The following is a 127,914-nucleotide window of genomic DNA, read 5'->3' as shown; positions in this document are numbered from 1 at the left end:
AGAAATAGCAGAGGGTGACATGACATACTAGTTGTCTCGTACTAGTATAAAACAGGGGAAAAAAATCAAGGTATATAATGCTGGAAAAGGAGACACTAGGAAGACAACTCCTAAAGCTACAGACAAAGAAAGTGTTTGTTTTGTCAACACATATGTGTAGCTACACTATACAAATAAAACATGTTTCAGATTTTTTTGAACATGTCCATTTTTTGGTCCTAATTCTGACCTCATGAAGAGGAAAGGACAAGCTTTTTACCATGTCACATGCCAATAATGAAAAAGATAACATTCCTATCGGACTGTCAATCGGAAATGTTTGAGACTTCGCTCTCTCTCCTGAGGAGAATACACCCTTGTCTACAGATGCAAAACGTTTGTCTGCCTGTACATAGCACAGGCCCTGAGGAAAAAAGACTTACAGCATTGAATAAGAGGCAGAGATGGAAATGAAATGGGAAGAAATGTAAAACTAGTTAGTAAATTGCATAATCATTTAAAAAAAAATGGTAGTATGAATTGGCCACTGGAGAATAATTTGTTTCCCTGTGACCATTTGGAGAAGTTTAACATTGGGGGCAGAAAATAATGAGGTCTAAAAAAAGGTCTGAATTGAAAAAAAACACATAAGTAGGTATAATAGTTCTACCGGGTATTTGTAGTTTCTCATCTACAATTAGTACAATTAGATCTGTGTGATGTTATACATAAAGTTCTAGCCAATTCTATTTCTTTAAAAATATATTTTTTCAATTAATATTATACATACTATACCTTAATATTACAAGTCTTTAGTGATTCACGTTGTTTAATTCAACTAACCATAACTTCCCGAGAACAGACTTTTAATGATTACATAAAATTTTAATGTAAGTGACTGTATCAAATTTTCTTGATTAGATGAATGCTTTCTGCTGCATTTGAATATTTGATTTTTACAGTAAAGCAAAAGATGATTATATGTAAGCTTTTTAAAATCTAGCTTTAAACTTGTATACATTTTACTAACAGGTAAATGGTACCACCACCTTTGTGACACAATTTGTTTTAATGTTTCTAATATTTAGTAGAAACAATGTTGTGCATCCCTAGGCCTCTGCATTTCAAAGAGTAATTAAAGGAAAAAACATAGTTTGTGTGCAATTGCTTCTGTGAGAAGTTTGTTTGGTTTGCCTTTTGATTATGGCTTTATTAAATAGCATTAATCAGAGACTTCACCTTATATAAGGGTATCCTGAATGGAACTGTCTCATTTGAAATCCTTTCCATTTATCATAACCCCCCCCAAAAAAAAATAAAACAGAGAGTAAGTTGACCTTTGAGCTGACAGGTCTTCTATTACAGCATTGCAATCGATTCTTGGTCACTGGTTATGATCTTAAGGTATGTGTAAACAGTGTAGTTCCTTTGACATGTTGACAGGGATATGTTCTTCTGAAACTGTACAAGCACTTCAAAAATTATTAATCAAGTGTTATGTGAAAATCCAGAAAAAATGTTATTAATTCAACATACTCTCTTTATATAATTTCTCATATAAAAACACTTAAAATACTACTGCAAGGTACATACTTAAAACTATTCTGACAATTGAAATTAAAAGCACCATGTAAATACTTTATTTTAGAGTGTTATAAAAATATTAAACTCGTATGGTAACAGGTAAAATTGGGTATCTTTGCATTATATTTATAGACGTATATTCTGAAAAAGGTTTTTCAGGCTCATTGGTTTCTAAGGGCATAAAAAAGACCAAAAACCATTCACAATTTACTGATACTTGATTATATATATTTAGTATTAAAGGTCTTTCAGGGTGTGAATGATTTAAGAATGTAGGTATACTTGATTTTAAGTTTTTATGCAAATGACGCAAAGCACCTGTTTACATTTTTTACATTTACAAGCCAATTTCTGAGCATTTCCTAAAATATGAGAATTCACTGAAATGTAAATATTTAGACGTTATTATCCTTTTACCGAAAAAAAATGTTCTGCATGGTGTCTTTCAGGTTATTCAGACATTACAAAATATGTTAGGCTTGGGAATGTATTTTTTCTCCGGATGTTATCAAGAACACACGTAATGGACATATTTTACTTGTCTGTGTTTCTGGAATTTTGGCAAAATTCTAACCACAGTACCAATTCTGCCTTCAGACATAGAAATCTGTTATACATTGGAATAGTGAGAGACAAACACAATTTTACAACAGCGTACTGACAATCTTGAGGGGAATTCTAAGATTCGGCACTAAAAACAGTTTTTTTCACCTCCTCCATCCCTCTGATGTGCTCTGTTACCAGGTATTGTAAATATGGGTTACAGAAAACAAACTGGAACTCGATGAAAAATTGTGGTTTGACTTTTAATAGAATGTTTCTTTATAAAACCCTGGGTCTTACTGACACTGCTTTAAATGTTTAACCTACACAAAAGTTTCAAGATCAAAATGTTTTCTTTTTTAATGCTGAGGAAGTGAAAGAGCTAGAGCAGTGGATGAGAAAAGAAACTATGTTATCTTCTCTAACCTTTGACATTTCTTTCATCCAAATTCTGACTTCATTTTACATTCTCACAGTCTGTAAAAAGACAATGAAATTCAATAAAATTCAATGAAATTGGATGAAATCATCATGTTATCATGTGGTACAGTAAACTTTGACAGGCCTTTTTATGCTTTTTACTTTAATTTGCATTACTTTGTGTACATATTATAAATGTAAATGGAAAGTTCAAATATTCATTTGATTCCTTTTTAGAAGAAAAGAAACAAAAGCACTCCAACGTTCTTCCTAATATGATCACCAGGAAGGAAGAAGGAGGGACAACCTGAAGGATAAAAATTAGAGAATGAGGAACCAAGAATAAACAACAAAGAAAAACCTACTGCAAAAAGGAAATTGGAGATGTGCAGGTTCAAAGGATGCCAACAAGAAAGGAAATTAACTTATTAGACCTTGGCAAACATTCATATTTGTCCACTTCATTTTATAGTTCCACTTATGGCAAACAAATTGTGGCATAGATTATTAAAGACTATTTCCTACTGCTCATGCTCCCATTTAACAACAGAAGTTGTGACAACTTAGTTTTCCAAGTGTACATCAAGAATGAAATGAAAGCAATGGAAGGTCAGTTAATGACACCCCCATATTAAGTCTTCCCATGTTCTGTTTATATACTGTACATGACATTGATTTAGTTAAAGTTAACTTAAATGTTCTTTTACTTAAATACAGCTTGTTTACAGCTTGTTAAACAATAAAGTATCCTTTTTCCGTAGTCAAGTCTCTTTTTCTGTATCTGCGGAAATGGGATCTCTGATATACTATTTAAATATAAATTCTAAGAATATTATTCAGTTATAAAATATTCAGTTTGCATTTAGAGACATCAAAGCCAATTTTATATTTATTTCTGTAATTATTGTTCTGTTTCTGTGATTACTATTGGTACTGGCACTTTTTCTGTCTTTTAATGATTTTCAACATTGATACATTTGATGATTCTCCCCTTCTTTCCACATTCCAAAGACATACTTGTGGGTTAATTGGCTTCTGTGGAAACTGGCTCTGGTGTGAGTGTGTGCATTTGTGTTTGTGTCTGTGTGTCCTTTGATGGACTGGAACCCCTCTGGCGTGTACCATGCCTTGCACCCTGGATAGACCTGCCTATATAGGCCGTGACTCCCCAGCGACCCTGAATTGGAAAAAGCAATTAGACATTGGATGGATATATTTAATCTTTTTTTTTTTTTACTGGCATGGATTTATGTATTTAATTTGTAATTATTGGGATAAGAGCTCCCTGCCAAAAACTACGAGATACCAGTTTTACTTCTGTTACATTCTACAAAGTGCTGGCTGGTAAGTGTTGCAACTAATGCCCATGTTTTAAACTAATATAATTAATGTGCCAAAAATCTTTCTCAATCCATCAGTGCCAGAAAATACATCCATGCTTCATGAGGGTTTTTTAATAGAATTTATTAACAACACAAATGCCTAGAACTCTTGCTAGTTTAATCCACCAATTAGCAAAAAAAAAAATATTAAACATAAATGTTTTATATTTCCTGTTAAATATGACATAGCTACAATATCACATGCTGTAGGTGGAAAAATAATGAATGTCATGGGAGGTATCAGAAATGAAGAGTGTTTTATGAAAGCGCAGTGTTCTGACCCACAAATAAAGTATCTTTTTAACTATTAAATATTCTTCGCCTTCTCACACTTCCTACAAACATGCCACTTCATTTCATGCTCCATGTTGATTTTCTAAATGTGAATTATTATGTGAAACCTCTGTTAGTTATAATGTCCCTACTTCCAATTAAAATAGTACAGATGTATTCCCCATATAAAAGTAAATATTAATAAGGAAATATTCTACAGCAAACAGCTTCCTATAGCCGTTTACTTTCAGAGATGTTTTCTCTCTGTTATTAAAATCATACATTGCCCAGATCATTCCTTTGCTGTCTTTCATTTACAATATTGCATGCAGGGCTGTAATTCTAATTAAAGGTTAGAGTAAGACCAAATCTGAGATGTTTTGTTTGTAAAAAAAAATCTTAAAAAAGAAATCAGAAAAAAACACATTAGAAAATATATGCTTTAAATGAAATATGCTTTAATGCTTATTTCCTGAAGTAATTTTCAAAATAACATCTTAATTCATGACTGCACCCGGGCTGGGTCATGTTTGTCAAAAACATACTAGTTTCTATGTACTAATTACTTTTGAAGTATAGTACTAATACAACATATACTGTATATTACAACTGTATATTAGCCTGAATGTTTAATATTGCACAAAACAAGAAAAAAAGTATGTCCCAGATTGAAAAAAACCCAAAGTGCTCAGTAACTCCCATTTAATTCCTGAAGTCTGAAGCTCTTGGTTAACTGAAGGATAGTGTATTATCATCAGCACATCCACCACTAATAGTCAGTCCTACTCCTGGAGGCCTGGCATATCTTGTTTTTCATTTCACCCTGCACATCTGGCTAGTTGATATTCACATGTTATCATGCCTTGACACAGTGAGGGTTGTATGTTTAAAAAAAAAACCTGGTGGACTGCAGCCACCCAGGACCAGGAGTGATTTCACAGTTTTACACTGCTTTCCACAATAAAGGGCGGGCCAATGCAAAACTCAGCCACATCACACAGCTTTCGTTTTTGAATCTTTTGGTATCAAAAGAGACCAGTTTAAATTGGCTCTCAGAATCTTTCCAAAAACAGTCAACTATTTGTTAAAATCTCAATTATACTTTTTTTCCGGGACAGGCTAATTGTTAAGAAGGTTATTTACTCTGCTTGGGAACAGAAGAGGTTTAATTTAATTCCTTATGTAAAATGTCTAGTGGGGGGTCTTCATTGTTCACCACTACACTTACGAGGTGGAAAAGATCCCAATCACAGTAGGAGAGGCTTGCCTTTAGGCCAGGTAACCCAACAGCAGCACAGAGGCAAGGCTAAAAACACCAAATCAGGACATGCTTCACCCAAAACTTCTGTATCCCTAAGGCAATAATTCTTTACGGTTTGAAATGGAAAGATCAGACCAAACAATACTATCTAAGCAGGGGGTTGGCTTAGTAAGAATGAAATTTAGATTTTTGCCTCCAGTGGTGCTCTTTGTTAACAAAAGCAAAAAAAAGGACAAAAACAAACACAAACAGCAGGATCAAATACCTGTTTACATAACACATTTGTTACTTTCCCTTTGTTCCTTTCTGTAAATGCCTGAGTAAACAGTTTTTGTCACTTCAAAATCATATCACTACCTTTTCCAACTACACAACACTGGAAAAAAAATCTAAAATCATTAATTTTAATAATTTAGCAATTTTAACTAAAAAAGGAAGCACAGTGGCTGCAAATCGGAGTCAACTGGCTGAGACAGGAAATTAACTAGTTAATAGTTGCCAACGGGGTCATCATTTTGCAACACTAATTGTAAAAGTGAGGGGGAAACTAGTAATAGTGCAGAACACACCTAATATGATGACACTGACTCCCTGGAGTTTTTTCATCACTTGGTAATTTTCGAATGTCTCATAATGAATAAAATGTAGTAGACAATATGCTCTTTTGTGCTTAAAATATATCTGCAAAACCCAATAGTATTCTACCAATTTCCTTAAGGAAACAAGAACTAGACCATTAAAAACAACTCCTTCAGCACTCAAGACTGGGGTAATATCAACTGACTGTAAAATTGCTAATGTAGCACCCATCCATAAAAATGAACGTAATTTTAAACCAATAAGTCTTACCTCTATTACCTGTAGTATACTTTCAGAAGACTGTTGATACAGTAACTCATTACAGATTTAAATTCTTTAACTCTTAAATGACCTTCTTGCAGATCACAGGAAATCAGGCTATATATTTATGTAATTAAAAATGTGTAAAAATGTGTAGAACACCGAGAGTACAGATAAGGGTTAAATGCTCAAAGTGAGACCTTGTAATAAGTGTATTACCACTATTACATTAAACCCCTACATTAGGACCACTGATCTCATGAATTAACATTAATGATCTACAGTCTAACAGATGATACAAAAATAAGAAGAACTTAAAAAAAACACTGTAGAAACTGAAATAAATTCAAACAGACTTAATGTTTAATGTACACAAGTGTAGAGTATAACATGCAGGTGGCAAAAAAAAACAAACTACATAATAAATGGGAAGCACTGATGAAGCTACCAGGAAAGACATTTATATGATGCTAATGATTCTTCAAATGCATCTTCCATGCATTGTGGGGAAGCAACAAGAAGTAAATAATACTGGGTATATAGTTAAAAGGACAGAATTTAAACCAAGAGATTTTGTGTTAAAACTGGGAAATGCACTACTTAGATCTCATTTAGAAGAGTGATTAGCACATTATAAAAATATATTGCTGCTCCATAATGAATCCAGAGACATTTCCCAACTTAGAAAACGTGAACGAGAGGAAATGGGGAAATAGCAAAGTGCTTTTAAAACTGAGAACAGGAGGCACTGTTTTACACTCACAGTTGTGGGAGTCTGGAACAATCTACCAAAGCAATGATGTTGACGCCGATATCCTGGCTTCTTTCAGATCCTCAGATCAACCAGCTGCTGGCAAGAAAATTAGATGGTCTGAATTGCTTCCTCTTATTTGTAACCTTTCATATATTCTTGAGTAGTCCTTTAGCTGCAGGACTACAATTCATAACATATGATTAGTTGAACATGCTTTCATAATTTGTCATCAGTCTGATAACAAAGAGATTTAGAAAAATTCAACAGGAGACAAACATTAGCTTTATTCCAGATTTTGTGTGCCTGTATTACAGGCTTGTTGATGTATCCTGTCAATGTATTTACTGTAGTCAAGATCGTTCTTCGCATTTCTTCAGTTACTGCCATTCATGCATTAGGGGAAAGAACATCACATGACTCATTTTACCATGCTTTTCATCCTAACGGATCCATCCTGATAGGTGTTATATATAGGAAGCGACTCACTTCCTTCACCAATGAAGTGTAACCCACACCTATGTGACTAGGCAGCTATTATGTACCAGCGGTTCACAACACATCCGATCAAGTAATGAAGTGAGATACGTCTTTACCAATTTAATTCGGAAAGAACTTTCTTTCGCAGGCTACATCAAGTAATCCCATAGTAGAAATTTACCTTGACACTGTGGTAATGCTCCTACTTTTTTGAAAAGTGTCATAGTATATTTAATGACCAAGTCAAGACATATTCTTGTCAAGACAAGAATACATTCTCAATATATAAATTAAGTAAAAATATAGTAATAAATAAAAAAATAGAAATTAAGATACAGAAGGTGGCAAAGCAAATATATTACATAAAGAAATGGAGAAGTAACTTATCCATTTTAAGAATATTATTTTGTTCAGATCAAGTGAGCAGCTGAGGTCTTCTTATCCAATTATATATATTTTTTGCCTTTTTTAACAACTGTTGTTGTAGAAATCAATATAATAAATAATAGCACAACTAAAAAAAGAAATTATGATCCCTTAACAGATTATACAATGTGAAAAAAATCAAAATTATATAACACAAGGTAGCTTTCTGGTGTGGGTTCTTCTTCAGAAATTCACCCCATACGCCTTGTCTTTTAACACAAAAGCATTGCTTAAAAGTCAAAGAGTAATTAGGAAGATGATGTTTAAGGCTGTAAGATCAGCCACATCCCTTTGTGGTGTACCAAGACCACAGACCAACCACCTGTTCAAAATACGTTGCCAGAGGGTGCATTGTCTTTGAAATCTTGGGATATGACAAATATGAAATCAATATTTATTTTCTGGTACTGTGGTTGTACTGTGATGAAAAGCCCAGCTATTTCATTTTGGACAACCTCACAAACCACCAACTGATTATAGCAGAACAACTTATTCCTTTTATTCCTTATTTAGGGGGGATGTTATAGCACTGTATAACAAATTACAGTCTTGCCCTTTTGCAGCCATAGAGGAGCCAAACAATTAAGCCCTGTCAGCCTCTCATCCCCAGGTAGTGAAACTGATAATCTGCACTATTAGCAAAAATTACCACTATGTAACAATTTCCAGCTGTCTTGTCAAAGGAAGAAGGGGGTATCAATGATCATTATTCCGGTTAAATAGAGCAATGAGAAAGAGAGAAAAAGGTGTGGTGGGAAGTAGGTGACCAGCAGAGCAGTATTAGTCATCTTTACCCATGACTGATCACAATACATCAGAGGTCCTTGCAACTGCAACTTGCAATTTGGAGCCTTGTCTAATAACAGGTTTGGTCTCTGGCGGGGACTCAATGGCTTTGTGTAAATTAGAAGGCACTGCAGGGAAGAAGGGAGAGTTTTGTTGTTCCTCAGACAACAAATTAAAATAATACCAGGTGTACACCATGTGAGGGAGGAGTTTTGTCAAGGCTTTATGAAGTAGTCAGGCTTGGCTGCAAGATGCCTCATGAAGGGAAAGTAGTATTTGTATCTTCACCCTGTATAATATAAAACGACTTTTGAAATATGAGGAACAGATTTGTCATTAGAATGACAGAATATGCCCCCCCCAAATACAATCAGCAAAAAAAGACAAAAGCTCTTAATAGAATTTCCAGTCCCTTTTTAATTATGAAAACTTCAAAACCACTTTCTTTCTAAAATAAACATTTTTTTTCTGATATGCAGTATTCCCATTTGTAGTGCGGACAGTAACAGTTAGCATTCATACAGCAGCTTGGGACTCAGCAGTACCCAAAACTGTCACAGAAAAGCATTGTTACACTGTATGTGCCATAAGCCTTGGTTAAACATAAAACTGTCTAGATAAGACTTATCACTGCAACACCTTAGCAAATGTTTCTGCTTTTTAAAAAACAATTCTTTATGCTGGATGATACCCTTTTTACCTTTAAATGCAAAACTAACCATTTATAATTGTTGTACGATACACATGGTAGGACATTAGAAGCACAGGCTGAAAATGTGATTTTCTTCAGAATTAAAAACTATGCATCTCTTGGCATTCTTGAGACACCAAGTTTAATATTCACAAGTCAAGACATGCTTTTACTAGGCAATGCAGAACTTAAACTGCAAGAAGTACAAATTGAACAAACTGACCCTTTTATTTCTCATGTTGTAAAGTTCTTGCAAACTCCACGGCAATACAGAAATTCAGTAAACACAATCAGTGCGGGTATATTTTTTATCATTCTTACATTCTGCCTTAATAACTTAACAGTAATTCCAAAAAGAAATGTAATCACATTGGGAAAAATACAGTTTCTCAAGTGTATTGTGTAGAAGTATAATCACACAGGTGATTACTGTCTTTAGTGTAAAAAGAAATCTGTCCCAATAAAATTGCCTGGCCAGTATTTTGCCATTAGAGTGATGAAGTCTATGTAGTTTAACGGAGCTAGAAAGCCATGAACTTTTATCTGATAGATTTATAGGGAACCTCACTATAGAGAACCTTCATTTAATTAACTAATTTTAGAGCACTTTTTCCTTTGATGTGCAATCTGAGGCTGAAGTAATCACGTCCTCTTTTCATCTTTTTTTTATTTTTCTATTTTTTGGGAAACCACCCTCCAGCCACATTAGTTGGCTGAGACTCTGCGACATGCATATTGTTTCAGCCTGACTGTAAACCAACATTGCAATTTTCCAGTCCATCTTATCGGAACTAAGGCTTATTACCTGGAAGTGGGTTTCAAATCACCGTACAAACAGAAACAGGCCATTTACAAGGCAGACTATGCTCTAATCACCGGGTATTTTGTGGCCACCATAACAATGGTTGCACAACACTCCGTATAGAACAGCTGCAAGACTGCTTCAATAATTTATAAAACTGGTTTATTTAGCACAAGCTGATGTCAAGCATCTACAGTACTGCTCACCTCTTACATATTTAATCCTTTATTAATCAACTTACATATTTAATGCTTAAACTGTCTCCTGTTTGCAAACAAATTCAGGAGAATGTAAAAGAAAAACAACACTTAACATTAACAGCCCATATGCAACCAAGCCTTTCAGAATAAACAAACAAAATTATGGAAGCATAATTCCAGGAAAACAATATTTTTGTAACAATCCTTTAAATGGAAAGGTTTGGCAACTTTCTTTCAAAACACCACACCTTAAAGTAAAGTTCAGATAAAATGCAACAACTGTAAAAGTCAATAATATTACAGTGTTTTAAAAGTGGTACTATGATGATCCCAACCTTTCGCTGGTTCTGTATTTTATAAATGAAAACCAAGAGTATCTTTGAACATATTATGTTATGAACAGATACTACTTGGCATTGCACTGGAACTGATAAATCTTTCTTCTTTGAAGTTCTTGGCTTTAACATTTAAAGTTTAGAAATTAATAAGAAAAAAGGTATTTTGAGAAAGAAAGGTTTAGCTACTTCCTACTACAGATCAACTTCAAAAGTTATCAGAAAGCCAGGATAAGAGCATAAAAACGGGTTTGAATGTTTAACTTCAGTAACAGCTGAGGTTTCAGTATGTTCAAGGTACAGGGCAGAATCCCAGTGGTAATACTCAGAAAATCCATCCTTGCAATCTTTCAAAACGGAAAAGAAAAGTCTAAAACAATACAATGTCCTGTGTAATATACATCATTCTTCACACCGACTTGTCCTACATCAAGCCATCTGTGTAAAAATGATTAAATCTTATTTGTTTAGAAACAATTGCCAAAAAAATGCAGATGGCAGATGTAATGATTCAGAAAGCTAAATAACCTTCTGCTAATGCATACTTTTGGGAAATATGTTTTGTTGTGTACTTCTGACGACTGGTTCAATAATGCCAGATTTGCACAGACAGTTAATGAAACATCAGTGACGATGGTGGGAAGTTGTAGTCACAGATTCCTATAAATAAATAATTATTTTCAGCTGCCTGAGCCTCACGGTGTCTGGTCTACTGAAAAAGTCCTCTGATGTTCAACCCTCAAACAGAAAAAAAGTTAGGATCATGACAACCAAAATGTTTTTTTTTAATTTCCAGCATACAGAGTACAGTTCTGCAAAACAATTCTAGAACTAATTTTCATTATTGCTAATAGCCAATTTGGTCTGTAAATTCAAATAATTCCTAGATACCTGAAATCTTTCAAAAAACACACTCTTTACACACCTTACACCCAATAATAAATTATCGCGTTTTCAATTTTCTGCTCCAAGCGTGATTTTATTATTAATCAGTCACTTTCACAAAAGTAGCTTTTGCTTCAAAGAGAGACTGCTTGCAAAACACATGATTTCCAAACCCTGGGAGATGCTGGAGGGACAAATTTATAAAATGCTATTTTTTTCTTAAACTGTAAACATTTAATGTCTGTTCAATTTTTGAATACACTGTGTTTCTAGGTCCAGAATGTTAAAATATCTGAACAGAGCATAATTCTGCTTTGTAATATGCAGCTGAGTGAGCAGTCTGACTCACAGAAAAAAGGACCTATATGTTTAATCACCATCTTTTATGGTAAATGGTGGCCAAGGACAAAGTGCTCAAACAACACAACAACAGGAAGAAAAAAACAAATAATGAAAATACCTAGGCCAGGCTCATGTTTCAACATCAGGACCACTTTGTTCATCCTCAATCATGTGAATACACACATACCAAATGCATGAAATGGGCAATTCTGTAGCAGAATATTGGTTTGCTACCTTGTATAAACATGACAGAACTGTACGTTGTCAAGCATTTTCCATATATCTTTCAAACCTTTTCCAAAAGTGAGTTAAGAAAAAAAAAAGATTCTGAACTCCACTATGTTAAAATGGAAAGTGTTTGACAGCTATTTCATCTTTGTTAAGAACAAGAAGAAACAGAATATTACACTACAAAACAAACATTTGGCAAAAGTTTCCCCAAGTCTACTTATGATTTTGAAGTATTTACTTATGAAATACAGAATAAAAGTACTATATGAAAAGAAATAGATATAGAAGATATATGGATTCTTGTAGTTTGCTGTATGTTGTCAACAAAAGCAACAAAGTGAAGATAATTAATTAGAAGATTTAAAAATACTAGAGCGAACCAGACAAAGAAACATATTTTTCAACTTTTTAACACCTTTATAGATGTTTGTTCAAACCATACTCTCTGTGACCTCTCATAAGTAATGTCAAAACTGTTAGCCATTAAAATGATTACAGTACACATCCAGATTAAACAAGGTTTAAAGGAGGAAGAAGACATTTTGTGGTCTAATTAAAAAAAACTTGAGTGCCTTCTTATAAATTTGCTGTAAGGAAGGAAAGATCTGGACTAAAAAAAATCCTGTTTACATGTGTTGCTGAAAAACCCTTTAAGCTTTACTAACAACCAGTGTATATAATCTGGAAAGACTAAGGCAATGTTTCCACTTCTTATGTTTTTAACAGCTCAATATAGGCTACTTCAGGAAATACCCATGTTTACTTATTTGGCTGAATATCAATGCTACAGACTGAATGCAACATCTTTCCACTGAGTTTGTCAGTCTCAGAATGTTCATTACCACTCATCCTTTTTTCTGTATTTTTACCAGGAAGTCTTGCAAACGCAGGGGTCCAGCTAAGCTTCTGACGTTGTAGTCTGAGGTCAAATGACGACAACAGAGAAAGGCAGCGGTAACATAAATCAGCACCAGCACCACTTGGCTTATCAGGTGATGGGATCTCACATTTCCTGTTTGGCTTACAGCAGTGAGGTTTTTCTGGTCAGGTTGCTTCCGAAAACTAGAAAAAAGGTGAGATGAGACAGCTCTCGTGAAGCGTTCCATCTGGAGGGGGCTATAAGACTGCTGTTTGATTCAGTCTTATGGTATTCAATTTTTCAGTGAAAACAAAAGACAGAAACCAAGTTAAGATTCAGTCGGTGGGTGTGGGAATGACACTGATGTGAAGGAAATTGTCTGGGTAGCTCAGATGTTCACTTAGCCATTGGACTGGAGTCTCCAACATTGGCTCAATCCCATGAATCACCACTTGATACTTCTTCTGGTCATCTAGATGAGAGACACACATAAAGGGAAGTTAGTGACAAGGTTGAACGATAGGATTTTTTGCACACATTCTCACGCTTTACCACAGTCTTTAGGGATTGATGAATCATATGTGTGTGCATGTATTGACAGATCATATGACAATGTAGACAAGCACAGCAGACAAGTGACAAGTTACAAAAAACACTGGATAAAACATATATTTGGTCTGACTGAAAAAAGCAAGCAGTAAAATGAAAGAGGTCTTCAATAACAAGTGTAACGTTATAGTATGAAGATGATCAATCCTAGCACCACCAAGTCTCTAGACTAAATCCCGTATATATGAGACAAATTTCACAGTGATTATATCTGTAAAGCACATACTTATTAATATACCATTTACATAGACCAGATACAGAGTCTAGCTGGCCTTACTATTTCTTATAGCGCAGTACAGATTAAAACATGTTTTACATATGGTATTTACGTCTGTCTACAAGAAACATACATTTCTGTTTTTAAACTAATTAGGAATAAGGCATTTTAAATAATTTTACCTTTTGACATTTCAATGAAAGACTTTGTTTTACATCCAGACAAATAACTTTGAATATTTTATGTTTTATTTGAGAAGTGCAGTAGCACAGCAGTTAGCACTGCTGCCTCAGACTTCTTGGGTTCTGATCTGTGGAACTATCTGTGTAATTTATTTTCTTATGTCCAACCCTGTTTTGGGCTAAGTGGTTACGGAAGATAAATGGATATATTATTAATCTTTAATGATACTATTTTAAACACTTTCCTGGGACATTTGTGTCTATAATTCCCCATGAGTTTTTTGTTAAAAACAATACTACCTGCATACTATTTAAAACAGCATTACAACTCCTTTTTAAGAGACAATACCAGATAGGTGTCTTCTGTGGCCCATGCACACATTTTATTTTAGATGAAATAAATAACAGGACATTGTGTGTAGCACAGAGCTTTCAAAAGCATCAGTTCCAGTCTATACCTGGTAAAGTGCAAGATCCGGGAAAGCCACTATATGATTCATACTATATGTACAGATAACTAAAGGGTTTCACAAAACCACTTCCTATTCTATCACAGAAAAGGTTTAACATAAGGCTAAAAGAAATGTGTTATCTTTATTCTCACTTTCAGATCATCTTAGAACACAGTTGAAACACATGACCTATTACTGATATTCATAATGGATTATCAGAATTTCAATTAAAAATGAAATCAATTTTTTTAACATCTGTTTACAATTATTAACGAATTACTTCCCATACTGCACAAAACTAAGTGAAACTTCTGAGCACAGGTTAAATGTTTATGTGAAGAAAGAAGTGGACTATTAGTGAATTACTGCTTTAGCAAGCATTCTGGTAAACATGTTTAATAACCTTATATTAAGGATAGTAAAGAGATGAACAACTTTCAGTAATCACTGATTAAAGTCAAAATAGATTAAATCATTTGTCATGTATACTCTAGTTCACATAAATTATTTTTCATTTATGACTGCTATAAACAGCAGTTCTCCCAAATACAGATATAGGAAAACAAACAAAATATTCATATTTTAAAATACAAAAAAAGAGTAAAATTACATTTCTGTTGTAAGTCTTGAAGCTAAGATTAGATGGTATACTGCCTGGTACAACAACACTGCCATGACTTAAAATATATTCAGTAGTATTTTTAAGAAAGTATGTGGTACTCTTAGGTGAATGGCAAACCACTGTCTGAAAGTACCATTGATTGACTCAAATCGGCACACTTCAAAAGAAATATCCAACACCAGCATTTTCAGAACATAAACATAACAGATCTTTGCAACCCAACAAGAACACAAACATTATACATTCACATAAAAATGTGAATTTATTCCACTGCTATAATAAGTAATACAAGAATGTTGCAGCGTTTTAAATTAAATAAAGAAGTCAAATTAATTTACCATGGCTACTGTTCCACTATTCTGAAACGCAGATATACGAGTGATGACTAAACAACCCATCAGTGCATCATGAATTAAACTGCTGTATTTGACTTTCCACCCCTTTTCTGTAATTTTCAATTTTGTTTAAAATAACTTCAAATTGATGTTAATGAAACTTAATAGTGGATATTTTATGTTACAAAATACTAATAGACTTTACTAGGTCTAGCTTGAGTTTCAGCCTGTTCTGGCTAAAGCTACAGTTTCATGTAAAACTGTAGATGCTGTAAAATGTTATCAATGAGGAAAGAATGCTGCTAATATTGTTTGATTTATAATTGATCTGTTAGCTCCTGGCATTGTATGTGCTGAAACATTTCCTTGTGTTAGATTACTGCAACCTAATATAATCTTTAGTCTGAATTATCAAACACTTCCTCTCACAGTCTATCTAAACATGCTTCAAGACCTGAAAAAAGAATGGTTAATACAGTGTTCTAAATCTGTTGGTCACTTCTCTAGACAGAGATGAACGATGGCTATCCATCATTTAAAGATAGGACCCTTCCTCTTTGGCTAAGCCACAGCTTTACTTAATAAAGAGGAAAGTTTATTTCCAGGCCAGTCCATTGAGAGATACCTTTTATACAAGCAGAGACAGAATATATAAACACACAGTTGTTAGGGATCTCCACTGCCTTGTACGAAATGTTTGGGCCCCCAAAACCTTTACCTTCTATGCAGCAGGTTAATGTTTGTTATTGTTCAAGTTAAAAGTTATTCGTAAATCAAGTAGCTACAAAACAAACAACAAATTAGACAGATGTGCCAAAGGGCCCCCTCACATTTGCAAACACTCTTATGTATTTATAAATAATTAAATCATTTATTTCCCCGGATCAAACAATATAAAACCAACTAATAAAAGCAGTTAGTTATTTTTCTTTAATATTAATTTTCTTAATAAAATCTATTATAATAATTTATTGCCATAGTTATATTATTCAGATATATAGCAGCCTCAAGGAAAAACCCCTGCAATGACTACTTGATGATCTTTACAGGTTTAAAAACGTCACCATTTGAAAGATAAATATAGGTGCATTAATTAAACAGCTGTACATGTGTGGTGATACATTACATTGCAGCTTTTGGAACTTTCTTATGTGTCCTTTGAAATTTGAATAAGATTGCTCTGTATTGGTCTATCTTTATATTTGTCATCTGCTGACTGCAAAATAAGAGGAACATTAGAAAATAATAATAAGGTAGCAATACAGACTGTGAGGCCACAATGGATTATCTCAAACTATTACAATCTGACTGAAATCTAAACTTACAAATGTAATTTTTATAGCCAATCAGGGTTTAAAGAAGCGTATCGTTTTTAAATAAACATGACATATTTAATTGACTTGTTTATTATACACATATTGATAGACTGTATATATAATTTGCTTTGGGCTTAGGAAGCAATCCTGAAGTCACTTAGAAGTGTCTCACTGTTTCTAGCTTAATATATTATACAACTAGCTTCAAAAGTGACATGCTGCTTGATATCTGTTCTTTCTAACCTGCGCCTTAGGTTTGATATCCATAAATAGTATCAGGGTCAGAAAGAAACCGTGTAAGTATTTCTTGGAAAGTAGTTGGCTTAAAAGTCAAACACAATGTGCAAAATAATTAAAATCTCAACTTTTCACCAAATTGTACTACTTTTGAAAGTCGCACTTCTTAATTGCACATTTTGAAAAAAGGAATAAAGGAAAAACTGCAATACAACAACATTTTAATAACTAATGACATAAAGGGTAAATGGGTGGCAAAAGACTGCTTATGTGAAAATAACAGGTTCTCAGCTTCTGAGTACAATGAAACATATTTTAAAACATTCACTATATTCACTTATACTGATTTTAATTTAATATTCTAATATTCATTTATTGAACAAATTGTATGCAATATTTAAAAAAAAACAACTAAAGCAAAAAAAATGAAATTAACAACACCTCTAATAATGAAGAAATGTAGCAGACCCACACAGACTGCAAAACAAATATGCTAAATTTTGAAAATGCCAAGCCATTTCTAAATGTTGTTTTACATAAGAAAGGGTTGAAATAGCAGCAGGAAAATTGTGATGATTTCTTTTTGTAATAAATATCTAACTTGTGACTCCTGAAATAATGCTTTACATGGCTAAGCAAAACTGGAGATGATTTACAACACATAATAAATAGTGTCTACCATATTCAAATTCTGGACCACTACATGACATCTATTCTCACCAGCTTCTGCAACTTGTGCTGTCCAAGTCTTTGCCACTCTTCACCCACTCTTCTGCCAAATTCCTTTTTAATTATCCTTGGAAGACATGCAAATATGAGGACTGCTTAGCTTTTAACCACAGGCTTATGGGAATATTTAAATTGGTAAGGCACAAACAAAATAATTACCTGACAGTTTTGAAATAATCAGTAAAACACATCATTAGACTGCAAAGTGTAATTTAATGAGAGTATTTCTTGAAGCATTCTAACTATGAAATTATTTTACAGTCCATTACTTGTGGCCCATGACAAAATAAATAATAGATATTTCGTAATATCAACAAACCACATGAAAAAAAAAATCAGTTGCTGCATAAATAGTAAAGACACATGTGCTACATCATATCTCAACTATTCTAATTCTGACAATAACTGACATCCAATGAAATATTAATTTGGAATATTAAGAAATTTAGACAATTGCTATTTATCGGTTTGTGTTTTTTATACTAAACAGAAAAAAATGAGTCTTGAGCAACTTTGCAGATGAAGGACAATTTTGCAACAGCTTTAATGTATTTCTAGACACACTGACAAACAAATAATAAATAGGGGGGCCAAATTAAAAGCAGGTTAAATACAGACGAGCTGCTTGTCTGACCTGGGGGAGTCTGGACAATGCTTTTGCTCAGCGTCTGACAAATTCTTTAACCTCTCCAATGCTGATCTGCAAAAAACAACCTAATTGAATCCATGGACATGAAAAACCACAGACTGACGTCTCTGCTGCATACATCATGCTGAAGGATTTCTGCCTGAGCTATGGGGGTGATGCTCAGAGAGGTCAGGGTGGGAGGTTAGGCTGAATCCAGGATGCTGCCCAAAGGAACACATCAAACGTTCATTTTAAAAGGGCAATTAATCTTGAGAGAGAGAAAGAAATCACATCACCCTAATGCTTCCGGGCAAGAGGAATCTGAATCTAAAGACATCTGCATGACAATAAAAAATAGGCTTTATCTTGAGGTTAAAAAGCTTTCTAGAATTCAACAAACAAGTGGCTTTGTTCTGAGTAAAAGACTGTAGGCCATACATTTATACCTGATTATCTAACAAAGGAAAATATTTAATCACCAATCAATCATTGAATCCCTGTTTTTGACAGTTACTCTGTATTAAAGAGTACCTTCGCTCACAGTGCTACTTTTGGTTAGGCTTAGAACTACAGCAAATGCAGCATTTTGAAAAATTATTCTCAATAGACATTAGACTTGTATTACATAGGGTGGTCTGCAGAGGAAATAGAGGGCATTTCACAAGAGGCTGGGTTATAAAAGATATACCAGATGAACTGAAATCATAAATGGCACTTGTCAAAGAAATCCAATGAAAAGATCATAACACAAGTATCAAATTACGACAAACCCAACTGGTTTTTGATAAATGCTGGATAACAGAATGTGAAGGAATTCTATTTTAATTTTCTAGGCATAGCCTCTTTGCTTCTTTTTATGTGCTATTTTATATTTCTAGTGAATAAAAAGAGTCATTTTGTATTGTTAAGTTAACTTCTGTTCATTTCACACATTGTCATGGAAGTCCACTAATGTTTGATGAACACTGTCTACAATAATATAGTAGTTTCAGATATTTGTATCACTGTCTATTATAATATCTTAGTTTTAGATATTTTTATAATGTGCCACACAGATAAAAGATTTTGGAAAGAAAATCAAGGTGCATCATATTTCAAAAAGATGCATTAATGAAACTTTTCTACCTACTAATTAGTGAAAAAGAATGAATATAGTTTTTTGCATTAAAGACTTAATATTTACAAAGTTTATTTACTCAGCACATTTTTAGCCAGTGGATATTACCAGTTAGAATGGTCAATTTGTTTTACCATTAGGTAGAGAAGGCTTAAGAATCAGAATTGAGCACTGTAAAGTTCCTGCTTCACTTTAATGATGCTTAATTTGTCTACTGATACTAGGCAACTGTTAATACACTAAATGTAATACTTTGAGACGGTTAAACCATGAAACCACTGAAACAAGCTTAACACCAAATAAACAACATTATTTCAACAGTGTAAGTTAACTGTTTCCCGGTTTATTTTCTGGGTGGAGGAAACAGAAAAGGTTCAAAAGGGCTGAGCCCGTTTTTCAGAGACTAAACTAATAAAAATGAAAATAAACTCTGAATGAACCATGAAAAATTATCAACAAGGAAAAGCAAGTACATGAGTTCAAACAAAAAAAAAACACTTTTGTAAAGCAAGAAAACTTAACATTTAGACCACAAAATGTCAATACAAAAGGTGTGAACAGTATGAAATTAAAATAACTCTCAACAAGATATGAAAAGAATTAGGGACTGTTTTCATGGACAATGGCTGGCATTGAATCCTGAAAGGAGAAATACCAATGTCAGAATTAAATTTGATACTATTTTCTTAGGCCAATGTAACATGAAGTGCCAATACAGAGCAGCAGATAAACATTACCTTAGAAATGACTTCTCTTCAATGTATGATGATTATATATTTTTTGGAGAGCTATAAGATTCTTTTGTTGATGAAAGCTGTTTTATCCACATGGATTCCCATACCATAAAGTAGTACACAATGCAAGCTTGCCACTTTCTTAAAAATGCATACAGTATATATAGATTTTAACACGTATAGTTAGTCATTTAGCCAAAAGATAAAGTGAGGGAAAGTAACATGTAAAACAAGTCACACAAGCTTTATGATGTTTTAGGAAAGCAAAACCAATTAACTTTTTCTAGGAGACAGTCCACATGGATTTAGAAAAGTCTTGCTAAAATAACTTGCTAGAGTTTTTTTTAAAGCAACAGCAGTTGTTGAAATGAGCATTTTAATTTTCAGAATGCTATAGATAAAGTTCCTCATAAGAGATTATTTCTTAAATTATAGATGACAGTCATTACAGGAAATGTGCATGTTCAGGATGAGAACTTGTTTCATAGAAAACAGAGTATAGATAAGGGGTGAATGCTCACACTGGAGTGATGTAATTAGTGGTGTACCACAGGGATCTCTACTAGAACAGCTGCCTAATTTGTATCATTCAGATTTTGGTATATTTACTCGTGCATCAGAAAATGAATTTCACAAAAACAAATTATAAAATTTGAGACTGGGCAAACACCTAGCAGATGGCACAAAGTACAACATGTAGCGAAAAACTATAGACACAAAAACACAGATCTTGCCAAGGCCAATTCTTTAGTTGTTAATATTGAGATAACATTTACATTTTTATAAAATAAAAGATACAATAAAATGTTAGGATATATAGTTAAAAACAGAATGTAAATCACTGGATGAAGTTTAAAAATTTTACAAAACACTAAAAAGACTTTATTATGTATTGTCCAATTTCTGTTGCCATATTACAAAAAAATATACTGCTGCTCTAGAACCAATCCAGACAAGAATAATTAAATACACTCCTGAGCTTAAAGGAACATCTTCAAGCCTTTCAATACAGGCACTGAATGTTTTTATTCTTGAACACTATGAGTGGATCTGATACAAGTATTCAAAATCCACACACGCATTTAAACATCACATTTAAATGCTTTTTCAGTCTTGAACTTTTTCAGAACAATAAAATGTGACCCAGAGGAAACAAGTGGAAAACTGAGAGATTTATGCTAAGAGTCATTGGAGTATGGAACAAGCCATGTTCAATTCAATTCAATTTAAGCTTTATTGTCCCCTAGGTGAAATTTGTTTTACAGCACAGTCAAACACAACACAATACACAATGTTGTCTAAGCCTATACACTGGCTTATTGCAAAAAATGGCTGAATGAGATCCTCAGATCATTAGCTTTGAGCAACTAAACAGATCACATATGCCAAGTATCCTCCTTTAGTTTGTAATGTTACCTATGTTCTTATCTTGCATGGTACAATTTGTAGAAAGCCAGTAGCCGGAGGAGAGGCAAGAGAAAAACCTGCAGCACAAGAAAAAGAAGACAATACAAACCTCCTCACCCCCCACAATAAGTTCTATTGAAATGAGTATCAAATCATTCTTGAGTTCCTACATGTTCTACCCATTTTAGTATGGGTTCCCAGGTGCATTGGTTTCTTTACAAATCCCAGAGACATGCACCTTAGATTTCATTGGCAACTCCAAATTGTCCCTTCCTGGGGAGGGAGGGGGGTTAAGGGCTTTTTCATACTTACTGACATTGATCCTTATAAATCCAACACTATATATGGGATTAAAGAAAAAAGAGCAACAGAAGTATAATGGCTTCTTCTCATTTGTGGCCTTTCTGATGTTGCAATATTAACTAATCTGAGAACATAATGATTACAACATTGTAAAACCTTTCATATATTACAGTGCTGCTAGAAAGTTTGTGAACCCTTTAGAATTTTCAGAATTTCTGCATAAATTTGACCTACAAAATGATCGTATCTTCATATTTAGTCATAAAAATAGATGAAGAGAACCCAGTAAAACAAATAACACACAAAATGATATACTTTTTCATTCATTTATTGATCAAAATAATCTAACATTTAATGTCTAATGTCGAAAAAGTATGTAAACCTTTAGGATTATCAATCCAGTTAAGGGGATAATTCAGATAATTCAGGAGTGTCAATCAATGGGATGACAATCAGGTGTGAGTTTGGGTGGCCCAGCCCTATTTAAAAAACATAAACCTGAGTCTTCACTACCAAAGTCTGGTCTTCACCACACAGGTTTGTGAACGCATGCCATGCCTCGATCAAAGGAGATTTCAGAGGACCTCAGAAAAAGAGTTGTTGATGCTCATCAGGCTGGAAAAGGTTACAAAATTATTTCTAAAGACTTTGGGCTTCACCAATCCATTGTCAGGCAGATAGTGTACAAATGGAGAAAATTCAACACCACTGTTACTCTCCCCAGGAGTGATCGTCCAACACAAATCACTCCAAGAGCAAGGTGTATATTCCAGGAGATCACAAATAACCCAGGGTAACGTCTAAGGATCTGCAGGCCTCTCTTGCACCTGCTAATGTCAGTGTTCATGAGTCCACCATCAGGCAAACACTGAACAAGAATAGTGTGCATGGGAGGATAGCAAGGAGGATGCTACTACTCTCCAAGAAGAACATTGCTGCCCATTTAAAGTTTGCTAAAGACCACCTGCATGAGCCAGAAGACTACTGGAAGAATGTTTTGTGGACCGATGAGTCGAAAATAGAACCTTTTGGCTTAAATGAGAAATGTTTGTCGAAAACCAAATACTACATTCCAACATAAGAACCTCATCCAAACCGTGAAACACGGTGGTAGCAGTATCATGATTTGGGCCTGTTTTGCTGCCAGCAGTTTGGGACCAGAACGGCTTGCCATCACTGACGGAACTATGAATTCTGGATTGTACCAGTAAATTTAACAGGAGAATGACAGAGTACCCATCCGTGAAGTGAAACTCAACAGAAGCTGGGTTTTGCAGCAAGACAACGACCCTAACCACACAAGTCAGTCAACTAAAGAATGGTGGAAGCAGAATAAATTTTGCGTTTTGGAATGGCCGAGTCAAAGACAAGACTTTAATCCAATAGAAATGTTGTGGCAGGACATGAAGCGGGGAGTTCACGCAAGAAAGTCCACCAATATCACTGAGCTGAAGTAGTTCTGTAAGGAGGAATGCCAAAGGAGGCCAGAATTCCTCCAAACCGATGTGCGGGACTGATCAACAGTTACCGTAAACGTTTGGTTGAAGTCATTGCTGCTCAAGGGGGTCACATCAGTTACTGAAAGCATGTCTTTTTCTGACAAAGACATTTAATGTTGGATCATTTTGATCAATAAATGAATGAAAAATTCTAAAGGGTTCACAAACTTTCTAACACCACTGTATATATGTATATAGTAAATATATAAGTTATACAAAATTTTGTAAGTAACATTAAACAATGTATATGCATTTAAAAGATGTATAGCATAGCAAAATACAAAAATATAAAATATATTTAAAAGGACTTTAAACAATATTTTTCTTGAGGACCATAAACTGCAACAAGCTTATTGGAATAATTTCAAGGGAATTCAAGGTAATTTTTATTAGTGATTAAAAACATAAAAAGGTATGTTTCACACAACTTCAAATGAAATCTAATACACTGTCATTTCTTCTACAGCCACCAAAGTTGGCCCAGTTTCTCTTCGCAACCCTGTCGATTAGTAATGGAAATGAAGTCAGTATGCATGCTTATCACAACACTTAATTCTTCTAACCCCAGCCTAGCATATTTAAATCACTCCACCAGTTTTTTTTTCCAGAAGAGGAAGGAGCATCCCCATGGATATTTTTTAGTATGACAGCTAAGTGGGGTATTAATTCAGATAATAAATTATTTAATAAATTATAATTCCATAATTGTTTTCTGATTTTGAAAGCCAAGAGGTAGTAATTAAGTAGAATGTGTTCTAACATGAGATGTCTGAGAATTGCTGGGGGAACATAATTGTTGTAAAAGTTATTTTTATTCAAAGTATGATTTAAATTTAATAAGAATATGTGATTTATGAAAACAGTCAAGTTCTTTATACTGACTCATGAATGTTTTCAAAAGGATAATGTGAGAATCTATTTCTACCACAATATTTTGATACACATTAAAGGTTTTGAATTCAAATGTAAGTATGTAATGGTAAATCTGCAAAGACACAAAAACAGCTGTAACACCATCTACTTCTGGCAACGAATTCTGGCAGATAAAGTATTACTGCCCCGAAAAGGATCCATAAAAGAGCAGAATAATCATACAAATGAAAGGTATGCTTTAAGCCATTAGGATCAAATTGATTAAACTACTGAAGCCTGGAGCAAAGACAAGGGTGGAGCAAATAAATTGAGAAATACAAACTAAAATTAAACTTAAGATAAACTTCAAATTTAAAACATCTATCAGGAAGAGGGGGTAAATGAAACTATACAAAAGTAGTGCCGTGACTCTGAAAACGGGGCAAGCTACGTTGAACACTCAAAATACAGCCTGAAAAGCTTCTAGTAGAAATACAAATTACACTGTCCTGGCTCTATGGGACAGTCTGAGTAAAAAAAAATAGAACATAGAACCTCTTTTTAAAGAGATCAAATGTATGAATAAACTCAAATGATTAAGAAACTTTTTGAAGCTCAAGATCTTTGTGTTAAATTGGCATATTAATGTGTATTCACAAATTAGGATTACAATAGTTTCTTGGACTAAATGTGTCCCATAATTTTCCCACCATTCTTTTCATAAAGAAAACAATCAAGTGATTAATTTGCAAAAGGCAGCTGTCAAAATACAATTACACAACACTTTATTATTGAAGGCCCTTACCTACTCTGTTAAATTAAGAGATGCATTTAAGCAGCTACCAAAGTACCAAAGTGTATCTTTTAAAATGACAGTCATAAGCAGAGCTGTATTGTTAATGAAAAGCATTCTGAAGGCATCACTCCATCATTTTCTTGTTTATAGTACCTCTATGATGATAAATAGTTGAAGATTATGGTGTCATGACCATGAACACTGCAGAGATTACACTTACCAAGTGCACTCCCTGGTATTCCTTCAGTTTTACTTGACACAAGTGAAACTTCCAGTCAGAAATTACAGGCATATACTAACTGACAGACTCCCGTTTCTCCTTGCCTACATCTGCTCTTCATTTAACATGTAGGACTAATAAATAAAAAACAACTGCTTACAGTATTAAAGGGCTTGTAAGTTAACCATTTCTCCTATTCAAACACAACTGAATTAATTGCTTATAAATGTAAAGTAAAATGCTGATGAGTGTCCATATATACTAAGAATGTATTTTAACAGATGAACATTAGCAAATGTAAGAAACAAAAGTCATAAAACTTAATTAGAATATTTAAGCAGCTGCCTGATATTTATGAGAACAAGATGAAAAAATATATGTAGTGTTTCACTTGCTGTGAAATCTGGATAAGAAAAAGACAGAATTCTTTGTTACACATGGTAGTATGAAACTTACAGATACTGTAAGTCAATGACTCTAAGCAAATCACTTCCTTGGCAAAGTATTGTCCTCACTCTATGCACCAGAACATGTGATGTTACTCAACAGTGCTGTCACAGTTCTACAATCAAAGCAGACATGAACTAAATAAGGGGTAATAAAAAGCAGAATGAACTATAAAAGATAAAAAAAACTAATGGCTGGAACAAAGTTATCACTGCTGTACACAGGAAAATTGAAACAAGCAAATTCTGTGTTTTGGGAAAGCCAGAAGACCAAGTGCAAAAAGTCACTTGAAGCACTAATTTAAAAGTTCAGGCAGAATATACAATAAATCCCAGTTAACTCTCCATTTCTGATGCATAACCAGAAAGGAACATGGAAAAACAACATTGCACAACTGATATTAGATCTCCTATTTATAAATGTATTCACAAATGTGCAATATTAAACTAATCTTGTAAAACCTATTTAGATAAAATACAGTATAGGCACCATCTTGATTTAAAAAAATCCAATGGCAATGTCATTATTTTTGCCAGTATCAGTATTCACATGGGATAGCACTGTTTTGGCAGTATGTCTATAAAAGCCTATCCCAATGTTGATTTCTCAAGCCTCTTGTGGGATAACTTAACTGTACTTGAGGGATCCGGTGAAATGGCTCAGTGTACTTTGGGCGTTCAAGAACTGTCAACCTCTCCAGCCAATTCTATAGGTGACAGTGATCTTTCTTGCTAAGCTAAGGTATTCTTTATCATAAAGAAAAACTGCAGAAGGCTGATGACATTTTCTCATGTGACACCAAACCCTAGCTTAGCCACCTCAGAAGAACAGCATGGACCTGAAGTCATCTGAGACCATTACATGTGACATCTCTACGTGGATGTCACCCACTTCAGTCAACCCATGTCTGCTCATCTGGCAGTCATGAGTTACATAATGTGTGGCCAAAACACGTTGGCAGCACACATGCAATTTTGCCTGAGGTGTGCTGAGAATTGGATCCGTGTTCAGACTGATGTATTTATGTTGCATTTTTCGATCTGTCATGCTATGATAGAGATGATATGTGTCTCTATGATACAGAGACAGGTTGCCAGTTTTGATGACGGTTAGTGAAACCCTGTGTGGTAAGCTGTAAGTAAATGGGTGCTACATTTTGGTAGTGAAGGAACTCTAATGTATCAAACAGTTTGGGATCTTTCTAGAAAAAAAATGCTACATAAATGCACAGAGTTCAAAGTTTAAAGTGCTCTGTTTTATGTCTGATCGTAAAAAGCCAAAATATCTCCAAATGACCGAAGTTGAATGACCTTTTCTGTTGACGATGTCATCGTCCTTCAAGCTGGTCGTTGGCAGCACTACATTTGCTTCAGTGTCGCTCATTTCTCCACTCTAACTACAATCCTGTTAGCCACCACCGTGTGGGTAAACAACACCACGTTAGCTGCCCGGTCTGCAACACACACGCACACTTGCGCAGTATTTTGTGCGCATGCGCATATCATGCGCAAAGCATAAACATATATATCGAACATTTATCGAACTTTTGTTAAAATTATATCGAGGAAAATTATAAAGCGATAATTATCGTTATCGAATTATCGCCCAGCACTAATACGAGATGGAGAGTGTTTAAGGTAAGGAAACAAACTATTTACCACTAAATATCTAGTATTGCCTCAAAACTCTAAAGCATAAAAGGTTTTTTAAACAGTACATCAAATTCTGTTTCCAGGAAATAATTTATATTTCCTTGAAACAATCCATGTACATGTAGACGGTAACACGTCTATATCAAGAAAAGAAAATTAACAAGTTATTCTCAAAATTAGTCCTGCAAATGTTAAAAATACATTAATTTTGGCATAAGAGTTGTATGAATGATAGACCTAAATGCACTGCTCTCAGTATTTATGAAAATGTTTGTGCAGAAATAACACTCTTTGTTTGTGTGTTAATAATAATAATATGCTTAAAAAAACTAATCTTTACCAAGTGCTACGCTGAGGAAGAGAAGGATTCTGATTTTCATAGTTCCTTTAAGTTCTTTGGGGACAGATGAAAATTATCTCACAAATAGTAACTTGCCAATAATAACCTACACATGTGGTTTGGCCTGCAAATATCATTCAGGAAAATAAACAACTATAATAACTTTAAGAAATAGTTTCTCACTGTTATTGGAGAGATTATAAACAATTATAGCAAGCGGGTGATGTACCAACATGAACTTGAACCAGTTAATGTATGCAAAGCAGGCTCATTTTCTGAGAACAAGTGTTCTTAGAACATTTCCAGACACTATTCATTTACAGTACACTTTCTGTACAATTCCCAATTATCTATTTACAGTATTTGCCTATTATCACTCTACCTGTACCAAAAGCTTAGCTATACTATACATATAAAACCAATGTCATCTGGATTTTATAGTTTTGATGCTGTTAATTAATAATGAGCCAATTCATGGTAATGTATTGTTCAACATACAAGGTATCACAATGCACCTGCTTCTCATATGGTATTCTGATGTACACCTAAAACAATACCAAAATCTCATAATGGTTGAGAATTCCGTACCTTGGTCTTTATATCACATAATAATGGACATTCTCCACCAAACAAAAGTGGAATTGTCCTGTTTTCACATGTCTTACATATGTGATCTTATTCAGCATTAGTATTAATAGACTATTTTTATACAATTATTTTAACCTTTTCTAATAGCAGCCCCTTCTCTATCTGGTTATAAAATTACTAAGTGAAAAACAAAATAAAAAGTAAAATAAAGCTTTTGTGCTACTTTCCTTAAAAGAAATATGGAAAACAATGAAGTTAAAAAAGAAAGTATGAACAAAAACAATCCAAAACATGTGGGATTTACAAGCCTGACACCAAGCATAACTAGCTATTGTAATGATATAAATTATCCATTAAAAAAATTATGATAGTTCAAAGTGCAAACATATGCACTATGGAATGGTGTTCTAAAAATCTGATTAAATATAACTGTGTTTTCCAAACTCAGATGAAAAAGATACAAATTCACAAAGAGACATAGTAGAGGAATTGTGAAACTATTCCATTAGAATAATGCTACTCAATTTAAGGCCTTTCTAATCTTCTCTGCAGTAGATTGAGAAACACAGATCGTTAATGGCTGTATTGATCCAGCTAACCATAAATGAAAATAATTAAGGAGCTAGTTGTAACAAAATGGCTGAAGGACTACAGGCTGAGTAACCATGCACTAGAATATCTAAATAAAACCAACAAAGTAAACAGAGCTAAATTCTATAAATGAAACACTACATACTTTACACGCTGTATTATACAGTCTATACTTATGTTGTTTCAGATCAGCATTTTCACAAATAAGATGGGACAGTTTTGTTATTATGTCATTAGGGTGGAGGTAAAGGTAAGGAAGCTTATGATTAATTTGTCTTTACTAAGGAGTGGGCATGGAAAAACTGGATTAAGTTTGTTGAAGACAAGTGCATATTTAAGGCTAATAACTCTTAATTTTGAGTTATTAGAGTGTACCAGAATATCTTGCCTTAAAGCATGCAGTGGGTGGTATTTTTTATCAATTTGACATTACTTTTTAAATGAACTATTTATATAGCAAGAGGGACAAAGGTGCATTTAAAAATTCATCTTTAGTGAAAACTGCACTTCTAGTTCAAGGCTAACCACATAAGCAACAGGTCTGTTTTGCTTTTTCATGACAATTCACTGGCAAAAGTGCAAACATTGTGGTAGATTTACATATTATGGCGACATCAGACAAACATGAAAAGGTTTCTTCAGAGAAATACATGCCACACACATCATCTTTTTTTTAAAGTTCTTGGCTAAGAGGTACTTAGAAGACCACAAGATTATATTATGCAGTAGAGACAAAACAAATGACGTCATGGGGTGAGCTTACATTCTGATGGCTAGCCTAACAATACATTTTTTAAAACAATATGCAAGACTTAGTTTTCAAGAATCATTCCCATTTGCTCTGAAGAAACTCACTGACAATTTGACTAAGAATGTGTACCATGGATCTAGACAAAACAGCTTATTTTTTTCTTTTTACGTAACCAATAAATGACTAAAGAGAGACGAAAAAATCATTAGTTTTAAATAAACAAATTTGGAGTGAATAAGGGACATTTCACTTCCAAGTAAAAAAAGAAGTTGTGAAAAAACCTTAAAATCATACGAAACATTCCATCATACTATATTGTTGATGATCAAAAACTGGCTGGTACCAGCTCTTAAAGGGTACTATAATCGTCCCAGATAATAATATATAGTCGTTCTGAATACCCAAACACTTCTATTAGGAGCGAACTTCACAATCAAGGCCATGGCCATGTCAAAACTCTAGTTGAAGACAGCCTGAAAATATTATGTTGTGGCCACAGTTGACAAGACTGCTTAGACTGCAACCAAGGGAAAACAAAAGTAGTTTGTGAAAGACCTTGACCAAGAAAGGCAGATGTATGAAAGTGAAGTCCCTGGAAACTGGGCAGGCGCTATAAGACATGGGAGTGAAGCAATTCATCCCACACATCCTGGACAGTAATTGCTGAATACAGTGGGGCTGAAAGAAGTGGCAGTGGGCCGCTCTGTCAAATGCTTACAAGTCATATGCGTGGGCTGTTCCATGGGTTAGTTAAAGGTGGGGGTTTTTTTCTTTTTCTTTGCTTATTAGAAATACGGCTTTATTTCTTATAAGATGAGAGAAACAATTTAAAAACTAATCACCGCAAACAAACTCAGAAAATCTGAGAAAAGAATACAAAAAACCATGACGTAGTGGTATATTACATTACAAAAAGACTGAACATTAACTGAACTAATTTTCATTTTTTTGTGTTTTTAAAGAAATTCGACAAGACAAGAAAAGACACAATTCTCATGTCCAAGAGTAACAGGCTAGATATTTTATATTAAGTAAGAAATATGTCCACTGTCTTAAAATATAACTAAACTAATTTTGTTTCCAGCTTTAATATCGAGCCAAAACTGTCAGACTGGGTTATATGTATTAAATTTGTGGTGTGAACTGGTCTGAAGACCCTGGTGACCTTTCAAATTCAGTGCAGTCTTCATATGTTGATGTATTTGGATTATTTTGGTTTGTAATAAACCATAACTTCAAAAAGAAAAAAAAATCATTTATATTAATTTCCATGTATGAATTTACTGGTCATCTAATACCAAATGTAATATTAGATCTTTCAAGGTTTAACCTGGTTTTAAGACTATGTGACATCCTTTTAAACATCTTTCCACCCAACTATATATCATTAATACAACTTAGACCAAACTTTTAATTAAAAGGTTAAATGTTTAACCTTCATATTGGACTACAGATTTGGATGCAGCTTTACTAACTAATAATAACAGTACAGTTGTAAAATTACATTAAATGCTCATCTCGATGTTATGTCGATCACTGTTCATCTGTGACAGAAATAAGGAATAAGAAATAAGGAAAAGTTATTGTTGACCCTCTGTTACTGTTCCAACTAGTTTTAACAGAAATACAGTCAAATTCAGGCATCTGAATTCTCTTTTCACTGGGTTGACATTACATAATGATATTAAAAACAACAGACTTTTTTGTGATTTATGCAGAAAGAAAAAATACACTTGGTTACAATGGTGGATTTCAAACTTTTTCCTATGGTATGATTATGGTTAAGAAAATGTATCAGTTCATGTAGCTTCTTAACATTGAATAAGGTGATTCTGCACATACTGTATCTGCAGTTATATTTTACAGGTAAACAACAGTATTTAATAGTTTTGAGACCATGTGATACCATTTTAAACATATTTGCATCAAATTTTATATCTTTAATCCAACTTCAAAGCTCTCTATGAGTGCAAAGTAAAATTTCTACAGTTTCTACAGTGGCATTTCTGTAAGACAAAGTGACCCGTTTAAAAAACATCCAGAAATATATTTTATATATACTATTTTATGTTTCATCAAGCAGCTTCCAAGTCAGAGCAGAGAAGGACAAATGTAGTCAAAATGTTGTAAGTGATACAGACCTCACAAGTACTTATTCCCTAGTACAAGAAATAAGCTGCTGTAGTGGAGGGGATTGCCAGAGTGGAATCACAGACACAAGGCTGAACATGTTCCACTTCTACAGTAAATACACCAAGTTCAAAATTTAGTAAAACAGGGATTCCCCCTGACCATGTTTCCATAGGTTTTCTGTCATGCAGAAGGTGTGCCCCTATTAAAGTATTAATTGGAGAAGAAAACTAGTATGTGCGATAACTACAAGGTATTCCTATTACACAAGACTGAAAAATGGAAACTTCTGAGAACTGTTTTTTGTGTGACATTAAACTGTATTTACCATATTGTCATTTTCTGTGTGACACTGAGTAGCTTACACTGTAAATATATCATAACTCTTGTAATGTCCTGTTTCACTAACTTCAACATAAGTTGTGCTCTGAAAATTATACCATTTTATAATTGTTTTTAAACAACTACTAAACCTAGTGTATAGATAAACAGTGTACTTCTCAAATGTAAGGGTTTCTAACAGGTCTCAAGGGTTGTCCAGCATTTGCCCAGAAAGAGAGGAAATATTTCAAACCCAACCCAAGACTAGCAGGGTCTACTGCCCTACATTTTTCAGAATTTATTCTAAATGGTAGCATTGTTTATAGAAATAATATACTTTGGTTTGGTTTATGCTAAAATTAGGGTCCTTATAGAAGAGGTTTCCTTACAAATGAGACTTCCAGACAGAAAAGGTTTAAAATCCCTGCTCTAGGGTTAGGTATATCTTCTAAATATTCACACCATCAAAAGCTCCATGTAAAAAAGAACAAAGGTACCAGTCAAAGAGAGCCTGTATTGATAAGGTACAAAGTGAAATGCACTGATGAAGACTGGGACTCATTTGCTCATCGGCATCATACAAAGGAGAGGTTAAGGGCTCATTCCATTTTTAGAGCAAAATAATAAATACTTGCAGAATCAGACTTCTCTGGAGACAGACAACAATCTGATATCATTCAGATCACTGGAGATTTCATTAACAAGGAAATGGAAAAACAAAATATGAGACACAAAGAAAGACTTTCGCCTTCATCCTGCCAGACAAAAAAAGAAAGCAGCCTGCATGGGAAACTCTTCAAAGAGAATCCTGGGATGGTGGTCTCTTGTACACATGAGGCTACAGGTACACTGTCTGAGAACCCCATTGTTTGCTTATCTGTTTCCTTTGAGGGATCCAGACAAACACTGTTTTGGCTGGGTCGTGCTCTTATCTTTCATGAAGCCTATGAAGCTGGTCATTTTACTTTTTCCATTATGACAGGCACTAGTTATGTTTGTGTGCCACAATGTGTAAAGCACTGTTTTCTGATTTAATTTAACAGGATGCTTTTATTTATTTGGGCTATTATGGGATAATTAAAATAATTAATAGACTTGTTGAAAAATAAAGAACTGTCTTCAGGTTTATGCTTTTCCCTTTGAATTTCAGGTGAGGTACAGATAAATACAAAATATTCCGAGCATCTTGATAAAAAGGTCCTAATAGAGATAGTAACAAAGTGTGGAATACTCTGTGGTATTATAAATACAGTATCAGAAGCCTAAAGCAACAACTTAAACACCAGAGATATATTTAAAGCAGAATACTTTGTATCTAACAAATGCAGGAAAAGGCACAAGAATCATGTTTAAATCAACATTTATGAACATACCATCATTAGTGATTGCAGCAGGAAATACTTCCTTCAGTAAATCACCTAGGGTGTGTGACTGGCCTTCTGCAGTAACAGGCCGATACAGTTTCTGAATGAATGGTCTGTCGCTCATTGTCTGTAGAAAAAGCAAAAATAACATTTGTTTATTATTTATTTACAACTGGAGACAAACATTAAGGATCAAGTTGAAGTGTTACAGCAACAAAGTTCTTGATTCCTATACCCAGGAAATACCCTCTGTACTGTACTGATTTTTTATTAGGTGCTATAAACAATGATATGATTTCAAGGCAACGCAGTGAAAAACATATGCCCCAGAGCTATTAATAACTAATTCTTAATTCTTGAGAGTAAAATGTTTGGAGTTTTATAAATAATTTCTATATATTTTTGTTTTACACATATATTGATTTTTTAAATTCATATATATATATATTTTAAATGTAGACAGCCTTTGTGGAAGCTGAAGGTACCAAAAAAATAATATTCAAAATTACAGATTATACTAGAAATGATTTATAGTTCCTTTAAAATCTCTCAACAAAAAGTAAGTGAATAATTTTGTTATCAAAAGGAAATACAATTAAACAAAACAAAATTAAAAATAAACTCATGCTATACATGTTGCAGTTTTCAGATTCTTTTGGTGACCATGTTATTTAAACAGGCTGAAGGACAGGAATGCAGTAAATGCGATGGCAGTACTTACCACAAGACAAATATTGTGATATGCAGGGGGTCTGCTTGCTAACAGGCTATGTAATGTTTAATTCCAGTTTTTATTCAGCTTACTCAAGCACCACATATACGGTATTTTCTGAATATTTTACATGTTTGCCTTAAATGTCTCCAAGGAAGCATACTAATAGACACCACTTCCTCTTTGACTATACTGTCTGGAGAGGTTTATTAGATCCTCTGTCAGACCCCAAAATTTAACAACATATTAAACCCCCTTCGACACTCTATTGCACTGTAAATGAGTCATGTCAAGGCCTTGAAATCTAACTAACTCTTCTCACGCTGGAAGTGAAATAGTTTACATTGATCAAAAAAACTGATATCCAGAGTAAAAAGTGATACATTTGATACTAAAGAATTTAATTTTATTATTAAAATTGCTGGAGAATTTAACTTTTTTTATGTGGAGATTTAATTCAATGTTAATAAGCCAAACTAGGATACATGTTGATTCAACTGTTTTTTTTCAAAGCCAAGCTCTACGGACAAAATAAAAATAATACCAGATATAATTAACAGAAGTAAAAGAAGAAAGTATTACAGTACACTAGCACAAGTAATTGACTCAGACACAGCCCTATGCATGCAAGCTACAATGTCCTATAAACATCAAACCTGCTACACCAAAACTGCAGCCTCAGATTTGAGGATTTTAAACACTGCTATCTGACTTCTGGTTGTAAAAGGCTCCTAGCACACCTTGACTGCTGCTTTTCTGCTGTGTTTTTAGTTTCTCAGTCATTTCATCTTCATCTGAATTTTTTAGTTGTTTATTTTCACTGGTACTTTTCTTTCACTTGCTAAATTTTGTTTTGTACTAGCCCATTCCTTATTTGTTTACAATACCTCCTGCAAGCTCTGGAGTGGCAAACATTTTTGGCTAGACCCTTCTCGCTGAAGACTTATCTCGTACCCATATTCCACCCTAGTCTGCTGAAGGCTTATATTCTGCAGTGCATAGTCCTGGCCATCTGACTATTGCTTATCTCCTCCATCCTGTGTGATGCTGGATCCGGATACTGCCATATTCCCCTGGTTTAATTCAGTATTTGCCTCACCAATCTCATCCTGTGATTCACTGTGAATCCTGTGTCATCTTGTGTCATTCTGTGAATCCTAAGCTTGGTCCTCGGTGAGTCAGGTGCTACAGCACATACGCATTACATGTAAGCTATTGTACACCACTTAGATTTTTTTTTTAAGTTCTTACAAATAAAATTTTATAAATATAAACTATGAGCACAACCACAGGGCATTTAAGTATTTCAACTATTTTAATTGGAATAGATGAAAACTAAAATTGTACATACAGTAACTTTATATGATAGTTGACCCATCAAATCCCATTTCTATAAACTGCACAAATGGGTTTCAAAGTCCACCCGCTTGTTCTCACTGTGAGACCTGTGCAATGAGTAATGTTGGGTCAGCAATGACAGAATGAAGTATGACATGAATCCTTCAGTCCCAGAGCTTCTTTGGTTTCCATGAAGACCTATTGGGTTCAGCTCTGGCAAGCGAGTCCTTCACAGTGGAACAGGCAACAGAAGATGAACCTCCTGGAATATCTAATCTGAGTGTCACTGGTTCTGGTTTACAATGAGTATCTGACGAATGCAGAGCATGTCCTATACCTTCAGAATTATTTTTCACTGAAGGCTAATATTGCCAAGGAAATCCAGCCATCACTGGATTGGTCTTGTTTTCCAGATATCAGACTCCAAAAGAAGGTTTTCTTCTCCTAGCCTAGCAAATAACATTGCACCAGATGAGGCCATAAGAAGTGTTCTAAAGATACGATAAAAAGTACACTTGAATCATTATCAAGTTGTGGGATATATGGGCCTTGAATGAATTAGCACTTAGAGACCCCAAGAAGTCAGAATGTGTACGCAAAGCAAAAGTGTCAAAGAGAGTTTGCTGTGATTGGATTCTGAAGAATCATGCTTCTTCCAAGATAACACCTGCTCAGCTGCCAAAGATTATACAGATCCAATTGTCTTCCATGTACCTAAAGACAACTAATTAGAACCGTCATCAACTGAAAGGGACAGCCTATAAAACTTTTCAACAGCATAATATTTTTCTAAAAAACATTTTAAGATAAATACAAAATTAGTACTAGAATCACCTATCAAATTGTTATACAGAAACATAGGAGACATTCCTTAACCAAATGTAAAAGAATCATATATCTGCAGATAATCTAGATTTTGTGCATTTGAACAGAACAATGATTACAAAATGGGACTTACTGCAGACACAAGTTATATAAACGGTGTTTGAAAACACAAAAGACTGTAGCTGAGTGACTGGTCCAAAGCACACACTAGGTCAATCTACTGAAGATACAGATGCAGCCATTGCATGGGTGGGGTATTTCGCGGCATACCCCGGTGGGCGTGTCGTGGCATCACGCGGTATCATGCAGTATCACGCAGTATCACGCGGTTAATCGCGTCATTTGACGTCATGCCAGAAACTATCCGGCGTCACCTTGTAAAACCGCCAGGGGGAGCTTAACCTCTCATGTACAAGCATTTGAGCTTTTAATTTTGAACTGTGTATTACAGCATGTTAATCATCAGTCATTAAAATGTTGGTATATTTTATGAAAGCAAGATTGCTCAGTTGGACAAAAGTACACAACCTACCTTTATCAGAAATATTTATGCATCAAAGCCTTTACCGAAGATATTACTAATAGTATTAATAATGAATGACTTTGGACAAGCTGTATACTCAAAGTATAATTTCTTTAGCACATTTGTACAAGCACTTGGAATCTGTCCAAGCCATACTTTGTCAGGCATTTTGTTTTACTTCAACGGGCATAAAAACTCCCTTGCTCTTAACAGGGCGTTTCATAATTTCTAACTACGAAAATGATTTAAAATGCGACACTTATCATTCAACTAGAGCTCAAAATATCACAAGGATCCTCAAGAGCACAGCAAAGACTGTATTAAAATATACTTGTATGAGATACATGAGAATCCAGGCTTTTTTATCAACGCTTTCTTTTCCGTATACCAGATTTTATGGAACCACTTCAGAAGGGTGACAGCCAGTCAGATTCCAGGAATCGGTACTTTAAAGGAAAAATACACACCGGTATTCCATTTCTCCCTAACGATTTTAAGCATCGAAGTATTTAACTAGCATGTGAAATAGCGTGTGAAAAAGTGGTAGTTTTAAGCTTTTCTGCTAATATAATATGGAATCGCGTATCTAAAGAATTTAATAACGATATGATTATATTCGTGTACTGCGACAGGGCTGTGTAAGGCTGTTTCGCCTCTCTCTTCATGCGACTTCCCTTGTAGCCCACTGGTCTACGTGCTCGATTACCAACTCACGGGTTGTGTGTTCAAATCCAGCTGGTGCTGGACTTTTCTTTTAACAAACATTTCTTCGAAAAAATAGAATAGCAATATTATGGACAATCAATTGACTTTTATATTTCAAAATATCACAACATGATCGATTCTAAGTCATTTTAGATAACAATGAATAGTCACCTTCTTCCCTTCTGACAACAGTCCCTGCTTCTGCTTCCTGCTTCTATTGTGTGTGTGTGTAATAGAGTAAATTTTTATAGAGAAATGGAGGCTGGACAGTATGCGTTACAATATAAACATTTATATTGATTTAAATCGTGTTTTGATTTAAATCGCAAACGCGTGTTTAATTATATGTGTTTTTTTAATCATAATCAGGCTAATGCAACATAAATTGATACAGTATCTTTGTCTTCTAAGTATCTTAATAAACTTTCAGCATAGCTTTCTACCCGTTTAGATTTATATTTCTTGGGATTTTGGGATCAAATGTGGAAGGATTAGATTGTAATCGTTTTTATTTTTCAAATACGTTTTAGAAAAGTGTAATCTATACCTGCCCAGACTGTACGCCTTCCTAAACCCCGCCTTTCACTCCTGTCCTGCTCTTCCCCGCGCACCCCAGCCGGGCGCTCTTCGGCCTCTGCCCGGGACGAATGTATATTTTGATATTTACACACGGCGCGGCACCGAGGGATTTATAACTGCATTTATAACTTAGTTTTTAAAATTAGTCAAGCAATATGAAGCATCTCCTTTTACTTTTAAGTCCCTTAAATACATTGAGCACAGCTTTCTCACCACTTAAGATTACTTTTTGATACCATCCTTACACAAAGCAGAAACTTTCCGATGACATACAGTACAAGTGGAAAGATTACAGATTTTAATCGTCTTTAATTTTGTTAGGTTATACGTTTTAGGAACATTTCATCTAAACAAACACCACAAAACTATTCTCGATTGTATTTCTGAATGTTATGTTACACCTACAGTAGTTCACTGCTTTAAATACATCGAATTAAGAAAGTTAGGTGTAGCACTTTAGATCTTTTTTTCTGAACCAGGGAAAATCTGATCATGTTTCTCTATAACAATAATAAAAAACTTTATTTTACATATTACCTTTAAAAGTGGCATCTCAAAGCAATACAGTAGATGGAAAAACAGTTAAAGGTTAAACATTAGAGGCTTGCCACACCCGGACTGTTAAACCAACGCATTAGCACGTCAAAGTCCATTGAGGACCCGGGCGCAATAGTTGTTTTGTCCCTTGATTTACTGATCTGCATTAATTATGGAAATCGAGTTCCTGCTCTTTGCAGACGACCTGGTCCCGCTGTTGCCCACAGAACAGAGGCTGCGCCAGAACCTGGCACTGCTGGAGCAGCACTGTCAGACCTGGGCGCCGACAGTCAATCTGGACAAGACCAGAGTTATGGTTTTCCAGAAAAAAAGCCAGACCTCAGGGAAACAGGTACAAATTCACACTTAACAACACATTAACACCTAACAACGGGAGCAGGGACGAATTAGGCCAGTACCCACTATTGTTAAACATACAGAAAAGAATATTAAAGTATTGAAGTATTGGCTTTAGTATTAGCCATACAGAACATTAAAGTGCCCCTTTTCCATTCAGCGGGTGCCTGAGCCGCTGTGTCCTATCTTCTGACAGTCGCCGTTGTGAATGTCTGTAGAGTGTATCTTATTTTTAGTACTATATTTTTGTATTATATTCCCTATTAATCAAACTCTAAGAGTACGTATCGGCTTGTCCCCTCCTCCCGCCCCTCTCTGTGTACAGTAGAGCCTTCTGTCCAGCCAGCACATGTCCACAGACATTCACAACAGGGACATATCATAAAACGTTTGCACATATAGTTAAATTATTAGTTGTTTTTCAGGAAGTAAAAAAAAACACTTGAATTACTTATCCAGTCTCTCGAAATAAAGTTATTTTTCAAGCAATGCAACAAACGTCGGGCAATGTGTTTTTTTTAATCCAACATTGACAGCCACATCTTAAATCTTGTCAGTCAGCTCTTTTTTCTCTATTTGAATTGTGGCTTACACATCGCACGACTTTAAAAGCTAGAAAGACAGGTTTCAATTCACATTAGCTGGCGAGCCTTGTTAACAAAAAAACAGACAATACACAGGGAGGGGGAGGTCAAGCCAGAGAGAGTTTTTTACCCTCTGTCTAAAAACCTAAATAACCCGGGGCAGAGACTCTGGGGGGATCATTGCGTGGTACAGAGCGGAGCTCAGTCAATTCTTATGGAATGTGTTTTCTTTCTTCTTTTTTTCACCATGGAATAAACCTGTTACTTGATTCATATGGATGCCCGGTTACGTTATATGTTTTAGGAACGTTTCATTTAAACAAACACCACAAAACTATTCTCGATTGTATTTCTGAATGTTATGTTACACCTACAGTAGTTCACTGCTTTAAATACATCGAATTAAGACACCCAAATTAAAAATGTAACATGCCACTGTTTGTACATGAACAAAGTTATACTGAGATTTCCTTAGATACGCGATTAAAAAAAAATTAAAAAAAATTTGAATCCCCGGCGGAACACATTCCATAAGAATCAGCGCTTTTACAGTATATATCGCCTTTAAAGGTGGCTTCTCAAAACGCTTTACAGGATAAAAACAACAAGAACAGCAACAACAACAATATTGTATTTCATTGCACTTTGAAAACCAAGTAATAACTTAACTATATGTGCAAACGTTTCATATGTTGCTGTTGTGAATGCCTGTGGAGTGTATCTTATTTGCCTTGCATCCTGGTTATCTCGCTCGCCCTCCCCCCCTCTCTCCCTCAATTCAATTCAATTCAAGGTGTTTTATTAGCATGACAGATGGGTACAATCAGTGTTGGGTATTTACTTTGCTTTGAGATTCCACTTTTAAAGGTGATATATAAAATTTTGACTAAAATAAATTGATATCTTTGTCTTCTAAGTATCTTAATAAACTTTCAGCATAGCTTTCTCCCCGTTTAGATTTATTTTCCTTAACTAGTATACTTTAGATCTTTTTTTCTGAACTGGGGAAAATCTGATCATGTTTCTCTATAACAACAATATAAAAACATTATTTTACATATCACCTTTATGTGATATCACCTTAAGGATGTGCAAAGAAATTTAAAATAGTCTTCTTTAGGTGTGAGGGTAGGAGTGGATCGCAGCAGGCATAATCGGCAAATTAGGAAAACAAAGAACTGGACAGGCGAGACGTTTATCCAGAGAGCGAGTGATCAGAAAAAGGAACAGCTGTTACACCCAGGTTTTACGCTCTCTCTCTGTTGAATGAAAGCATTTTATTAAAAACGTGTTTGCGTTTGTCTGGGTATTTACTTTGTAATCTGTGGTTTACATCTACTGTATTGTTTTGAGATGCCACTTTTAAAGGTGATATGTAAAATAAAGTTTTTTATTATTGTTATAGAGAAACATGATCAGATTTTCCCTGGTTCAGAAAAAAGACGATTAAAATCTGTAATCTTTGCACTTGTATGTCATCGGAAAATACAATCAGTTTCTGCTTTGTGTAAGGATGGTGTCAAAAAGTAATCTAAGCGGTGAGAAAGCTGTGCTCCTCAAAGCGCTTTACAGGATAAAAACAATAACAACAATAGTGGCTGGGCAAACAATTTTTTTTAATAGAAATACAAAATGAGATACTGTATAATGATGTGCATGAACAAAGTTATACTGCAATTTTCCTTAGATACGCGATTAAAAAAAAATCAATTTTTTGAATCCCCGGCGGGACACATTCCCTAAGAATCAGCGCTTTTATACAGTATATCGCCTTTAAACACATATATTTAAACACGCGTTTACGATTTAAATCAAAACGTGATTCAAATCAATATAAATGTTTATTTTGTAACGCATAGGTGACTATTCATTGTTATTAAAAAGACTTAAATTCGATCATGTTGTGATATTTAGAAATATAAATTTGTTTGGTGCGAGTGAGGTTTTATTTAATCTCTGACCAAGGGAAACGTTTCATTTTTTCAAAGAAATGTTTGTTAAAAAATAAAGTCATAGTTCCATGGGATTCGATCACAGACCGTGTGACATGGAAGTCAGGAACCTAACCCACAGCGCCACCGGCACAGTCACATGCTGAGGGCTGAAAAAGCACTACAGAAACATTATCGACAGACAATGTACAGATTTGATAAAGCTATAAAATAATGTAATTAGGCACAGAAGAAGTTTACAGCACAGTACAATAATAAATGCTGACCATGACTTTAGAGGCATAAATTACCTTACACTCAATTTAAACACAAGCTGTCTTTAGCCCTCAAAGCTGGTTCATACAGAAATGTAGAGAACCAGGCTCAGAACACACAGCTTCATTAGCGAATACATATGCAGGACAAGTGGAGAAGACGTTTTACAGTGGATGGATTTTTAGAAACATCCCATCAGTGACATCACTGAAGTCAACTCCTAGGTAACTGTCGTGTGGATAGTTTCACAAGAATCAGACAAAGGTTTAAGCATCGCTTGTTCTAGATAAAACTGCAAAAAAAAAACAACAACCCATAATGTACTTCTTTGCGGCTCTGTTTGCCCAAATCATATATTCACAACGTGAAATTAGAAAATATTACGTAACCAAAATCCGCAATATGGAAACAGAACCTGTGTAATTGTTGACAGATGATGTACTCGTAACATTTTTACAAGACAAACTACAACATTTAAAAAATGACTTGCATGTACTTGATATCTCTAATCAATCCACTGCACTGCATTAAAACAAAACGAAAACTAAAATGCCCTGGGCATACCGTTTCGCGCTTCTTATCAGTTGCTCAAAAGTAATTTTACCGTATGAAATGCATAATATAAACCTAGAAACATATACGTGAGCAGTATTTACGTAGTATCAGTGTCAAGACATACCTCTCAAATACTGTAAATCAAGTTAAAAATATCTCAAGACCGATACTGGTCATAATGAAACCATGTTTCGTGTATGTTTTCTTTAAAGTACCGAGACCAGCCCTATACTGTATGTTTATGTTCCAAAATTAATATCGTTTATGGCCTTCACACGCGTTGCAGTATGCTCCTATTATTTTTATGCTCAGCTACTAAGATTTCCCTTCAGTGGTAAAATTCCATATGAATATTCAATACTACAACGGGCACAGTAAAGACGTTTACTGTAAATCTTTCTACGACAGACCAACGGACCACGAGTGCCCCTGTCGGTCAACCAATCAAGTACCGCGGTACCCCGCGTCATCTTGCGTCACGATGCGCAACGCCGTAGCCAATTACCTCCGGTACGTGTCTGTACCACGCACTTTGAATGGCTGCATCTGTAGCTCACGATCTGTCAATTAGAAGCTTGAAAATATTTTTGAAAATAACATTAATATTGCATTACCCAAGTTGTGGAATCATTTCCACCACAAGCTGTCATAAACTAATCTCACTCACATTAAATGAATCACTGCAAGACCCTGGACACTATCCAATCAAAGCATCTTAATTTGACATTATTCCACCTCTGCTCTTTCCTACTTGGGTGCTAAATAATGGAAGTAAATATCTGTCAATTACACTCCAGCAAATATTCAACAAGGTCAAAGTTCAGCTATATCATAGGAATTTTAAAACCACAAACACCATCTGCTAGCTGATCTGTTAGAATTAGGTAAAATTTCAAAGTTATCTTTTTCTTACGTATTTGAAACTTTATGAAAAATTCTGCAGGTCCATCAGAAAAAAAACAAAAGACGTACTATTTCCATAAGGTAAGGGAAACTAATTTTTTGTTCTTAACTGTCAAAAACAACAATGCTTTTAATCTGCTTTGTGAGAGTTGCCACTGGGAAAAGATGCAATCTGGAGAGACACTTCACGCCTCTTTACGAGTATTTGGAACAGTATTAGCACAGCACTGGAGGATCTACACACATTAACCTGCTGTTATAGGGTACCTCCACCCTATTTGCTATAACCTGAATAAGGCTGTCTCTATAAATAATGGAGACTTAATTTTAAATGGTGGAAACTTTCTCATTTTACTTTTCTAATGCATGGCAGAGCTCCCTTCTTTTTTCTTCCGCTTAGGTTCAATATAACCCCCTCTGTGGTCTAATCAAAACCCTAGAGTCTTTCATGACCTGTGTTCTGTGCTATCAGACAATGAGAAAATGAGAAAATGCAGGCATGCAGGTTTCACTGCAAATTGCAAAGCAAGCCCAGGCTTCCCTCATTACCTGAACTATCATTGTATTAGCCACCTTTAACTAGATGTCATTTATTAGCTATCAGCAGTGTGTCTCTTATTAGAAATGTTAATTCAAAATGCCTGTTACTAGAAATTTGAACTCTTCTAATCGACTTCCAATTGAAGTCAAGTCAAATATCCACAACTTTCTGGAGCCATGTGGAAGCAAAGAAGCACAACAGCATGCACACAGTAACTGCTCTGTTTGGCTCAGCGTACTGTTTCTATATGCTTACTCTTGTCACAAATTACATCGATTTCATCAACTTAAAGTTCTGAAAACTTCTGACCGGACAACACCATCTGAGTTAACACTCTTCAGTCATATTATGAATTGCAACAGGCTGGTAGATAGAACGCAGTGTCAAGCCTTGGCACTAAGATAAATCTATGCCCACATTTTTTACATATTAAATATCTAATATGCCAATTAAAAGAGATAAATAACATTTACATTTGATCGCAACCACTGTTTATAATGTATTTATTTAAATTGACCCTATTGTCAGAACAAAGAAACCAAGATCCTTGCTTCCCTTGATCACATTGATGGAATGAGAATAAAACTGATAATTCAACAATACAAAACCCTGTATTCCTATAGATTCCTATACATGCATATATTTCTTGAATATTGTGCATGTTCTCCCTTTGTCTTAATAGTGCCAGATTCTATACATAAACTGAACTGGAAGCATTATTCTAAAGCTATAGGTAACTTTAAATGGAAAAGAACAGTTTCTCTTTTAAAATTATTTTGTACTTCACACAAGAGTTAATTAAGAGGAAATAAAAATATCACAAGTACGATTTCCTTGTCATTTCTTATCAAAACTGGTTTTAGTGAATGGTAAAGAATCTTAAAAACTCCTCATCTAATACAGATTTAGCGGTATAATGCAACAATAAAACATTCTCTAACACTGGATGTTTGGCAGCTGAATGAGAAACACATTTTTCATATCCCCTTAAATTGGTCAGAAGATTTAACAGAACTACCCTTTATTTAAAATAAGTAGATTTTTTTTTTTAAATAAGTAGACCCAGATTGTTTAAACTGCAGTAAAATTTATTTAAATGTGTTGTAAATGGTTACAAAGCACACTATAAAATTATGTTGGGCAGCTATTACTTTCAATGATAACATACTTGCTTGACTGGTGTAACAGGAAAAGCATAATTTAGTATAAAACCATAAAAAGAACATAACAAAACACTCTTAATCATTAGGCCTACCATGAATTTCAGAAGCTTCTTACATAACTTTGGAAAGAGTGAGGATTTTGACACATTGCCAAGGATTTTGTCTCAAGCTTACAGAAATTATTTCTGATTTATTCTCAACATCCTGACAATACTTATTTGAACATGACTGTTCAAGAAAACAACAATTTTAACTTCTATTAAACATCTTAGTTTTTTTTAAATTTGTCAGATGGTTTTAATTTCTCATTCTAACATTATTGGCATTCATGCTGATATAAGAGATCAGTATATGGAACTGGCTCTTGTAGATCTTCACAAGTAGTCCCATCTCAACTGCCTACATAGTGGGCACAGTTGCTTCCAAGCCAATATGTTTCAAAAGGATATACCAATCACTGCTCGCTCATGCATTGTTACAGAGTGCTCCATTCTCCAATGCACTGGCAATTTTATTCTGTCCCCCAATGAAAATATGACTTTGGTTTCAGTAATATAAATTATTAATATGATTAATTTAATAATAATAATAATAATTGCTTACACTTATATAGCAATTTTCTGGACAATCCACTCAAAGCGTTTTAAAGGTATTGGGGACTCCCCTCCACCACCACCAATGTGCAGCATCCACCTGGATGATGCGATGGCAGCCATAGTGCGCCAGAACGCTCACCACACATCAGCTATCAGTGGGAAGGAGAGCAGAGTAATGTAGCCAATTCATAGAGGGGGATTATTAGGAGGCCATGATTGGTAAGGCCAATGGGAAATTTGGCCAGGTTATACCCCTACTCTTTTCAAGAAACATCCTGGGCTTTTTAATGACCACAGAGAGTCAGGACCTCGGTTTTACGTCTCAACCGAAGGACAGCGCTTGTTTACAGTACAGCGTCCCCGTCACTACACTGGACCCACATGGACCGCAGGGTGAGCGCCCCCTGCTGGTCCCACTAACACCTCTTCCAGCAGCAACCTTAGTTTCACCTGGGAGGTCTCCCATCCAGGCACTGACCAGGCTCACACCTGCTTAGCTTCAGTGGGTTGCCAGTTGTGAGTTGCAGGGTGATTTGGCTACTGGCCAACTCACTCCAATTTCACTCCATTGTCAAAAATCTACAACATTACAAAGTGATACCTTTATTTTATTCTGAACATTTTTTAGTTTTTCAAACCACAAAACAGAATCCAATAACAAAAGTGAAAAACATTTCCCAACCCCTTCAGTGTTAATACCCTCCACATTTCTGCTAAGGACTCATAAAACAGTCAATAACAGCTACAACAGTCCCACATGCAACAAAAAATTGACTGTTATCAGCAGCAGCACTCCAATCCCCTAATGTTTCACTAGCACCATGAATCCCAGAAGTAGAGAGCTCCACATAAATAATATTAACACAAATCAGGATCCAGTAGTACTAGGAGAGGGAATGTGGGGGCTCTAATTTCAGCAACAACAACTTCTTAGAGTTAGATCAGGCAACTAGACTGTTTCTGCCTGTGAGAGTTTCAGATTAACCATCGTCCATTCGCTGGAATAATGAACAAACGGGAAGAGACATGCTTAAAATATAGACAAAATGTATAAAAATGTACCTGCAGTGCCTCCAAGACAGAAGAATAGAATATCTTCACAAGATACCATCTACTGTACGGGGGAGTCAATTACACTATGTGGAAGGACTCATTAAATTTTTAAATTGAAATTAAATATATTTGATCTCAAATATTGTTGTACAGACACATTTGGCCTACAGAGACATAGATACACATTGCATAACAGAGACAGAAAGAAGAGATGAGGGTGAAAGCGAAGGCCCATTACATTATATGTAAGCCGTGAATTTCTGTGACACTCCAATGTAAAAAAAGAAAATAAAGAAATGCCTATAAGGAGTTTGTTTTGTGAACCAAAACCTAGTCTACAATATCTAAGTTGCACACTAGTTTAGATTTAGTGTATATGTGGTGAAGCCAGATAAAGTGGTCTATTTCATGGAAACATTTTTTTTCTGTGTGGGATAAATTCTAAGAAATTATACAGTAAACTGGTGAAAAAACTGTTAAGAGAAACAAAAAGATTAATATGATAAACTGATTTCACCCTTTGATCTGTATATGCCATATGCTACAGTATAGCATATTTCCATGTAATTTAGTCTTGTTCGACAGGGAGATTCAATGGACTATTGCTTTTTGTGTTCACTAATTTTTTATGCTTACCTGAATGTTGCAATGAGTTCTACAGAGTGTTTTGGTCTGAATTCTCACTTGAATTCTCAACAAAATGGAATGCCCTTTTTATGTTATATGATAATCAATTCATTAGTCTTATAATTGTAATATATCAATACAAATTTTAATAAAGTGATATATAATAAATGTGATAATAACCAACCTTTATAGATTACTCACATCGGAAACAACAACTTGAACTATATCCATAACGTAACTCTATTTTCACACTAGAAGATCACATATTCCATCTATGATACTTTATAAAAAATACTACCAACTAGCTTACTGTATTATCCATTTCTAAAATGTATTTTTTTCAACCCCTTTACTAAAGTGTGACAGATAAAAGATCTTGTTTTGAATGAAGGTAGCACAGAGGAGTATATTTTAGATGTGGAGCTTGGGAAATTACAAAAAAACTAATTACAAAAAGAAGAGCAAAGGAATGCAAAATGGAAACAAAGTAAAGCTGTACATTTGGCAAAAAACAAAAAACAGTTGATAATTTAAATATAAGTGCAGAAGAAGGATTTTGTAACAGCACTTTGGCTGAATGTAAGTAAACTGTAAATTTGCTTAAACAATGGTTAAAAGATAGGAATGCAAAAGGTTGATTAAACAACTAATGTCTGTGTAACTGACGGAGATACACCAACTGATAATAATATTGCTGTTGAAGAGTGTCCAGGAACAATGTGAAATAAAAAATAAGGGCTGGAAAGAGGAATGTGAAGTTGTAATTCTGAACGTTTTTAAACATCTCAAAAGTAAAATAGTACACCTTTTTATATTAAATGATTAAGCTTTCGACTATTCAAGACTTACAAGGTCTTTTGTGGTGGACATATATGTAAAATACCCTTAAAAGTTATGTGTTTTGTTGTTTATATTTACTCTTTTACCAGTGAATTGTATTCTAGGTCTGATTGGAAACTGGGGAGTTTATTAAGAGTGATAACTTTCCATCAATAAGCTAATCAGAGTAACATAAAACCTTCATTTTACAGTGTTTTGTAGCAGAATTATAAACATCATAAAGCACCAAGTCTAGAAATCCCCAAATTAAATCAAAAGTGCTATATCTAAAATGTGCAGTAAAATGATTACCTAAGGAAAAATGTGAAAATACTACTCACTTCTTCTGTTGAATAGTTTTGAGTCACTGTGGATTCATTAAATCAGTAATTTGTCACACTCCCTTTCTCTCCAGAGCTACTCAGCCACTTTTAGGTTGTTGTAGGTTTGTAGAATTAATCAACCGAAACAAAAAAGGATGATGTCACAGAAATCTTTTTGACATACAGTATTGTCTTTTTGCAAACCCAAGGGTTTTTTAAAAAAACCCTTTAAAATTTTATTGGTTAAAGAGTCACTGTGAAGGTACAGTAAAGATCAAAAGAGATTAAGAGGTGGCGAAATGTTGGTAGTACTGTATATATAATATGAGCATAAACACTCAGCAAGTACCAACTGCTGGCACTAAGCCCAAAACATTGTAAAGTATCACATACAGAAACTGACAGATTGTCAAAATGGGATGTAGGACCCCAGCTCTTTGTGTCATACGCACTCCTGTCACACAATAGAAACTAATCAGAAGCCTTTGAAAAGGAAACTAGGTACAGAGGGTTTTAGATCTCAAGCCTGTAACTAAAACCACTCATCAGAAGGAAGGGAAGGTGTCTGTTTAAAGGGGCACTGAAAAAGCTGCACTCCTATTGAGTTACCAGAAAAACTGACTCACTGGCAGGATGTGAAGGATTTCACAGGATTAGCGGTAAAGACCGAGGAGAGAGAGTGCATTAAGTGACAGCTACTTCAATGCATATTTAAACACTTCGATTAATTATTGACTCTGCTACAATACAAAAAGGTCCATTAATCCAGATGAGTTCTATGATACGTTCACCATGGACACTTTCTATTCAGCTCACACCGTGCAACACCCTGGATGTCCTATAAGGTGACTGTTTCAACAAACACGTGATCAGTCCTGCCTGTCAGTTCTCGCCTCAAGCATCTACTTATTCAACTGATTCCTGATTTGGTCACCAGGTAAACATCTGAACCATTTGGTCTCTGTGCTATTGTTAAAGGTGTTCATTTATCAATATCCTCTGCACATGTAAACATATATTAAAAGAAGCTATTTGAAATTCAGCTGTAAAAAGAAAGGAAATGGTATTAGGTCAGTAAAAGCCTTCAAAAACTCGTTCTCCAGCGATGCAGAAAAGTGATGTCTGAAAATTCCTGATTCCTGAGATGCTGTTATCTAACCCGTGGGTTGAGACAGAAGCTCAACAGATGTAACTGCGACTGAGCAGCCCTTTAAAGATCTGCTCTCCCCTTCTGAGGAGGGTCTAGAAATGTTCACTAAAGATGGTCTAACACATCACTTCTAATATGTTCAGAGGAATTACCTTTATTCACTCAAAACATACAAAAGAAAGTATTAAGGTTTGGGACCAGGAAAATCAGGACCATCATGGACAATCCAAATATACCCTACCCTAGACAGAACCAAGGCAGATTCTATGCAAAGCCCAGACAAAATTCCTCTCTGAATCTTGAAGAAGGACAGCACCAGAGATTTCTACACCAGAGTTGGAAGGGATGTAAAGAAGCCATAGACAACGAGTGAATTGGAGCTGTCAACTACAAATACATTCTTCTCCTTTCCAAATGTGCAGAACATGGGGTCATCACCATCCTCATATTGTGCCAGAAAAAAAGTAAACAAATGACATCTGACTGATTGTTATTAATGTCCACAAAGAACAAAGATCTGCAAAGATGTCCACAGAGAACATTTAAAGAAGGTCATTACTGCTGTACCTTTTACCATTTTATGTGAATCATACCAGCTGAAGACACAAAAAATGAGGAACACAACAGAGGATGAGAAAGAGTTGAGTATACTGTACAACACCACTGATGGGTATTAGGAAAAAGGTTATGAAACATGCCTAGTAGTGCAGACGATTGTCAATGATGAATCTGAATAAATGTTCCCAACAGCCTGTTTTCTTCAGAGCTTATAAAGCCAAACCTCCTTATGTCTTTTGATGCAAAATTGTCAGGAACTGAATGGGAATGATATGGGATGGATTTTGCATTCCAATGTTGCATGTCCAATGCTCAAAAACAGGTGGAAATTATTTAAAAAGACAGTACAGAGCCTTCCAAAACTTCGGCTAGGGCTAACTACCAGTTAAAACACAGTGCTACTCCCTAGACATCTGGAACATGTTCCTGCACTGAGACAACTTACATACAATAGGCCTAAATACAGGTCTAGCAGAGTGAAAATGTTTCAAATATGCAGTGGTCCAAACAGCAGATAGTACTGTATTTTAAATGACCAATTTAGTTTGCTAATTTGTTAGTATTCTTTGCTTGTTCTGTGGATATTGTCAAAATTATGACTTTTCATCGATAGCTTCAAAAGGCATTACAGTACTGTATATCCTAGCCAAGCACCAAATAACATCAGCTGGACCCTGGGGTCCAGGGATGGCTTCCACTCAGTGTTATCTTGGTAGACTTTTTCAAATAAGACCATTTTCTCAGACAAATCTTGCAGAGCTTTTCCAAACTCCATTTAAAGGATAATTTAATTAAACAGAAATTAATTGCAGAAAAATAAAGACATTCTATATAAGCTCCACCACCTACATTAAAAATCAAATAAATGGTGAAAAAAAATAATTACACTTTGTTACATATACATATTGTATGTATAAACATATACACCTCAGACATTGGTTTCACAGCGGAAATGTTGTGTTTCCTTTTTCTTTTCAGCGTGGAATAAACCCTTTACCTGTTTCCATATGTACAGTATATGTCATCATATACAGTATACACACAAGTACACTGAATATACTTTACAAATTTCTCTATTATTTTGTTTTATATCCTGTTTTATGAGAAAACACTAGTATTCCAGCTCCAAAGAAGCAAGTTCGATAATCTTAGCACAAATCATAAAAGGTTCTTAGGACTGACAGGCCTATCACTCCTTGTCTTGTAATCCTATAAATATAACAAACTATAATTAAATCATAGAAAAAAACAAAAAACCTATATAGTTTAATGTTCAAAATCTATTTGTCTTTATTTGGGAACATCATGAGATACTGCTGTACTATTGATGTGCAACAAGAGGGCCGTGTGTAGTAAAGGCACAAAGAAGGATAGAGAAAACGACAGAGGATAAAATGTCATATAGTATTGTTTAAAACTTCCATTCAACCAAAATCTCCTTTTCGATGAAGTCTATGTCAGAGTAGTTAAGTAGTTTAGGCACAATTATGATAATTCTTTCTAACCCAACATGAAGATTCAGGAAATATCTCATATCATATGTAAGGATCAATAGCTTTATAATAAATTGTAATAAGGCCATAGTACAGAGCAATTTATGACAGTGCAGTTTCATTTAATTTCAATTATTTTTTACCAAAGGATATTTTATTGTTTAATTCAAATGTTCCTATGACTTTGTGACATTGAAACTACAAAATTCCTATATAGGCCAGGAAAGGAATCTTGTGTTTAACTTCAAAATAGATTATAGCTAACATCATGTTATATCAGTGACTGAAAAAATACAGACTGAAAGCTACTAGATGTGCTGTTTAAAAATGTAGCATTGAAGAACAATTTTGAGTTAACATTATCATAAATATAAAAGTTATTTATAACCTCTGGAATGATGTGGAAAATTAAAATTCAGTGGTCATCCAAAAATTTTGATTGAACTTAGTAATAAAATGTTCTCAAAGATTTTATCTGAAGCATTTTTTCAGTGATTGTGGAATCAATCAGTCCACCAGCTTATAATGAATGAATTTAGACTACTTATATACTTTTCACTTGAGCTAGTATTGTTACAGAAATGTAATATGTCTTTGTTTTTACACAAATGCTTGGGGGTCACCTGGTACACAGGCTTTCTAAGTAAGGATAAACTATAAATTCCTCACAGGAGCTTTCTAACTTGGCAAATTAAAATGCTGGAGTATCGGAAGCTTTTTAGCTTTCCTTGAACTAATTATTAGAGTAGAGAAAAATTGACGCAGAGACGCACACACACTGAGTCTCTGACGGAAGTCTGCATTTGGAAGGGGTCTATCATTTGAGTAAATGTTATCATTAAGGCTATGTCTGTATCAAAGTAAGATGGTGTTATTTACACTAAAGACCACAATCTGCTTTCAGAGGGGGCTATGTGGTTAGAAGATAGCTATTAGGATGATTTATATATCCGGACTAGGAATTATTTTTTATTTACCTTTGCAATATACTTGTGTCTAGACAGGAGAATTCAATTGTATTCAGAGCAACAGTGGTTAAAAACAACTTTCCTCATCATATATTGCTTTCTTGTCCACTCTGTATCCTCTCCTCTAATTAAACCTGTACCATGACTTGGCTGTTCATTGAGGATGACCTTTAATCTTGTATTTTTATTGCACAGAATGCATCTTTTCTTAAGAACTAGCATCTTTAAAAGTAACTACAAGGTTCTAACCAACAGTAATTGTAAGACTGTGTTTCTAACTTCCTTTAATGAATTATTTTAAAACACATCTAGGTTTTTCTTGCCTTGTTTTTCTCCTTTTCAGATAGAACTCTTGTATATTTTTCACAATATTTGTTCTATAGCTTTCTCAATGTGAACCAAGGAACTGACATACAGTTCACTGTTATTTCTGTCAGCAACAAACATAATTAAGATCAAGAATCAAGATTTTCATAAAAGGGGAACATTTTGCAACTCCTGTAATGAAACACTGACAACGTCTTAGAGCAATAGTGTGATACTTTAAGAATATATTCCAATAATACATGATACTTATTATGTGTATTAATTTGCGTCAAAAGAACAAAATACTTGGAAAAAAACTATGTGCCAAAGTTTGCATTTCTTTGCCTTTAATGTTAATTATTATACAGTAAAGTGGGTCCAACATCTAGTACAAGACTATTTGCACAATACTTTTTTTTCTGGAAAACTAACAGAGAAATGAAATTATACTGATGAGTGCTCAATACAGGCCAGGATATAAAATATGCTTTGGTGATCTCTAATCACCAAATCCAGTATATACATAGTTTACTGTACTTTTGTGGATGCTTTAACTAACAGATGAACTACAATTTCTAGTTAAACTGATCAATTGTTTTACTGAATAAAAAAACAGTGTCACTTTTACATGTAAAACAAAAGAAAAATATTTACGATTAATAGGCTTGATGCTGCATTTCCGTGTATTTATAATGTCTGGTCAGCAAACTCTAACTCCTGTTCAAACCTATCCATACATGGACTTAAAAACCTGGAAGGCATTCAGACTTTAAGCAATCATCTTTAAATGTCCCAAATTAATGGAAGATTCTAGTTAAAACAGTGAAGGTTTTATGAAGGCTGAGAATAGTGTGATGACAAACACAATAGAATCTATCACAAGTTGTATGCAATTATCTATTCATGTTACATATTCTTTATAGTCATAATGTAAAAAGACTTCTTATAATGGAGGAAAAAAAGTTTCATACATACCTAAGATGACCTTCTTATTATAATGTTAAGCTACAGTAATTAAAAAGCGGATGTTATTTCTGGATATTTCTCCTATATGGAAACTGACATTAAAGCCTGTGAGAGTTTGAGTTGCCACCTGTGACTTATTTTCTAGTCAAATATACTCAAACTTTTTCCCACAAATTAAGATGGCATTTTTTGGTGAGCAAATATTTTTTTTTCATAATTGTCACACATAAATAAAACAAAACAAATGTAACCTTATCTTTCTACAATTGTCATCAGTGGCCACAGACCTCCTAAAGACACCATAGATGCAAGCAGTAGAGATTTCCCTAGAAATGATATCAATACAACAAAGGATTCAGTAATGCAACATGAGGAAACATGGAGGCTCATGTGTTAAAGCACTGGTTCTTCACCTTAACTGAAGCCTGCACCACTTTGGTTCTCAAAACATGTTCTCTGACCCCTTAAAAATTGTTGAGGAAGGTCAATTCAATATATCATAACTACAGAATGAAATTATATATGTATTTTCATTTCAGTAATTTATCAGTATCTATAATTTTCTAGTAAAATTAAGAATACACAAAAAGTTCCAAAAAGATCTGTGTCTTGCATCCTCAGAGAATTTTGTACCCCAAAGGGTGCATATTCCATGCTCCGCAGTTGAAAGAACCACTTAAACCTGTGTCGGAGTCAGATCTGTTTCTGCCATTGTGAGTAATTGACAAAGAAGATAAAACCTGTTTCCAGAAGTAAACCACCACAGAAATCTCCCAAAACATGCTCAAAACTACCCACAGAAAATCCTAAAAAGATCATACACATGGATCAAATACTGTTCAGAAATCGTGAGTGAATCATTTGATATTCAGGATTGTTAGTGGAAGAATTTTTATTATTCCAAATCTTGTTCCAGGAGATCTCTTCTCATACATTCAGGTCCCTCTTGCAGATTGAAACTGCTGATATTTGTTTATTATTAAGCCTGCATAAAAATTAAATATAAGAAACCAATTCCTCTGCTTCAGACCTGAGGTACAATGTATTAGGAGAAAACACAGCTTCCCTCCATCTAAAAGACAACAAAGACCAGCACTACAGAACAGACTCAGAAATACAGAAAGAATATAGGGCATAGAAGCTCACACTGGACTTTAAACTCCAGAACAAAGGAAGACCACTCTCTTTAAATATATCTGCTACAATGTGAATTCCTTTGCCACTCCAAAGGAAAATGAAGATCAGAATTGCCATTATGAGTATGCCTTATGTACTGTATGAGTTTACTTTCACAAAGCAAAAACCCGCCAGCATCTCCAATACACACTTCATGTGCAGGCTAGAGAAACACTCTCCCCCTATATATTGCTAGGAAGTCTGGTTTTATTTTCAACATGACATGACATCACTTTCCCAAATCCCAAATGTAGAGCACATTTTCACACACAAAAAAACAAAGTACAACAAAGCTAAAGTATTAATTTCTGTGTTCTGTTCAGACATGTTCAAATGTGTTACAAATAATCCCAGTGATTAGAAATGCTTTGCTGATTAATATGGCCTGCTGCTTCAATTTAACTGCTGCTGCTTTACCGAAAGTTATTAGCTCACTTCAGTAAGCAAGGTTCAGATAATTCAGTTCTATAATTCTGTTGAAAGTCTTGTATTGTTCTAACAAAACCAGAGGTCTTAATGGGGCAGTAATCTTTTCCAGACCTCTGGTGTCAGTGTTGAGACATTCTCAGACTTAATCATCATTTTGGGAAATTTACCTCAGTCATCAGCAGAGGGTTCCCTAAAGGTCTGTCTGTGGGTTATGTAGGGCTCTATCTACTGCAGCGGCATCCATGCTGAAAAGATGTAATAGCTGAAACTGCCACTTATCAAGTATTAAGTTTTCTATTAGTTTAAATGAGATGTCAGTGTGTCTTTTATAACTAAAATGATTAATTCTGGGACAATCCAAAGAGATATTTTTCCATTTGTAGTCTTGACAATGTAACTTAACAGACCTATAGCAAAAATCCCTATGCACTGTTTCAACTCTTGGAATAATATTTCATTACATACAAAAATAAAAGTATTTGTTTAAAAAAAAACTATATTGTGCAATACAAAATGAATCATCATTCTGGGCGTTATGCTGGTAAAATAAAAAGTAAAAGCTGTACTTGTAACTGTAAAAGTATTTGATGTAGAAGTTATGCAAGCTATATTAGCACATCAAACACACAGCTGGCAGAAAGTTTCCAAACAAGGTGACCCTGCAAATTGCTTGCCTTTCATAGAGAATTTAGATAACTTTATTGCTTCCTTTGACATAAGTTTTACATATTTCGCTATGTATCTTTTATAAAAAGGCTGCTTCAAGTTCAGTCATGGGATAATCATAATATGCATTTGTTCTGAATGCATGAAATACTTATTCTTTGTTTAAATTACAAATTAGGCAGCAACACTGAGGTGCTGGCATTTACAAATAAGACATTTGAACGTAAGAGTACAGGTGAAAAAAGAGAAACAGACCTAGGTTTTTCCACTCGATTTCCTTATAAATATCAAAACAAACAAGGCAAAAACATTTTGTAAAGCTCGAAAAGTTTAAAAGCTACTAAAGATGTGCAGTCTTCAGAACTGTAGAACTGCATAATTTCATTTATCCATTGTGTCAAAACTATGAAGAAAAATAATACTAAAAATACTGTAATAGGTTGTTGAGTTTCATAAAGAGGGTTAAAGAGCCCCCCCATAAAAAAACAACAATTAGGGAAAAAAACAACACTGAGATGCCTACATTATTTTGTTTTTTTATTTTTGCTTGAACATTGTAGAACCTAGGGGGCCTAGGTCTTTCACTGTCAAAAAGGTGAGCAATTAAGAACTACAGTTTTTATAATTTACTAGGCAATTTTGCACATTTACACTCAATTCAGCTAGGGAGGTGCAGCCCTAATTTCAGGAATCAGTTTAATTTTTTTTGTGCTTGTGAAGAAACACAAATATTGAATCAGAGAAGGATGCAGATGGCATCAAATTTTCTTTCTTTGGTGGGGGACTGTTAAAATTAACACCATTGACAGAAGTCTTGTTCCAGGATTCAATCTACTTTGTGAAATTAAATTTTCAAAAGACAGGCCCTATAATGCTCTTCAACCCACAGGGATTTCTCCACTGTAGCAGCTAGTAATGTTTCACTTATCTTAGTTCATTTTCAATTCATTCAGAGCATGCTGTGAGTCATGTGCATTAAACAGCACAAAAGGATTCTCCATTTTTTCTCATTTACAGTAAAATTTGCATGTAATAATGGGATGAAAGGCTGTCTGATCATGTCCCTGTGGTTTATGACAGTTATCCAGTTTGATGATGGCATGGGGATTTAGTATTTAACTTGGCAGCAACATAATTCTGAAGTTTATTTATTTAAACTTCACTTAACTGTCTTTGGTTGCTTCATTTTACAAAGGTATCTGCAGAGTAGCCACACTCCAAATACAGTTGTTTAAAAGGCTAAAAATGCCATAAAGAAGCTTAAATGTTGAATTTCAAAGCCAGTTGCCAGATACTTAATACTAAATCGAAAAACTTCACCTCACCCAGTACCTGATGATTTTTGGAGTATTCTCATTCCTACCCAATGAAAACCTAACATAAAATAACAGGTTTACAATGTACAATTAGTGGGTGGACTGACGTTTTCATTTACTCTGGACCCACATTTCTTTTAGAGTTCTACAGTTCTAATGGATGATTCATTACATGAATAAATAAAAATAAAATTCCTTTAAAGAATGTCCCCAGTCTCCAATAGCATTTACAGGAGGTACCATTGTGATTAACTAAAAAGTGGATAATCATTTTGCTGGAAATCTGGGTCGGCTGTTTCATGAGATAAAAAGAAATTCCATACAAATCTTTTCCAAAATTTCAATGTAATGCATGTGCACCATTGGACAAGACGAGACAAGACGAGATCACTTTATGCCATGTACAATTTCTTGTATTAGGAATTTGTCTGTTGCTTACTCTCCATGAGACACACAGACACACAGACAGGGAGAGAGAAGCCTGGGGTCAGAGCGCAGGGTATGCCATTGTACAGCGCCCCTGGAGCAGTTGGGGTTAAGGGCTTTGCTCAGGGGCCCAACGGAGTAGGATTCCTCTGCCGGCCGCGGGATTTGAACCGGCAACCTTCCAGCCACAGGCGCAGATCATTAGCCACAGAGCCGCCCTATCCATGATTAATGTCACATGGAAAGTAGAAGCTGACTGGGCCTTTATCTCAGTGTGCTGTGCTACAAAAAAGAGGTGATCTGCTTGTGCAAATGCCGAGGACAACAGGCCTGCCTAGTTACCGGATCAAAAATAACAACAGTGGTATTTAAATAAAACACCTGCATGAATTACTGAACCATGCCCATATCATGTAGCATTGTATGGTCCCATAAACATGTGTGAATGTCCAGAAAAGTTAATGCCATGGTGTGTAAGAGCTCCACTGATGGAGGCTGGCCAACCCCTATGCATTCTCCAAAGTTCTTGTAAGTCTTACAGTTCTTCAATGTGTAAATAAACTGTTGTAGATTGGTGCAAATTGACAGAAAGACACTCAAAATTATAGCTTCCAAGTAGAGACTGTGTTGCTATAATGCCTTCTTGGAAAGGAAGATGACAATCAATGACTTCACTTTTGGGAACAAAATTATAAGATTGTAACTTCAACATTTTAACTAATCATGCAAGATCTGCTGGTGTGGTATTTTTGGCCAAACAAAATGAATAATGAAAAAAATGAATAGTATCAAACTGTGCACAAAGATTTAATTATTTACTTTACTGGAAAGATTGTATAAACTTAACCCCTGCCCTCCTGCTGTTCAAGGTTTTTAACTAAGAAAAGAATGTACATCTGCTGCCAGCTTTGAAGTAACAGACATTGTCACTGATTCTAAAACTAGATTTGTTTTCTTTTGTTTTCAGAGCTTTGATTAAAAAGCAGTTTATCCGTTACCTTAATGATGCACTTGTGGGTTTGAAAAATATAATTTGATTGCTAATTTAAAATGGATGTCAAATATAAGCTCCACTTTTATTTCAAAAGTGGTCCCATCTCCTTTCTAACAGCACCATCTACTGGAGATTTCAGTTCAAATAAAACTTAAAGACTAGGCATACGTTGCGATAAATAAGCTTGTTTTTCCTTTTCACTGCTTAAGTAGATTTAAACATATACTCAAGTCATACTACAGCTATTGTTTTCAAAAACCTCACACAAGTTGATCAGCCAGTGATCTTATTTGGCATTGCAGTTAAAGGGGATTTCGTTTCATCAGGTACAGTATGTAGCAAGATAAGAGGTAATTCACAAGATAAAAAAACAGTTTTTACATACTCACAGAATTCATGACGTTTTCTAAAATTAGTTTCCATTACAACAAACAAAGTCGAGCCACTGGATAAACTGGTGTAAAGGGCACTGTTGAAAGCTAGTGTTCAAAGAAAGAATTCTTTCAGTTAAATATTCTTGCATTGCAGTTGGCACTAAACAAAAAATTCCTAAATTTTAACTTTTGTTAATTATTTTGAAAAACAGGGCCATTTTAAAATAAATGAACTGTCATGTGTGGTAAGACAAATTTCGTCACAGTACTCTGTCCATCTTCATCCAAAGCTGTTACAAGTTAGAAGTATCTGAGTAATAACACTCTTTACCATCTGTAGGCCTTGCACAAAACAATGTAGAGATTCACCTCACGAAACTGTCAGCAGTTTCATTTTGACTTCTTTATCGAACATAATCAGCCATAAGTACTTTCAGTGTTTTCTGGTCTTTCTCACATCTTAACATCTGCAAATGCTATTATTATTTATAGCAATCATATTATCAGAAGATAGTGAATGCAAACAAAATGGAGGTATAGATGTAAGGTCAGATATTCCAAATATCAAATGGACATCTATACTGAGTAGGTCTCTATGGGTATGAAGGTAAGGTATCATCATGAAGTCAACATTATATTTTACAGACTAACTATAGTTACAGAGTATGATAAAGATTGACTACCACTTACAGATGCAGCTGCAGACAATTATTGGCACAAGCTTCAACAATGTCATTATTTAATGCACTAAGTATAGTAATTACTGTTTGTTTATGCATCTGACAGTGATTTCCTGTCTAGGTGTCTACAGAAATCTATACACTTGCATAATTATTCACACCCGGTGACTTAAATTAGTTAATTCATTAGAATCTCTAACTATGATTTTCTAGGATGAGTGGTAAACTGTGAAGAGACAAGACTGATAAGTACACAGTTTAACTACATGCCTACTACATTAGTGAATAACATACCAATGCTTATGTTAACATAGTTATATGGTTAGAGTTTAAAAGTACACACTGAAGTTTTGGTTCTTTTTGTGCAACAACATATAATAAAGAAAAAAATATTAACGTTTTCTTTTTAATTAGTTCAAACGTTTCTCCAGGGTGAATTTACTGAGGTTAGCTATCACATATGACAAATAAGATACTGAGTCACACTTTCAACATCCTGTTTCTTCTTCACTTTCCAAGCTATAGCCAGAGCCTACAACTGACACAGCACCAGAAATCAAATACGGAAAGAGCTAAGATGATGCAACAAAGACAAACAAGCTCACATTCTCAGTTTTTGCTGAGGTTCTTTAGACAAGAATTCAAACCTCATAAGTATTAATCAGTTATTTCAAATAAAACATGAAGAGCTGTCTACATCTGCTACTGTATATAGAGTGCCTTGCAAAAATATCCACTCCTGTGTAAAGGTTACATATCTTGCTGAGGTCAGAGCAAGTAATCATGACACTATATTAAGAATCTTAAAGAAAGAAAATTAGATATTTCTCAAGTATTCAAGTATTCAACTCATTTGCTACGGCAACCCTAAACCAATTCTGCAAAAGGAAAGCTTGAAAGGTGACAAAATTAGTATAATGGTTTCTGTGTGCAAACATAGTGCTCTGACTTGACTTCATTGAAAATGCATTTGTCTCTATAAATTCCCTCGGGTAGATATTGAATTTCAACCAACAACTCACATCATGATACAACAAATCGACCATAAAGTCGAAGGAGCTTTTGAAACATAAACATTGTTGAGAGGAACAAATCAGGAGAAGGTTACTTATCCCTTTTTAATACAACGAAGTCAAACATTCAGAAGTGGAATGTGCGTTATATCACTCAAGCATTACCTAGAGATCATCCCACCCTTCCAAACTGAGCAGCCAGGCAAGCAGGAAACAATGCCATTGTGGTTAGCAATGCCATTGTGAAATCAACAATGACACTGAAAGACCTGCAAAGTTCCATGTCTATGATGGAATTTACTGTTCATAAATCCAAATTTCAAATCCACAGCATCCTGTGTGGATCAGTGGCAAAAATAAATGTTCAATGAAAGAAAAAAGTTTTCATCTTAAATCTTAATAATCTTAGATTTCACGTGACATATGTGAAAAAATGCACTTTTCTTATGATCAAAGAATTGAACATTTTGGCCAAAATGCAAAGCATTATATCTGGCCCAACACAGCACATCGGTCAGAACCATCCCAGCTGTTAAGCTTGCGAATATCAGCATCATGTTATGGGGATACTTTTCATCAGGGACTAAAGAAAATATGGTGCAAAGTACAGGCCAATCCTAAAGGAAAACTTAGTAAGACGATGATCCAAAACACAAAGTCAAACCCACACTGAAGTATCTCAACAAGAAGTGAGCTCATGTCCTTGAGTGTCCTTGTCAAAGTCCTGACTTGAGTGCAAGAGAAAATTTATGGTGAGGTTCGATTGCAGTCCATTAACTATTCCACACATAACTTATCAGAAGTACGTTTTACTTTGTTCATCTTCTTTGCAAGTTGTTCTGTCATTCAACCTCTTTCAAATATACAGTAAGAATGCAAAAGAACAGGTAGAGGTTTATTCCATGCTTAAAAGAATAGAGACACAACATGTCAACTGCAAAACCTTCTTCAGATGTGGATCAAAACTTTACAACTTAATAGACCAATTAATTTTATAAATGTACCAAAGTATTAGAGCCAGAAGACACAAACACAGAACCCTCTGTTATAGTCCAAGATGCACTCTGGCCACTTCAATCACATGGAGTCTTAAAAACCCTACTCCAAATGAATACAATATATAGTATTTTTTATAATAAAATAAAATAAATTAAAAGTGCAGTTATTCGCTGGTAACTTACACCAGAATGTGTAGTGACATTAAAACCCGTTTCTCTAGAAATATAACAAACGTAAATAGTAAGTGGTCTATCTGTAACCTAATAAGCTGGCAATTTTATTCATTAACTGGTTATTTTACAGATTGTACAGCATGTTGATATATTTACTTCATTTGTTATTCTAAAGATTTACTGATTTTTCACTCATGCCTTAAAGCTGAGCGTCCAGCTGGTATATGGTAGCCTGATTGATTTTCTTACCTGGTATATTCTAAAGGGAATGTATCGGAATCCCCCCTCTTCTGTTGGGTATTCCATTAGTTTCCTGTTCATTGCCCAGAACTGGTCAAATTTATCTGAAGAGAAAAACAAAACATGCTTAGTTTACTGAAATCATTTAAAGCAAAGTTTTGTTGTTTTCCCAAACTTTTCCCACTGACATTACTGAGAAGATGGGAAAGAATTCTGTTTTTTTTTTATCCAGCGTAGATTCATCAGCTATCACAAAATTCGGAATCAGAAGCGGTCTTAGACACAGCAACAGCACCACACCCACACAGGGGGAATAAGTGCAGACAAGCTCTTCTAACCCATCAATTCATTTCAAGCATGCAGTACTGTACAGGAGGTTCTGCACTGACTGGTGGACAGGCATGTCCCTCGCTTATATCACCGCAAGCTTGCAGGGAGTCAGGACATTACAATAGTCACTGTTTTGCTGTGGCCCAAGAGCGCTTTAGCCAACTAATCAAAATCCTATCCCCAACTGCATAAAACCAACTGTATACCACAGCTTGGAAATCCTAGTCATAGCCAATTAGTAACATGATCTGGGTCCATACTGCTCAACACGCAGAGCAAGCACCTTTGCTGTTTCAGCCACCTGGAGCCCCCCAAGAGTCTTATTTTGGGGTTAATAGTGCACAAGTGAGTATATGTGATTCAAAGACCATTATAACAAGGCAAACATAATGCTGCATTTCTCCATGTACCAAATTTTGGCCCACCTTTTGATTTTAATTATACTACCTCATTGCTATCTATAGTGAAGTGATACTTTTTTCTGTTGCCTCCGTCTCAACAGATTTTCAGCTTTCTTTTTCGGAACTGAAAAAGCAAGTTAAGGTGTTTCATACAAAAAGTGTTTTTAGCTTCATCTCAGTCATGCAAATCAGATTCTCAAAAGCATATCTGGACATATTGCACTGCAAAGCTTGAATAAACATATTATTTGATAGCATTTGGATGAAGTTACAACTGAATAAAAATTGTTGTCCTTTGTGTTTACAAGGAATACTTATGACCATTTTTATTTCTACAGCCTACCAAAAACTTAAAAAAATAGAAAAAACTCAGATGAAATACATTATGTTCTGAAATGTAGTTGTAACATTTCTATGTAAACAGAATCTCTTTAATTTCTAGATCATTTGCTTTTCCCCCAAGAGTATTAGAATAAGCTTCTGGAAACTTTCTCAAACATCTTTGCTGGAAAACACACATAGAAACACTCTGATGTCATGCCAACTCATGAACCAATAAAGCATTATTAACATAACCCAGTGCAAGTCTAATGTACCTCCTCAAGTATTTTTTTTTATTTTGGCTCCACTAAGCATCCTCAGAAGTTATTTTATAAGCATCCAATAAAGAATTCAAGTATTCTATGCCACCTGCCACAGCAATTGAAGAAGCAGAAAAAATAACTGTATGATGATTTTTATAGATTGCTCACCATAGACCAAAGTCATGTACTTCATTTCTACAGAATTTTAAAATTCACAGGAGCCTCAGATGTCAAAGGCCGAGTTAACTTGGGAATGGTTACAAGCAAGATGCTAAAATTCTGCCTTTGAGGACTGTGAATAGTTAAATCAGGTCCTCTCATTCAGAAAAGCGCTCGTTGCCTATTCTCACCTGGCATAAACGCCAAACACATTTCAGTTTTTACGGGCAGGATGAGTAACCTTTTTGTAAAACACATCATGGAAAAAAGATAAACAGTATTCTCAGCAGGGAGAGAACTGGGTTTGAGCATGAGACTTTAAATCAGAGCTTCTTGACATTATGTAAAATTTGTTTTGTTTTTTGCAGGTTAATGTTTCATATTTTTATGTTCAAGTGTAGTATATGATGTGTTATTTACCACAAATTGTAAAAATGGTAAATTTGCTAATTCAAAGCATACTTGCTGGTCTGAATTCCACTAGCACAATCAATAGGTTATCACATTTTATAAAGAGCTTCTTTAACTGTTAATACAGTAATATTTGATTTAAAAAGGCCTTCCTGCACACTATAAAAAAGTGTTTTGTTTTTTTATTTTACAAAAAAAATACTGAAACTAACAATATATTTCTAAAGTGTTTTCCTTTTAAAATAATTAAATTAAGTACTTAATGTCTCGGCTAATACAGTAATATAGTGTGTGCAACAGACTGACTAACTGAAGAACCGCAGATTGTGACCATTATTGGCTCATTACCTGCTAAATCACATTAAGCTACTTTGAGCATATAACGTCAATCATTTTAGCAGATTTTGTTTTATAAAACTGCAGTTACACCTGTGCTATTCTTGATATAGTATGCCAAGTCACTTTTGGACTTAATACTCCTTTCAAGCCTGACACTCATACTCACTGACAAAACAAGCAAACGACAAATGGGCATGGACAAGCCCATACAGAGATTGCTTGGCACCCAGTGCCACCTCAAAAACTATCAAGTATGATAGGAAACGTTCTCATGCAGACCTACACAAGCCCTAATTTTGGATCTCACAGCTCTACTCTGACATAACTGCCCCTGAGTACTGCTTTCAAAAAATGAAGAGATTAACATGCAGACCTAGCTTAGAAAAAACTGAGTCAAAGGTAAGAGCTCCTTCAACATTCTGCAATTTAAGGCAAAGTATACAGGAAAAACAAATACAAACATTCTGACATTCTTAAAATCCTATACATGAAAAATCTAAGGTGCTTAAGAAGTGCCTTTTTAAATACATACAGTACAGTATATGCAACTACAGTATGACATGATTTTCAGTTAATATAACAAAAACCTCTTTTAGATTATAACTGATGTTAAATCCAATGTATTGCAACTAAAGTTACCAATTACAATTACAATGAAAGACTTCTTTAACATTAGAATTTAGAATAATCCATTCATTTTCTGGGTAGATGGCAGACTAGAGTTTTTTTTCCTTAGTGAGCCTGCAGATGGAAGGTCAGAATGCTTTCAATGTGACGTTTCGCTGACTGAAACTGAAGGGTCATGTTTGCATGTTTAAGACTGAGATGCGTTTCACAGCACCAGGTGGAGTATTTTGTGATCAACAGTTATCGCAAATGCTACTTTCTTTTTTCTCTTGTGGTTATATATGGCTTAAATGAATTCTTTGGGAGTGGTGGTGTTACAAGAATCAGAAAGATGAGTTATAATCTAAAACAAGTCTGTCTTGGTTTCACTAGCTTTTCTTATTTCTCCTTTACAGCTGCTGTTTTTATATAAATTTAGAAGTTGAAAGTTTTCAGTATAATTTGTCTTTCTTATTTCGTTTTTCTCTTTTATAAACCTTCACATGTTGTTTTGAAAGCACTTCTTCAACGGTTTGGTTTTGGGGGAGAGAAAATAAACTTATGAAATTTAGTAAGTATCAGAACATTTTGAGTGACGGGTCAAAGTAACTGCTGGAAAGATTAAATTTTTTGTTAATTCATTCAGAAGGTCCTAACAGTCACTTTATCAGTAAAGCTGATAGGATTTACTGATGATCTTTAAATCTTTAATTCCTTTAAACAGCCTCACTGCACAAAGAAAAATAAATCAGTGCCTTATATTTTGGAGAGGAATCTTATGCTTTTCTGAGACTGACCTGAAATTTTACATTTTAAGAAAACACACATCAGATGCCTTAATTCTGTTAAGGTTTCTGCAGAATTATATTTTTACCAGAATCCTACATATATTGTTTTTCTAGAAGTCTCTTAAACTTGCTCTCAACAATTACAACTAATTACAACAATTACAAATACACTTCACAAGTCACAGTATTGTCAGCTCAAAGCTCATCTGCAATGTGTCCTAATGTAAGTCCCAGTCCTGATCCTAGAGGCTCATTTACCTACATAGGGTTTTTTCCCCAATTAAACTTTTAGTTAAATTAACCCCATAAATGACTTAATAGTAGTATTAATTTGAAATGTTTGAGTGTTTTCAGTTCTTAAAAATTTTGGAGGTTGCCTTTTAACTATTGTCCATTACTTCCTCTTTAAAGGAGCACTTCACTTCCGAGTATTCACCAAAATGAGTTATACATACCTATTATTGTTATATGAGTTAAATCCTCCTGCTAATACAAGCTCTAACAATGTCTTTTTCATTCCTCTCAGCTGTTGTTGTCTTAATATCAACAGAAATTGTGAGGGAATTAAAGTAGTTATGGTGGAGAATAATCATTTTGATTATTAATGACTAAATACTTAGTCGTTAATTTAAACTGTTTATACAATTAAATGTTTCATTCAGCTCATGTGCCATTTGAATGTATAGTATCAATATCATTAGGCAGCTTGATGCTCTCTTACTTTTACAGTTTCTTTAGTATGTAATTTTGATTAGTTGATGCCATATTTATTATTCATGTGTACTCTCGAGAACATGCACATTTTACTTCTCTAAGTGCTTCGTTAGACATTTAAACAGCAGCTTGCACAAAAAAAGAATTCAAATACATTAGAAAGTACCTAAACTCTGGTTTAAGGTGAGTTATGAGCACTGGGAATGAACCAGAGATGTTTACATGTATTTTAATGGCAATGGTGTATATAGTATGGGATGAGTGTATTTCAAAAGTAGCATACCAAACTTTTGTGTAGACAAAACTTGCAAATGTTCCAATCAAGCAACCTTCAGTTAAGGCTTCGGTTAAGAAAAGAGCTCAAATAATGAACACCACAAAGGTGTGTGGACCTCCAAGAACAGGATTAGGAACCTTAGTCCTAATGCACAGTTTTATGTTGTCGCATTAAATATTACTGTACAATTTATTGGACAAAGATAAACAGTTGTAAATGCAGTTTATTTAACTGTAACAGTTAATTTTACTGTTACTGATGGACTCTGTCAGTGGTTCTATTCTTGAGAATACAAGAAGTCGTTTGCATTTATTCTGGGCTGTATAAGAAAACCACTATATGGAGTGAAAGGTTCATACAAAACAAAATGAAAAAACTAAGTATAAACCCAAATAGATCATTAAAAAAACTAAAACAAGCAGCATACAGTCTACTCCCTCTTTACTGCAAGAGGCCGGCAGCATGGACAGTGGACAGGGGACACATACAAGAACTATAATTATCCTGTTTGTGGAGAATTTTACGTATCAAGGTCAGATACAACACTATCAGTGTTCTCTCCCACGCAGCACTGTAAGAAACATGATTTCCCAACAGCAATTTCAATCTATGCTCACAGAAAAACAACACTGGATGCCAAGCAGTGAAATAAACTCTCATGTAATCTTATTCCAATCAACTTGAAAAACTATAAAATGATCAATATATCCTTAAAGGAAACTGTACCTATCTTTTAGCTGTTGGGGGGGGTAAGACTATGTATGAATACATTTGTATCTTTTCTGGAAATAAATTGAAAATGAACTTGCTATGTCATAACTTGATCCATTTAAATTATTACAAATAAAAGAAACAAAGGTTCTAGAAAAGAAAAGTGTTGGAAGATCTCACCATTCTGCAAGCCCATCCAAAGTTGCTTATGGTCTTTCTTCTGCATATCATTGATGACTTGTCCTTTGTGCTTCAAGGTATCTGCTTCTTTAATGGTGGACATGAAGTGAGCTTCTATTAAGGAATTGGAAGGGCAGTGCAGAAGGTCTCTCTCAGGGAAGTTCTGTCATTTAAAAAGCGGGAAGATTAATTTGACATCTACCTTATGGCATTTGGCTATTTGTGAACAACATTTTTCATTTTTTAAAACAAATTTTAGTTTCAAATATATTACTTGGTTGAGAGTATTGTTTTTATACCCCTCTCTGCACATCATAATATTCAGTGATTAAACATGATTATAAACATGATTTATGATCACAATGTGGAAAATACACCAGCTTTACTTTCCATCCTGTTCATTTTGTCAGTTCTTGTAATAGTAACAGATTTCATTTTACTGTGTTTGCACTTGCATTCCTGAATATTAACACTAACTTAAAAGCTATTCCTGAAAAGGACATCTTCAATGCCAAACAAAAGAGTGGAAGCATTTCTTATATTATATAATAAGTAAGCATAGATGTGCTTTTTTATAAAGCAGCTATCAGTGGACAAACAGCCTTATGTGCTGATCCAATCTGACTGACAACTTAAAAATGTCCAAGACGGTACAGGATTATTGCCATTATACCACAAAATGTAAAAGAAGAAATCTATATGTGATCCCCATCCCAGCTGTGGAGGAATTATTTTCATATTGCACTTTTTTTTTTATTTCCCTTTTCTACTGTACAATGTTTGCCCTAAATCATGGGTGTTCTATGTAAGAGTACAAAGGAAAGGTTGAAATGACGGTGTTTAGTAATTAGTAAATTACAGAATGTAATCACTTGATGAATTACAGGTGAATTTAGTCCACTGTGGCAACAGGAAATCTTGGTATTTGGATGTCAGCCTTTCAAGGGAGCCCAAAACAGCGAGATCAATCAGAATGTGTCACAGCTGGTAAAGAAGGAAAATCAGTGTGCAATAAAAATGTCACCTTTTAGATTTTAATGTAACTTTTTAAAGAGTTTTTAAGATTATTTATAAACAGTATTAGCCTACATGTTTTTATAAGGAGCACACATTATTACATGATTAATATGAAAAAAATCCAACATTATTGTGATATAACACTGCTACACCCGAGACAAAAACCAACCCAATCTCTAAAAAAAAAGGATTGTGAATCAAGTGACAGAAAATTAGAAGATATACAACAATAATGTGCTCTGTTCTGTGGATAATATATTATTAATATAAACCATTGTGCATGTTCCACTTTCACAAAACCTTGAACAATCCAGGGGAAAGTTGTATTTTAATCCATTACTGCCCTCTAGAGACAAAAACACGATTTAACATACACAGAAGTTTCAGTGCTAACATTCATGTTTTAGATCAACTGCACCCACACCAGTCATCCAAAATAGGCAAAACAAACCTGTTTTCTGCTCTCTCACTTGCACTCCCTAGCAAAATGAGCACCTGCAAAATGGTGTTGCAAGAATCCCATCTTCACATCCAAATAATATTTTAAATGATTATCAATGTGGTAAGCCCATATAATGATAATTTTTTGGCATTGTTTAGTACTTATTTTAACAAATACTTTAAGATATTGTTAAGTCTAACAATACCTAATTAATAACAAAACACATTGCCTGCAATCACTGTAAAACCACCTGGACCATGATGGAAATATTGTTACAAGTCAATTAAAAGGTTATTTTCATTCTATTGAAAAGATCAACAAAATATTCAACAATTACACAGCCTCAACACATCATGTTGCCAAAAACATAGACATTCTAAGATCCTTTTCTTCTAATATCATTTTCTTAAAAGGATTTTGCCAGATGTTCATGAACTCTTTTAGGCAGTCTGAAATCAATTACTTCAGGTTGCTATTGAACAATAAAATTCAACTGAAGTAATATAAAAAAACAAATAGGAAAAGTAGTGCTACCTGAATGACTTTAGCAGACAATAGTTACGTCCACACACACACAACCTCAAACAAGGCATATTCTTTAGCTCTCACACACTATTTTTACTAAAGTGATATAAAAACATAATTACTAAAAGAGAGAGATTCAAATTGGAGAGCAAAAAATGACAGCAATATAATAAATAATAATAAAAATAAGGCAAGACAAGGTGTGTTAGGAAACAGAGCAAACTAGCTCATTACTTGATTTAATGGTTTTCCTACCTAAATTTAATAATTGGAAGAAAAACAGGGTAATAACTTTCTTTGTTTAATTTGGCATATTGTTCTGTCTGAGATTTATGAAAGTGAATATTTTCAATTAAATGTAGACATAAAGAGAACAGAAATGTGAATACAATTTGAACAAGAAAACAATGAGAATGTCTACCTTGAAATGTACTGTGATGCTCCAAGGAAGGGCTACATTAGAGGCATGAAGATCAAATAGCAAACCAATAGGATAATGCCTGAAAAAGGAGGACAAAATTCTGCCTATAACAAACTTGTATAGTCACACAAGTATGGCATATAATATTAAAATGATATGGCTTTAGGTCAGTGGTTCTCAAACTTTTTGGACCAAGTACCACCCCTGATCAAACCAAGAATCCAAGTACCACCTACAAGTCATCTTCTCATAGGAACCACAGAAAATCTCAATGACCAACATGAGCGCACGCGCACGCACACACTCACACATATTATAAAATAAGGAACAAGTAATAGGTTTATTCCATGCTGAAAAGAGAGGAGAGAAAACACAACGTTTCGGCTGTGAAGCCTTCTTCAGGTGTGTCGGGGCTAATAAAAATAGTCCTGAGCACTTAGTTAACTTGGATAGTACCACCTTGTAGCCATTTTTCGACGCTGGCTAGCACTAGCAGTGCTGTCTGTGTCAGGTCCAGCAGGAGAGCTAGTGTCAATGGCCGCTAGAGTCACTTTTCTCGGCCATGTCCTCTATTTTTATCCTTATATCTCCGTCCAGGGGGAATTTTCAAATATCCAGAAATGTCCAGGATTTCGATCCCATTATTTTCACCATGAAGAATAATTAACAAATGTTATAAAGATAGAAAGAGAGAAAATTTCTTAACGTCTCTAGTTTACTTCGTGACCTACGATGTCATTCAGTTTTCGTCCTGTATGTGTTTGATGAGGGAGCGAAATCAGGCATCAATATCAGTGTCTTTACTCGGTCTGTGCAGCGGAGAAGCATTCCCTCGAAAGGCTCCCTATTTTTTTCCTCGTTTTCCTTCCCTCAAACACAATGCCAAAGCGAAACTATATTCACAGCAGAACTAAAAAATAAATTTCAGTGTTTTCGAAGTGGCAGAGCAGACTGGGAAGCTGAATGTACTTTTGTCTCCGTGGCGAATCAAGGTGTACTTGACTTGCAAGCTCATGTTGACTTAGACAAACACAAAAAGGCAATTCAAGGAAAGAGTTCGTCAACCAAATTAACAGATTATTTTGTAAAATCTGGCAGCAAAATAGAGGATACTGTTATTGCAACAGAGGGGACATAGAATTTCACACAGTTAAACATCATCACAGTTACTTTACCAACGGAAATTAAACATGGGATATTTTGAAACCCTCTCCATCCTCCATTCGACCCCCTTCCCAGATAAGGCAACAGCAAATCTCCTCAGGGTGTCCTCCTTTTTTGATGTTCAAATATGGTAAAAACCTAGTGGCCGATGTACTGTATAATCCTCCCTGTTCTCAATGGGTGTGCGTGATCTATCGGAGCTAGCATCAGTACTCTTGGCATCTATTCCCTTCAGCCATTAAATTAATACTTGATTTTTGCGAGATATTCATTTTTGATCACTTGTTCTGTTGGCGAATGTGGTGCTGAGCTGTGTCTCTGAAAGCTCGAGTATGAACACTCAAGTATTATCGCGCGCTGTTTCAATGTAGCTAAGTACATAGGCTGCATATTTGACACAAACTAATTTTATTAAAATAGAAAATATGAAAACCTGTCTCAAGCTTTCTGAAACTGATTAAGCAAATTACAGATGAAAAAAATACATTATTTTTAATTATTCAATTTTTAATTCCCAATTTTTCAGTGCACACAACAAATTTCCAGGGCTATCTGGCGTACCACCTGGGGGATCTCCCCGTTCCACAGTTTGAGAACCAATGCTTTAGGCAATCCATTTTTAAAACTAGACAAGTACTCCACCTGGTGGCTGTAACAGTGCATGAATACTGCTACCAGAAAGACTGATATTTATATTTGAATTTAGACTTATTAGTCTTCTCTTTTAATGAAATAATTTAGGAACACCATCATGATCATCACACATTTACAATTAATGCAAGGCCAGCTGACTAAAATAAACACCTTTGATGTTACAGTAGGTATTATGAACTTCAAGATTTGCCAAAGATCTCGTAAAATAAAGTTTTTGTTTTCTAGTCCCATAGGTACGCTAACTCTATGAGGTATAGAAGAATATGTCTCAATTTACTGTTCGTCCTGTTCGAATTTATTACGTCCCTTGAAATAAACAATGCACATAATCATTCCTAACTCTAAGGGGCGGATTACCAACTTTCATTATTTAATATTTTTTTAAATTGGTGTCAGGATTCCACATTTAAAACCTTCTCTTTATAACAACTGTCAAAACACCACACCACAATAATTTACAGTGTATAATATATACAATTGGCACTCTCTATGTGAAACTTAGTTATTCACTTATTAAATGTAGTTCTTAATTTATATCAATACTTACTTTAACCTCATTGATCTTTCCTTCATCCACCATACAGTACATAAGATGTCCTTTTGAATTACATAATTAAAGGTAAAAGGTACCAATACGTTCAAAGATCCTTGTATTGTAAAGTTCTATTCAATCAACTTACCACTTCAGAGGGGTTCCTTCATATTCAAACCACATCTCTTCCATATCCTCCTGCTTCATGACCTTTTGGAAGTGCTTTTTCACTTTATCAGTAACAAGTGTTATGTAGCTGACTCTTGGTAGAAGTAACTGCAAAAGTAAAATGAAAAGATTCCAATTACGAAACAGTTCTGCATATAAAATGCTTAACAGCAAATCTTAGTTAAATTAACTAAAAAACACTTACTAAGTACCTTAAATATTTATTCTAAAAGTACCCAAAAGAGAAACATTTCCCCATTTATATCTTACAGATGACATTACAAGGTGATTTTAAGAAATCTGAGACAAAAAATAAACCTGAACTTTGAACTTAGTTAAATAAATGCAGTTATCTCCAAACATCCTCCCCCCCAATAAAACTGTTTTTATTCGTTTTTTTTAATACTCAAAATGTCAATCATCACAAAAAGTAGTAACTATTTGGGCCTATTTCATTTACTAACTTGTGAATGATATTGTTGGATCCATAGGGTGCCATAATGCCTATTACTATTTACGCACTTTTCTCTCTGTGTTTAACCTGAGGCCTTATAATAATTTCCATTGTAGTCTTTTATGGTCAATATACTTACATAATAGGGTTCTGCTTCCCTTTCCGTTATTTCATCCTGATATAAACTGAAACATGTGGGTATTCGCCCATACCACACATCCCGAAGAACATCTTTGTCATCTGCCATTCTTCTGGGATATACAGTAGCACATACAGAAACACAGTTTTCAATTTAAATTTCCTGAAATGAATAAAAAACATGTTATGTCTTGTTATTGTTAGTTTGTAAAAGTCTGAATAAACATATAAGACCAGGTTGTCCAATTGTCTAATAAGTTTATTGTTAATAATAATAATAATAATAATAATAATAATAATTTATTTTTATTATTATTATTATTATTATTATTATTATTATATGGATATAGGAGAGTGACACACACAAAGGATATGTTTTGAATGAAGTGAGTCGAAACAATAACATTCTTCAGTTAGTAGGGAAAATTACTTATTTTACAGAAACAACAAGTCACATCCTCAATGTCTAAAAACAAATACAGTACAATTAATATCAGTACTACTGTAGGTGAAGAAGTTTGGGTGGATCTGATACCGTTTAACGTATTACAATAGTAAATGCAAAACCTAGCAAGTTGCTCATTGAAGTTACTTTGCTACAGAAAACTGCAAGTATTTGCATGTTTCACGAAACTCCGCTAATTTTACATCTATATTTAAAATCTGTTTTTCACACAACTGTGTACACAGATTTTTAAGCATTGTAAAATACCATTAATACTTGTACAACAGTGTTAAATAGCTATTTGTTCTATTGTACCAGCCCCTGCTCTGAAGACTTATTTACATAATGTTTACGTTTACAAACTGCATTGACATAACCAGCCAGATTGCAATTTGTTTTTCAACAGACTAACTGTGCCAACACAGTATGCCTATTACTCATTTAACACAGCAAAACACTTCCTGGGTGCATTATGGACTTGCCTCTTGCAAAAAAACAACGCATCTACGCAGTACGCTATGAAGTGCATTACTCAAAATTTTACCTGAAACTTTTCTGGACAACCTTCAACGTTATGATTCTGTTTTATTAAGTTCCTTAGTTTTAAGCTCTCTGTTAACAGTCTTGTAATCCTCCACTGAAGTGAAAGTAACAGAACCATTAACCGTCCTGTCAGAACAAGGCCCCAGCAATGCCATTCGCTCGCTTCCTGAATCACACACCAGAGAGAAAACAAGAGGAGACGTGCTCTCCTGAGCTCAGAGGAAAGGCAAAGACTGACACCATGCGGACAGAGAGCATAATGCAGTCTTGGAAATGGTTCTTGAATGTCAGTACACCCTTCTCCAAATCGGTTCTTGGCGGGCCTCGTCTTCTGGGTTTCGTTCCAAGCTAAGTACTCAATTAAACAATTAACATAGTACATGAATAAATGTAATTGATACGATAATGCGACACATTAGCTGAAATAAACTTAATAAAATTGTATTCCCTGACCGGGAATCGAACCCGGGCCGCGGCGGTGAGAGCGCCGAATCCTAACCACTAGACCACCAGGGAAGAACTGACAGCGATACAGAAATAAGATTGTACATAGTTAAAGATGAGTGAACTCAGCACTGATTTTATGGCCGAGTCCAAAACGCGGTTGCACTGACTTATCTGATGAGATTGCGTTATCAGCTGGCCACTATTCTCGTGTTTTTTACACAACCTTTAGTTGTGTATAAAATATAGCGTAAAATCGATCTTATAAATATAAACAAACTTAATTTCTCGATAAATATATAAATGGGTGTACAGTATTCAGACACTACATGCAAAGAGTGTAAAATGAATCTCAAGCAAGAAAAAGGTCTACATCACTCGTCACTGACAAACACCACAAGACCTTTATGCCTGGAGATACTGGTTTCTATTTAAATAAGTAATCGTATTTTATTATATCGTTACCTGTATAAATGATACATTTAGAATGTTCAGTGTGGTAAATATTTTGATGTTTATGAACGATAATTCCTTTGTGTATTTTTTCTATCTTTTTAACTTATTTTCTGTTTTATATTTAAGTTCTTTAGATGCCAGATGGCCACATCACCTTTGGATTTATTCTGTACCAGGAGCCAGTGCAACAGATGTGTGCAAGCAAAAGTCAGAACAGCACCTTTCCTGCAGAGCATTTTTGGCTCTTCGTTGCAACCTCATCACAAGTGTCAGCTCTGAGCAAGCTGGGTAGCAAGCCTGCAACAAATTGAATAAGACATAAAAACTATGAATATATTAAATGGTATATATGTAACAAAGTTCAATGTATATACTGTAATTTAACAATTTTCCCATACACGATTAACTAGACTTCCTAACAGGCCTGACTGTAGTCATTAGTAATCAGGAGTTTTGATACCAGGAGTACCATCATTGTCGAACCAGCATCTGTATTTTCTCTATTTAGATTATATGATATTTGTTTACTAGCATATTTTATTTTAAGTGTTTTAACCACTGTACAGTTTATTCAACATAAAATCATGTTTGTATGTTTTGAATGCAAAACCAGTGTTTAATCAGAACTACATACTTGACGTGGACATGAGTCAAGGTGCATAAGGCAATTTACAATGACTGCAAGTGATCAATTATTTGTGATCAACATCCTGGAGTCCTTGCACTGATTCTTATATGATTCTTAGGTTTCATTTCAAATTCAAAATCCTCATGTTTACCTATAAGGCTCTGGATGGCTTGCACCACAGTACCTGTCTGATTTAATATTTTCTACTCCCCAAGCACAACCTTCTGGTCTCCTTTCTGTCCCCCAAGCTTGTCTACACTCTAAGAGTGACAGGGCCTTCTCCTGTTATGCCCCAAAACTCTGGAATTTTATCCCCAAGGATATCAGAATGTCATCTTCCCTGAGCGCTTTCAAATCCAGACTCAAAACCTTCTTCTTCGGAAGGGCTTTTACTTAATTGATGTCTGTGTCTGCCCCTTAGCATTTTCTACCACATTTAAAACCCTTGTTTTTTTATTGTACTAACATTTTTTATCACCTATTATTATTATTTTTCTTTTTGTAAAGTGCTTTGGGAAGCAACTTTTAAAGGTGCTATATAAAATAAAGTAGTTTTTGTTATTATTATTATAATTATGACAACTAATACAATACCCATCTGGACTAGAAAGGTAAAGGAGTTTCCTGGTCTGTGCAAAAGAAACTGTTCCTTCCTGACTTTGGTTTGTAGTGCAGTCAGGTCACCCTAAACAAGATGTGTTTGTCTTTTTTTAAGTGACAAAAATACAGAAGCTGTTGAATACTTATGCAAGCAAGAGAGTTGTTCAGTTAAGGGAGCTCTGTTCTTTGAGGGATGAAGTATATTTGTTTTTTTCTTCCAAATAATTCTAAAATGTTATTCCAGAAAATCGCATGTTGAATTATTCATGCTTACTTTGCTTTGTCTTTAGAAATCAATAATTCATGGTTATCTACTAAATCTTCAGGATCGGGACTCTCCCCGGGATCAAGGTTGGAGAGCCCTTATTTACTCTGAATGGAACATTAAATATCTACAATATTGCATCTACAGCTTAATTGAACTAGTTTAACACTTTCTCCAAGCTCTTCAGGTGCTGGTTTTAAAGAGAATTAGAAAACTTAGAAGTTCAGAATTTGCAGGACTAAAGCTGCGAATGGAATGCTACAACAGAAAACAAAGAGAAGATCTGGCCGAGGTGCTGGAAAAGTCTGAATGAAATGAACAATGACTGGGGTGCAAATGGAGCTAGTCTGGCTGCAGAGTTGTTGTTTTTTTGGAGGGGGGAGGAGGGGTTTATAGAGCTTGGGAACAATTTAATGCTACAGAATCCATTAATTCTGTTGACCAGCAGGCAGGGGTTGAATGAGGAAATGAGAACTGGAAAAAGAACACATCTTCTTCTAGAACATGCAAAACAATGATTTCCCGTGAATTTCTCAGTGTGCAGCCTTGTCCTTACTAGTGCTAGAGAGCAGGAAGCCCTGAGTTAAAAAAAAAATCAGTGCCTGGCAAAGGTACACAACAGCTAAGAGGAAAAATACTTAGTCCATGTCCACTGTTTATCACTCTTCTCTGCCCTTCAACAATTAGAAAAAAAATTCCCCCTGGTCTCCTTTTTTTTTACTTTTTACTGCACGTCTCACTGACTGTACTGACTGTACTGTATGTATAACATTGTTGTATTATTGTATCATTTCGTTACACTGTGCTGTGTTGACTGTACTAAGCTGCTGTAGCTCCCTCACTTGATCAATAAAGTATCTATCTTTATTAGGCCTACAGTACCATGCTATGACTGGTCATTATTCAGCTAACTGGGAAAATGAGGTGATGTAGATATTACTACATGAACAGTGGGAGCCTGGGCATATGTGTGACCCTGTTACAGTCAAAGATAAATACTGAGATATCGCTTACATTATTCACCACGGAGAACTGTTGGTAACCGTACAAGAGTGCTGAATTCTTAAACAAGAGTGTTTGGAAGAGGCTGGGGCTTTAGTGGACTTGCAAAATACACCTTTTTTTTCTTTTGACCCAGTCTTCCAACTCATAACTTTGAGTAGCAAACTGGACTGGCAATGCTGCCTCACACCTTAATTCTTTCTCTGGATTATGGACTTGACTTTCACAGAATGTCTTCTTAACAAGAAGAATCCCATAGCATTTCTGCTCAAACCACATTCATAACACCACTGGAGAAGTATCGACATGAGCCAGTCAGTCAGATTACTTCTAACATTTACAATGTGCAGCATGGAATGAGATTATGTTATGCTCTGTTTAGTAAGACATTGAGGCCTCAGGGAGGTAAATTGGCTAGAGAAGACAGCACTGCATATTTAGACAACAATATATACAGTATTATTGGACCAGAACAGCTCCCCATTTCTGAAGCTGGACTTGCCTCGTCTTGTCGTGTCCAAACAGCACAGGGCTGGCAGTCTCATGACAGGATTCCCACCTCAGGAGATCTAGGCTAGCTTTCCCAGTGGCAGCAGTCATTAAGGACTTACCCTGTATTTGTGCCGCTGCCAGTCAGACCTCAAATACATTCACAGGCACCCTTCTTGACAGGAGTAGAACTTCACAACGTAAAACCCTGCACAAAAGAATGTAAACAGATAAAGATGTTTTGGATGTTCACCTGGAAAGAAATATAAGTCCCTTGGCATACTTGATTACTGGCATGAACCCTGGACTTGCCTAATGTAGCTCAAGAGAGCCTGGGTTACACTTTAGTGGGTTAGACTAAAAAGCGAAAGTCGCAGAACTGATGCTGTGTATAACTAAAGTGCACACTTGCTGTAATCATATAGTTCTGCCTATGTCTGTATAATAAATCTAAAAAAACACTTTTATCATCTCTTGTATTATTACTAAATTGATTTACATATGGAAAAAGTTACATGAAACAGCGTTTATGCCATTGTTGAACCTGCAGGATATTTTATCATATCTGTCTCCTTTCGATAAATACCGTACAAAGTGTTAGTAATTTAATTCTCTTGTTTGCCTTTCCATGATTTACCATTGTAATTGGTAAATCAATTCACATTGTAACTGGAAAAAACAAATTTTCCTGTATTGGTTGTGTGAGTTCCTTGTATTTGTGTTCCTCTGCCGTTATATAACCACACTGCAATATTTAAGTGCAGGGAGATTATTTCCCATCAGTACGCAAATCCATTATGCATTGCCCTCTGATCTGTTTCATAATTTGCTGTGTTTGCAAAAGACTGAGGGATAATTTGATGCTTCAATAAAGCTGAGTGCTTTTTTGTTTGAAGACGTTATCATATGGTGTATCTACACACTAACAACTGCTGTACTATACTACATTTAAATGCAGTTGCATGATACTTTAGTATTAGTTCAATATGTACATGAATATAATACATTAGATTTCATCCCTGCATTTAATTTTAAACGCATATTGTAGTGATGAAAAGATTCAGTGATGAACACGTCAACTACTAACTACCAGATGGGTTAAATGAGTAAAATGGCCTCTCATTTGTAACCTTCCTAATGTTCTTATTTTAAGTGGCCTGTTCCCAGCTACAGATGGTTTTCACTATTAATAATTTGACTAATACTGGTCTTCTTCCTCTTGGTATGATCAAGCTAGGCATTTATGCTTTTTGAATTTATTGCTTTCCAGTCTGTCCATAATTAAACCTTTTAGAAATGCTACCAAAATACTCTACTTTCCATATAACAAAACAAAAGGAGATTGTAGATGTAGCCCATAATGTACTCAAAGGTTTGTTGGGCTGTTGATAGAAGATGGAGTCTGTCACAGTGTTCCCTTGTCTTAATGGAATAAAGAGAAAAAACATGGGAACACCAAGTCTTAAAAAGGATCCCCCCGGCTCCTTTTATCCTAGTACATTAATAAAGATCACAGAGCTGGAGTGTGCCAGAGTCCAGCCAACAAGAATTTGATCCAATTAAACTAAATGAGCAGGTCTCAGGATTTTGAGAACAGAGACCGCCCAGGTCTTATCTTTATCTTATCTAACAATTAAAAGATATTATCTTTTAATTGTTACAGCTGATGGTGTTTTTCAGAAAACATGGTATCAGTCTGTATCTTTCTTAAGTCTTAAGATATTTCTTAAATTTAGTGAAGGAAAATTTGTTCTCAGTGGGGCCTGCTCTATCTCGTTAAGAAAAGCTTTAAAAAGAGACAACTCTACCTTTAAAAACACAAGGCTGAGAAAAAAAAACGTGTTAGACTTCCATAAAGTATTTTATTTAAATTTCAACCTTCACTGACTAAATGTAAGGAAATATATTTTAAGGTACTGTTTCTGACGGAATCATATTGATCATCTTTGCTTTGCTGGATATGAAGTTGATTGACACGCTTCATCTCTAATCATTGTGGAATCCACGCTTTTCCACGAATCGTAGATCATCATTCAGAAACAGGTCCCACCTAACACTGCGTCACAATGATAAGGGTGGAGCGTGGAGAAAACAGGTCCTCTTTCGAAATGTGCTAAGTATGGTGCTGGGCTTTGAAAATGTAGTAGAAAATGGATGTATGCAGTATACGGGGAAAGGTTTACGTGGTGATTAAATCTTTACTTTTGTTACATTGGCACTCTGGTGAAGGGAATGTGGTTTCAAAGCTTCTGTTATGTACAATTTCTGAAGGTATGTACAGTAATCCATTTGTTTTACAAGCACTTCCAGAGTGAATGTGAACCTTGTCCTACGTGCCTCCCCTCCGCCTTTAGCTCTGATTTGTTGCGATGCTGGGGCATCTTCTGTAAGGTCTGAGAAAGTGGGGAGAAATGCATGATGCACTCTGAAAATTAGTGTTCTTATCGGAGGGATGTGACACTAAATACACGGTCAGAAGAAGGCTAGTCATCTAAAAGTGAATATTTTGTGTTGTACAGTTACATAGTCTCTGTCTGGGTGTGTTCACTCGTTGAATACATGTCGAATTGAAATAACGCGCAACATTGCATAAAAGGTTCGTTCATGTTTAAAAGAAAATCCATGTTACCTTGAACTTGGCTGAGGTTATCTGTGACTGTGCGGTATGTCGACACCTTCTGATTTCACTTGTTTGTTTTGCTGCATTACACGAGGAGGAGCGCTATTGTATCCGGGGGAGGCTCGGGAATGGGCTTCTGTAGATGCAGGGTTAAGGAGAGTTGCGTTGTGGAAATTAAAGGAAAAGGGAGGCTTCAAAAAACATGTTGAATGTTATAATGATTAGTGCCATCAGTTTATGCATAGAAATCTGTAACAGAAGCTGACAGATGTTGAACACTTTGACAAAAGTGTGTTGTATTTCCTACAGGTCATGTGATTTTGAGGCTTCGTGTCTGGGTAGTTTTCAGGTTGATTTAGTGGTATTCCCCCACCTTGCAGGGAGAAATCGTTTAAATTTAGTACTGTTCATGTGAGCATGTCCAGTCGGATTGGTTTCATTTTGTACAAAAACTCCCAAATACTAAGACATTATTATAAGATTGTGTTCAAAACATAATCAAATTTCATTCCTCCATGATTTTATAATTGGCTGTGTCCATCCTTACCACCAGCAAGGTTTTTGCTTTCGTTTGTACCTGACCATGTGCTGTCCTTGTGGCAGATGTAACTAAAGAACCTACGGTATTATGCACTCTGTGACGCAAATTAGTGGAAAGTCGAAAATTTGCGGAGAAGGGCAAAGTAAATTGATTAGGAAACTAAAAAGCGTACAACAGCTGTGCCTTAATACTGTAGGTGCATTTCATCCTAGGAAAAATACCCGTTGCGGTTTACGCACTGGCTCTGAGTGTTTTATCTCATTCTACCTGTTTTTCAGTGTCTTTCGTAGTGTTTCAGTTATTCTGCGTGGCAGTTATCTCGACAGAAAAAGAAATGTAGTCTAATCTCTTCTATGACACATTATGACTAATCAAATACATTTTTAAAAACGCTGTAAAAAAGGTCATTTGTCCATTACAAAATCCACCACACCAGAAATTTGAAACATGAGGCAGGAAAGTAGAATGTATTATTTGATTTATCAAGACGTTTCTAAGAGTTTATTTCATAATGATGCTTTTCTGGAAAGGTTTCACTTGTGTAAAACAGTTTTATTTTTTGACATGGTAACACAAATGCTGTTCTGAATTTTAAAGAATGAGTTTTCATTTTTTATTCTCCTCATCATCTCTGAGTACTTCTAAGGCATCTGTAACATCCTGAATATTTGAAGCTGAACAAATATTTAACAGGATTCCCCCTGAATTGTGTAGAACAAAAGTCTTATGGTTGGTCTGTTGACATTTTTAATGGGTCTTAGATTTGAATAAAATAATATTTGGCTCTTTTAAGCTTTGTTAAGGTGCCTGTAAAAACACAAGTCTATTCAAAGCAGAATGATGACAGAAGAAAAACACTTCATTATTTCCAGCTTACAAAAAAGTTTTCAACAGAATCCTTTCATGTACATTATCAATTTTACTGGGACTTATAGAACCTAAAAACTCCAATACATATTCTAATCAAAGCCCAAATACAGTAGCATTCCATGGAGTCCAACACATGTGTTCTGCAACACTAATATAGTAAAATATTATGGTTTCAGGACAAGTAAGCCAGGAGATAGATGTTTTTTTTTCCCTTAGTGCCTCAGATTTTGTCAGAATAATTTACCTGTCTGTTTTTGTTCCATCAGATATAATAACAGTAATCATTTAAAAAAAAATCTCTTCAAGCTATTACATTGCTAAGGTCAATGTAAAATGAAAATATGACCATGACCAGAAAAATTACCTATTTCTACCTACAGTAAATCTATTCACATGCTGACATAACATGTTCTACTTAATTAGACTTGCAATGATATAATAATTGAAGAAAAAAAACTACAAAGAGCCCCAAACCCGGTTTTGAGAAGTCACCAGATTAGAAGTGATGAATTATAGTCAATTTTCAAACCAGCTTTTTACTCTATAGATGCAGGTCCTAAAATGTTAGCATTACTAATTCTTTAATGAGTAGTTACTCATTTTTTGTAACGTATTTGGATTAAGGTCAATCTCAGTGGTCAGTAACTCCCTCTCAGATTTGAATTTATTCCATTTTTAACATTTTTATCATTGAGCATATTGCAACTTAAAAAGCATATTTTTTTTTAAAAAAAGAAATGGCCCTCAATTGTTATCTCAGCTATTCTGAAATGTTTCTAGCAAATGTAAAAACACATGTACAAGCTGTAATATGTCATATAACAAATGAAGTTGTAATATAATAATATGTGTGCTATTTAATTGTAACCCAACTTAATTTGCAATAACTGAAGCTTCATCCTGAAGCTTGGTATTAATATGTATGAAGATGTGATGTGCTGTGCACTTTGTGTTTTTTATTGCTGTGTAAGAAAGAATTGGATACTATTGTTTTGAGGAACTAAACTCACATGATGCATGTTAAAGTTTCAGGAGTCATGGAAGCAGGCCAAGTACATAGTATATAATGTAACAGAAATGATTGGCTAAAGAAGCACTTTGAACCTGGAGTCACATAAATATGTGTTTTACAGGAGAGCACATGGAAATAAAAAAATAAAGAGTGAAGAATCCTGGAATAAAAAGACAAAAATATTCAAAGAACCGGAAAACAAACACTATCAAGATGGAAAAGAAAGAAAGAAAGCCAAGTTATTTTGCAAGGTAAGCTGAATGTTATCTTCATTACACTTCATATTAAGCAGCACACTAAACCTGTACTTCAGTCTTCTGTGATACATTTGATGCTTGTCTATAAAGTTAGGTTAACCGTGCAGGTTGTTCATTTAGTTCATCAAAAGATGCAAACAAATACATCTGTAACCACAGTATTCATTATTTGCTAGACATTAAGTCATGCAGAGCTTTTGTTTACAAACCTAAAACATAACAAGTCAGAGAAAATTCTCTGTAATTTCCAAGGTATTCTTAAGTGCATGACAGATAGTTTGAGTTTTGAAAATATATTACCTGTGTTTTAGTTATTTCATTTTTCATTAGATTTTTCATGGGCAGAACTATTGAAATTAATGATTCATGTTCAGATTTTGAAAGTTAAGCAAGGGTGAGTTTGTTCTGTGCTGGGATGGGAGACCTCTGCATCATTGATTCTCATCCCTGGTCTTGGGAGATAACTTGGATAGAAAGTATTCATTCCACCTGGGCTTTTACACACTTTTGCTAATAATTGACTTAATTTGCTTGTTTATTGTGACTTTTTCTATGTATTTCTTCTTGCAGTTCTTGGTTTAAAAAATATTGTGCTTCACGTGTTTTGTTTCCAACATCTTCAGCATTTAAGAAATAAATTGACACGTAAACAGTTCAGCAAATTGAAATCAGTTCAAATTGACTGGTTTTAAAACCAAAAGATACATGTACCAACAGGTTTGTGAATCAGAGCCCTAAGAATCCAGCAGCGAACAGGTTAAATGGTGTTGGTAGACCACTCTTCGGCATTCTTCCACCTGGACCTGAATTTCAAAGCCAGTACTGTGGTGTGTTGACAAGAGCTGCTATGTCTGGTCATGGAGAAACACCTTGTCATCTGGATTTTGCTCCCCCCAAGTGCTAAATCAAAGGCTAATTGATTTCAGTTTTCTATTTAGGCCATATTTGTAAATTTGCATTCAGCTCTATTGAAACTGTAGTTTATTGTAATTGCTATCACTGTATAATATAGTTTACTTTGAATTTCTCGCATTCATTGGTTTCATCCTACTACATCCAACATAATTGTACAAATGATCATTTTGTTTTATGGATGGGGGTTAGCCTTTTTTTAAGAGAGCTGGATTGTGTTCTTACTACTTTAATTAAAAACTATGAAGAAGGCCAGCATAAGAGACTGAATCTGAAGTATTGCATAAACAGCATAAAGTACCCTGCCCCCCTTCGCATTTTTTTTAACCTGATTTTCTCGTGGCCCATAGAATCATGGCCTCTCTGTCATACTATTGTGACTGAAGCAGTTTGCTTAATATAAATTGTAATGATGAGAAAATCAATTTTTTGGATTAGCATTTATCTGATCCTTGAGAAATAATTCTAGTTTTCTTTTGCTCGAAGAGTAAACAGTTTTTAATGAGATTTGTTTTTTAGTTTTTCTTAATGTTTCGGAGTTACTGAGCTTTTTCTCACTACCCAAAACTGCAGACTGGGTAAGATGGACATTAGTTAAGTACGACATGCACTCATCCTAAATGTACTGTATGGGGTGGCAAAGAGAAAGAATTGATTAGCTAAGTAAGTGCTTCCTAGACTCAGGCAATCAGCCAAGAAGAAACTGCACTCAGCATGTCTGGACGCAAATTTAAAATGCTGTATCTTACGAAGCTCTGTGAAGAGGTCCAGAAGTATGCAGCATATAACAGTGTGTACTGGTGAGTTAACTAATTTTATTGCTTGAACAGTGATCTGATGAAATTACAGGATTATAAAAATGGTGTTAAATTATGTTGTCTGTAAAGTCTCTGTTCAGAAACATTTGCATTACCGGTATTTGGTAGAATACAAAGGAAATTGTTATATTTTCCATTTTTATCTTACTGATAACCTTTCATGTACAGCAATTTCTAAATTAAATGAAGGTTATATTAATGTTTTATCTTCATAGTCAGAGAAATCTGCAATGCTGGTGTTGTGCTGCATTAAACAAGCCTGTCCAAAACAAACACAGTCATTTTGGCACTGCGTAGGTTTTTTTTTCTAGACGCTTCTAATGCTGTTTGCTTAATGCCTATTTTTTGCCACTATCATTTTTCATACTATTTATGACGTACAGTACATTAGGCTGTCTTATGTTGTGATATTTTTGTGGTAGTAAAAACTAGATGTCCTGTATAAAAATACAAGTTGAGCGTTGAGAGTTGGATTTTACTTATCTGGTAATATTTCCGATTTCAGACTATTATTCATTATAGTACTGTTTGACTCAATGTTATCTAGTACAGAATTCTCCCCTATAGATGCTTTTGATGAGAGAGGCTTGTTATAGTTCTTTCCTTGGGTTAATCTTAATTTTAGTGGTGCATAAAAGGTTTTAATTGGAAGTAAACTCAAGAATGAGCTATTCAAAACTTTATAAAGTGACAATACAAATAGACATATATCAGGTTCATTGTATGCAGAGGACTGATTTATATTTCTGCTTAAAAATGAACATGCAAGCACTTCATGTAGCAATAAGATATTTTTCTGTTATTGGTTTTGGTTCACAGATTATATTTTGGTCTAATATGTAACTCAGCTTTTTGGGGATACAGTGTAGTTTCCAGATACAACCCATTCCTGCCCTGTATCAGCGGAGTAAAAACTAAACATCTTTTCTAAGAAATTAGATAATTTGTATTGAAGACTAGCTAATTTGTAGAATATTTTTTACTTCAGTGACAAAGTTATATAGTCATTCAGAGACCATTCCAATAGTTTTTGTAGTGCTGCTCAAAGCTACAACTGATGAACAGTAGGTCTGATGACTTAACAGTTTAGACAGATATATTTGTGTGCTGCTCTGTAGATAAGGGTTTGAGAAAAGCCCACCCTCTTCCATTCTGAGATAAGTAGAGACCTTGGTCTGTTTTTTTATATGAAGCACAGAAGAGGAAGGAGAAAGGGAAATGATTTCTGTTTTTATCTTTTCCTTTCTCAGGGCAGGAAGGCAGCTGTTTATTATTGGTAACCTCTAAAACTGGGACTCCACAGTTCTTGATTTTTCATTAAAGTTTTTGCTGACATGTTACTTTTTCACCCATGAAAGTGTTTAGTTTGAGTACTAAAGTTTTGTACTAAATAATCACATCCAGAATTCTGACATAATGTCAAACTGCTTAATGAATCTTTTTTTGTTTACTCATTGTTATTGTCAGGTAGAGAATTCTCCTCTACATATACATTGTTTGTAATTCACAATTATGGGACATCTTTGGAAGGGGGTGAATAAATTTGTAAGGCACTGTATATTGCTTAGAATCAAAATAAACCTCCTTTCCTATTGCTTATATTAAAAAAAAATGTGGGAAGCCTTGGAGGAACAAGGTTACATTAAAGTACATTTACAGTAAGTAACATTTAAGAATTGAACTGACAGATTCAATTGACTGAGTTCTTGAATTATTAATGAATTATTAGTTTATAAAAAAACAAATTTGTCAAAGTAATTTTGACTACTGAACATTCTAGTATCATAACAGTATTAAAAGAAGTATTCTCGTACCAGTGACATTTGGGAGAAAATGCAGTAGCACTAAACCATTAAACATTCACCTACGTTGGGGATATGATCCTAAAAACATTTTAGAATTTAAAATCTTTACTGTTCCTTGAGATGTAAACTTATTGAATATAGGGTCATAGGGACCTGTGTTAAAAAATAGTAATAAGATAGTAATAAATAACAGTTGAGTAAAATTTTATGTTGAAATAGTAACACTGCTGTTGCATTCTCTTGTGAAGGATTTCTGTATTGTGGGCCAAGGTAATAGACATTTGTTCTCTTTTGGGTGTATTATTAAAGGATTTCTGTAGTGTCTTCATAAGTTAAATGAACTGTAGAATATGGAAAATCTACAGAGTAACTGAAAGTGATACTAATCATATGAAAGCTCAAAGCTCAATGAGCATATACAATACAAATGAATCGACATAATGCAAACCCTTGTAAGAAGAGATTCAACTGAATATGAACATATTTAAAAAAATAATAATTTGTGTCAAGCATGTTGCCAACATTTTATAATTTCTTGTGCATTTTCTGACCTATTGGAAACCAGGCCCAAGCCTTCTGTTTGTACTCTGTTCCTGGAGGGTGTAGTGAAGTGATGGCTTTAATTTATTTGGGGTGTTGACTAAAGTCTGACTGTATGAATTTCATTCATCGGGTGAAATTATAAGTGGGATAGCTAGGCACAGAACTTGTTTTTTTCAGAGAAAGTTTTCGGCGTGATTATGTTTATGAGTCAGTACATCTCTCAGCCTGATGTTTCCTGGTCTTATGTTTGTCTCCTTGAAACTCAAAAGAAGGTGCTCACAGTCATGCAGTTGATTAGCTTGTCAAGTTGCCAATATTTAAGTGAGTGAGAAAGCAAATTTTCATTTTTGTGCAGCACTTTTTAAGTCCAGTGTGAACAGTTAGCAGTTGGCTGTGATGTCTGTGTGCAGTGTTCTTCCTCATTAGTTGGTCATTCTAGATTACTTACCAGTGACCATCAGCCTAACTGCATGTTGTCCATCAGTCTAACTGCAACATGGATCCCTCTGTTGGAGTTGCAGGAAAGGAGCATTGAGGTGTTGGGCTCTTAATCACTGAAGATGTCAAGATGGAACCAATTTATGATATTCTTGTTTGTGTTAGTCAGGACAAGCTATTAATCATCGAGTTTTTTCTTATCCACATTCAAAGGAGCTAAGTTTTGTCAACATCATTTTCTGTTCAAGACAACAGAAAGATTATTAAAAATGTTTCTGAACACTCACTTCTAAGCGTAATTATATATAGTTTATATATAAGTCTTGCTGCTACATGGGTGTCTGTGTCTGGTCATGGTTGCTATGTTTGTTTAATAGTGAAGTTAAATTGGTCCAATAAGACAACAATTAATCCAATAGGTAATTTAGAGCTGAGATGGAATGAAAACCTTTAGGGAGACAATGATGTTTCAGGTTCACATGAGCATAAGGAGACCTTTTCTTAAAACCAAATTATAGCAGATGTCCTTCCTAAAAAAACACATGGAAATTAAGCCAACGTCTGTTTCAGACCACGACAAACCAGCTATTTAATCTCTTTCTCAATCAAATTTACTTTTTCTGTGAATAGTTTACTCTCACTGGCCAAATGATCAGAACTACCATCAACATGTTGTCGGGTCAGTGCAAGCTTGTGGGGGCGATTCAGGAGTGGAGGAGAAAGTGCGGATATTTGTTTCAAAGGCCTTGAAAATTTGATTTATGCAAGTGTCTTAGCAAAATTGTAATGCCTGATAAATTCCTTGATTGCATTTTTAAGCCTTTAGACCTTTTCTCCATTATAATTTACTGGATGTGGTGAAAAAGCAGATAGAAGTGTTATTTCTTTTCATTTTAGTTCAAGCATTTGTTTTGAACAGAGTACAAGGGGAAGAGTGTTCTAACCCGGGCTTAATGACTATGACACCGAACAGTGCATTGAGCCATCTGGTCTCATTTGCTGTAGTCTGCTGCCAGATTAGATTTCCCAGTAACATATCTTAATTTGTTCTAATCAAATTAAAATACTTCTTTTGAAAACCAAAACATGGTCACAGAGAATGATGGATTGGAAATAAAACAAAAGTATTTTTATATATATATACAGCATATGCTGTTCATATACATGTCATTAATTTGAGTTTCATACAGTGCATAACATACAATATTATTCACCTTGGTTCTGTCCTCAATGGTGAACTGCAGTTAACTTGCAGTTTGCACACTTTTCTTTAATATTTTAACTCTGAACAGAAAGATTGGGATCTCAAATTGGAATGGTGGTTGGTAGAGTTCTTCATTGTTTAAAAATCTAGTATTTTTCAAATTTAAATGACTTGATGTGAGAAAATATGAAAAACTTATTAAAAATGTACAGCAGTTAACTGGCATTGCTACAGTTTGGTAAAAGCATGTATCTTTTCTAAACTGCCTTCTGCTTGTAAAAAATGAGATCCTGATATTCTGCAGAAGTTAGCCCTGAAGGCTATCTTTAATATTTTTGTAAACTTGTTTTTCAGGCTGAAGAAGAGAAAGCAGATTAAACAAAATTCAGAGAGAACCGCAGACAAATCATCTGAAGGCCTCCAACCACAAACAGGACAGGTTAAGCAGGATAAAACCTCTATTTCAGAAGCAGGATTAAGTGTACCTTCAGACTTGAAGAAATCAACAAAGGAAAACACTTCTGATGAAGACAAGAAAAAGAAGAACTGTCAAAGGAAGGAGATAAGACGCTCAGATCTGAAAAAGAACTGTGGTGTAGGTAAGGTAGAATTTTTATTGTATCCTTGTGGTTTATTCTCTGCATTAAGCATCCCTTAGACTTTGAAACAGACATATTACAGTTAAAAACTTGAACAAAACATATGAACAGATTTAAATTTTTTGATAAATGTAGCTGAATCATCTTTATTTGTTTATAAATTATTTTTTCAAATTTTGTTTTTTTATATGCCAAAATCTTATTCTTACATGATCTAATGGATTAACATTCAGAGACAATAATAATGCATTTAGAGATTAAATCAACTTTTCCCTTTAGACCACTAAGTCTTGAATAAGCTTTGAAACTGTCGATAAGATGGGTCGGCATTATAAAGGAGCGAATAAAAAAGATGGACAACTGCTTAATCGTAGACATCTGTTCAAGCTAAGTGAAGTTTTATACAGGTGGAGGGATTCTTTTTTCCTACTGATGCTGGTTTTCTTCAATACTTTGCTCTATATGACTGTTGGAAAAATCGAGAATCTGACAACAGTCTAAAGGATGGACAGTACATTTTCTAGTAAATATACTGCAGCAGACTGGAAGTAGGAGGAAAAGGCTAAATGTGGGCACAGAGGAAAACTGTCAGGAAGAAGTAGCCATGACAAGCTGTTCTTGTTAACTGTAAAGTTGTTGGAATCCAATCCAATATGTGCACATTCAAGAATAATATAGCATTAAGATGAAACGAATGGATACGGATGAGAGGGAGTTATATCAGACAGGAGTAAGGTAATTATTGGGATACTGGGATCAGTTCTAGGACTACTGTTTTTCTTGGTCTAAATCAATAATCTAGAATCCAGTATAGAACATACTATAGGCTTGTCATATTTACAAAACTGCCAAAATATTTTTAGTTGTAAATTATGCAAGATCAGCAATGCATCATAAGCAGTACAAAACTCAGTAACAGACTCTTAATGGAAATACAGCGTCGTACATGCAGGTACATGATGGTATTGAACTGGAAGAAGCAGTATATCATTTTCTTCAACTAGAGAGTAAAGGGAAAGCAATAAAAAGATCTATAAAAACATGGCTTTCTTGCTAAGAGTGTGCAGTTTATATCAAGAAAATTCATGTTAGATTTCTACAGTGACATTCATTAGATCTCACATGGTATTCCGTGTTCAGTTTTGGTCACCAGCCTACAGCAAAGATATTAACTGCTCTACGGGCAATACAGTGGAGAGCTGTTGGACTAATTCTTGCTTTGAAGGGGGTTTCATACTCGGGCAGACTAAACAAATAAACAGGTTTACACGGAAACGGACCAGATTGCCTGGAATCTTGATATACTGTAGGCATTTCAAATTTTTAAAGGGATTGACTAAATCACCTCTTGGGACACTTTTGAGATCAGCAGTAATATTTACAGCTTCAAAGACTGAGATTGAAGGCCAAAGAGTGAGGCTTCTTTTGCTTTTTAAGGACGTACTGTACTTGCACATTTTTCACATTTTCCTTTTGCCTTTCCAAATTCTGCTTTGTAAATCAATTATGGCTCATAAAATGAAACTCATGCCAGCTTAAGGACACTTCAAATTATTCTTCCCTTTAAACACATTTTAACATATCCGATAATTAAAATAGTAGGAACTCCTAGAACATGTTACTGTATATCCCTTTCTTTCTATGGGTGCAAGGAAGCTTACTTTGTAACAGCTCAAATTGGACAACTTGACTGTACATTTTGGGATTTTATTTTATTAATTGTTGTATTTTATTCAGCATGTGTTGTTGTGTAATGTTGAAATTCCCTGTTTCAGTACCTTGGTTCTTGCAGCCGCAGAACCCATACATAGTTTGGCAGAAAGACCGATAAAAGCTTTTTAATTTCACCTATCAGTGAATGCTAATAAGAATTATGCATAGATTAAAACATGTAGATTTATAAAATACATGTAGAGGGAGAATAAAGAAATTCAAAATGGCCTTTAAAGTAACATTAAGAAATGCCAGAGTTTTTTGTGTGGGGGTGGGGATTTCTTGAAACCTAGCCCTTTTTGACACCCTTTGCAAATATTTGGCTTTCTGGCAGGGGGAGTGTCATGCGTGGTATTTGAGAAGTTAAGCCTGTGAGTATAAGATATCAAAATGTGAGTCTTGACATCTCTGAATTTATTGACTCTCTCCTAATTTACAAAAAGGGTCTGATAGGAATTATTCACTGCCTTCTACTATACAGACCCTCCTTTTACTTAGGTACTCATCAAAACGTTGATTGAGTTGATGTTATTTCTTTCAAAATAACAATTTTTCACAAGCAAAAAATGACTCGCTTTTCAATAGGGTTACAGCTATATTTACTAAACATGTTTATTGGTTCTTTAATTTCAGTGTTCATAGAACGCATGTTCCTTTTATTTTGCACTTAGTGCCTCCGTAGTTTTGATACATTTCTGCACCCACAAACCTTTAAATATCCTGCATTTATCTTTATTCAAAGTTTTTTTTCCCTCCAAAATAGGTTATTGAACCTTCTAAAGTGGAAGACAATAAGATTCATACTAGTGTTAAACAGGCAGTGCCATTTCAGTTGTCTTTTAATAATCACTGCAATAAATTAATAATAAATATACTGTATAATCTTACAAACTTTATTTTATACAATGTAGCACCTTTTAAAGGTTTCTTCTCTAAGTGCTTTACAGGAAAAGGAAGCTTATTAGTGCCACAGAGAAAAAAAAATCACATCTTGTTTATGCAAGAAAATTATTGCATTTAAATAGTTAATTTGTGAACAAAAGTTGCCTACTATATTAATACTGTATATCACATTGTACATTATATGCAATAATATTGTCCTGTGCAAAGTAGCACTGCTTTTAACAACAGTTGAAGATCGTCATACTCCTGTTTTTGGGGAAAAAAAATAATCTAAAGGAGCATGTGTTCTGTGTTTTGTATACATGAAGTACAACATCGTGTCGGTAAGCATTCCCATGTTAAACACTTATTGTTTTAGCCGTTTCTGTGACAAGTACAAATAACACTGCTTTCTAAACATTTGTTCTTCTTCACGTGAAGCTGCAGAAATGTGCTGTACGTAGGTTTTAGCCTACTTTTTAGACATTGAATGAAATACATGCCTGATGACTTGAGATAGTAAGACTTATACCAACTGTTATTGCTGGTAACAGTAAATGGCAAACCAACAATGTGCAAACTGTATAACAGGCTGTGTGCTGTGTGCTTCTTCTTTGACATTACCCTATTTCTTTACATTCACGTCTGTGCAAATGTACACACAAATACTGTTTCTTCTCCCCTTAAATTACACCTTTCCTGCATTTTGCTGTATAATTCCAAATTCAAGTGCATTTGATTTCAGCATACTTTAGTCTAAAACCTTTTGAGGTCTTTGTCTTCGCTCTTCTAATTCTGGTCTCCTAACTTTCCCCCAAGCCCGTCTACATTCTGTGGGTGATGGAGCTTCTCCTGTTTTGCCCCCAAGCTCTGGAACTCTTACCCCAAGGATACTGTATCAGAGAGTCGCCTTTACTTAACTAGTTCCATTCTTCACCCCTCTGCTTTTCTTAGTACCACCATCCACGGTCTCCTCTGTATATTGTAATTGTGTTTTATCTTGTGTATTCTCCTTATTTATTGTTGTTGTCATCCTGTAAAGCGCTTTGAGAAGCCACCTTTAAAGGCGCTATATAAAATAAAGTTTATTATTATTGTGTTTAAAGATTTAACGAGTGACCAACAGTAACAGTAAACCAACAGTAGGTATTAAGACTGTCAAGTCATTGTAAATGTATACCATTCAATGTTTAAATAATCGGCAAAAACCCATGTACACTACATGATTCTGCAGTTTCAAATCAAGACTTACGTTTGGAAAGCCCTGTCATTTTTCCTGGTCACAGAAACATCAAAAACAATATGCGTTTAACGTAGGAATGCTTACAATGGTGTTGTACTTCATGTCTACAAAAGACAGAACACATGCTCCTTTAGATTATTTTTTTCCAAAAAGTGGAGTGTGACAATATTCTACTGTAAATAAAGTCAATGCTACTTTGCAGGGGACAATATTATTGCATGTACAGTACAATGCAATATACAGTATTAATATAGTAGTAGGCAACATTGTTCACAAATTAACTTGTTACTTTTCTCATATAAACAAGAAAATTATCTCATTTGTACAAGATTTTCTTGTTTTATATGAGAAAAGTATCTAATTTATACAAGATCGTATTTTCTTGATTTTTTTTCTCCATGGTGCTAATAAGCTTCTGTAGAAAAGTTATAAAAAAGTTAAAAGAAAACTCACAAAGAACTGAGATAAAAGAATTTGTAAAAAAAGTAACCCAAGGGATTAGAAATGTAGTACAGTAGAAGATAGACACAGACACCAATGAAATAAGTCTTTCTTATTTCTGAAGGACAAGGTTTTGAATGTACTCAGGGTAGGTGACTCTGATATCCTTGGGGATAGAAATCCAGAACTTTGGAGTGTAGAAGTAGATGGTCTGTCGCCCATAATATGTAGATGAGCATGGGGGACAAACAGGAGACCAGACTCGGATTAACAGAGGTTGGTAGGTGGGGAGTAGGAAGATAAAGTAATGTAGAGCCTTAAAAGTGAGTATGAGGATTTTGAAAACTAGCTTGGGATTCCGGCTGTCAAACTTTGGACACGCTGAAGTTTATTTAGTATAGATTTAGATACCCCATTGAGTAAGGCATTGCAGTAATCAATTCTATAGACAGAGACAACATAGTCCGACTATTTCTGAGATGGAGAAATGATGTTTGTACAATACTGCACACGTGGGACAAAGGATGAAGGTCAAGCCTGGATCAAATATCACTCCCAAGTTCTTCAATTTAGACTTAAATTCCAAATACAGTGCCATCCCTGATCCAGATAGGATTACTGCATTTGCTTTAGGTAGCTGATGGGAGATGTCGAGATGTATGACTTCAGTCTTGTCACACTTTAAATGAAGGATTTGAGTCATACAGGATTTAATGTCATATTTGCAATTAGAGAGTACAGAAATAGCTACTTCAGTGTCAGGTTTAGTATAGACATAGATTTGAGTATCATTGGCAAATAAGTGATAATTCAGACCATGTGATTTTAATAACTAACCAAGTGGGAACATGTTAATGCTGAATAGTAGTGGGTTCAGTATTGAGCCCTGAAACTCCAGAACTAAACCCCCCAAGAGAGACAGTGTCACAGATCAGTTAAGTAAGATGTAAGAGCAATGTCAGAAACTCCAATGTCTCAAAACTAGAAAGTAAGATGTAATGATTGCATGAATAACCTCACTGTTTGCTAAAAGCAATCTGTAAATGACAAAATACAAAAAAGGAAAAAAAACAGTAAAAAGAGTGGGGGGGGGAAAGTAGCAAAATAAAACTCTATAAGTTGTTAAAATAAGAAATACAGGTTTACCACACAGAACTAAAATTGGATTAGTGTACAAACCATGAAACTAAACAAGTTGGGTGTATTAACGTCTATGACTTAGGATTCTCTTTGCAACTTTTAAGGCTTGGACTGGTGCACTGTCCTGTTCAGTTCTGATATTTTTATCAATGCTTTGCACAGCCCAAGGCATCTTGGTTAGTGTTCCTGATAGTTCTTCACCACATTGATTGTACACTTGTGAGGAAATGTCATGGTGGGTCCTAACTTTTCTCTACCTGTCTGTAGTCAGTGTACCCTCAGTTAAATGCAAGTCTCTGACACCGTTGGTTGAGATGCAGCACTTCAATTGATTCACTTTCACATTTCAACAATCACTTGTCTGCCAGTTGTTTTACTGCTTTCTAGTCTGCCTTCGAAACGTTAGGCATTTGGTTATTGCTAAAAAAGTAAAACTTTGGACTTGTGTGTAAACGCCAACTTTTTTTTTAGGATTGCTCATCCGATTGCTGTTGGCTGTTCCAGTTTTTTTTGTTGCCTCTTTGCAACTGTGTTTTCAAAGCACCTGAAATACCCATTGAGCAATTTTGTGCTAAAGTCATCCTACTGTTCTGTAACTGTACCTACAGTTGTAAAAGCAAGGTTGTTAATAAGATCTGTACTGTATCATCACCCATAGCAAATTACTATGTGGGCCCTGACATCAGTTCCAGTATCACAAACTACCCTGACATTCTTGCTTACCACTCTGGTTAAAATTAGACATCTGTTAGAATTTGGCTGCCATCATCTTTTTCACCTTTAGTCTCCAACTTTGATTTATATACAATTTGCATATGAGTTTCCTTTCCCAATATCTTAGTGATCACTACATATATAAAATGTACAGTGGTTTCATTGCATGTGATCATTTATAACATGTACTTTGAATTATAGACTTGAGTTTTCATTTGTTTGTAGTTATTTATAATGCTTAATATTGGCAGACAAATTACATTAAACCTTTCCACTTCATGCTAAAGAAAGTAACTAAAACATTTAAATGATAATATAAAGATGAGTGTATTAGAAATTGACAGCTAATGATAGGTGTATCAAGTCCATCATTTAACAATGATTTTCAGGAATGCTGAACAGTGTGTAGCAGAGGGTATGAGAGTTGGACTTTACTCTATCTGTAGATTGTAGTTTGTATAACATCATGTGTGACAAGACAAATGCTCTATAATTTTTATAGAGTGTATATATATTGTCTGCCTTCACTTGGCAATTCCAACATGTAGTGTTTCTTCCACCTAAGTGTTACACCTCTGATAACCACAAGATGGAGTATGCTGTCAAATTCAGAATACAATATCCATTATGCCAAGAACAACAGCTTTCATGCTACTGAATGTCATTTAAGTACCACTGATTCTTTGCTGTGATGTAATAAACCTGCACGCGCTTGAAAACTAGTGTATACTTTATGTAAAGATATTTAAATAAATGGATATCGACCTGGAGTTATGCCTGCAGAAGTCTATAATGAATGTTTGGAGCTTCTTATGTTCTATATATACATGATAAATCAGGGAAGGAAATTCTGACAGTTAAATGTATAGGCAGCAAAATGTTTTTTTTTATGTAAAATACAAATCGGTGCTATCTGTTACTGTTTAAATAAATGGTTTGTTTTAGCTGTTTTTTAGATAAATTTAAAAAATCCTTTAAATTATATTTAAGAAACTATAGTAATTGTACAGTAAAATTTGTGAGCAAAGTTATTTATTAAAGAGTATGTTAATAAGAGTATAGTTGGAGGGTAACAGTGTAGGAGTAACAGGATTGCAATAACCATCCTTAATGATTGGATTTTGACTTGCTGCACACAATAGAACCAATCCAGAAGCCTGTATTCACAAAAGTAATATTTGCCTTGGTTCTTTAGATTGCAAAAGCTAAGGAAGACAGGACCTGGGAAACCCAAGTTTCTGCTGTAAGTGGTGTTGGTTGACCAGCACTCCTCTTTTTAGACCAGAATTCGCCAGTGTGAGCCCTGCTGTCTTTCAGTTGTGATGTTAAACTGAGGTTGTGACTACTTGGTCTTTAAAGATCCATTTTCACTATTTGTAAGAGAAGGGGAGTTAACCCTTTGAATAGTGCTTTTGAGTAGTTTGAGACGAAAAACACATTATGTATAAAGTATTATTATAAACCATACAATATATTGTAATGGAGACTTTATTTTTGAATTTTTCTGCTGAAAATTATACTTATATTTGAAATTATATTTGAAGTCAAAGAATATGTGCGGAGTTCAGAACTTTTTTTTGGGAAATGTTAGATTGTGAAATACGTTTTGTTTTTTCCATCAAGGCATCATTATGATGAATGTGTTTCCTACTGTTTTGCCTATAAAGCACAGATAATCTATGAAAAGTGAAGTAGATTTTAAAGTGTCATTGAATCTTGTAAAACAGTTGCACTGATGTAGATGTTCAGTGCATTGATAAATTCTATTGATTATCGGCAGACAGACATACAGTCATTGCAAACTTGGCAGGATTCTTATTGATTAATGCTGTCACGCATCAAAACAAAAACAGGTGTAGAGCACATCTCGAAGTAAGGCACATAAAGGATTTTTGTCAGTATTAAACTATTATGCAACCAACACCAAAATGCCCTGGTGTCACTCCACTGCCCACCATCCAGAGCATCAACAACAAGTGGTGTGTCAGGAGAGCACGTAGCATCATCAAGGACTCCAAAGACCCAAAGATTTCTTTACACCCCTGCCTTCTGGAAGACAGTATCGCAGCCTGTGAGCCAGCACCACCAGGCTCAGGAATAGCTGTTTCCCGGCAGGCTGTTAGATTGCTGAATATCAAACAGCACACGGACTGATCACCACCTGCTGAACACCCACCCACGGCTGTGACATCGCCAGCATCTCACTGTCGTGTCGTGTTATGACTATATCCTGCACTATTGTCTGCACTTATCTCTCACCCCCACCACCACCCCTGCAACTACCTCAATAGCTGCTAATGATTGTCGGTCTCGGTCCCCCCCCCTCCCCCTCGTGTGTTCTTTTGTGTTGTACTGTGACATTATGATAAAAAAAGGGCAGTGCGGTGGCTCTGTGGCTCAGGATCTGCACCTGTGGCTGGAAGGTGGCCAGTTTGTATCCCATGGCCGTCAGAGGAGTCCTACTCCACTGGGCCCCTGAGCTGCTCCCCAGCTGCTCCAGGGGTGTCATATAAATGGTCAACCCTGTGCCCTGACCACAAGTTTTTCTCCCTGTTTGTCTCATAGAGAGCAAGTTGGGGTATGTGAAAAGACAAATTCCTAATACAAGAAACTGTATATGCCCAATAAAGTGATCTGATCTTATGCTAATTGTTTCTAGTGTATTGTGCACCTCGGGCCAGGAGAAACTATATTTCGTTCTCTCTTGTACATCTGTATAAGTGCAGAATGACAAACTGAACTGAACTGTAAATCATGGTATTTTACAGTCCCACCTTGGGATATTAAAGATTATTTCTGGTATTGTGTGTGGATAGTTCCCTTGCTATATTGTTCCCTTAGTACTGCAAAGGTTTGGCTGATATTGTTGGTAGACTAAAGGGATTCACCAACGTGCCCGCACAGCTGTTCAGGATGGAGAAATATAACCAAATAAATCATGAGAAAATAGAGAAGGGTTGCAAATGAGAGGAGGCCTACCTAGCTTGCTTATTTTTTTGTATTAGCTAATTGAGGAATATATCCAGCTTTAGGAAGCCAAGGTATTGACTTCAACAGATCTCTACAACCCTTTGCCTGAAGCAGTGTCTCCTGTTCTCATTTTCCAGTACACTTCCACTTACACATTTATCCTCTGGTTTGTTTTTCACCATTGATTCTTAAGAAGTCCTGAGGGTTACTTTTGCCAGTACTGTTGAGGACTTTTGGAAAAAATGTATTGGGTTTCTGTCTTAGTCTTTGCTGTTCAGGACTAAAAACGTTACATTATTTTCACCCATGGGAGTAAGGCACTCTGAACGTTCAACATTCAAATATTTTTCTGTAAAGTAGTGAGAATTTTTCTTTCATAAACTTCTTATTTATTGATTTTAGCTTTCTTCCTTTATCTTTTCTTTCAATTTACAATTGCACTGATTTACAAATTTACCTTTGTACATTGTACCAGTAGAGATGGAGGGGTTAAATGCATGTTAGCAAATACTGGTTAAGCCTTTTTAACTGTAAATTAAGAGAATACATGATCCTTTCCATCCTATAAATCTAATTTACAATATCAATCAACTGTTCAGATGTTAGAGGTTCTTTAATAAGCCTTTTTCTTGATTGCTTTTTTTATCAGCTAGAAGTATTCCTTGTATACAGGACATCTCTCATTTGGTTCAGTGTGATCAAAAGGAAAATTTTCTAAATACATAAGTGAGAATCCAAAAGGTATAACCTAGTTTACAGTCTTATTAAGGGCTAGGTGTATGCATTGTCAATAATGGAGTATCTGTGGACAGGAGCAGGATATATGTGTGTGAACAGTTAACAGTTGATACCTGTTCTCTACAAAACCTCCAACACTGAGAAGTGTTAACAATTTGTTTTACTTGTATTTTGGGGTTAATGTCGAATAGATTCAAGTTTTTCCATCAGAGGTTTATCCATGTTTGTAAACTTGTGGAGCTTTGTTGACATTTGCATATATTCATCCATTGATTATCAGATTTCACATTATTTTCTTTCCCTTGTTTTTAGTATGTATGTTTTTTCGTGTCCTCCATACTAGTGTATATCTGATTTTTTTTCTTCTGATTACTTTGTTGATTAGAAGCTGTAGAAGTATTAACTATTTTATTATTTTGTTCCAGTATATATTATACTGCCTTGTGTTTGTTCTGAATACATAGTAGAACCACTTTGGTCTAAACTTGAAATAACATTTTCTCCACTTTTCTGTCCGTTATTGAAGCATAAATCTTATAGTCCACATTTTTTCCCTACCAAGCTAAACTTCCAGGAAAGATGTATGTGTTGGATGGAATTAGCTACTGCAGTTAATGCTGTTTTTAATTATCAATTTAACTTCAAGTCAACCAGCTGAATCAGTTTGTAATAGTGAAAAGACTGGAGCATGCATTTTTATTTAACCTTGATACAGTGATGTTTACTGTTGATACAGTCTTTTATTAATACACTTACTATGGACCACTTTGTGTTTAATTTTGCTAAAATTTCACCGTCAAGGCCAGATGGGAAATGCATCTGTTGACAGCCAAGTTGGATAGTTAACTAAAGACTACATCATATTGCACCCTTGCTGTTTTTATTATGCTTATAATTTACTCTGTAATATTGCAGTGCAAACAGGCTAACCAGAAAAGCAAAACTTGAATACAATATGGAATTGTTATAATATGTAACTGCCATTGTATTTTTTTAGGAACAAGTGAAGGTTAATATTGTGGTGAAAAGTAGAAAAACAGCGTTTTGACTGTGTATGTATTTTATGCATCATGATCAGTTTGTAACCACAGGTGGTGACTGTGGGTGTCTGAAAGTCAGAAGAAGGCCAAGGTGTGAGACAGTGAAGATACCTGTAGCACACAACCTTCAAAAATAACACATTTCCGATATAACTAGTATAAACACAAAAGAAAAACATAGCTTCCTTGGCAGGTTAACACAAAAGACACTTTAAAACGCTTGTTGTTGTGAGGTAAGCAAGAAGGCAATAGTAAAATGGTCAGTTGTATTGGTTTACATTGCTATGAGGGTATTGACCAAATTTATAATCCACAGGCAATCTTTGTTTTCAGTAAACACTAATAATGATGATGGTGAAAATATCGTGAAAGTTCTCCACTACTGTACTCATATCTTTTTGTATTGTATGTATACAAAAGAACAGGTTTTGTATACAGAAGAACATGTTTTGAACATTAAGCCAAAGGAATTATTTATCTACTATGTTATTGAACCTAAAGCCATTTTATTTGTCATCTTTAATGGTTATTTTGGTTGTACATCTGTGCAAACTTGAAATTAGTGTCACATTCTGGGTATGGACATATCTGTTACATCACTGCTGCTTTATCCTGTTATTGTAGTCTGAACATGAAACATTATCTGGCTGTGATGTAAAAAGCATTAAATAATTATGTACATCCCCAATAAGTGATAATAAAGGCATTGAAATGTATTTAGTCAGAAGAACAATCTGCATAATGCGTGTGGAACTAATACTACTTCCACATGCATTATGCATTAATTTCTAAAGTGCTCATTATTAACTTGAAAAAACAACACTAATCAAATTCTTTCCAGGTTTCATTAAAATCATTTACCTGGTAAATATTTTGTACATCACTGTGCTTTTCATATCTTGTGCATAAATTAGTAAAGGTATTTTTAATTGAACTATAAAATTCATAGTTATCTCTGGTTTCATTATTGTTTTTGTTTTTTCCTGTGGTATCTTTGATGACAGTGTGTAGGTAAATGAAGCATCATCTCTTGCATCATTTCTTGGCTTTTAGCCATTATTTTGATTGCTTTTATATGGTGAACATTTTTAATGTCTCTCATGGATGTTAGCTGACTGAGAGTCTAAGAATGATCAATAATTGAAACAATGCTGACCATTCCTCTGTATTAAGTACAGGGGAAATGGAGCTAGAGGAATAAAATGAAAATGTGTCCCTGAGGGACTTCTTAGGGGTGGTATAGAAAAGATAATGGAATATTCTTACATCATGTGGCACTGATTAAGGCATCTTAACTTTAATTCCTTAATAATAACCATTTTTCTTCTACCCCAAGAAAGAATATGTGGTCTTTCCTGGTAGACAAAAAAATACCCTAGCTCTTGTATAGCGATATTAATTTCCCGTACCCTTTAATTGACGCAGAGGAAATTCCATTGACTCATTTCTTAGTATATGCAGGCAGGAAGAGTTGGTAGTAACCTGAAAAAACATTAGAAACCACAAAATAACTTCTGCACCCTGCAGTGGGTACTGTAATGATAGAATAAAGAAGGTGTAAGACAGTGGTGTAAAATGTACTGTATATATAACACAAAACAAATCAAAAACCAGTTTTTGCATTAGTCTTCTCTAGCACACTGAAAATATTTATTGTATTAATAAATCATTAAAAATAATTGCAAATTACCTCTTTGATATGTGAGTGGCTTTTACATAATCACTAAAGAAATGTAATCTTTAGTTTTGATCATTTTTGTTCAGTTATGCGAACTTGAACTTACACTTAAACTTAACATGTTTTGCGGGTTTTATTCTGTAATCCAGATCTGACTTGAACAGTTTTAGATGCTCCTAATCGCCGCATAAACCATAATGGTGAATCAGTATTGTGGCAAGTAAGAACAAATTTGGTGTGGTGTTGTATGTAAATGAGTGGAAAATGTCCGTTTTTAGAGAAACTAAACTGGTGGTTGATGCCAACAAAACATTACATTACTACGTGAAATCTGTTGACGTTTTGTGGGTTTAAAGCAAGTCCTAATGGCTGCTGAGACAAATGTTCAAGTCAGAAGCTTGTAATAAAGCAAGCTAAAACCATAATATTTGGATTTCTTGGACAGCATTAACACCGTGTTTCCTGATGTGCAAAAACAGGTTTAACACTGCCTGATGTGAAACCCTGAGCTCAAGCATTCCTCTGTAGATATATATATGTGCAGTATAGAATGTGCAATTTTCATATTGAAACTACAATCTCAGGCACACACCTGGGCATCATGGTCAAGATAAGCACCATGTTACATGTATAGCACAGTTAGCTGCTTGCAATGGCATGACTGAACTTTCCAGAGATTCCTGGTGAGTGATGTCAACATAACAGGTCACATTTAAATCGACAGAAGATCTGGAGGTAAAATGTATTTGTAAGAGTTTTAGGTTCTGAAATATATGATGTCTTGTTCTGGCTACTAAAATATTAGTCATCTTTTTCAGTGGTCTGTATCAATACACACGTGAACTCTAGCACAGATATTCTCGAATCATAAGTACCTTTCTTTAAGGATAGCTGTAATGGAAATTCAGATGTTGCTAATCTGTAGTGCAATAAACTGAAATGTTTAGAGTGTATAGGTATGTACTCTTTGTGTGTGCAGTTTGTGATTACTGACTTACAATTCATCTTTTAGAAGTAATTAAAAATGAAAATTTCAACTTGTCATACTTACTTTCAGTGAATGAGATCTTTTTTTTTAATAGATATGTTACGCAAAGGCACAGAAAATTGTGCAAATTAGTAGTTGTAGATGCATTTACTGCAGTTAAAGTAGAAGTGGTTTATGACTGATTAGTACTGGGCGATAATTCGATAACGATAATTATCGCGATATAATTTTTCTCTATGTAATTTTAACAAAGTTTGATAAATATTCTATACATATGTTTATGCTTTGCGCATGATATGCGCATGCGCACAAAATACTGCGTGAGTGCGCGTGTGTGTTGCAGACCAGGCAGCTAACGTGGTGTTGTTTACCCACACGGTGGTGGCTGACAGGATTGTAGTTAGAGTGGAGAAATGAGCGACACTGAAGCAAATGTAGTGCTGCCAATGACCAGCTCGAAGGACGATGACATCGTCAACAGAAAAGGTCATTCAACTTCGGTCATTTGGAGATATTTTGGCTTTTTACGATCATAATCAGCAGCCATATCACCCTGCAACTCACAACTGGCAGCCCACTGAAGCTAAGCAGGTGTGAGCCTGTCCCTGGATGGGAGACCTCCTGGGAAAAACTAAGGTTGCTGCTGGAAGAGGTGTTAGTGGGGCCAGCAGGGGGCGCTCACCCTGTGGTCCATGTGGGTCCTAAAGCCCCAGTATAGTGACAGGGACAGTATACTGTAAAACAGGTTTTGTAAATTTTACTCATGCATATTTTGACAAAAAAAAAGACTTGAATACTCTCTATCTCAGATTTGTTTAATGTTTCTGCGGTTTTGCAAGTGTTTGTTGTGTTCTTAAAATAAAGAGTTGTTCAATTTACCAATTAACTGTCTGGTTTCTTCAACTTTCACTCAGGAGAATAAATCTGCCTTTAAACTTGAAAGAAATAATGATTTGACATTTATCATGATAATTATCGATATCGACTGATATGAAAATTTGTATCGTGATAATGTTTTTGGCCATATTGCTCAGCCCTATGACTGATACATTAGGTACAGAGTAAATGTAGATGTGAAAATAGTGACTGACAAAAAATAATTGTTCTAGTTCATCACTTAGCAATATCTAAGTAATAAAACATGGAACTTTTACATTAGTTCAGTGTGGTTAAGCAATTTTTTAACATTTAATAAATTATTTTGCAATGTATATTGACTGTTGACATTACTGCACAGATCCCTCATGAACAACAAAATACATTTTATGTATACATACAAAATTCTTTCAAGACTAAACTGGGATACGGCACCTGGTTTAGATTAATCTGAATTGGAGTCCAGTTGAACTATTTGGAAGGGAAGGTTTTTTTCTCTTTATGGGCTGAATTGTATAAGAGACAGGAAACCTATTACTAGTGAATCTAACCAAGCTGATCATATCCCTTTCCTTGTGATCAGACAGCAAACTGTCACTTAAATCTTCAAAATAACTTTCAGCTGCATACAACTTCGTTTGCTGACACAGTGTAAATGCTGCCAGCCTATCCTTTCAGCAATGGCATGATGAGGTTCAGTCAATTGCCAAATGGAGCTGGCCAAGCTCATAAGATTGTGTTTTTGTGATGCAGTCCGCTAGTTATTTTGTGACTCCCGACATTTATAAAACAAAATCCATTTCATTTCTCTTTCCCTGTAGTTCTTAGTTTACATCCTTGTGTATCTGCTTAGTGTGGTTTTTAAATAATTTACAGATTTTAAAAATAGGATGAAAAATGTGTTTAATGTTTTTATTACTCAAGAATGTTTTACTACTACTTTATGCTCTTTACCTTTTTTGTAATGTCGGTTTTCTTCATGTGTCACTGTTTTTTCACCAAACAAATAAACAACACATTGTACCAGAAATGTCATTTTGTGTTTCATCTAACCACAAAGTAGGCCAGGCTTTTAGAATTTTTTGATGGCAGAACTTTTCTCACTTTTGTACTTTGTCACCCACAGGTAACCTAGAGAAGAATTATGCTTTTGAAAGCGTGGATGAAGCTCTGCTATACTGTACTTTTGTGTCTTCTGTTTCTTAAATTTATTTCAAAGTTTAAGAAGGTATTTTAGCTGAAAACGTAAAGCTCTCTTTTAGGAAACTCAGCCACAATCACTGGGGAACATTCTAGGACAGTGACAATTTCTGCAAAGAGATAGTTAAACCAGAACAGAATCACATGTCTAAAACTGACCTCAATCTCTCAATCTCCTGAACCCAACTCAGTTTTTTTTGTTGTTGTACAAACAGGAGGAGCTCTTGGAGGACCTGAAGAATTTCTGTAAGGAAGGTCCTTGGGTGAAGTAACTAGAGAGCAGAATGTGAATTAAAATGAAAAGATAATGAAATCTGCATTTGTGTGCATCATTCAGCACTAATATTACATGTATAAATGTACAACTTTGCCTTTTATTCATTTCTGATTGTATTTTTCTCACTACAATTTTCAATTAAAAAGGTGTAAACCATCTCCTGAAAGCTTTAGAATTTCTATATTTATCTTATTCTGATGCTGGTTATCAGTTTCTACTGTACTTTTGTGATAGAATGTAATTTACTGAATATTTTAAATGCATTAGTTTTCAATTATTGCTTAATCTTAAATTCGGCAGCAGCATGGAGCAGTGGTTATGGCCACTTGATTCTGGACCAATGACAATTTGTTCTCAATTAAATCTTAATAAAGACAATATAAAATGATTACATTAAAAATAAACAAGAAAAGATTAAAACTAGTATTTAAGGGGAGATCTTAAGGGCTTTTCATTCTAACCTGATCGTTTTCTTAAATAGAGTAAATATGGAATTGATAAAAGTTGGTCCATTAAGAGCTGCTGACTTAAAGTAGCACGTGGTAGAATCCGCGGATGAAGTAGTACTTAATATTTGTTTTAACGGAAGAGGGGTTGACTTGCTAACATTTGGAAAAAATAATGTAAAATAGAATAGTTTAAAGATACAACTTGACAGTCCGTCCATGCTGATTGCCCTCAGTACACGAACAAATGTTCCGTGCAGTGGGCTTTAATACAGCACGGATCGTATTTGTTAGATGATGTCGATATTGTCGACGTTTTAGTGGGAGTCTATTATGAGGGTACTGCGAAACGAACTATGCTTTCAAAAAGTAAAAAAATCCAGTGGTATTTATCTCGTACATTAGCTATGCTGACCCCAAGTTTTAAGTTGTCTATGTCATAATACTCATCTGTGATAACATACAGCACTGTTTGAGTTTATCTTGCTTCAGTACTTTGTATCTTTTGATTCTTGAGTGGAATCATTATGCAACTAGTGCGCTATATGTTGTGAAGTAGTCTCAGATTTTGGATTACACCCCACTAGTTGCTATCAATTTAAGTACTTATTCACTGACATGTTCCCGACCTTGCACCATTATGTAAAAGGTAAGCTTTAAAAAAATGTGACTTTCTCCGTGTGCCTTGCATGTTGAATGCTTGAATGTACTGGAAAAGGCTCGATGCAATAGGGGTGGCCGTATCCCCGTGTCTTTGTTTTCTGCATCTGAGTAATCGAAGGTTTAAAGACTATTTGGAACATAAAATGAGCCCTGCCCTCGGCGTTACTAACACAATAAGCGAGTAGTACGTGCGGCCCGTGAGAAGAGTATGCTCGTAAAGCTGAACATGAGGTATTATACGTATTGGTTGTTTTTTTTTCTTCGGGGGTAGGGCTCCACCGGCTTTCCTGTGACGTATGTAAATTTGAGAAATGTGTGGAACAACCATATCCTGCTGGTCAATCTGGGAGACTAACAAAAACATTAATGTTTTTTTTTTCCATTTTGTATTTTTGTGGGTTAATTACGAGTATTTACAAGGATGTCCTACCCTCGGACTGAAGGAGTTATGTTGTCTTAGTGCACAGGTGTACACCATTGTTCTTGTGTATTTTTGATATAGTAACGCTTTAAGAATGTTTGCAGCAGAGTCTTATTCAAACAGTTCGTATGAAATGTGGCTGCCGCCTTCACTGGAGTTGGGCGAGAGAAACGAAGAAAGCCGAAGATTCCGTAGTTTGGAATGTTTGCAGGACACTACCCAGTCCTGTGGATTTACCCCCTCATCTCCGAAAACCATTATAAATGCTAAAAAAAACAAGAAGGTCTATAGTTGGTCATTAGATTGCATGGAGTATTTTTATAGAATTGGTAAGGATTCGTAAATTATTAATTAAAATAAGTGACTTAATTATCGATGGGCAGTAGCATGGAGTAGTGGTTAAGGTTTCTGGATTCATAACTGGAAGGTTTTCTAATTTGGTTTCACGTCCCATAGGCACTGCTGTTGTACCCTTAAACAAGGACTTCAGTTATTGTATGTTGCTTTAGTTAAAAGCAAGCCTGAACAAGTCGTTTCGTCTGTGTAAGGGTTATAAAATGTGAACCGTAACCGGGAAGTTACTTACAGATTTTAAAACCGTTTAATTGTGAAATCATTTACTGTATTTTAACATATAAACCTGTCCTAGTTTGCGTGTTGGCATTCTTGCAGAACAGAAATTCGAGTCGTGATGTGCACGATAGCTGGGGTGAAAAATGGGATGCCTGTTTTTCCTTGTATAAATGACAGTTAATTGAAAAATAAAGTAATGCAAAACCTAGGTGTAATCATAAAATCAAAAGCTTAGATACAGTAACTGATATGCACTAAATGGAAAGGGGCTTAAACTGATGGCCAAGCATTGTCTGGTTATTCAGTAATGTGCACAGTGCTGTATGAAATCCAAAGTGCATAGTGGATTAGAGTACTATCTCATTTATACATAGTTGTTATAATGTTTCAATATTGCAGTAATAGTACAAACCCCAAACTTTCTCAGCTTGTTTGAGGCCAATTTAATCAGTATTACAATGTTTAAACCTTGATACATTTATAAAAAAATTCTTTTACTCGCACTTTTTTAAACTTTTACAGACCAACTCTCAACCTTCATGTGACCCAAAATGTCTGAGTAGATGTTTATCCTTTGACATCTCCAGGATAAGTCTTAAAATATCAAAATTATTTTTCAATTTAGATGAGAAGATATTTTTTCCCTTTTTTTGCATTTACAGTGTCTTATGTCTTTTGCAACACAAGGGTTTTAATTAACTTTTTCTCTCTGAATCAATACATGCAACCTGACCTATGTAGTTTATTGCAGCATAAACTAAAACTTAACCAGATTTTACTCCTTGCTTAATGTCTGAACTGAGGTCAATAGTTTTGAGTGCTGTTCAACCTTAACTTATTAATAAGCTTGCTCAACTGGTCAAGTAAAAGTGATATTTAAATTTTCTGTTATTGTAGCATTACCATAAAGTGGAGAATTGGATAACTTTTATTAGAAATTTTACCTTTTCATTTTCTTAAAAGGGAAAAGAACAGGAAGAGAAATAATCTGATGCCTACCTACTCCTCAAGTATAAAATATACCCAGGATATTGAAATGTGATACAGTCCTTTAATAAACTTGTTCACAGTTGACATTAGGAATGAGCGTCACTGTGGCACAGTGGTTAGCATTGCTGCCTCACAGAACTGGGGCTCGGAGTTCAATTCCAAGTATGCTATGTGCATGGAGTTTTCATATTCTTCCTGTGTTCATGTGGGTTTCCTCCCATGGTACAGACACATACATGTACTAGTAGGTTAAGTGGCTTCTGGGACAATTGGCCCTGCTGTGAGTACCTCCTGGTCGTCCTGTCCAGGGTGTATCATGCCTTGCGGCCATTGCTTGCCAGGATAGGTTCTGGCCGCCTAGCATTTTTTCATTTAATTGCTTTTTAAATTTCTCTAGCGAAAGTATTTCCATCAAATTTCTTACTTTTCTTCTTCAGATGACAACCGAAATAAAACTCGCACAAAGAAGGAGAAGAGAAGAGTTATCCAGAAGCCCAGTGGGACAGTGGAATATACAGTAAGTGACTATATCAAACTCACATCTGATCTATTAAAGTTCATTTCAAGAACAGAAGTAAGCAGTAAAGATAAAAATTAAGTTTAGATCAGGCAATCTGAATCTCATCTTGTGGTCTGTAATACCATCATTTATATCTGAATTTATTTTTAATATTAAAGTCACAAATGCAGGTTAACCATTTGTTTAAAGTTTTATTTTAGAATAGTAAGTTTGAAAGGATTTAGGAACACTTTACCTCTATATTCCTACATGTATAGCAAATGTTTGCTGTTGTTTAACTTCATTTTACTTATTAAATTTACCCGAATCTGTTTAATATCTAAGTTTGTGAGCACAGCAGTAATATCAGCACTGGAACAGAGGCCTAAGATTAGCATAATGTTCTGTCTTCATTTCAGAATGATACGGAAGGTTTTGATATTGTAACTAAGCAGAATTTTATTGTAATTAAAAGCAGTTTAACTGTAATGTATAAATCTATTCTATAGATGATTCAGTGATGCTGATGTTTTAACACTTTTGTTTCTGCAGGCGGGGCCCAAGGACACTCTAAATTGTATAGCTCTGAAGTTTAACATTACCCCAAATAGACTTGTGGAAATCAACAGGCTGTTTTCTCATACTATTGTCCCAGGGCAGGTACAGTAAAATAATTTATGGTTTATGGGCTTGTTCGTTTCATACTGGTTTGATGCTTGTTGGTTCATCTGCTTTCTGATGTTTGTGTAGACGCTATTTGTCCCTGATGTCACCCAGCAACCCACTGAGACCAACTCCCTGTCTCTCAGCCCCTGCAGTCCTGCTTCAGCTTTCTCCTCTGATGATCCAGAGTTTGACAAAATGTCGGTAAGAGCAGCAAAAACAAACCAACAAAACAAGTAATAGGTTTATTCTATGCTGAAAAAAAGAAGAAAGAAAACACAATGTTTCGGCCGTGGAGCCTTCTTCAGGTGTGTGCACTTCACACACCTGAAGAAGGCTCCACGGCCGAAACATTGTGTTTTCTTTCTTCTTTTTTTCAGCATGGAATAAACCTATTACTTGTTCCTTTGCAGCCTACGCATGCTGATGCAGCTACCCACCTGAATAAAAACAAACCAAGCCGATTTTGCCTGGACCTGATTCCATTCCCAGTTTTACAAATTAGGTGCTTTAAAAGAAATGCAAAATTTGTCATGGAATAAAATGTAGGTTTGTTTCTACAAGGTTCATATTTTATTAAAACCACTCTGATTTTTCTCTACCAAGATGAAAGTTTACACTGTCCTCTCTCATGATTATGCCTTTGAGGTTTGTCATCCAAAGGTTAAAAACAATATCAATATGATACTTAAAATGTTTGAGCAAGCCACATGGTATTGAAGTTTTTAGGTTTCCTGATCTTAAAAATGTTTTTATTAAAAAATAAGCAGTCTCTTAATGAAGGCCCCAAATATATTCTCTTCATTATTTTTTCCAGTTTTCAGTAATTAAATTACGGCCTACCTAAAATTAAATTTAGAGTAAACTTAAGCCCAATTCTATCAGTGGCAAAATTGCATCACATTCTGAGATTGTAATTTGAAAATAGTGTGTGTTGGATGGGTTCTGATGTAGTCTGGCTGTATGTGTGAGAATCCACAGAACAAAGCTTGAGTTAAATGATGATTTTTCTTCTTTCATTTAATTCCAGTATGCTGACAGTGCCAGGAAAGCATCAAAACCTCTCCACCGAATTTTGTCTTCAGCCTCTGAAGAGGAGGAACCTTCAACAGTCAAGTTTCTCAAAATGAGCTGTAGATATATAACTGATGGCAAGGTGGATGTCAGCTATAATCGTGAGATTTTTCACTTTACATTTCATCAGATATTTAGTTGCTGCATTTTTAAATATGAATGTCATCTTTTTTTTTAGGGAGTAGTTGGTGGAGTAATGATTGTGACACCAAATAACATCATGTTTGATCCTCACAAGTCTGACCCCCTTGTAATAGAGAATGGCTGTGAAGAGTATGGTCTCATCTGTCCCATGGAGGAGGTAGTCTCTATTGCGCTATATAACGACATATCACACATGAAGATCAAGGACGCCCTGCCGTCGTAAGTCTTTGGGCTGTTTTCTTATTCTCAGTTTTTCATACTGTTGTAGAAAATACAGTAGTGTGATACATGTAGTTTTTATGTTTAATGGGTGATGAGGAAGTTCCTAATTTGTGATTAGCAATGAAATTGCCTCATCTGTAACACTATTTTTCTGTAGAGTTAGCTAAGGAGTGTCATTTCACTCTCCTGAAAATCAGGTTCACTTTACAGTATTGAGTTCTCCAATCTCCCCAGCCTCTTGTTTGGAAAATGTAACTCATATCTTTATTCTGTTCATTTTTGTGACTTAAGCGTCAAAGCGTACTTGAATAACAATTTGAATGTTAAGTCATGAAATACATGATATAAAGCATGCTTAATACTGAGTATATAATCTTAAAAGCGCCAGCAAATGAGGTATAACATAGAAGTATGATTCACATATAATTGGAATTCTTTTTTACTATTATCCAGCTTTTGGAATTACGAAGGATAAAGTGTCATTTTTATATGCATTTTTGGACCATGTTCTTTAAGTTCTTGGGCATCAAAGTGATTTATTGTTTTATTTGCATTTCCTTATTTAAGTTATCATCATCATTCTCATCATCAACATTATTACTATTATTATTATTGTTGCTGTTGTTTTTTGTTGTTTTTCCATGTTATTTTTATTTGTCCATTTTGATTTTAATTTCCCATACGCATTGGTCATTTCTCCCCTCACAGTGACCTACCAAAGGATCTTTGTCCCCTCTACAGGCCTGGGGAGTGGGAGGACCTCTCATCTGAGCAGGATATCAATCCTTTCAGCCGATTTAAGGCCATGAGCAAAGAGAAATGCCTAGCAAGTGTGGATGAGGCTGTGTATGTCAAACATGAATCAGAGACCACAGAGAAGTCACTGTCAGATGAAGGATTCACTGAGATAGAACCCCTTGTAACTGGAAACACTGATGAATCTCTGATTGAACCATTGGCAAATGGTATTTGTACTGGTTCCAGTGATGACACTCAAATAAAAAAAGGGACTTTAGAAGCTTTGGTCCATCAGTCTAGTGCAGACAAGGAGCTAGTGGCACACAAGGAGCACACATTATATCCTGTTGTTTCCATGGGGTTAGAGGAAAGAGAAGATCCTGAACTGGAGAAGGTAGGCTCTAACCAAAATGCTCAGGAAACCCCTGTTTACATTCACACAGAGATTCCAAAAGGGAAAGCACTTAAAGAGGGAAAATTGCCTGATGACGGACATGGAGGTGAGACAGCACTTGCTACAGCTGAACCCTCATATGTAGATTCAGCTGAATCTGAAACACCCAACGACACTTGTTTAGTAACATCTGTTCAAGAAACCACTATGGACCAGAACAGAAAGCTTAGCTCTTGTGAGAGAGCTGAAGTGTCTGCCAAGAAGAACCAGCCAGGGCCAGACCAGAGCACTGATGCATTAAATGGAGATGGGCCTCTTTCAGTACCACAGTCTGAGGAAGAGGAACAGCAGAACAGGGAATCTGAAATCAAGTCCTGGTTGTTCAAAAGGATACAGGGACCAATTGAGGGTGAGTGTTTTTGTTCCTTTCAAACTGTACTTGATGTTCCTATTTGTTTTTATGTTTTGGGGTTTCATTTATGTTGAATTCAAAATAAAGTTTAATTGATTTTTGTCTTTAACTTTTTTGTTTATGTTATATTATTACAACTATTATTGAAGAGAATTGAATAACATTTTTGTTTGTGTTTTAGAATTTCTTTAGCAAATCAAACCATACTAATTGATCAATTCTGCTGCACATAGAGAAGAAAATATTTCTTAGTAGATGTTGCTTTTTGTAGATATGCTGCCGTCAAAAGAAGAGAAAAGTAAGAAGCCTCCAATGTTCCTGTGTATCAAGGTGGGGAGACCTATGAGGAAGACATTTGCATGTCAGAGTGCAAGTCCAGCTCACCAGTATGGAAGGAGAGGGAAACAGCCAGAGTACTGGTTTGCTGTACCCCAGGAAAGGTGAGTTTCTCTGCAATAATGGAGAAAAAAAGAAAAAAAAAGGTAAAGATTTATTTTTCATTTGGAAATTACAATTACTTAAGTTTCTAAGCAAAAAAAAGATCTAAAATGATGTATGTGTAGTTATTTGCCTTATTATGAAATGCAATTATTGTTGATTTAATTTTATAAATAATATTTAGTTAACAATCTCACATTAAGTGTTTGGGCAACTTGACTGTGTTTGAGACAATAGACGTGGATTGTACTCAATTTCTTATGAGGACAAATAGCATTGCTTGGTGAAACACAGGTAGCTGGACAATCTTTGCCTCAGTGTTCTTTCAGCCACCATTCACCTTACATTGTCACATGTTTACTCCCTTAAACTTCAGGAAAAACAGATTTTTAATGTTACTTAGAATAAATGAAATTTTAAAGGCTCACTTAAAGTAAAGAACCAAACATACTGTAGTTGCATAGACCAAATGCACCTATGGGCATATTACTCATGCATTTTCTTTACCAACCAGTATTGAAATTTGTATTTCAGATCAAACAGTAAATATGGGTCAGCAGGACAGAATGTCAGTTTTGTTTTTGGATATTTTCATGCATACAATACATGTTAAACCACATCAGAACAATAACTGTTTCAAGTCTGAGGGATTTTCATATTGTAGTGTAACCCTCGTAATTCTCCTGTCTTCTGTGCGCAGTGTATTGAGATACTTTCACTCTGGAGATTGTCTGCAATGTGTTTGGTTGTCATTTTAGAGTTATTCTGCACAGGTCTGATTTCTCTGTCATCAGCAGCTGTTGTCTTATATGGATGACTTGGCCCTTGCTAATTGCTTACTCTTCCAGGAGTTTCTTTTTCAAAACCTTCCATTTGGAACCTGCAGTGGTTCTTATTGGAATTTTCTTGCTCTCTTCTTCACAATTTCATGCTTTTCTGTCATAGATAACATTCTAGTCTTCCTCTTGGTTAAAGCCTTTTAACTTAAGTTAACTCAAAAGGCTGGACCCAAAATTGCACATTCACAGCCTTTTCATTTTTTCACATTGGTGCAAACACATGTACAATTGGTAATATTTATCAGCTGTTTGTCCCAATTGTTACACTGACTTGAAATTGAGGCATTGAATACCACGTGGGTAAATATGGCTTTTTTCTAACATGGCTAAACATATATATAGAAATAAAAGCTTAAATTCTATATTTTGCCTCATATGAATCTGAATACAAATTTCATTAGTACAGTAATCCCTCATTATACAAGCTGAATTTATTCCTCAGATGCTCATAAGGTATAAATACATGTAATGAAATTAAATTTCCATTACTTCCCATGTTATTTCCAATTGGTTCCAGAATTAAAAAATGTTCCCTCAGACACCCAGACTTCATCTTAATACTATTACACTTGCCTTACCATTTCACTTGTTGATGTCAAGTAAATGGATATGTTCCACCAAAACTAACAGACATTTTGGAAAATTCCCAGTCACTGAATATTCAGCGAGTCTGGGCATGATGTTACAATAGGAGCTGTGATTGGAGTTGCTTTTCTTTGCCCTAGGTTTTCTTGATTACCCCAATTTCAGTACACGTTTCTTTCTGGTAGTTTCAAAAATGATTGCAGCAAAAATACATCACTTAATGCTCCATTGTGTGGTACAGTATATAGTGATGAGCTAGGTCATTTTTCTTCATCTTTGCAAAGTGCATGGGCAGTTTGAAATAATAAAGAAGATGGGGCAAGAATCTTATTTTTAAAAGTGTGACAACGCATAGTTTTTTTTTCTTGCTAATAAGTAACAAGCTTTTGTTAAACTGTGGGGTAATTTGCTTGTATCACTTGTATAATATACTCCATGTCACAGACAGCTGAGCAGTAATACGTGCTGCATGTTTTATAGCTTGTTAATCAACTGGCGAGTCCAGGTGTATAACCTGAGTTAATAGTTTAATTTCTGCTTAAGAAGGTTTTATCTGTGCCAAAGCTGAGTTTGTGCTGTATAGACATCTTAGGCAGTGTGGTCTGCAAGGAAATGTAGGTCAGTGTGCAATGTAACAGACAGTAATGGAGAGACTGCAAAGGAACAGACATAAATGTGAAGTTACAAGGAAAAAAGCAACATTTTTTTCTGTTTGATGGTTTTAAACTTTCTTTTATAGCTTCCCATTCTGATCTCAATTGGAAAAATATTATAGTGACAAAGGATTCCTGTGCTAATTGAATTTTATTCTGTAAAATAATATTGAACTGTGGTAACTTTGTCATCCTTGAATTATTTTGTACCTCATTTATTTAAAACAAAATGACAGCATGTTACCGCACAACTGTTTTAGTATCTTACAAATGTACATGTAACTAAAATTATCACTAATACTGCATATGTTTTAAGCTAACTTACAGTATATATGTCACTAAAAAAGTACCCATATTCAAAATCCTGAACATCAGAACAAAATTAACTGCCATTGTAAGAAAAAAAGAAATGGAATGACTGCATACAGAGTTAAGGTTTGCTGTACTGCTGGGTTAAAAACCATTTTAAGTGTAAGAAACTATTGTGTAAGAATCATAAGCTAACATGTCCGGAGATAGAATGCCATGTGCTTTGTGTGCACTGCATGTGCATTTGTGTCAGGAAATACTCCTTTGTGGTGTTATCTTACCATGTGTATGACCCTACAACCTCATTCTATTGTTTTTCTTTTAGTTGTATGGCTTTTGGTTATTGTGAAGGTTAAATTCCTTTTTTTTTAATTAAAGCTAAGTGATAAACTTTGTTTTTACAGAAGTTGTAAAACTTGATGTGTTCGGGTCCAATAGCTAGTAAATCTGAATATATATACTGTACACACTGTATATAGGAAAAAGTAATCGGTTTATTCCCTGCTGAAAACAGAAGAAAGAAAACATAATGTTTCAGCCGTGGAGCCTTTGTAGCCTACGCATGCTGATGCAGCTACCCACCTGAACTACTGAATATATACAGTATATATACTTGTTTAATATTTTAGCCATTAATTACAAGGTCATGGTAAATTTCTATACATTTAATTTTGCTTCTTGCATTTTATTTCTTTCTGCTGCTGGTAGTGTGATTTATTTCATCCCACTATTCTCTGCAAAACAAAAACTTTATTATCAGTGGTGAACTGTATATAGCAACTGATTGATACTAAGGTCAGTTGCAATAACAATGTTCACATCACAGGTTATAGCATGGTTGCTTGTTTTAATACTGTTTACTTTATGAAAGAATATAGCTTGAAACCTATGTTAAAACTTTTCTGAGACTGCAGTATACTATTAATAAATTTGCCATGCCCTTGGATTGAAATTGGTGCTCTGATTACCATGTAATCATCTTCAAAGACCTGATTTGTATTAAGGTAGAGATGCACAAACTGGTTACATATCTTTCCCTTTAATTCTAATACTTGATTCTGGACCCTGCCTGATATTACATTAGAAATTGCATGCAACCCAAGGCTACCAGTGAAATGGGTGGTGATATCCAAAATTTACAATATTTGATTTTTCCAGGAGAGTAAAACAAATTGCATGTGTAATTAATTACCTGACAGTCCAAAAGGCCAGTCTGTGTTTATGTACCTGTGAAATGAGTTGAAAGCAGCACTAGGGCTGGTCTGTGTGAAATTCAGATACAAAATAGTTTACAGGGGAGTTATATTAACACCAGTACCAGAATTAATATCCAATATCTGGAATGCACATGTTTGAGAAAATTAGGGAAAAAACATATGTTCTGAAACCCAAGACCATAATATGCAGAAACCGCTTTGTACAAAGCAAACAAAATTTAACAGTAAATAAGATCAAATAGTCACTTGTCATAATTGATTTATTCAGAAAAGGAATGGAAATTCTCCACAGCTCTTTTTCTGTTTCACATAGCAGCAAGCCCTGTTAATAAATTTACTTTTATTAGACATTTGTTGCATGCAAGTTCTTAAGTTGTTTTTGCTTAGCCTGTAGGGCTTATGGATTTGCAACAGATATGATGTTCTTTGCAACATCTTTAGCTGTACAGTGCTTGATTGGACAAAATACAATAACCACATCCAATCTAGACAGGCAGCTTAAGTTAATTTTCAACTCAAAATGATTTCCGTCTTAGTTGTGAAATGCCTTTAGTTCTTGGCCTTGGGGAACTTTTTGAGAATATTAACAAAGTTGCTTATCTTAGCTAAACGTTTTGCTATAAATGTGGCTTTAAGGAGGTGCATGCATTTGCTGTAGTGGAACAGAAGAGCAACTTAGAGCTCCGTGTTCAATAACCTTGAACAGAATGGGCATTGCTTACAGTATTAAAGAGTAAGTAACAAAAAGAGCTACACGTTTTAAAAGAATGCATTAAGATAATTATGCATAAATGTTTTTGTCCTGTGTGTAAAATGCCTTTATGCACATGTTTACATACTTTGTAATTTGCAGGTTGAACATATATTTTAAAATAAAATAATTTAGTTTAATAAGGTTTAAGAATATTTAGGTTTAAGAATATTTAAATACCAGTTTACCTGTTAAATCAAAGTTAATCTGGGGTACCTTGAATATCTTACCATGCTTGCACAGACTTGAAGATTCATAGATGCATTGACTGTGCAGTTATAGTAGATTCTGTTCAGCACCAAACTGTGCATAACAAAAGATGATGGAGATCAGACTAAAGCTGCACAATAAAACAAATGTTTTGATATATGGTACCATTTACCTAGCACCTTTTGATTTTTCCACATGAATTTTAATTCGTTTCAGATTCATCCTGATGTGTATTAAAATGGTTGATTTACATTTTAGATATTAAGACTTACAATATCTCCAAATATTTTAAGCCATTTTCTTTTCTGCTTCAGCACTTAGCCATGTTGTGTTATCTTCTGTGGGAATCATTAAAGACAGTCAGAAATCATCAGTTGGCAGATTTGTATTGTTGTGCTGCTGGTTTGGATTTTCATCATAGCTTTGGTATGTTTGTGGGCTTGGGTGTATTATTTTGAGATAGCCGTTAAAACTTTTTTTTTTTACCATCCTCAGTGCTTAAATTTCAAAGACGTTGTATGTTTTTGTCTTTTGGTGAAAATGTTGCACAGCAGTTTCTCAGTCCTCCCACTAAATTTGTAGATGAGATAAGATCATACAAGATTTACAAGTTCCTGCATGACTGGTCCAAGTTCAGTGCCCATGCCTATAACAGTAAGCTTTCCTTTAATCCAATTAATTTTACTTTTAGCATTTACTAAGGAAATCTTAAGCAATCAAAAGTTATTTCACAGTGTTTTCACCAGTTAAATATCCTTTGTCCTGTTTAAGTTTCTAATTGCGCAATGTTTGATTATTTTCCCATGTGATAGAGACAATCCCACATTACTACAGTAGGTGATAAGCTAAGTTTAACAATTGTAGTAATCAGCATTATTATATTTCCATTAATCAAAATGGAGACCAGAGCTTAATCAGATTTAATTCAGGACTTTTCAACATTTAGCACAGGAGAAAGTGCTGCAAGTTTTCATTAACATTTTTTCTACGGTAATTTTTTCAGGGTGGACCATCTGTACGCCTTCTTTGTGCAGTGGTCACCAGACATTTATGGCAATGACGCCAAAGAGCAAGGATTCATTGTGGTGGAGAAGGATGAGCTTGACATGATAGACAACTTCTTCGGTGATCCAGTTCCAAAGAGTTGGGAGGTGAGTGTTCTTCATTTGATGTGTGCATTTTCCTTTGTACTGCATGGTGATCAGATGTAATATTAAGCTTAAAGCTTTTAAGCTTTTTGTAACATGTGCAGTAGCCTTAAAAAAACAAACTTGTATTTATTTACATTATAACTGCAGTCTATAAATCAATATAGCCATCTGATTCTGCAGACAAACTGTAAAAACAACATGTACATTTGTGCTACAGTTGCCACAGTTACAGTATTTCATAGTAATAATCACTGAACACCCTGCACAGGTTCCTTCTCATACCATGTTTGGTCATCCTGCCTTCGTCTTCCTGTGCCATTCACTTTCTGTTTCTGAAGAAATGAAACTGTACCACAGAAATGAATTAGCCAATGAGAGCAACTGTGGCAGATATAAAAAAAGAGTGTAGAGATGCATAAAACTGTCAGTAAAAACTGTAACACAGCTTAACGTGGAAGGAAAGAAACTAGCTATAAGCAATGAAGGCATTGCCATTGAATATCAAGATTTTGTACTTTGCAAAGGGAGAAGAAGAACCATATGTGGAGGTTTGTTTTAAATTATTGTGTTCTTGTGGGAAAATGAATATGAATATTGAAATCCTTTTATTTCAACCTATTTTTAACACAGACCTTTAAAGTGAAACTTAATTTGTTAAAAACTGTTTCCTGTTATGTCATGTACCTCTATTGTATGTTTTTGTATGTTTCAGGTATTTTGCTTTAAAGTACAGGTGCTGTCTTATTAAAAGCACCCCTTCCCTACACCCTACACAAAGTAAAATTATATAGTGTCACCATTGTATACCCAATGTAAAATTTCAGACTTTGACACGAGTATTTGCATGTTGCACAACGCGAAGTGAACAGATGTGTGTGGTTTTGTGTTGCACGCATGATCTATTTACCTACAAGGATATAGTCATCACAGTACATTAGAAATATACTTAGAAAAAATCTCTTAACTCATTTGTATTGATTATTTTTAATGTACCTCTGGTAATAGTATACTGTATTTTTAGAAATATGCAGTGCTTCTTACAGAGGTTATAGGTTTTAGTTTTTTTCCATTGAAAGACTTTTTTCTTAAGATGTTTGTCTAGCTTTTCCATGAAGCTCTTACTGTAGTTTTTAAAATGTATACATTGAATTAATTTGACATTTGTTTCTAGTTTTGACCAATTTGTTAAATTAGTCACCCGTCAAAAATAGGGTAAATCAGCCACTAGTTGCAGAGAAAAGCTTCAATAAAAACAAATTTCATGCAAAGTCTTACACCTTATTTAATTACCAAATCTAGGGCAAAAAGAAACAAGCAAAATATGTTCTTAAGAAAACTAAATAAATGTTTTGATTTTATGGTGTTCATCATCACTTTGTTTCTTTATTGAAAGACATTCAGGAACTAAATTTCCTAGGAGCTAAGAAACTCAGTTTTGTTTTTTTTTCCACCCTCAAGATCATCACTGTCAATGAGGCAAAACGACGGCAGAGCTACTGTAGTTACGAGGATGAGGATGAAGAAGACCTGTTGCCTGCCCTGAATGACCAAAGTGTGCTCTTGGAGGACACACACATTGAGAAGGTGTGCATGAGTCTGCTGTTAGTGCTTGTCAGGTTTTTAGCTAAAACTACAGTATACCAATACACTTAATTTCACTCTGGACTTTATCCAAACTTATGGTGCTGTTCTTTTATGGCTAAACAAATTGAGAAAGTGGTAATCCACTCGTTCACAGCTGCTGTGCTGTTCATTGTATGTAAATCTCCTACTGCATTCATACAAAATTGTTTGCACACAAGACCCACTGTCCAAACAACCAAATTAAAGTGTGCCTTCAAAGGTGCACATGAGATCTGCTAGTCATTTTCATTAAATGTGCATAGTACTGTATATATGTCTGAATTAAAAATAGACAGATTGTTAAGTGTCCATTGCATTGGATGAATTGGTATTAGTATTACATTAGTTTTACCAAATTTAGAAGAGCTGAAATAGAAATTTTCAATATATCATTAAGTGTGTTTAGAAAATTTGGTTCATTTGAAATAGCTGATTCATGACAGCTCTGTACTGAATGGCTATGAAATGACATACAGGTGAACTGCATGTTCCAGAGGTGTATGACAGACATGCATTGGGACTCAAAGTTCACAGTAATACAACAGAATGTCCACAGTGCATTCCTGGTGTAAAACTGGGAACTTGCCACTGTGACGTTCAAAACTGCTGCACTGTGCACAGTTTTCATCACACTGTTGTTTAAATAGGTCAGCTAACTTTAGGGGCATAATTTATTTGAGTTCTCAGCAATCTCCCACATTGCTGAAAAAAGAAGTTGCACCAACAGAGGACGCAATTTTGAGTAGCATTTTTGTTCTTTCCCCAGCTGGCGCAGTGTCTGCCTGCAAGGACTCAAGGGTACCCTTGGCGACTGGTTTATAGTACAGCAGTTCATGGAACTAGCTTAAAAACCCTCTACCGCAACCTGGCCCACCTGGACAGCCCAGTGCTCTTGGTCATTAAAGATGTGGACAATCAGGTAGCGACATTGCAGCTTTTTTGTGCTGAGCCTTAACATAATGCTTTAAGAATAAAGTCAGGTTTCTGTCATGCTTTAGTTCAGCAGAGGTTAAAATATAACAACTCATTTATGTTCTTTTTCTTCAGGTATTTGGAGCACTCACATCTCATCCACTTAAAGTTAGTGATCACTGCTATGGCACAGGAGAAACTTTCCTCTACACCTTTAGCCCAGAATTTAAGGTAAACATGCAGTTTATTGTTTTTGTTCATTTTTCACTGGTGATTTCTTGCATATTACAATCTAGAGCTCTACAGTTTGGATTTATGTGCATTTTAACCATGTTTTGTTTTAACAGATCTTCAGGTGGAGTGGAGAGAACTCGTACTTTATCAAAGGAGACACAGATTCAGTAGAACTGGGAGGTGGAGGGTGAGTTTCCTGTAACCTAGTCTATTTTATTGTCTGACTGGTAGTGAAAACTACAATAAATTAGAAATATTCCTATGGCTTCTACATTTCTTTTACATTCATTGTAAAGTAAATTACCAATTTCTTTATTCCCAAATGAATTTCAAATGATTAAATGTTTTTAATCAAGCCTTTGGATTGAAAAATTTAGGTTCTCATAATTTGGGTCTTTTCTTGTTTCTAGGGGACACTTTGGTTTATGGCTGGATGCAGATTTGTACCATGGTTCAAGCTACCCTTGTTACACATTCCAGAATGAAACGCTGTCAAAGAAGGAAGATTTCATTGTTCAAGATCTCGAAGTGTGGACGTTTGAATAAACATGTTACAGAAAGAAATCGGTTGCCTTAGTTATGAACATGGTTTACATAAGGGCCAACAGTTGTGAGGACTGGTTGGTACATTCACACTGCTGGCTGCCTTAGAACACACAACACAGTGCTTGGGAAGATGTCTGGGCCACAGCATGATGGCTAAACTGTGCTGCTTTAGAGAATCAAAACCACAGAATGTTGGCTCAAGGAAACACTAAAGAAAGTGATGTTTGCCTCCATATTATTCCTGGAAATGTTTAATTTTTAACCTTAATTCATATCAAGATGTGAACCAATATTTTGTTAGGCTCTTTATGAAGCGCTTGTGTTTATAACGAAAGGGAATTAAATGCACTAGTCATTGAAAATGTCTGTCTCACATTTGTGTGTTAGTAATCGCAGTAATTGTGGATAGAATGTGGCAGTGATGTTTCAAAAACAATAATACTTTAACACTTTTTCCTAAGTTTTTTTTCACTCTTGTGTGTCACTGAGTAATTCTACAAAAACATTGTAGCCTTGATAAACGTAGTCCAAGAACTGAAAAAGATGTATAAACTGTTTTTGTTTAGTTTTTTGTTTTTCAATTATTTAGTTGGGTTAAACTTTCTTTTATATATTTAAAAGAAACTGTTTTAAATGAACTGTGTATTCCCTTATTATATAAGGACACTGTTTTGGTTTATTTTTTAAAAAGTTGTTCATCAGTCTTTTGTTTCAGTGCAGGCACTGGATTTAAAGAAATTCAGTGTTTCCTTCAAGTTTATTTAAATGTCATTATGTCATTTTTAAACGTCACTCTACAATCAAGGTCTTTTGCTGCACAGCATGCAGGACCAAATGCCTTAGGCTTGTTAATAAAGGCAGAGAAAACCTTTTTTAACTAAATGATCAAGGATAATTGCTTCAGTATGATATTTTCCCCATTGTCTCTGAAAATCTTTTTTTTCTGTCCACTGTCTTGTGAGTTGATGATTGTTCATATGTTTGAAATGCAGTCATTTCAATGTTTAATGTCCTAATGCTGTTGGTAGATTTGTAATGCTAACATTTATAGTTTGGCTGGAAAAAACATCGTAGTTATATGTATGAACTAGCCACATCTTCAGGAGAGAGACCAACTGATACAAATTTTCTGGCTATTAAAATGGCAATTAGTTCACCATAAAATGTGTTCTCTTGGAATGTCATATCCTTGCACCAGAAGCATTCAGACATTGTTTTAGACATTGTTTTCTATTAGATTAAAACATGTTTGCTGTTATTAGATCAAGTTGCTCACAAAATATTTTATTGTCCAAATGCTTATCATTTTTCTCAATGTTAATGATCAATACAAGTATCAATTTTGAAGTTGGAAGCAATTATTTTTGTGACTAAAGTCTTAATTTTTGAAGATTGCAAATGCTAGTTTGTTCTGTCACCTTTTGTTACTAAATAAAATGTAAACATTGCTTAGACATTACAGGTATAAAAACATTGTTGAATCATGCTAGAGGAAAAATACAGTGAGTAGTGTTCTATACTGTGATCTTTGTGAGACCAAATCTGTGGTATTACCAAGATTATATTTATTGTACTGTTGCAATGTTTTAAAATAAAAACAAATATATCTAAGCGGAATTTTGTTTTGCTCTCTAGGTATCAAAAGGCTATATACAGTGCCTTGCAAAAGTATTCATATTTTTTCAGTGGTTTACCATTTTGTGAAATTACAAAATGATGCATACACATTTTTTTTTTTCAAACAGTAATAATAAATGTTGGCAAGAACTAAAAAGAGAAAACTGAAATATATTGATTGCGTAATTAATCCGTCCTGTGAATTCAACATTTGATGGAAGCACTTTTGACAGCAATTACAGCCATAAGTCTTGTAGGCTAAGTCTCTACCAACTTTGCACACCTGCTTGGTCCAAGATTTTATCATATGCCTTGGCAGATTTGCTAAAGCCATATCATGTTACTAGGGGATGACATAATGGAAGCAGTTTTTTTAAAAAATATTTCTACAGATTCTCAATAAGATTCAAGTCAGGATTTTGACAAGGCCACTCAGGGACATTCACTTTCTTATTCTTAAACCACTCCAGTGTACAGCAGCTTTGCATCATTGCCCTGCTGAAAAATGAATTTTTGTCTCAGTTTTACATGTAGGTCCAAATCAGGTCCTCCTTTAAGATTTTCCCATACATACTTTACATACTATACATTTGTTATCATCAGTCTTGACACACTGTTGAGAAGCAGCCCTATAACAACGCAGTCTCCACCATGTTTTGACGGTAGGTATGGTGTTGACTGTGTGATGTGCTATGCTGAGATTTAGGATTCTGATGTAACTCCTTGATTTAGACCTAAAATTTGTAGTCCTGTCTGACCCAAACAACTTTTTAGCATGTTTGTAGTAGGATTTAGGCGTTTTATACAAAACATGTTGTATATGAGATTGTTTTTCATTCTTTACAAGCCACTTTGTGGAGTGGCCAAGATGCAGTATTATTGACTCACAGACATTTTCCCCTATCTCAGCCACTAGACTCTTTTAAAGTTTCCGTTTCCTCCTTGCGTGGCTAATCACTTTTGGAGGGATGGCTCGATCTATAAGCAGTCTACTGTAGGTGTTGCCTTCCACTTCTTAATGATCAATTTCACCATGCTCAAATACTGTTGAACTTTGAAATATTTGTATGCTCTTGAACTGTGCCTTTTGTAGAATAGTTTCAAAACCTCATTGATTTTCATGGTTGAATCTTTGCTTGAGATTCTCTACCTGAGTGAGGTACCTTACAGAGGTGTATTTAATTTCCAAAATATGTATTGCTGCATACTAAATATCTCCAACTGGTAATTGGTACTGTACGTAGCATAAAGCAAAAAGGGGTTTAATTGATTTTTCTTTCATTTTACACATGAAATGTATTAATTGCAGTATTGTTTGAAATAATGACTTTTCTAGGTTTTCTTTTCCTGTACAAAGAACATGCAGTTTCAGTTTTATTCATATTGGCACAAAACAAGATGAGATGGTATTAACAGGGAGAGGCTACCAGGAAAAATACTGCCACTTTCCAGTAAAGGTACAAGATTTCACCTTCAAAACATGAACGTCCCTCTCAGACTTCCCACGGGCTTATGACATTGTGCTGAAGGCAAAATAGGGCGTGCGGCCTATTGCTTGTGTTCCACATGCAAGTTTTCTTATAGTTCGTACAAAATCTTAGTGAATTCATGGTTTCATTTTGGTCCTGAATATACCCCTCCTGTCATTCCAATGCTAAATGCTCTAATTGATATATATTTACCTTTTGAATCTGTATAATACTGTAACATTTTGTTATTTTTATTTATGCTGAAATCTGTTAAAATACTTAAAATTGTAACAAAGTATAGATAAATATGAATATCAAGTACTCTTACACATTATTTCTTTTATAATGTACATGCTTTTCCCCTTTAAGATGAGAAAAAACGGCTATAAAAGAGAGCACACATATTAACTTTTTTCCATATCTCTCTTAAAAATGTCTATTATAATTGACAGTAATTTTAAAGCAAGAATAAACTACCAAACAACACATGGTAAATTAAAGGATTTATTTTGTACAAGACTGGTATGTTCTACTAGAATATGCAGTTCCTTTCTTATTTAATTGCTTATTGGAAATAGGGAAGCACTGAACTATTAGTTAAAATGAAGTATTGAAACGGTTTCATTCATGTTTTAATAAAGTACTTCATTTTCTTCTGAATAAAGCCTTTCAATTTTTCATCAGACTGGAAGCAACCCAGCCACATCAATCTTAGCAAATCCTGAAACCATATACAACTCTTGAAAAAACCAACTGGGTTAACTCTGGTTTTGTTTTGTGCATGTGATAAGTTTACATGAACAGTACAGTATATGAGTGAAGTCAAAAATCGTGTTTTACAGCATTGCATTATGTTTTTCATACGGAACGATTGGATCTAATTTCCAGTAAAATATTAGTCTCAACTTGCGTTATTTGGCAGCTGCTTGTCAAAGCCCATGATCAGCCAGTATGGAAACGAAAAACAAAGTTGTTTTCTATGGCTGTGTGTAATACAACTGTCAAAAATGCTATGTTTTTTGAGTATTCTGTCAGAAGCGCAATAATAACAGTAACACAATAATTTTAAAAAACAGCTCTAGAAAGTCTAAAATCAAGAGGCCATTTATCCCAATAGCTCATTTATTTTAACGGTTGTGCTGGTAATTAATGCTTTTTTCAGCATAATCAATCATAGTTACTGTACATATGCCTCCTGATTTATTTATCAATGGAATAAATTGTTATTAAAAGTTTTTTAGCAGAGAAAATGCAGGTATACAATGAATAAAAGTATCATCTATATCAGTAGCATATCTGAAACCTAATTACAGAAATTTCAGGTTACAAGGATTCTTGTACAGGTACATTTTGTAAATATGCCAAAATATAAAATCTAAAATAAAAAAATAAACTCTCCATTATTGTTGGTCATCTCCAGCTTGTTAAGGACATTTGCAGAAGCTTCTTGAAGTCACTTTGTTTTCAATTTACTATTAACAATAATGATTTAATCAATGCCTTTTGTCATTATTAGCGAGGCTGGAGCACTGTTGACTGCCTGGGATGGCTGCTATCCTCACTTTGGGAGGATAAACACAGACCCCTGGGCAATGACCAGAATCTGCAGTTAACTCTGACATCTTTAGAATACACCATCTCCATGAATACCTGCATTCTCCATCTTGTGAAATCTGATGTCTGCAGTTCCACAATAATATTAAAGTAAAATATGCAGGATGTACAGTATATGCAAGATAGCAAATCAGTCATTTTCAAATCACATGGGAACATGTGATGTTATAGTATGAGAACCTTAGATGAGAACTTTGGATACTCCCACCGTCAATATGTTTAGCATAGAAAGGTAAAGTTCATGTTAAAGTTGTCATCCCCTGGGAACCATCAAAATGAGGGACAGGTCAATTCCAATACTTACCAGTGTTTTATCCAAAACCGTATATCAACAAGCTCAAACCTGGTTGGAAAGGTACTTTCTAGTAAGATAATCCAATCCAAAGTAAGATAATAGGACATTACAAGCTCTGCAACATAATCGCAGAGGAAGAATAAAATCTTGATCGATCTTAACAATCTTCAGTAATTTAAAGTATGAACTGAAGAAAGCAGATCACAAAAGTATCCTTATTTACCAGGTAGAGCTCTAATATTCAGCATGGAGGTCAATAATTCTTTGTGAGAGGAGCTCAAACCCATAAACATGATAGAGTTAGCATATTCTTGAATGTATCTAAGACTAAAAATGAGCCACAAATTATTAATTTGTAGGATGTGAATAAAGAGTTTCTAGTCACAAAACTGAATGCCCTCCTGTCATTTACAGTAGTCTTAT

At 34.9% G+C, this 127,914-nt stretch overlaps 2 protein-coding genes and 1 non-coding gene across 8 annotated transcripts; 1 reads left to right on the top strand and 2 right to left on the bottom strand.

Moving 5' to 3' along the window:
* Positions 1–9,122: 9,122 nt before the first annotated feature.
* On the bottom strand, positions 9,123–74,574 carry atg5 (ATG5 autophagy related 5 homolog (S. cerevisiae)). Its single transcript, XM_088625692.1, has 8 exons — positions 74,388–74,574; positions 73,400–73,561; positions 72,787–72,914; positions 70,289–70,367; positions 67,884–68,046; positions 62,393–62,487; positions 33,519–33,636; positions 9,123–13,542 (listed from the first exon to the last, which is right to left on the bottom strand). The coding sequence occupies exons 2-8, from the start codon at positions 73,505–73,507 to the stop codon at positions 13,406–13,408; spliced, it is 828 nt and encodes a 275-aa protein (XP_088481818.1). The 5' UTR covers positions 73,508–73,561; positions 74,388–74,574; the 3' UTR covers positions 9,123–13,405.
* A 256-nt stretch (positions 74,575–74,830) lies between these two features.
* On the bottom strand, positions 74,831–74,902 carry trnae-cuc (transfer RNA glutamic acid (anticodon CUC)). Its single transcript has one exon. It is a non-coding gene; the product is annotated as a tRNA-Glu (tRNA).
* A 5,448-nt stretch (positions 74,903–80,350) lies between these two features.
* Positions 80,351–124,107, top strand: LOC148674925 (nuclear receptor coactivator 7-like). 6 transcript variants are annotated; one of them, XM_088625691.1, is made up of 18 exons: positions 80,351–80,541; positions 83,435–83,564; positions 89,645–89,889; positions 109,320–109,399; positions 109,934–110,041; positions 110,132–110,248; positions 111,075–111,200; positions 111,297–111,481; positions 112,193–113,025; positions 113,300–113,468; positions 114,001–114,034; positions 118,633–118,640; positions 119,034–119,181; positions 120,640–120,765; positions 121,571–121,723; positions 121,852–121,947; positions 122,064–122,137; positions 122,361–124,107. In XM_088625691.1, exons 2-18 carry the CDS (start codon positions 83,527–83,529, stop codon positions 122,494–122,496), a joined length of 2,676 nt encoding a protein of 891 aa, XP_088481817.1. In that variant the 5' UTR covers positions 80,351–80,541; positions 83,435–83,526; the 3' UTR covers positions 122,497–124,107. The 6 variants fall into 6 exon arrangements, with proteins under 6 accessions (XP_088481817.1, XP_088481813.1, XP_088481812.1 ...); XM_088625687.1 differs by lacking the exons at positions 114,001–114,034; positions 118,633–118,640 and having other exon boundaries at positions 112,226–113,025; XM_088625686.1 differs by lacking the exons at positions 114,001–114,034; positions 118,633–118,640.
* The last annotated feature ends 3,807 nt before the right edge of the window (positions 124,108–127,914 follow it).

This window comes from Lepisosteus platostomus, chromosome 3 (genome assembly GCF_059453375.1).
Source record: "Lepisosteus platostomus isolate fLepPlt1 chromosome 3, fLepPlt1.hap1, whole genome shotgun sequence".
Classification (NCBI taxonomy): Eukaryota; Metazoa; Chordata; class Actinopteri; order Semionotiformes; family Lepisosteidae; genus Lepisosteus; species Lepisosteus platostomus.
Note: the sequence above shows the minus strand (reverse complement) of the source record. Positions and strands in the feature narration are given on the sequence as shown.

What these genes read in the sequence shown, in the direction of transcription:
- LOC148674925 (XM_088625691.1), top strand. Translation starts at nt 83,527, where the DNA reads ATGGAAAAGAAAGAAAGAAAGCCAAGTTATTTTGCAAG. An exon ending in GTGGGACAGTGGAATATACA is followed by an intron (nt 109,400 to 109,933) that starts GTAAGTGACTAT and finishes TTGTTTCTGCAG; the next exon opens with GCGGGGCCCAAGGACACTCT. An exon ending in CAGTTCCAAAGAGTTGGGAG is followed by an intron (nt 119,182 to 120,639) that starts GTGAGTGTTCTT and finishes TCCACCCTCAAG; the next exon opens with ATCATCACTGTCAATGAGGC.
- atg5 (XM_088625692.1), bottom strand. Translation starts at nt 73,507, where the DNA reads ATGGCAGATGACAAAGATGTTCTTCGGGATGTGTGGTATGGGCGAATA. An exon ending in GCATCACAGTACATTTCAAG is followed by an intron (nt 68,047 to 70,288) that starts GTAGACATTCTC and finishes TTTAAATGACAG; the next exon opens with AACTTCCCTGAGAGAGACCT. An exon ending in TGCTGCAATCACTAATGATG is followed by an intron (nt 13,543 to 33,518) that starts GTATGTTCATAA and finishes TCTCTCATCTAG; the next exon opens with ATGACCAGAAGAAGTATCAA.